The 144179-nt window shown below is 40.5% G+C and overlaps 1 protein-coding gene and 1 pseudogene across 1 annotated transcript; both read left to right on the top strand.

Moving 5' to 3' along the window:
- The first annotated feature begins 40807 nt into the window (after positions 1–40807).
- On the top strand, positions 40808–78102 carry LOC137257586 (uncharacterized; annotated as a pseudogene).
- Positions 78103–81241: 3139 nt separating this feature from the next.
- LOC137258677 (deoxynucleoside triphosphate triphosphohydrolase SAMHD1-like) lies at positions 81242–143955 on the top strand. Its single transcript, XM_067796369.1, has 16 exons — positions 81242–81458; positions 123064–123091; positions 123248–123408; positions 123585–123697; positions 127155–127225; positions 127674–127811; positions 128155–128214; positions 128427–128591; positions 132219–132310; positions 132589–132645; positions 132966–133081; positions 133599–133699; positions 141733–141813; positions 142370–142474; positions 142783–142905; positions 143431–143955. Exons 2-16 carry the CDS (start codon positions 123083–123085, stop codon positions 143464–143466), a joined length of 1428 nt encoding a protein of 475 aa, XP_067652470.1. The 5' UTR covers positions 81242–81458; positions 123064–123082; the 3' UTR covers positions 143467–143955.
- Positions 143956–144179: the final 224 nt, after the last annotated feature.

The following is a 144179-nucleotide window of genomic DNA, read 5'->3' as shown; positions in this document are numbered from 1 at the left end:
ATTAGTGTAACGTTCTAGTGTTTCTCGAATTTTTTCAAATGATCTGTCTACAGAAGAGTTGATAGTATCTGGTTATGTTGTAGCTTCCTGATTACCTCTGAAGTAAACATTTGTGTATTGAGTAGCTCCATCCACCTGTTGTTTCTCTAGTGTCATCTTTAATGTGAGTTGAAATTTAATACCTCTTAAATGATTCAGATCTTTGCTCACTTTATGAAATTCCAGATGTTTTATATCTTCAAAGTTTATATTTCTTTGAACTTCCATCTTCCAACCAAATATTTTCCAAAAGCACGCTCCGTAGGCGTGACTTGTAATTCTATAGGAGGTTGTTCTGTTAGTAATCTAATAAGCTCAGACTTCCTCATACGTGAATACCCCTGCATACCATGCTGGCGCACTTTCTTCATTAATTCTTTCACAGTAGGAGGTTTTTGATTTTTCTAATAAATCTAGTAACTCGGGTTTCCTCATACGAGAATACCATCGCATCCCGCGCTGGCGGACTATCTTTTTCAACAAACATTTCTCTAATTGGGTGTCAACCAGTGCAGACTTTATTGTGTTGGAGGATCATACCCCCACTATAGAGATTGAAACACATAGAGTAGTATAAGGAATAGTGGGGTTTGGACCACCAGCGTATAAGCCATCAAAGTTAAAAATGATTTTTTAGACCCCAAACTCATTTCATGTGAAAGCAGGCGAGTAGTTCCTGTTTTTTCGGAGTTTGTGAAAAAGGGGTTATTAGCATTATTAGCGAATATATGGCTTATTTGGGTGTGGTCCAAACCCACTATTCCTTCTACTAATCCCAGACTAATCCTCTCTAGCTGTAGAAAGCTGCATTCTTCCAAATGTTTTTTTTTTATGTCAAATTGTCTGGTTGTGGTTCGGATGAAAAGGAGCTGGCTTTCATGGATCATAGTCTGATATGTAGTGAGGCAAGTACTGAAAATCTTTATTGGTAAATTCTAGGCATGTTTCCGTCCTGTGTTGTTAGTTGTGTTAAGGCTAGGTAAATTTCGGTCAAGAATGATAGCTATTACTATTCATCTGGTCTTTTCATGGATCACACTCTTGACCCATCTACAAACACGAGTTCTCAAACGTAAGACTATATGGTTGGTGAAGAACTCGTTCTGAGTATAAAACACTTGGTAAAGTTAGAGGACGAAGACTCCTAATTGAAAGTTCATGCTAATTGTCCCACAGGTGGTACGCGTCATAAATATTTGTGTCGTCAGTTGTTAACCTGACATAATTTGGGAACGTATGGCACAAATCAAAATAGGGAATAGCATCAGACACAATTTGTGTCACTGGTGCATCAAGTGTTGAAATGTATTCCATAAATATAACATAAAGTTTTTCGAATCTATAGTCTGGATTTGAATGTGGTACCATAAATTCTGAGTGGTATAATATTCTTTGAAAAAATAAAAAAAAGATCATTCTCATTTTTCTTAAGTTCAAGTTAAAGTGGGATTTCCGTGTAAGGAATTGGGTATGTGATGACTATTGAACGATAGCAACTCACCTTTACACGTGAAGCTTAAGTTAAACGTCTCATCTGCAAGAAGAGAAGAACAGATGGCTTGCCTCCATGTTGGCAGCATGTTGTTAACCTGAAATAACCTGGATCCCCAATCAAAATCAGCATCCCCTACCAAGGCCAGACTAGTCATCACATCAGCCGGCTTCACGGGAAAACTACAACCATAGATGTTTCATTTTATTCGGACAACACTTTGAAGACCACCCTTAAGGCAAATGGACCAAGAACCAGCAACCAGACTATGCAAAAGCCCCGAGGCTGCATATACCAACTAAACTGCATTTGTGGCTAATCGTAAGAGGCGACCAAATTGGGCAGCCTGTTTGTTGTTGGATTTTGCTCCAGTATCGGTGGTGGACGGGAGACTGGTGGGAGTTCCTTTTGCCCAAAATTACACTTCGGCATTTACTTCACTTATCATTCGGCGGATCGTGTGATGCCCCAATGCGTGGTAAACTTCATATTAGGATTATGTTTATCTATGTATCTTCTCAAAGAAATAATATTGTTGTCCTCTGACGTTGGAAAATTGTTAATCTGCCTAGAGTACTTATCAAAAGTTGAGAGAATCACGGTCACGCATGCTTGACTGTATAGATGTTTCAACCACAAAGGATAATTATTTCAGTGTCAAAACAGTTAGGGATTTTGTTCCTACTGTTAATTTGCATTTATTTTTTTTATTTTGTAAAAGAATTGTTGGATACGTTGGGATATGTTTGTAAATATACACCTGGAAATTAATCAAGCAACACCCCAATTTTTTCTATTGGAGCAACTTTGAAGTGTTCTGACAATCAAAATATGCCGGGTTGATATAGTTTGACACTTTTTTATTCAACAGACGATCTCTGACAAACAACTTAAAGGGAAAAAGTATCAAGACTTTGCTTTATTGCAACGAAATCCAAATTCTTAAAACTGTCTTAAATTCATGAAAAAATGGACACAATTTACTATTCATCCACAGACGTTGTTGTCAGGTGTATTAACACAAATGTCACATGGAAAGAAAGAACAGTCATCTGAGAGTCTGCACACCGACTTTCATCAATATCTAGTGTGTCCTCCCTGCGCACGCACCACCGATTCCAGACGCCTCCTCATTCCTTGGATGAGTCTCCGGATCTGATTCTGGGGGATCCTGTTCCACTCCTCATGCAGGGCAGCCGTCAATTCGTTGAGATTATGGACTGGTGGGTCTCTCTGCCTCACACGACGGCCAATAAAGTCCCACAAATGTTCAATGGGGTTGAGGTCAGGGCTCATGGCAGGCCATGGAATTCTGTCAATTGCATTTTGCCGCAAAAAATCATTTACAGCATGCGCCCTGTGAGGTCTAGCATTGTCGTCCATAAATATGGGTCTCGTTGCCAGAGGATGGTTCTCAAAATGAGGTACCACAGCCCTGTCAAGAACCTCCTGTTGGTAACGAACACCGTTAAGGTTGCCACGGATGGTAATGATATCCAACTTGCAGTTCATGGAAATGCACCCCCATACCATAACGGAACCTCCCCCAAAGGCCACAGTCTCCTGGATGTTCCGTGGAGCCATTGCTGTGTTCCTCTGCCTCCAGACCCGAGTACGACCGTCCACCATGTGCAGCAAGAACCGGCTCTCATCTGAGAAATGGACCTTCCTCCAAGAGGCAATGTTCCAGTGCAAACGGTCATTACACCAGGCCAGTCGGGCTGCCTTATGGGCTGGAGACAGTCTGGGTCGCTTGATTGGCCTCCTTGCCCGGTATCCTGCAGCTTTCAGACGATTCCGAACAGTCCTGTTCGAGATGGGTCTCCCTGGAAGCCACTCCTGTCTCAACCGAGAGCTCGAGTCGAAGGACCTGCGCCGTACAAGTCTCAGTAAAGCTCTGTCCTCCCGGACTGTGGTCTTCCTGGGTCTTCCTGGTCTAGGCAGGTCTTTAACTTCATTAGTGGCCCGGTATTTTTTCAAAAGTTTTGAAATTATGGAATGATGTCGTCCGATTTGAGTCCCGATTTGTCTTAGAGACATACCAGCATTCCTCATGCCGATTATTTGCCAACGAGTGGCCTCTGATAATTTCCTACGTGCCATGACATTGAAATGAATGAAAAACCGAATGCAATCGACAACCTGCGCTTGTAAACACCCCAGGGAAAAAGTGCATTTTTCGAAAGTTGAGGTTAAAGCAATGCACGTGCGCTGTGCAAGCTTCACGCGCGTCATATCAACCCATGAAAAGCTCATGCTGTATGTCAATACATCAAAATTGAATAATCAATCATCAAAATTACTTCGTTAAACTTTGTTAAGTTTTTATGTGTCTTTGAATTTGGTGTTGCTTAATTAATTTCCATATGTATAGATAAATATTTTATAATAAGCAGTTAACAACTGGGATTGTTCAAGACTCTGCCCTCAGAACTGTGCAAGGTTCTCCGTGTGATATTCACATCAGTCCACATTCTTCACCTCACACATGAAACGTAAAATACATTTCATAGGTGGTCAATGGCACACAGGCAAATCTGAAAAATCTGAAAACTCAATGCACATTTTCAATTCTACGTAGCATCAGACTCTGTACAACGATTATCGGACTGCGTTAGCATCATTAAAATATAGTTTTAGTCATTTTGTGAAATGACTAAGAGGGTCAGCCATTTCCCGTCATTTCGTGAAACAACAATCAATAAACTCAAGTCATTTCATGAAATTGCACTGAATAATTTAATGTACAGGACGGATCGCAATTTCACTTATTGTCACTAACAGTTAAAGCTATTGTGGCAGCAACTGTTGCACTTTGCGTTGAAGCATTTACACCTGTTTGACCAGCCACGCCTCATAAATCCTTGTCCACCACATATCGATGAAGTTGAAAAGGCTAGCTGACGCGACCCTTTACTAGAGTTTGTTACACTCAGTGTAAGCAGTGTAAGAAATTTTACTGAGTCAAATTTTACTGCCCTTTATCGTAACTAGTATGCGTGCATGCGTGCTACTGCAAAATTAAAGCCTGAACAAACATTTCACTTGTCTAAACATCTATATGTGAGTGAGTGAGTTAATATTTAAAGTCACATCGGCAATATTTCAGCCATATCGTGACGGGAACAAAACACTGAACTGGAATATATGTGTGTTATAAAAACCTGTCAACAAAGGACAGTGAAACAACTACAGTATCAGAATTTGATTTAAGACTAGGATGGAAAGTTAAAACTAATATGAATATTTAGACAATACAATATAACAACAGGCTATAGATCGCCAACAACAGAAGGTAGATCAACATACTAGGGACCATGGGGACTTACAGTACCTTTGCTACCTGTATGGACCCTAGTGTGGATTCACATCACCCCTTCACCTGCTGCTGGCGAGTGTACAATATGGTAGCCAAAATTAAAACAACAGGAATATTACCTGGATTAAAAACTTGGTAGATTTAAATTTACTATGAATGTTTTTGGACTTACGTACCCTCTCAGGAGGACAAGGCACCCATGAAGAACCACCTCCTCGTGGTGGGTGCTGGGTAATGCTAAGTGCTCTTCTCCCGTGTGGACCCGGGACAGAATGTGTCCACAGCACCCCATTGCTTGTCGTAAGAGGCGACTAAATTGGGCAACCTGTTGGCCGTGGGTTGCGTCCCGTGTCGGTGGAGGACGGGAACCTGGTGGTTGAGGGCATTTGGGCTTTTTAACTGCTTTCCATTTGCCCAACACACCACTTTGGCCCTTACTTCACCTAGACGGGTGGTTGAATTGGCCCGATTCAACCAATCGGCTGGTCATGCCAAGCCCTGTGCATGGATTATATATGTATGTCATTGCACAAATTTTATTTGGACTTTTAATTTCGGTCTTGGCTGAATTATTCATCGACTTTTCTGGTTTTGGAATGTATTTGAAGTTCTGAATTTTGCCTAGAGTCTTATGCCCAGAAGGCGGTGGCTCATGGGCCAATCTGGTGGATTAATTCTTTGTAATTCTTCTACTGGAGTATATCATCCGGGTATCCTTGGTGCTGCAAGCTGGAGGCCCGCTTGCTTTAGCATTGTCTTTGTGATACTCCGTGGTGGGTGGGGAGCTCGGATGATGAACCATATTACACTAACTATTGCGTATGAAACCCCAACCAAAAAAACAAAACGTCCACTTGATATTGACCCTGTTGATACTGACCATAGACCGTCTGCATCGATTGAATATTGGCCGCGTTTCGTTGTTATTGAGACTCCTGACAAGACACCGTTAAAGTTGAACCCCTTTGCTGTATCCAAGGGTATTCAAGGTGTTGCTGGAGAGGTGAAAAACATTAGACGCTTGCATTCGGGTGCCCTGCTAGTCGAATGCGGGAAAAAGCAACAAGCAACGAACCTGATGAACATGAAATCTTTCATGGGCATTCCGGTCACGGTCTCTGCTCACAAGACCTTGAATACTAGTAAAGGTATCATCAGAGATCGTGATCGATTGTTTGCTGATATGTCCGAAATTGACATAGGATCAGAAATGAAAGATCAAGGTGTGCTATATGTGAAGCGCTTTTCAACCCGAAAAAACAATGAAACATTTCAAACTAATACCTATCTGTTTACTTTTTCATGTCCAAATGCTCCTAAATCAGTGAAGGCAGGCTATTGTAACATACAAGTTGATACCTACATCCCCAACCCGCTCAGGTGTTTTAAATGCCAGAAATATGGACATGGCGTGAATACTTGCACATTGTCTGTTGTGTGTGCTCACTGTGGCGAGAAGACACACACAACAGAAGATTGTGACAGTGATTATAAAAAATGCACCAATTGCTCAGGCGACTATTCTTCATTTTCTAAGCAATGTCCTATTTGGAAAGAGCAAATGGAAATCAATCAAATCAAATTTACTCAAAATATCTCTTTTTCCGAGGCCAAAAAACTGGTAAAGAGATCTGATCTTCCACAAACTTATGCTACAGTAGCAAAAACATCATCGGGATCTAAATCTAACACTACATCAACCACAGGCTGCCAAACTACCTTGACTTGGGTAAATTGAGATTCTCCACAGCTTTTGTACCCAGCTATATCATCACAGGCTGAGGAATCACTTCCTGGAACTTCAAAGTCGTCTTCGGATCACAAATCATCATCTCAGTCACTCTCAAAGTCTCAATCCACAGCTGATAGTCAACGAACGGTGAAAAATAAATCGAAGCCAAAGCCCGATGCTTCAAAACAACAAAGTGGCAGAGCTCTCTTGAATACATGGACGTTTCTGAAAACGTCCATTCTAGGGCACATAGCTTGTTGCCCTCTAAAAGAGTGGGTAGATCCCCAATAAATCCCCCCAAAAGATAGGTTATTCCAGTAATATTGTACAGTGGAACTGCAGAGGATTAAGGACTAATTTACATGAATTACAGCTATTAGTCCACGATTTTATACCTTCAGCGATATGTCTCCAAGAGACATATTTAAAACAAACAGATACATTTAAATTTCGTCAGTTTAATACATATCATTGTTTTGCACCTCCGGGTGATCGGGCCACTGGCGGATCATCCATTCTAGTCAAACAAAACGACGTTATTCAAAGCCCTGTATCACTTAATACTAATATGCAGGCTGTTGCAGTGAGAATTACTTTACATGTAGCGTTTACGCTATGCTCTCTTTATATTTCTCCGTCTTCGACGTTTGCCAGAACTGATCTTCAAGCTCTATATGATCAGCTCCCGAAGCCCTGTATTATAATGGGAGATTTAAATGGGCACAACCCACTCTGGGGTAGTGTAACTACAAACACTAAAGGTAAGTTGTTGGAGGACTTTTGTTCTGACAATGATTTATGTATTTATAATGATGGTTCCAGCACATATTTACATCCTGGTACAGGGACCTATTCTGCTCTTGACTTGTCATTGACAAATTCAGAACTACTTAATGAATTCGAATGGTCAGTCCATGATGACCTCTGTGGAAGTGACCATTTTCCTACTGTATTAAAAGCTGTAACACCATCCGATGTTCCTCCATCATCAAGACGAAATTTTAAAAAAGCTAACTGGGCTTTGTATGAAACATTGTGTGCTGAAAAACTTAAACCTGAAGGTTTTATTGACGTTCCCGATGCTATTAAATGCTTTTCTGATCAACTGAATTCCATAGCTGATGAGTGTGTACCAAAGTCCTCTGTAGTTCCACACATACGAAAACCATGGTTCAACGATGAGTGTAAACAAGCTAGGAAGGCAAGGAAAAAAGCAGAACATTACTTCCGTCGCCATCCTATGGTGCATAATTTAAATAAATTTAAAATTTTAAATGCTAAAGCATGGCGTACCTTTAAACAGAACAAACGCCAATCTTGGCAAAATTATGTAACCAAAATAAATTCTCGGACACCCATGTCCAAGGTATGGAACATGGTCCAAATTAAAGGCAAAGGTACTAAGTCTACTGTCCATCATCTTAAACATGGAGATCAGTTACTTACTGATAAATTGGCACCCGTGGCGAGCCACCTCCTCGTGGTGGGTGCTGGGTAATGCTAAGAGCTCGCCGACACCCCCGTAGTGGACCCGGGGGGATATTTGGTCCACCAACCCGTTTGCCGTGGGTTGCGGCCCTGTGTCGGCGGAGGAAGGGATCCTGGTGGTTGAGGGCAATAGGAGCTTGCGACCGTGTTCCTGTTGCTCAATACACCACTTTGGCCCTGACTTCGCCTAGACGGGTGGTCGAATGGGCCCGGTTCGACCAATCGGCTGGTCATGCCAAGCCCTGTGCATGGACTTTATGTAATTGCACAAAATGGGATTTGAAATCGTCTGTATTTCGGTCTTGGCGCCTTTGGATTATAGAATATTATTTAACTTGAATTTTGTATACATGAACTTTGCCTAGAGTCTTATGCCCAGAGGGCGGTGGCTCATGGGCCAGTCTGGTGGAAGAATTTATCTTTTGGTTTTTCTGCTGGAGTATATCATCCGGGTATACTTGGTGCTGCAAGTTGGAGACCCACTTGTGTTTAGCATCGTCTTCATGATACTCCGTGGTGGGTGGGGAGCTCGGATGATGAATCTTAAAACACTAAACATGGATTACGAAACTCCCCTAAAGAAAACAAAACGTCCTCTTGACTCTGATCCTGATCACGATGACCACAGACAGCCAAAATCAATTGACTACTGGCCACGTTTTTTAGTAATGGAGACTAAAGATAACACACGATTGAAGTTAAATCCTTTTGCAGTGCAAAAAGGCATACAAGGCATAGCTGGTGATGTGAAAAACATTAGACTTTTACGTTCAGGGTCATTGCTCATTGAGTGCAGCAAAAGGCAACAAGCAACTAATTTGATGTCAACTGAAACGTTCGTCGGCATTCCGGTATCAGTCTCTCCTCACAGAACACTTAACACCAGCAAAGGAGTTGTTAGAGACAGAGATCGATTGTTCGCTGACATGTCCGAACTTGATATTGTTTCGGAAATGAAAGACCAAGGAGTCATTTACGTCAAGCGTTTTGCAACACGCAAAAACCACGAAACCGTTCTGACGAACACTTACCTGTTCACATTTTCTTCTCCCAATGCTCCCAGATCAATAAAGGCAGGATATTGTAACATGACCGTTGACACCTACATACCAAATCCTTTGAGGTGTTTCAAATGCCAGAATTTTGGTCATGGTGTTAGTACTTGTACATTGTCCGTTGTATGTGCTCACTGTGGTGAGAAGACACATACAACAGAAGATTGCGAGAGTACTTTCAAGAAATGTACCAACTGCTCGGGTGCTCACTCATCTTTTTCCAAAGATTGTCCAGTTTGGAAACAGCATATGGAGATCAACAAGATCAAATTTACTCAAAACATTAGTTTCTCTGATGCAAAAAAGATTGTCTTAGGTTCTGAGATTAAGGAAACGTATGCTTCCATTGCAAAAACACCGTCTGATAAAACCCCTACAGTAACCACGTCATCTGCAAGCTGTCAAACGAACTTGACTTGGCTTAAAACCGAATCTCCTATGATGTTATCGCCTGTAATATCTACACAAACTGTGGAACCCCTTCCTGACAAGCCCCAAACCCAATCAGAACCTTTTTCTGCTTGTGATACATCTTCTCAGGCATCTCAAATGACTCAGTCTAACAGGAACGTTCAACCAGTTGTCAAAAGCAAAACCAAACCGAAACCAGATTCTTTCACAAAGCAAAGTGGCAGGGCCCCAAAGGGGTCAGATGATAAGATCAGATTATTTAACAGATACGGATCGCTTGAGGACATGGACGTGTCTGAAAACGTCCATTCTAGGGCACATAGCTTGTCGCCCTCGAAAAAGGTACGGGGTAGATCCCCTATTAATCCACCTAAAAGATAGGTCCATCTCAGCATATCGTGCAATGGAACTGTAGAGGACTACGAACAAATTTTAATGAAATACAGTTGTTAATCCAGGATTTAGCACCATGAGAGTTCTGTCTGCAAGAGACATATCTGAAACAGACAGATAACTTTAGTTTACGTCAGTTTGAAGCGTATCATTATTTTTCCCCTCCAGGTGATAGGGCCACTGGAGGTTCCACTATCCTCATACGACGGGATGTTATCCACAGCCCTGTTACACTTAAAACTAATCTACAAGCTGTTGCTGTGCGACTGACTCTGGGAGTGGCATTTACACTATGCTCTCTGTATATTCCGCCTTCTTCAACACTACAACAGACTGATCTTCAATCACTATATGATCAACTCCCGAAGCCTTGTATTATTATGGGTGACCTAAACGGTCACAACCCATTATGGGGCAGTACTAACACTAATGCTAAGGGCAAACTACTTGAAGATTTCGTTTCAAATAATGATCTGTGCATATTTAATGATGATTCAAGCACCTATCTGCACCCTGCAACTGGCACTTATTCTTCTCTAGATTTATCTCTTGCAGATTCTAACCTCCGCAATGAATTTGATTGGTCTGTTCATAATGACCTTTGTGGAAGTGACCACTTCCCAACTATCCTCTCACAAATTACTCCATCCGATTCTCCATCGTTTACAAGATGGAACTTTTCGAAGGCTAACTGGTCTTTATATCAAACTATGTGTGAATCAAAACTGCGACCTGAGTGTTTCACTAATATCAGTGATCCCATTGAAACTTTTTCTGACATTTTAAATAGAATAGCTGATGAGTGTATACCAAAGTCCTCTACGACTCCACATGTACGAAAACCATGGTTCAATGCAAATTGTAGACAGGCCAGAAAAGCGAGGAAAAAGGCAGAACATTATTTTCGCCATCATCCAACTGTCCATAACTTGAATAAATTCAAAATACTGAATGCAAAGGCGCGTCGTACGTTTAAACAAAACAAACGACAATCTTGGAGAAATTATGTCTCCAAACTTAATTCACGCACACCGATGTCCAAGGTCTGGAACATGGTTCAAAGAATTAAAAGCAAAGGTTCCAAATCTGCCGTACACCATCTCAAAGATGGTGATAATTTAATTACTAATAAGTCTAAAATTGCAAATAAAATCGGCGAAACTCTTGCCAAAAAGTCTTCATCAACAAATTATGTTCCTGAGTTTCAGAGATATCAGAAACAACAGGAAAAGACAAAACTTAATTTTGAATCAAATAACGGTGAAGATTACAATGAAGTGTTTTCATTACATGAGCTACAAACTGCTCTTGAGCAAGCTCATGACACTGCTACCGGTGATGATAATATCCATTACCAGCTTCTGAAACACTTACCTGAACCATGCTTGATGACACTTTTAGATATATTTGGTAAAATATGGACGTCTGGGGAATTTCCTCCATCATGGCGTAATGCTATTGTAATCCCAATACCAAAGCCTGGCAGGGATCATACAGATCCGTCTAACTACAGACCAATATCTCTTACTAGCTGTGTCTGTAAAACCATGGAACGTATGGTGAATAATAGATTAACTTGGTATCTTGAAACCAATAACCTAATAACCAATATTCAGTGTGGTTTCAGGAAAAATCGTAGTACCATTGACCATTTGGTACGTTTAGAATCCTTCGTTAAAAATGCTATAGTAAATAAACAACATGCTGTATCAATTTTCTTTGATCTTGAGAAAGCTTATGATACAACCTGGAAGCATGGCATTTTGAAAGATTTGCATGATTTTGGTCTGAGGGGCCGTTTGCCTCTTTTTATATCAGAATTTTTAAAAGACAGACAATTTCAAGTTGGAGTGGGTTCAACCCTGTCTGATCATTACAATCAGGATCAAGGTGTCCCGCAAGGCAGTATTTTGTCTGTCACACTTTTTAGCATCAAGATCAATAGTTTATCCAAGGTTTTAAATGATTCCATTGATGGATCATTATTTGTGGATGATTTTAATATTTCCTGTCGTGGTAAAAATATGCATACAATTGAACGGCAACTGCAGCTATGTTTAAACAAAATAAATAAATGGTGTCTTGAAAACGGCTTTACATTTTCTAAATCCAAGACGAATTGTATACATTTTTGTAGACAATATAAGCCTCATAAGGACCCAGAATTATCTTTAAATGGCACCCCTATCAAAGTTGTAAAGGAGGCCAAGTTCTTGGGTTTAATTTTCGACTCTCATTTAACATTCTTACCACGCATTAAATCCCTTAAAGCTAAATGCCTGAAAGCACTAGATTTGTTAAAAGTTGTTTCAAATTCAAAGTGGGGAGGGGATCAAGCTACCCTCCTTCACTTATACAGATCATTAGTACGATCTAAACTTGATTATGGCTCCATCGTTTATGGTGGAGCATGTAAAAGCAACCTGAAACTTCTTGATTCTATCCACCACCAAGGTCTCAGACTTTGTCTTGGGTCCTTCAGAACCTCACCTGTTGACAGTCTCTATGTTGAGACTGATGAACCTTCTCTTACACAACGCCGTATAAAAATGTCCTTACAATATATCACAAAACTATGCTCTAACAAATCCAACCCTGCCTATAACTGTGTCTTCAATCCTCTTTATGAGGATTTGTATAGCAAAAAGACTTCACTTGTTCCACCTCTTGGGCTCAGAATAAAGCCGTTTATTGCTGCTGCTGGTTTTGAGCTGGACAACGTAGCTCCTTTCCGTCTTCTTTCCTCTCCCCCTTGGCAGTTGGTCAGGCCACAGGTTGACCTAACTTTAACATCATTTAAAAAATCAGAAACGAATGAATTACAATATAAACAAGAATATAATCAATTGAAACATACATGTAACAATTACAAATCCTTATTTACAGATGGGTCCAAGGACGGTGGCGCAGTTGCTTGTGCCACTGTCATTGGATCCAGAACAATATCTTCTAGATTACCAGATTGCAGCTCTATTTTTACAGCAGAAGCTAACGCCATATTAACAGCTCTTAAATATATTCAAAGACACCCGAAACGTAAACAGTATATAATATATTCCGACTCTCTTTCTTGCCTTCAGGCTATTAAAAATATTTCTTGTAAACATCCACTTTTAATTGAAATTATTGAATTGTATAATAATCTTGCTACTGGCCAATACGACATCGTCTTCTGTTGGTTACCCAGCCATGTAGGCATTTCTGGGAATGTGATGGCCGATGTTGCTGCCAAGGCAGCACTCAACAAATCTGTGACACCACTTCTTATTCCATACTCAGATTATAAAGCCACAATAAGATCTTTCATCCGTGAACTGATGCAGAAGAAGTGGGATACCCAGGTAGGTATAAATAAATTACATTAAATAAAACCTTATATCGGTTATAGTTACTTGGGTTGTCAGTCCAGATTTGAGGAGGTCATTATGCGACGATGTCGCATTGGCCATACGAGGTATACTCACGAATATCTATTAAAAGGTGAAGATCCTCTGTTTTGTATCCCTTGTGATGAAAGAATCACAGTCAAGCATGTCCTGCTTGACTGTATTGAATATTCCATCACAAGGGATAATTTTTTTAACTCACGAACCTTGAAAGATCTTTTTAATAATGTTAGCTCTCATTTAATTATTGCATTTTTAAAAGATTTAGATTTGCTAAATGAATTGTAAATAGATAAATATTTTATTCTTGGAAGTTTGAATTAGTAACTTAGAGTGTTAGTGGCTGTATCCTCGAGGGGGGTTAAAGCACTGTAAAATTATTGTCCTCCTGAGAGGGTGCGTAAGTCCAAAAACATTTAAAGTACATCAAAATATTCCACTGTTTCTAATCGTAGAATACGTGTCCTTTTAATTTATGGCTAGATTTTCTGAATTGCTAACGGCTGAAGGGATGATGTAAATCCAGCTAGGGTCCATGCAGGAAGCAAATGTACTGTAAGTCCCCATGGTCCCTAGCATGGTGATCTACCTTCTGTCGTTGGTGATATATAGCCCGTGTTTTATATTGTGTTGTCCTAATAGTGATCTTAGTTTTAACTTTCCAGACTAGTTTTAAATTGTAACTGTGATATTCTAGTTGTTTTACTGTCCTTTGCTGACAGGTTTATTTATGAAATATATATCATCCATTTCAGTGTTACATGTTCTCGTCACGATATGGCTGAAATATTGCCGATGTGACGTTAAATATTAACTCACTCACTCACTTACTGATAAATCAGATATCGCAAATAAACTGGGCGAAACCCTCGCTAAACACTCTTCCTCTTCTAATTATTTACCTAAATTCCAGCAATATCAAAAACAAGAAGAAAAGAAAACTATTAATTTCAACTCAGATAATGGGGAAGATTACAATGAAACTTTTTCTATTTATGAGCTCCATACTGCTCTTGATCAAGCTCATGATACTGCTACAGGAGCTGATAACATACATTATCAACTCCTGAAGCACTTACCAGAATCCTGTTTAGAGACGCTCTTGTATATATTTGATGATATTTGGACTTCCGGGAAATTTCCTTCTTCGTGGCGTGATGCAATAGTAGTACCAATACCTAAACCCGGACGTGATCATACGGATCCGTCCAATTATCGGCCGATGTCGTTAACTAGCTGTGTTTGCAAGACCATGGAACGCATGATAAATAATCGACTTGTTTGGTATTTGGAAACTAATAACCTTATCACAGATATACAATGTGGTTTCCGGAAAAATAGAAGTACTGTCGATCATTTAGTGCGTTTAGAATCATTTGTAAAAAACGCACTAATTAACAAACAACACGCTGTGTCTATCTTTTTTTATCTTGAAAAAGCATATGACACTACTTGGAAATATGGCATTTTACGAGATTTACATGACTTCGGTTTGCGAGGTCGTTTCCTGAATTTATTGCCAAGTTTTTAAATAACAGACAATTCCAGGTCCGTGTGGGTTCTACCCTGTCTGATCATTACAATCAGGATTAGGATGTTCCACAAGGCAGTATTTTATCTGTCACTCCTTTTAGCATCAAGATCAACAGTTTATCAAAAGTTTTAAATTATTCAATTGATGGATCCTTATTTGTGGATGATTTTAATATTTCTTGTCGTGGTAAAAATATGCATACCATTGAACGGCAATTGCAGTTGTGTTTAAACAAGATTAATAAATGGTGTCGTGAAAACGGTTTTAAATGTTCCAAATCGAAAACTAACTGCATACATTTTTGTCGTAAATACAAACCACTTAAAGACCCTGAACTGTCTCTGGATGGGACGCCCATTAAAGTTGTGAAGGAAGCCAAATTCTTGGGTTTAATCTTTGATTCACATTTAACGTTTTTACCACATATTAAATCACTTAAAACTAAATGCCTGAAAGCTCTTGACTTGTTGAAAGTAGTTTCAAATTCAAAATGGGGAGGGGATCAAGCTACCCTCCTTCACTTATACAGATCATTAGTACGATCTAAACTTGATTATGGCTCCATCGTTTATGGTGGAGCATGTAAAAGCAACCTGAAACTTCTTGATTCTATCCACCACCAAGGTCTCAGACTTTGTCTTGGGTCCTTCAGAACCTCACCTGTTGACAGTCTCTATGTTGAGACTGATGAACCTTCTCTTACACAACGCCGTATAAAAATGTCCTTACAATATATCACAAAACTATGCTCTAACAAATCCAACCCTGCCTATAACTGTGTCTTCAATCCTCTTTATGAGGATTTGTATAGCAAAAAGACTTCACTTGTTCCACCTCTTGGGCTCAGAATAAAGCCGTTTATTGCTGCTGCTGGTTTTGAGCTGGACAACGTAGCTCCTTTCCGTCTTCTTTCCTCTCCCCCTTGGCAGTTGGTCAGGCCACAGGTTGACCTAACTTTAACATCATTTAAAAAATCAGAAACGAATGAATTACAATATAAACAAGAATATAATCAATTGAAACATACATGTAACAATTACAAATCCTTATTTACAGATGGGTCCAAGGACGGTGGCGCAGTTGCTTGTGCCACTGTCATTGGATCCAGAACAATATCTTCTAGATTACCAGATTGCAGCTCTATTTTTACAGCAGAAGCTAACGCCATATTAACAGCTCTTAAATATATTCAAAGACACCCGAAACGTAAACAGTATATAATATATTCCGACTCTCTTTCTTGCCTTCAGGCTATTAAAAATATTTCTTGTAAACATCCACTTTTAATTGAAATTATTGAATTGTATAATAATCTTGCTACTGGCCAATACGACATCGTCTTCTGTTGGTTACCCAGCCATGTAGGCATTTCTGGGAATGTGATGGCCGATGTTGCTGCCAAGGCAGCACTCAACAAATCTGTGACACCACTTCTTATTCCATACTCAGATTATAAAGCCACAATAAGATCTTTCATCCGTGAACTGATGCAGAAGAAGTGGGATACCCAGGTAGGTATAAATAAATTACATTAAATAAAACCTTATATCGGTTATAGTTACTTGGGTTGTCAGTCCAGATTTGAGGAGGTCATTATGCGACGATGTCGCATTGGCCATACGAGGTATACTCACGAATATCTATTAAAAGGTGAAGATCCTCTGTTTTGTATCCCTTGTGATGAAAGAATCACAGTCAAGCATGTCCTGCTTGACTGTATTGAATATTCCATCACAAGGGATAATTTTTTTAACTCACGAACCTTGAAAGATCTTTTTAATAATGTTAGCTCTCATTTAATTATTGCATTTTTAAAAGATTTAGATTTGCTAAATGAATTGTAAATAGATAAATATTTTATTCTTGGAAGTTTGAATTAGTAACTTAGAGTGTTAGTGGCTGTATCCTCGAGGGGGGTTAAAGCACTGTAAAATTATTGTCCTCCTGAGAGGGTGCGTAAGTCCAAAAACATTTAAAGTACATCAAAATATTCCACTGTTTCTAATAGTAGAATACGTGTCCTTTTAATTTATGGCTAGATTTTCTGAATTGCTAACGGCTGAAGGGATGATGTAAATCCAGCTAGGGTCCATGCAGGAAGCAAATGTACTGTAAGTCCCCATGGTCCCTAGCATGGTGATCTACCTTCTGTCGTTGGTGATATATAGCCCGTGTTTTATATTGTGTTGTCCTAATAGTGATCTTAGTTTTAACTTTCCAGACTAGTTTTAAATTGTAACTGTGATATTCTAGTTGTTTTACTGTCCTTTGCTGACAGGTTTATTTATGAAATATATATCATCCATTTCAGTGTTACATGTTCTCGTCACGATATGGCTGAAATATTGCCGATGTGACGTTAAATATTAACTCACTCACTCACTTACTGATAAATCAGATATCGCAAATAAACTGGGCGAAACCCTCGCTAAACACTCTTCCTCTTCTAATTATTTACCTAAATTCCAGCAATATCAAAAACAAGAAGAAAAGAAAACTATTAATTTCAACTCAGATAATGGGGAAGATTACAATGAAACTTTTTCTATTTATGAGCTCCATACTGCTCTTGATCAAGCTCATGATACTGCTACAGGAGCTGATAACATACATTATCAACTCCTGAAGCACTTACCAGAATCCTGTTTAGAGACGCTCTTGTATATATTTGATGATATTTGGACTTCCGGGAAATTTCCTTCTTCGTGGCGTGATGCAATAGTAGTACCAATACCTAAACCCGGACGTGATCATACGGATCCGTCCAATTATCGGCCGATGTCGTTAACTAGCTGTGTTTGCAAGACCATGGAACGCATGATAAATAATCGACTTGTTTGGTATTTGGAAACTAATAACCTTATCACAGATATACAATGTGGTTTCCGGAAAAATAGAAGTACTGTCGATCATTTAGTGCGTTTAGAATCATTTGTAAAAAACGCACTAATTAACAAACAACACGCTGTGTCTATCTTTTTTTATCTTGAAAAAGCATATGACACTACTTGGAAATATGGCATTTTACGAGATTTACATGACTTCGGTTTGCGAGGTCGTTTCCTGAATTTATTGCCAAGTTTTTAAATAACAGACAATTCCAGGTCCGTGTGGGTTCTACCCTGTCTGATCATTACAATCAGGATTAGGATGTTCCACAAGGCAGTATTTTATCTGTCACTCCTTTTAGCATCAAGATCAACAGTTTATCAAAAGTTTTAAATTATTCAATTGATGGATCCTTATTTGTGGATGATTTTAATATTTCTTGTCGTGGTAAAAATATGCATACCATTGAACGGCAATTGCAGTTGTGTTTAAACAAGATTAATAAATGGTGTCGTGAAAACGGTTTTAAATGTTCCAAATCGAAAACTAACTGCATACATTTTTGTCGTAAATACAAACCACTTAAAGACCCTGAACTGTCTCTGGATGGGACGCCCATTAAAGTTGTGAAGGAAGCCAAATTCTTGGGTTTAATCTTTGATTCACATTTAACGTTTTTACCACATATTAAATCACTTAAAACTAAATGCCTGAAAGCTCTTGACTTGTTGAAAGTAGTTTCAAATTCAAAATGGGGAGGGGATCAAGCTACCCTCCTTCACTTATACAGATCATTAGTACGATCTAAACTTGATTATGGCTCCATCGTTTATGGTGGAGCATGTAAAAGCAACCTGAAACTTCTTGATTCTATCCACCACCAAGGTCTCAGACTTTGTCTTGGGTCCTTCAGAACCTCACCTGTTGACAGTCTCTATGTTGAGACTGATGAACCTTCTCTTACACAACGCCGTATAAAAATGTCCTTACAATATATCACAAAACTATGCTCTAACAAATCCAACCCTGCCTATAACTGTGTCTTCAATCCTCTTTATGAGGATTTGTATAGCAAAAAGACTTCACTTGTTCCACCTCTTGGGCTCAGAATAAAGCCGTTTATTGCTGCTGCTGGTTTTGAGCTGGACAACGTAGCTCCTTTCCGTCTTCTTTCCTCTCCCCCTTGGCAGTTGGTCAGGCCACAGGTTGACCTAACTTTAACATCATTTAAAAAATCAGAAACGAATGAATTACAATATAAACAAGAATATAATCAATTGAAACATACATGTAACAATTACAAATCCTTATTTACAGATGGGTCCAAGGACGGTGGCGCAGTTGCTTGTGCCACTGTCATTGGATCCAGAACAATATCTTCTAGATTACCAGATTGCAGCTCTATTTTTACAGCAGAAGCTAACGCCATATTAACAGCTCTTAAATATATTCAAAGACACCCGAAACGTAAACAGTATATAATATATTCCGACTCTCTTTCTTGCCTTCAGGCTATTAAAAATATTTCTTGTAAACATCCACTTTTAATTGAAATTATTGAATTGTATAATAATCTTGCTACTGGCCAATACGACATCGTCTTCTGTTGGTTACCCAGCCATGTAGGCATTTCTGGGAATGTGATGGCCGATGTTGCTGCCAAGGCAGCACTCAACAAATCTGTGACACCACTTCTTATTCCATACTCAGATTATAAAGCCACAATAAGATCTTTCATCCGTGAACTGATGCAGAAGAAGTGGGATACCCAGGTAGGTATAAATAAATTACATTAAATAAAACCTTATATCGGTTATAGTTACTTGGGTTGTCAGTCCAGATTTGAGGAGGTCATTATGCGACGATGTCGCATTGGCCATACGAGGTATACTCACGAATATCTATTAAAAGGTGAAGATCCTCTGTTTTGTATCCCTTGTGATGAAAGAATCACAGTCAAGCATGTCCTGCTTGACTGTATTGAATATTCCATCACAAGGGATAATTTTTTTAACTCACGAACCTTGAAAGATCTTTTTAATAATGTTAGCTCTCATTTAATTATTGCATTTTTAAAAGATTTAGATTTGCTAAATGAATTGTAAATAGATAAATATTTTATTCTTGGAAGTTTGAATTAGTAACTTAGAGTGTTAGTGGCTGTATCCTCGAGGGGGGTTAAAGCACTGTAAAATTATTGTCCTCCTGAGAGGGTGCGTAAGTCCAAAAACATTTAAAGTACATCAAAATATTCCACTGTTTCTAATAGTAGAATACGTGTCCTTTTAATTTATGGCTAGATTTTCTGAATTGCTAACGGCTGAAGGGATGATGTAAATCCAGCTAGGGTCCATGCAGGAAGCAAATGTACTGTAAGTCCCCATGGTCCCTAGCATGGTGATCTACCTTCTGTCGTTGGTGATATATAGCCCGTGTTTTATATTGTGTTGTCCTAATAGTGATCTTAGTTTTAACTTTCCAGACTAGTTTTAAATTGTAACTGTGATATTCTAGTTGTTTTACTGTCCTTTGCTGACAGGTTTATTTATGAAATATATATCATCCATTTCAGTGTTACATGTTCTCGTCACGATATGGCTGAAATATTGCCGATGTGACGTTAAATATTAACTCACTCACTCACTAACTGATAAATCAGATATCGCAAATAAACTGGCCGAAACCCTCGCTAAACACTCTTCCTCTTCTAATTATTTACCTAAATTCCAGCAATATCAAAAACAAGAAGAAAAGAAAACTATTAATTTCAACTCAGATAATGGGGAAGATTACAATGAAACTTTTTCTATTTATGAGCTCCATACTGCTCTTGATCAAGCTCATGATACTGCTACAGGAGCTGATAACATACATTATCAACTCCTGAAGCACTTACCAGAATCCTGTTTAGAGACGCTCTTGTATATATTTGATGATATTTGGACTTCCGGGAAATTTCCTTCTTCGTGGCGTGATGCAATAGTAGTACCAATACCTAAACCCGGACGTGATCATACGGATCCGTCCAATTATCGGCCGATGTCGTTAACTAGCTGTGTTTGCAAGACCATGGAACGCATGATAAATAATCGACTTGTTTGGTATTTGGAAACTAATAACCTTATCACAGATATACAATGTGGTTTCCGGAAAAATAGAAGTACTGTCGATCATTTAGTGCGTTTAGAATCATTTGTAAAAAACGCACTAATTAACAAACAACACGCTGTGTCTATCTTTTTTTATCTTGAAAAAGCATATGACACTACTTGGAAATATGGCATTTTACGAGATTTACATGACTTCGGTTTGCGAGGTCGTTTCCTGAATTTATTGCCAAGTTTTTAAATAACAGACAATTCCAGGTCCGTGTGGGTTCTACCCTGTCTGATCATTACAATCAGGATTAGGATGTTCCACAAGGCAGTATTTTATCTGTCACTCCTTTTAGCATCAAGATCAACAGTTTATCAAAAGTTTTAAATTATTCAATTGATGGATCCTTATTTGTGGATGATTTTAATATTTCTTGTCGTGGTAAAAATATGCATACCATTGAACGGCAATTGCAGTTGTGTTTAAACAAGATTAATAAATGGTGTCGTGAAAACGGTTTTAAATGTTCCAAATCGAAAACTAACTGCATACATTTTTGTCGTAAATACAAACCACTTAAAGACCCTGAACTGTCTCTGGATGGGACGCCCATTAAAGTTGTGAAGGAAGCCAAATTCTTGGGTTTAATCTTTGATTCACATTTAACGTTTTTACCACATATTAAATCACTTAAAACTAAATGCCTGAAAGCTCTTGACTTGTTGAAAGTAGTTTCAAATTCAAAATGGGGAGGGGATCAAGCTACCCTCCTTCACTTATACAGATCATTAGTACGATCTAAACTTGATTATGGCTCCATCGTTTATGTTGGAGCATGTAAAAGCAACCTGAAACTTCTTGATTCTATCCACCACCAAGGTCTCAGACTTTGTCTTGGGTCCTTCAGAACCTCACCTGTTGACAGTCTCTATGTTGAGACTGATGAACCTTCTCTTACACAACGCCGTATAAAAATGTCCTTACAATATATCACAAAACTATGCTCTAACAAATCCAACCCTGCCTATAACTGTGTCTTCAATCCTCTTTATGAGGATTTGTATAGCAAAAAGACTTCACTTGTTCCACCTCTTGGGCTCAGAATAAAGCCGTTTATTGCTGCTGCTGGTTTTGAGCTGGACAACGTAGCTCCTTTCCGTCTTCTTTCCTCTCCCCCTTGGCAGTTAGTCAGGCCACAGGTTGACCTAACTTTAACATCATTTAAAAAATCAGAAACGAATGAATTACAATATAAACAAGAATATAATCAATTGAAACATACATGTAACAATTACAAATCCTTATTTACAGATGGGTCCAAGGACGGTGGCGCAGTTGCTTGTGCCACTGTCATTGGATCCAGAACAATATCTTCTAGATTACCAGATTGCAGCTCTATTTTTACAGCAGAAGCTAACGCCATATTAACAGCTCTTAAATATATTCAAAGACACCCGAAACGTAAACAGTATATAATATATTCCGACTCTCTTTCTTGCCTTCAGGCTATTAAAAATATTTCTTGTAAACATCCACTTTTAATTGAAATTATTGAATTGTATAATAATCTTGCTACTGGCCAATACGACATCGTCTTCTGTTGGTTACCCAGCCATGTAGGCATTTCTGGGAATGTGATGGCCGATGTTGCTGCCAAGGCAGCACTCAACAAATCTGTGACACCACTTCTTATTCCATACTCAGATTATAAAGCCACAATAAGATCTTTCATCCGTGAACTGATGCAGAAGAAGTGGGATACCCAGGTAGGTATAAATAAATTACATTAAATAAAACCTTATATCGGTTATAGTTACTTGGGTTGTCAGTCCAGATTTGAGGAGGTCATTATGCGACGATGTCGCATTGGCCATACGAGGTATACTCACGAATATCTATTAAAAGGTGAAGATCCTCTGTTTTGTATCCCTTGTGATGAAAGAATCACAGTCAAGCATGTCCTGCTTGACTGTATTGAATATTCCATCACAAGGGATAATTTTTTTAACTCACGAACCTTGAAAGATCTTTTTAATAATGTTAGCTCTCATTTAATTATTGCATTTTTAAAAGATTTAGATTTGCTAAATGAATTGTAAATAGATAAATATTTTATTCTTGGAAGTTTGAATTAGTAACTTAGAGTGTTAGTGGCTGTATCCTCGAGGGGGGTTAAAGCACTGTAAAATTATTGTCCTCCTGAGAGGGTGCGTAAGTCCAAAAACATTTAAAGTACATCAAAATATTCCACTGTTTCTAATAGTAGAATACGTGTCCTTTTAATTTATGGCTAGATTTTCTGAATTGCTAACGGCTGAAGGGATGATGTAAATCCAGCTAGGGTCCATGCAGGAAGCAAATGTACTGTAAGTCCCCATGGTCCCTAGCATGGTGATCTACCTTCTGTCGTTGGTGATATATAGCCCGTGTTTTATATTGTGTTGTCCTAATAGTGATCTTAGTTTTAACTTTCCAGACTAGTTTTAAATTGTAACTGTGATATTCTAGTTGTTTTACTGTCCTTTGCTGACAGGTTTATTTATGAAATATATATCATCCATTTCAGTGTTACATGTTCTCGTCACGATATGGCTGAAATATTGCCGATGTGACGTTAAATATTAACTCACTCACTCACTTACTGATAAATCAGATATCGCAAATAAACTGGCCGAAACCCTCGCTAAACACTCTTCCTCTTCTAATTATTTACCTAAATTCCAGCAATATCAAAAACAAGAAGAAAAGAAAACTATTAATTTCAACTCAGATAATGGGGAAGATTACAATGAAACTTTTTCTATTTATGAGCTCCATACTGCTCTTGATCAAGCTCATGATACTGCTACAGGAGCTGATAACATACATTATCAACTCCTGAAGCACTTACCAGAATCCTGTTTAGAGACGCTCTTGTATATATTTGATGATATTTGGACTTCCGGGAAATTTCCTTCTTCGTGGCGTGATGCAATAGTAGTACCAATACCTAAACCCGGACGTGATCATACGGATCCGTCCAATTATCGGCCGATGTCGTTAACTAGCTGTGTTTGCAAGACCATGGAACGCATGATAAATAATCGACTTGTTTGGTATTTGGAAACTAATAACCTTATCACAGATATACAATGTGGTTTCCGGAAAAATAGAAGTACTGTCGATCATTTAGTGCGTTTAGAATCATTTGTAAAAAACGCACTAATTAACAAACAACACGCTGTGTCTATCTTTTTTTATCTTGAAAAAGCATATGACACTACTTGGAAATATGGCATTTTACGAGATTTACATGACTTCGGTTTGCGAGGTCGTTTCCTGAATTTATTGCCAAGTTTTTAAATAACAGACAATTCCAGGTCCGTGTGGGTTCTACCCTGTCTGATCATTACAATCAGGATTAGGATGTTCCACAAGGCAGTATTTTATCTGTCACTCCTTTTAGCATCAAGATCAACAGTTTATCAAAAGTTTTAAATTATTCAATTGATGGATCCTTATTTGTGGATGATTTTAATATTTCTTGTCGTGGTAAAAATATGCATACCATTGAACGGCAATTGCAGTTGTGTTTAAACAAGATTAATAAATGGTGTCGTGAAAACGGTTTTAAATGTTCCAAATCGAAAACTAACTGCATACATTTTTGTCGTAAATACAAACCACTTAAAGACCCTGAACTGTCTCTGGATGGGACGCCCATTAAAGTTGTGAAGGAAGCCAAATTCTTGGGTTTAATCTTTGATTCACATTTAACGTTTTTACCACATATTAAATCACTTAAAACTAAATGCCTGAAAGCTCTTGACTTGTTGAAAGTAGTTTCAAATTCAAAATGGGGAGGGGATCAAGCTACCCTCCTTCACTTATACAGATCATTAGTACGATCTAAACTTGATTATGGCTCCATCGTTTATGTTGGAGCATGTAAAAGCAACCTGAAACTTCTTGATTCTATCCACCACCAAGGTCTCAGACTTTGTCTTGGGTCCTTCAGAACCTCACCTGTTGACAGTCTCTATGTTGAGACTGATGAACCTTCTCTTACACAACGCCGTATAAAAATGTCCTTACAATATATCACAAAACTATGCTCTAACAAATCCAACCCTGCCTATAACTGTGTCTTCAATCCTCTTTATGAGGATTTGTATAGCAAAAAGACTTCACTTGTTCCACCTCTTGGGCTCAGAATAAAGCCGTTTATTGCTGCTGCTGGTTTTGAGCTGGACAACGTAGCTCCTTTCCGTCTTCTTTCCTCTCCCCCTTGGCAGTTAGTCAGGCCACAGGTTGACCTAACTTTAACATCATTTAAAAAATCAGAAACGAATGAATTACAATATAAACAAGAATATAATCAATTGAAACATACATGTAACAATTACAAATCCTTATTTACAGATGGGTCCAAGGACGGTGGCGCAGTTGCTTGTGCCACTGTCATTGGATCCAGAACAATATCTTCTAGATTACCAGATTGCAGCTCTATTTTTACAGCAGAAGCTAACGCCATATTAACAGCTCTTAAATATATTCAAAGACACCCGAAACGTAAACAGTATATAATATATTCCGACTCTCTTTCTTGCCTTCAGGCTATTAAAAATATTTCTTGTAAACATCCACTTTTAATTGAAATTATTGAATTGTATAATAATCTTGCTACTGGCCAATACGACATCGTCTTCTGTTGGTTACCCAGCCATGTAGGCATTTCTGGGAATGTGATGGCCGATGTTGCTGCCAAGGCAGCACTCAACAAATCTGTGACACCACTTCTTATTCCATACTCAGATTATAAAGCCACAATAAGATCTTTCATCCGTGAACTGATGCAGAAGAAGTGGGATACCCAGGTAGGTATAAATAAATTACATTAAATAAAACCTTATATCGGTTATAGTTACTTGGGTTGTCAGTCCAGATTTGAGGAGGTCATTATGCGACGATGTCGCATTGGCCATACGAGGTATACTCACGAATATCTATTAAAAGGTGAAGATCCTCTGTTTTGTATCCCTTGTGATGAAAGAATCACAGTCAAGCATGTCCTGCTTGACTGTATTGAATATTCCATCACAAGGGATAATTTTTTTAACTCACGAACCTTGAAAGATCTTTTTAATAATGTTAGCTCTCATTTAATTATTGCATTTTTAAAAGATTTAGATTTGCTAAATGAATTGTAAATAGATAAATATTTTATTCTTGGAAGTTTGAATTAGTAACTTAGAGTGTTAGTGGCTGTATCCTCGAGGGGGGTTAAAGCACTGTAAAATTATTGTCCTCCTGAGAGGGTGCGTAAGTCCAAAAACATTTAAAGTACATCCAAATATTCCACTGTTTCTAATAGTAGAATACGTGTCCTTTTAATTTATGGCTAGATTTTCTGAATTGCTAACGGCTGAAGGGATGATGTAAATCCAGCTAGGGTCCATGCAGGAAGCAAATGTACTGTAAGTCCCCATGGTCCCTAGCATGGTGATCTACCTTCTGTCGTTGGTGATATATAGCCCGTGTTTTATATTGTGTTGTCCTAATAGTGATCTTAGTTTTAACTTTCCAGACTAGTTTTAAATTGTAACTGTGATATTCTAGTTGTTTTACTGTCCTTTGCTGACAGGTTTATTTATGAAATATATATCATCCATTTCAGTGTTACATGTTCTCGTCACGATATGGCTGAAATATTGCCGATGTGACGTTAAATATTAACTCACTCACGCACTTACTGATAAATCAGATATCGCAAATAAACTGGCCGAAACCCTCGCTAAACACTCTTCCTCTTCTAATTATTTACCTAAATTCCAGCAATATCAAAAACAAGAAGAAAAGAAAACTATTAATTTCAACTCAGATAATGGGGAAGATTACAATGAAACTTTTTCTATTTATGAGCTCCATACTGCTCTTGATCAAGCTCATGATACTGCTACAGGAGCTGATAACATACATTATCAACTCCTGAAGCACTTACCAGAATCCTGTTTAGAGACGCTCTTGTATATATTTGATGATATTTGGACTTCCGGGAAATTTCCTTCTTCGTGGCGTGATGCAATAGTAGTACCAATACCTAAACCCGGACGTGATCATACGGATCCGTCCAATTATCGGCCGATGTCGTTAACTAGCTGTGTTTGCAAGACCATGGAACGCATGATAAATAATCGACTTGTTTGGTATTTGGAAACTAATAACCTTATCACAGATATACAATGTGGTTTCCGGAAAAATAGAAGTACTGTCGATCATTTAGTGCGTTTAGAATCATTTGTAAAAAACGCACTAATTAACAAACAACACGCTGTGTCTATCTTTTTTTATCTTGAAAAAGCATATGACACTACTTGGAAATATGGCATTTTACGAGATTTACATGACTTCGGTTTGCGAGGTCGTTTGCCTGAATTTATTGCCAAGTTTTTAAATAACAGACAATTCCAGGTCCGTGTGGGTTCTACCCTGTCTGATCATTACAATCAGGATTAGGATGTTCCACAAGGCAGTATTTTATCTGTCACTCCTTTTAGCATCAAGATCAACAGTTTATCAAAAGTTTTAAATTATTCAATTGATGGATCCTTATTTGTGGATGATTTTAATATTTCTTGTCGTGGTAAAAATATGCATACCATTGAACGGCAATTGCAGTTGTGTTTAAACAAGATTAATAAATGGTGTCGTGAAAACGGTTTTAAATGTTCCAAATCGAAAACTAACTGCATACATTTTTGTCGTAAATACAAACCACTTAAAGACCCTGAACTGTCTCTGGATGGGACGCCCATTAAAGTTGTGAAGGAAGCCAAATTCTTGGGTTTAATCTTTGATTCACATTTAACGTTTTTACCACATATTAAATCACTTAAAACTAAATGCCTGAAAGCTCTTGACTTGTTGAAAGTAGTTTCAAATTCAAAATGGGGAGGGGATCAAGCTACTCTTCTCCACGTGTATCGATCACTCGTTCGTTCTAAACTTGATTATGGCTCCATCGTCTATGGTGGAGCCTGCAAAAGCAATCTTAAACTTCTTGATCCTGTCCATCACCAAGGTCTAAGGCTTTGTCTTGGGTCCTTCAGAACTTCACCTATTGACAGTCTTTACGCTGAGGCCGATGAAGCATCTCTTGCACAACGCCGTATCAAATTATCTTTACAATATATCACAAAACTATACTCTAACGAATCTAACCCTGCATATAACTGTGTCTTCAATCCTCTTTATGAGGATTTGTATAGCAAAAAGTCTTCTCTTGTTCCACCTCTTGGGCTCAGAATAAAGCCGTTTATTGCTGCTGCTGGTATCGAGCTGAACAATATAGCTCCTTTCCGTCTTCTTTCCTCTCCCCCTTGGCAGTTGGTCAGGCCACAGGTTGACCTAACATTAACTACATTTAAAAAATCAGAAACCAATGAATTACAGTATAAACAAGAATATAATCAATTGAAACATACATGTAACAATTACAAATCCTTATTTACAGATGGGTCCAAGGACGGTGGTGCAGTTGCTTGTGCTGCTGTCATTGGATCCAGAACAATATCTTCTAGATTACCAGATAATAGTTCTATTTTTACAGCAGAAGCTAACGCCATATTAACAGCTCTTAAATATATTCAAAGACACCCGAAACGTAAACAGTATATAATATATTCCGACTCTCTTTCTTGCCTTCAGGCTATTAAAAATATTTCTTGTAAACATCCACTTTTAATTGAAATTATTGAATTGTATAATAATCTTGCTACTGGCCAATACGACATCGTCTTCTGTTGGTTACCCAGCCATGTAGGCATTTCTGGGAATGTGATGGCCGATGTTGCTGCCAAGGCAGCACTCAACAAATCTGTGACACCACTTCTTATTCCATACTCAGATTATAAAGCCACAATAAGATCTTTCATCCGTGAACTGATGCAGAAGAAGTGGGATACCCAGGTAGGTATAAATAAATTACATTAAATAAAACCTTATATCGGTTATAGTTACTTGGGTTGTCAGTCCAGATTTGAGGAGGTCATTATGCGACGATGTCGCATTGGCCATACGAGGTATACTCACGAATATCTATTAAAAGGTGAAGATCCTCTGTTTTGTATCCCTTGTGATGAAAGAATCACAGTCAAGCATGTCCTGCTTGACTGTATTGAATATTCCATCACAAGGGATAATTTTTTTAACTCACGAACCTTGAAAGATCTTTTTAATAATGTTAGCTCTCATTTAATTATTGCATTTTAAAAAGATTTAGATTTGCTAAATGAATTGTAAATAGATAAATATTTTATTCTTGGAAGTTTGAATTAGTAACTTAGAGTGTTAGTGGCTGTATCCTCGAGGGGGGTTAAAGCACTGTAAAATTATTGTCCTCCTGAGAGGGTGCGTAAGTCCAAAAACATTTAAAGTACATCCAAATATTCCACTGTTTCTAATCGTAGATCTAACCCTGTCCTTTTAATTTATGGCTAGATTTTCTGAATTGCTAACGGCTGAAGGGATGATGTAAATCCAGCTAGGGTCCATGCAGGAAGCAAATGTACTGTAAGTCCCCATGGTCCCTAGCATGGTGATCTACCTTCTGTCGTTGGTGATATATAGCCCGTGTTTTATATTGTGTTGTCCTAATAGTGATCTTAGTTTTAACTTTCCAGACTAGTTTTAATTTGTAACTGTGATATTCTAGTTGTTTTACTGTCCTTTGCTGACAGGTTTATTTATGAAATATATATCATCCATTTCAGTGTTACATGTTCTCGTCACGATATGGCTGAAATATTGCCGATGTGACGTTAAATATTAACTCACTCACGCACTTACTGATAAATCAGATATCGCAAATAAACTGGCCGAAACCCTCGCTAAACACTCTTCCTCTTCTAATTATTTACCTAAATTCCAGCAATATCAAAAACAAGAAGAAAAGAAAACTATTAATTTCAACTCAGATAATGGGGAAGATTACAATGAAACTTTTTCTATTTATAAGCTCCATACTGCTCTTGATCAAGCTCATGATACTGCTACAGGAGCTGATAACATACATTATCAACTCCTGAAGCACTTACCAGAATCCTGTTTAGAGACGCTCTTGTATATATTTGATGATATTTGGACTTCCGGGAAATTTCCTTCTTCGTGGCGTGATGCAATAGTAGTACCAATACCTAAACCCGGATGTGATCATACGGATCCGTCCAATTATCGGCCGATGTCGTTAACTAGCTGTGTTTGCAAGACCATGGAACGCATGATAAATAATCGACTTGTTTGGTATTTGGAAACTAATAACCTTATCACAGATATACAATGTGGTTTCCGGAAAAATAGAAGTACTGTCGATCATTTAGTGCGTTTAGAATCATTTGTAAAAAACGCACTAATTAACAAACAACACGCTGTGTCTATCTTTTTTTATCTTGAAAAAGCATATGACACTACTTGGAAATATGGCATTTTACGAGATTTACATGACTTCGGTTTGCGAGGTCGTTTGCCTGAATTTATTGCCAAGTTTTTAAATAACAGACAATTCCAGGTCCGTGTGGGTTCTACCCTGTCTGATCATTACAATCAGGATTAGGATGTTCCACAAGGCAGTATTTTATCTGTCACTCCTTTTAGCATCAAGATCAACAGTTTATCAAAAGTTTTAAATTATTCAATTGATGGATCCTTATTTGTGGATGATTTTAATATTTCTTGTCGTGGTAAAAATATGCATACCATTGAACGGCAATTGCAGTTGTGTTTAAACAAGATTAATAAATGGTGTCGTGAAAACGGTTTTAAATGTTCCAAATCGAAAACTAACTGCATACATTTTTGTCGTAAATACAAACCACTTAAAGACCCTGAACTGTCTCTGGATGGGACGCCCATTAAAGTTGTGAAGGAAGCCAAATTCTTGGGTTTAATCTTTGATTCACATTTAACGTTTTTACCACATATTAAATCACTTAAAACTAAATGCCTGAAAGCTCTTGACTTGTTGAAAGTAGTTTCAAATTCAAAATGGGGAGGGGATCAAGCTACTCTTCTCCACGTGTATCGATCACTCGTTCGTTCTAAACTTGATTATGGCTCCATCGTCTATGGTGGAGCCTGCAAAAGCAATCTTAAACTTCTTGATCCTGTCCATCACCAAGGTCTAAGGCTTTGTCTTGGGTCCTTCAGAACTTCACCTATTGACAGTCTTTACGCTGAGGCCGATGAAGCATCTCTTGCACAACGCCGTATCAAATTATCTTTACAATATATCACAAAACTATACTCTAACGAATCTAACCCTGCATATAACTGTGTCTTCAATCCTCTTTATGAGGATTTGTATAGCAAAAAGTCTTCTCTTGTTCCACCTCTTGGGCTCAGAATAAAGCCGTTTATTGCTGCTGCTGGTATCGAGCTGAACAATATAGCTCCTTTCCGTCTTCTTTCCTCTCCCCCTTGGCAGTTGGTCAGGCCACAGGTTGACCTAACATTAACTACATTTAAAAAATCAGAAACCAATGAATTACAGTATAAACAAGAATATAATCAATTGAAACATACATGTAACAATTACAAATCCTTATTTACAGATGGGTCCAAGGACGGTGGTGCAGTTGCTTGTGCTGCTGTCATTGGATCCAGAACAATATCTTCTAGATTACCAGATAATAGTTCTATTTTTACAGCAGAAGCTAACGCCATATTAACAGCTCTTAAATATATTCAAAGACACCCGAAACGTAAACAGTATATAATATATTCCGACTCTCTTTCTTGCCTTCAAGCTATTAAAAATATTTCCTGTAAACATCCACTTTTAATAGAAATTATGGAACTGTATAATACTCTTGCTACTGGCCAATACGACATCGTCTTTTGTTGGTTACCCAGTCACGTAGGTATTTCTGGGAATGCAATGGCCGATCTTGCTGCCAAGGCAGCACTCACCAAATCTGTGACACCACTTCTTCTTCCATATTCAGATTACAAAGCTTGCATTAGAACGTATATCCGTGATCTGATGCAGAAGAGGTGGGACACTCAAGTAGGTATAAATAAATTACATTAAATAAAACCTTATATCGGTTATAGTTACTTGGGTTGTCAGTCCAGATTTGAGGAGGTCATTATGCGACGATGTCGCATTGGCCAAACGAGGTATACTCACGAGTATCTATTAAAAGGTGAAGATCCTCCGTTTTGTATCCCTTGTGATGAAAGAATCACAGTCAAGCATGTCCTGCTTGACTGTGTTGAATATTCCATCACATGAGTAGTATAGGGAATGACAGTTCTGGACCACTTTCAAGAAAAGTCTCTACAAAGCCTTATATACTAAATAAGGCTTTGGTTGGGACCTTAGCTCTTGCTACTATTACCCCTACTACAAAAAAGTTGGCGTGCCTATTACCGTGTGTTGGTAGGAGGTAACACTGTGCCGTACGGTACGATCAATAATTCTTCTCTTACAAACCCCCTACCCGGCCCATCCCTCAAGTAGTACAAGTTAGGTTCGTCGGCTTTCATATCCACTTTGTCTATGTTGTAAGTTTTGACTGACCATATAGGATCGGTGGCCCGCTTACGGCTATCACCCTCGTGTTCCCCCGGCTGGTATAGATACCTCACTAGGGCCCTATCTGGTATCTGTTTCTCCTTCCCACGCAATGGAGCGGCCGACTCTGCAACTATTGATTTTAGTTTGATAGCGTCTGCCGGTTTCTTACCGGTGAGACGGGTGACTTCATGGTTGATTGCCGACACCACCTTGGGTAACCTCGTGACCCATTCAGTCGATCGTTTTCCAGGGGTGGCCATCTCCCTAGCATACTGATATCCGAACAAGCGCTCAGCCAAAGTCCTATTAAATCTCTCAACTATGGCTTGGCTGCGATGGGCTCCGGCCGTGCCACGCCTGACCTTTGTATCGTGTTTGGCTAGCAGTTGTGACACGGCACCCATGAACTCCCGTCCGGGGTCAACTTGCAGCTCTGTTGGCCATGTCAGCGGGCTGCGTTTGTATATGCGTTCGAATCCTCTGGCTACCTGGGCCGAATCTTTCGTGGTCAAGGGTTCGGCTTCCTTGTAACGACTGGCTACGTCCACTACGGTTAAGGCATACTTGTACCTCTTGTCGTGGGGTAGGAACAGTAGGTCTGCCTGGTGAACGCTATTAGGTATGTTAATACCGAACCTCCTTCTAGGCACGTAGCGTGGTGCCGGCAAATAGATCTGCCACAGGGCTTGTTTTTCAAGCCACGCTTTGGCTTCCTCTGGGGGTACTCGCGCTATTTTAGCTAGCTTATCTACTGCGCTAGCTCCTTTCCAGTACCCACGCGGGCTGTAGTAAATAGCCTCAAATTTTTTCATGTCCATACGCGTATGTGTTTATCCCATCAATAGCTATCCAACGTTTCGTGTCCATAGGCGACAGGGACGTCTTGTTTATAGTCAGTCCGTATATCTTATGTCCATCACTTCTAAGTGTGTTCATTTTATGCCTAAAGGTACGGGTCTTGAACAGGGCTTCCTTGAATCTGGCGTGTTTGATGTGTTGTTTCACCACATACTTCTTAACCCCCTTAGCCTTCCGGATCTCACTATTGTCGGCTTTCAGTATGGAGTACATCTTAGGTCTCAAACCTATGTACTCGGCTATGGGCGTGCCAGCACACTCGTCCTTCATCTTACCTAGGACCTTTTTATTTACCGTACTGTGTATGGCATGGGTCTTAGGGTAGTCGCTGGTGTCGTATAAATCAAGGTGTTTTTTCATGTCCTCATACACGTCCTCGGTTCGAATCTCCATCAGCAGGGAATCCGTGTCTGTGTACAGCACTTCACACCTGTCGCCGTACTGTTTCTTGAGCTCGTTGTAGTAAAAGTCGTACATCAGGTGTTTGGATAAATCGAGGATGCTCATCCCCACGTAAACAGGCCGGTTGAATTTTATGTGACTTTTCTTCATGTGTAGGGCAACCAGGTTGTCTGTGAATATCTTACTACGGTTGAATGCCGGACTGGCTATCAATCTCCTGAGCTTGTCTTCCTCACTCGACCGAACCAGCTTCACGGTCACGCGTTTCCTCAGGTTCTCCATAGTCTTACCAAACACCGAGTTGTTCATGAGCTTGTAGAGATTTTTCTCAAAATCACTGGTGGCTTTTTTTCGTAGGTCTGTGTTCATTCTGATGTAGGGCTCCATCCATGGGCTCTGGTCGAACATGAGCACCCTGTGTATTTTGGTCAGCCTCATACCCAACGACAGGTACAGCTGTAGGTTGCGATAGTGAACGATGTACTTGGTCTTATTCATTAAGTTAGGAACGAGTTTTTCAACGTCTGTCACACGCCCACCTGACAAGTTATGTTGGTACTCAGACATCCAGTCTGGGTTAACCCTCATACGTTCGGGGGCCAGGGGGTAGCTGTTGTGTGATGTGTGTAATTCCTTGGTATACTCTAAGTCAACCTCGAGGATATACCCTTTGTTCGAATCTGGTGCAACGCCCATAACATCAACGTGGGGTACCCATTCGAATCCCCCTGTAGGTAGATACTGACTCATGGCCCAGCCGTACAGGTTGTTTGCGTCGAGGTAGAGAATGTGATTGGTTGGTTTGTTAGGATCGTAACCTTTCACGTATTGATTATTTGCTTTCGCGTATCGTTTGGATGCCATGGAAATCCCACCTCGCAAGCCTTTCTCAATGAATAGGTGCATGTCGTAATCTGTGAGCAATTCCAAATTAACTCCGGTCTTTTTAAGCAAGGCGTCCCACGACAGACCTGGGCTGGTGTAATACCATGCGGGGCCGAGTTTATACTGCTTTAAACACGTCCGCCTAAACGTTTCAAACACGTCGGCTAACAGCAGTACATCTGTCCTCAAGTACAGGTTGTGATAATCACCCAGGTTCTTACAACCCAGTTTATTCCATACGTTAGTCGCGTGCGAGTAATCATCTCGTGAGACGGACGCCTCATTCAGCTTGCTATAAAAGCAGTCAATAGTGGGTAGTCTGGTCTCGGTGAACTTGACCCAACTATCCATGTACTCATAGGGGTACACACCCTTCCTCATAAGCAGGGGTCTAGTCTCGGCGTCTGTGTATCGATCGGTGATAGGGAAGGTATTGTTGGCCTTGACCAGACTGTCGAGTGACGACAGGAGGAACTGAAACGAGTCAATGAACCTAAGTCCGTTTAAGCTGAAGGAGATGTATCTCTCCATGTTGTTGGGGATGCACGTTATATTACCATCGATTTTCGCGATGGCCTGCATGATCAAGTGTGAGTCGTACCCTCTCAAGTTGTGAAAGACAACGGGGATGTTTATTGTCTTAGGGTTGATTTTAAGCTTGAGGTTGCACGCGCTGTGAGCGGCGCCTCTATACTTACCAGTTATGTGACAGTGATCTCTTACCGAATCACCGTTAAGTGGTGAGTCACACACGTGACAGTTAGTGCTACTAGCGTGAGCTAGCTTGTCGTCTTGGGTCAGACGCATGGGAGCGATTCTATACAATGCATTCCTAATAATTTTTTCTTCCTCCTGCAAACACTTTAGAAACCTTTCAGCCGCGTCAGGGCCCCTATACACTACCGGAGCTTTCGTTTCCCCGTCACAACGGACGACAATGTATCCAAACGAACAGGCTTTATGCTCTTGTGTTTTGTGGGTGAAGGGAGCCTCGCCGGCGGCACCACTGGGGGAATCCCCACCCACAACTAAGGCTTCGAAGTCGGCGTATATGATATAAGGCACAGACATTTGGTTCTTGTGGTTACTGAATTTTAGGATTTTGTTATCTTCCTTAGGCATGTCGACTCGTATGGCCGTCTGCCCCACACCTTGACAATCATCCCGGTGGGATTCTAATAAATCAGCTCGACTGAAACCGTGTAGGCATCGTACACAAAAGTGTTTTTCCCCATCGTATTTCGACTGGTCGTGCAACAACCGGCTGAGATGTTTTATCCACGTGTAGTGATACTTTTCACCTCGTTGGATCATGAATATATTGATAACTTGGCGATCCTTCACCGGGCTGACCCTGTGTACTATTGTTTTGTTACCTTCGTGCCCAAAGACATTTATAGCCAGATTATTCTGTTTTTCTACTTTAGTGATCTGGGATATGGGGGTGGGTTCATCTATACCATCCCAGTTGAGCCCATCGTCTTGGGGATAGCTAGAAAGCCTATCTGAATGAGTGCCAGCTGGAAATAAGGCTGACCTGATAGCTAACCTCAGGCAATCGTTTCCTCTATTCTTAACGTTTACTATGGCATGTTTGTTCCTATAGTAGGGAGGCAAGGCTAGGTATGACCCGCCTCTGAACGGCACGTAGTTACCTATGTCTAGATAGACATTATCGATTTTATCTACAGCCCACCCGGACCCCAAGTGTGTGTAGCGTTCTAGGTATTCTCGTATCTGCTGAAAACTGGTATCGATTGATGTGTCAATGGTCTCTGTATGTGTGACGACCTCTTGTTGACCTCGGAAGTAAGGCTGAACATATTCAGTGGTACTCCCAACCTGCTTATCGAGCGACATTTTCACTGTGATCTGAAACTTGATACTTCCTAGGTTATTTAGTTCCTGGTTGACCTTATCAGCTATCAGAGGCTTGATATCTGTAATGTCTATGTGTCTATCAACGTGCATGCGCCAACCTCTCAAATAGTTGCCTACAGCGCGCTCAGTGCGCACGAACTGTAGGTCAATAGCTCTATTCTGTCGTAATAATTCTACAAGCTGTGGTTTTCTCATACAGGAATACCCGCCTAAACCCAAATCGTGTGCCTCGGTTTTCAGTTGTTTTACAGTGGGAGGTTTTGCTACGGGGGCATGTGATAACAATGCGGTTAACCCGGCTCTCCCCAGGTTTGAATAACCCGTGTATCCAAGCTGTTTTGCTTGAGCTTTTAATTGTGTTACCATAGGAGGGGCTTCTAAACCTAGTAATCTCAACAATGCTGACTTCCGCATTCGAGAATACCCGATCACACCTCTCTGTTTTGCGACCCGCTTCAGCTCGCGTACAGTAGACATAGTGTTTACACCTAAGAGAACCAATGTCTAATTGGTTCACAGTAAAGGGAGGTAACCCTTAAGTGGCTGTTTCACGCACTGTAATTGGAGTCTATCTTGAGCAGTCGCCTACGTTCTTTTATATAGCCTTTTTTATTCTCGTAGATGAGTTGATGTCTGACTACGTTCGCTCCATGAGCTTTACATAGACAGTAGTGCCCTTTAACCCCGATACCACACACAGAACACGTGTAGTTAGGACTTCCCATATCGAAACAACAGAACCCCTGATTCCTGCATTTCCTACCACAGGCTTCGGTCTTCCCCATAAGTATGTATTCGCATCGGTATGGAGCGGGTCTCATGTTTACTTATATAGGTATTTTAATTTAATTGCTTCGCAACCAACGCAGTAGCTGCTATACCCAACACTGTGAAGCCCAGTTCACGATTCATTTGTCCCTTGGATGGTGTGTAGTACTGAGCGAGTGTGGGTTTATTGAGCGGTTCCAATCGTTTACCAGTTAGTAGGTAGTATTCTTTCATTGCTTCATCGACATCGTTGAATGTTTGAACGGCATGGTTTTCACGCGTGAGTTGTTCGTTAATAAAATCGATCCTCTGGAGGCGTTTTTTAGTGTACTCGACCTGTGCCCTTTGTAATTTCTCAGTAGCGAGATCGTGCCGCTTCCTTTCTTCCTGTATTTCAGCCGCGTGATCATCTCGTAGTTTTGAGAAGAGGAAATTACTCCCGGAAAATGCCAGGGCATTCACTAACGCCCCACCAACCATCATAGCTATCGTGGCCATCCTATATTTATTTCATTATATTATCAGGTATTATTCCTTGTTTTACTAGGATGTCTTTTGTGGCCATCGCCATACCAAGGTTCATTATGAGCATACCCATATCCTGCAGGTTGAAATCTAGCTTGATAGTTGGTTGTTTAAGCACCATTTTAGTCAACCGAGCGTACCCTACGGCTAGACTGGCGACCACTGTGGCGTGGAATGCGTCGTTGACGAACGTTTTCCCCTCAGACATTATGTATATGATATAAAAATATTAAAATTATAACATGATATGCGGGTCTACCGTGGGGGTGGGGGGCTCACTGTTGGCTGGTGGCTCACTGTGGGAGGGTACCCCCACGTATAACCACGAGATAGCCAAGGCAGCAGTTACGCCTACAGCCAACAACAGTCGGGTTGGGTTGGCCACTTTATGTTGGTTACACCACCGTTTTTTACCGGCAGCTACTCTCTTAGGATTCTTCTGCCTGGTTACTGTTGGGGGTACCCCCACTGGGGGTTCCTGTGAAGGGGTCTCCTCCACTGTTGGGGGTGTGGGGGGTACCACCACTGGGGTTTCCCTCACCTCGGGAGGGGTCTCCTGTGCAGCATCCATCTATACTATTATTATTATTCTTTCTCTCAAATTGACAAAGTTTTGCTGTGATAATCGCCGCCGTCACTGGAGCCAACAACATACCATATTTGTGGTACAGCTCGCAGCTGATAGAGCTCACGGCGTGTTCGATAAAAGGGTCTTTATCTAGGTCCTCCCACAGGTAAAGTCGGCGCTCTGGTGGAATGGGAAGGAAGTATGACACAATACCGGTGTATATCTGGGTCATAGCCGATCCTATTGTCTTTGTCATTTCTGCTCCGAGCCGGGACTCGTATCTAGCGTACAGCTTATCGATTTCTTCGGCTGACATTTTGTGAATTTTATCCGGAGTGTAGTCTCCAAAGTAATGTTTGGCTTTGCCACCAACAGCCAACGCCACCAGTTTCTCTCGCTTATCATCAGTGGGGGTACACCCCACAGTGGGGCCTGCCGTACCCCCAGGTACCAACTGTTCGAGCAATTCCTCACACTCCATCTTATAATATAACAAGTAAGATTTAGTTTTAACTATATAATACCCGATGCAGACAAAACACAGAGAAATGAAGGTTAAGTTGCACACGACAAACACTTCGAATATCATAGCAATACTTAGCATTTGCTTAGCTTTGCTTTGCTTAGCTTTGCTTAGCTTTGCTTAGCTTTGCTTAGCTTTGCTTAGCATACTCTATATGCCACTGGTTGGTCGGTCTTGAGCACGAGCTTAGCGTGTTTAGTTTCAGCGAGCTGTTTCTTCACCCGTTCCCATTCTAATTTGCTCATCACATCGTTCTCTCTCAAACACTCCTCAAACGAATCCCTGTCCTTGCAGTGAAATAAGGCCACCCATCGCGTCTGCTCCCTGAGGTCTTTCAACACCGAGTTGAACTTCTGCGTTAGCACCCAGACGCTGTGATTTGCATGCCGGCCGGAGAAGGCCAGGTACGATAGCATGTCTCTCTTTTTTGTTATCTCGCGATTAGCGCTGCAGTCGTCCAGTATGAACAGCGTCGGTTCCCCTTTAAATTTCTCGTGAAGAGCTTTCAACCAGTCCTGCAGGCGTGTCCCAGGGTCGATTTTGTGTACGTCCGGGTCCGTCATCACCCAAGGTCGCGCGTACGTTTTATTCATGCTCAGAGTAGGGCACATGATAACGATGTTATCGAACACATCCTTGTAGTAACCCTCTAACATATCCAACACGAAAACGGTCTTCCCACAGCCAGTCTGCCCGCACACTATGGCGCAGTGTGGGTCAGTGGGTAGTTGTGGGTACCCACGGGGGTCTCCCCCACTAGTAGATGGCTTGCACGAATCTCCCATTGTCTATATTAAGTTGCGCGTCCATAATAACGTACAGATATAATTTCAACTTACCAGCGGTTTGAGCTTTCTTAGTAATCTGGATGGTTATCCCTTCGCTGCCGTTATCTATACGGCGCCCGCTACCGTGCAGTTTATCATCATCCGTGGATCGCATGTCCAACCATAGGGCGTACTTGGTGGTCAGGTATTCACCGATCTGCACAGAGCCGAGGTCCAGGTCCTTTGTTATATAATCCCCCACTGGTAGCTTTTTTATCTCATCCCACTGCTGGTGTGGTCTCATACCATGACTGGACAGCTGGTTGGGCACGCCCTCAATGGTCACTTCCACCTTTTCAATCTCGGGGTTGAAAAACTTCTCGCTGTCCCTCCGGAATGGATCGTAATACTCCACGGGGACGACCAGGATACCTTTCATCGATCGCGCCGGCACGTTCAGGTTTATATTCCACACAGTGTCGCTCTTATCTCGCACGACTGATCTATGCCTCAGTACGCGATCGTACAGGATGGCCATCTTCCCAGAGTACTGGCTTCGAACCTGCCTGGCCAGCTCCGGGCTAGTGACCATGTCGAACTCCAGAGAGATGTTGTCTATGGCATAACTGGCCTCATCACCGTTCGGCGTACGCACTACTTTGCTATAGTCGTTAAACGTGAGCTCGTATTCGAGCCTATCACCCAGCGCGGCCTGGTAAAACGGCGCGTGTCCCGTGAGCAACTCGAAGTCTAGCGGCACGCAGAATCGATTCCCGTATGCTCGAGCGATGGCCTTTTCACCGTCCGATAGCTTGTCTTGCTGGTCTTGCGTGAAGACATACCCTATGCGCGCCCGGGTTGATTTGCTGATGCCCTGGTACACACCATTAACTCGTTCTCCCTCGCTTTTCCAGAGATCCCTGTAGCAGTGAAACACGTCGCTGTCGTCGATGCTCAGCACCTCGTTACCGCTGATCTTGACGGTCGTTTTGTTGATGATGGCTCGGCCCACGTTCCGCACTAGCTCGCGTTTGTCGTTGTCGGAGGTCAACGTGATATTGAACGCCAGTCGAACAGTGCCTGGTACAATGAGGTCATTCTCACCAAGGTTTGGAAATCTAACCAGCAGAGTTTGATTCTGGTCTATCTTGCTGGGATTGTTGGTGATGGTCACCAACTGGCGCACGGCTCTGGCTCCTAATGGTTCTCTCAATCTTCTGAAAGGATCTAATTTTCTGCCGTACATTATTATATATAAACGAAATATATTTTTAATACTAAATAATGGATGAAGACATACCTATGACGGAGATGTGGGACGATAGTGCCCAGGCATTCAATGATGACCAGGAGACCTCATTCAGTAATCCGGCTGTCGAGCAGGAGACCTCATTCTCACCAAGGACCACACTCGTGAAGGGCGCCGTCGACGATTATTACAAAGCAGTTGAAGAAAGAGACAAAATCAAGCCGTTGTGGCGAGACTATACCAAGTTTACCCTCGACAAGGGTAAGCTGCGTTTTTTATATAATAACCAGGAGATCGATCTCTTTCATCAAAAAACGAGACAACCGCTTGCTTTATCAACATTGGTCAGGAAATATGATACTGACTTTGTCCAAAATGAACTAGGTTTCAGAGATTACGGTGGCGCGCGACGTAAGATTCCCCCGAAGGTCAATCAAGATCTGGAAGTCATCAGGGACGCCACATCGGTTCAAAACATGACTTATGATATTGAAAAGGTTTTGGCTGATTACGAGAACAAGCCCTTCCCGGGCCTCGAAACTACCTTTCGGGAACTGAAGGGGTTGGACCTGTTGATGCAAACCATTCGTGGTCAGCTCTGGAAAAGCACGGCCAAAGTGAGTGAGATAGACGACCACATCGCCCGTGAAAAGGAAAAGCTCGGTGAAACTGAGGACGAGTCTATGAAAGCCACCATCGAGGAACGAATACGTAATTTGGAAGATGAAAGGCAGGTCTGGTTGGAGACAGCGTCCGGCTACAAAGAAAAGCTTCGATCCCAGGTCAACCGTGTGCGGGAAACCATCAATCAAGTCCTCTACCGAGACACCACGTTAGCAGACAGGATTCAGATATTGTTCCGAGAGCAAGGGATCACCATCGCCAGCATTCTGACTGCATTGGGTTTCATCATATCAACGTTGGTGGTGTCACTGACAGGGGGAACCCCCACACCTGCCGGCGGGGAAACTCCCACTCCCACAGGCGGTGGTGTTAAAGACTGGATAAAAAAACTCGGGGAAGGCCTAGCTAAACTGGCTGGTAAAGCCGCCGAAGCCCTTCCCGGCATCCTGGGTAGCATCGTCTCGTGGTTGTTGAGCGCTCTGTCTAAAACTGCCATGTGGCTCAGTCAAAGCCTGTGGGCAGCCATCGTCGCCGTGGCGGGTCTGGTGTACGTAGCGGCTAAAAAATCTTTAACCAAATAAGTCCCAAAGCTACCCCACCAACCACCAGGGCCGTTTTACTATCAATATGCTGCTGATAGGAGGCCTGCACATGAGGGGCCTGAATATGGGTGTGTGTGGGGGGCACATGAACTTTAGGCTCCGGGGGTGGCGCCACTATACCCGTTTCACGTGGTGGGATGTGTGGGATATAGGTGGTGTTAATATCGGGGTTGATACCCAACTTTTGATCCTTCGTGGCTATGACTATTTTGTTGTTATAACCCACCACTTTTTTTATTCTCAGTTGCATATCACTCGGAGCCATGTACAACCCCACGCCGAACACGTAATTGACTTTCGATCTGGCGTATTCTAACACGTTTTGGTAGCGTTCGATGGCCCGCGGGAGATCAACTGGAGAATTGATAGCATCCTCAACGTTAGAAACGAACTGTTTCTGAGCGTTGTAAGCAGTTCCCTTAACGAGGATGTTGGAACACGTCATAGACTGCGCACCCAACAGCGCCCACACGTACGTTCGAATCGAGTCGTTCAAGCGTATTGTACCAGCACGAGTGAATTCTTTCGATGTTTTTGAGATCATTTTAGTCCAGGCTGTGGCTGCATCAGGATTGGTTTGCTTTATACAGCTGACATGGATCTGTTCATTCGTTGTGGGGCCTGTAAATGTATGACGGTGTGGGTTGTATGAACCATCTTTAGAACCGGCCTGATATGTTCCGGACCTGTAGAAGTACACGAGAACTATACCGAGACCATGGTTCACACCAGGAAGGCGAAAGTCTTTATTCGTTGGAATCTCAAACTCCCCACAAATACGTTCATAAGCGCGTCTATCATAGCCGTTATTCGTCATATTCCACCCTATATCTTGGGGAAGAGGAGCCTTTATTTCCTTCAATATTCGTGTCATTTGATAATAAATATGAAACAAAATAACCGCCTTACTCAGTTCGTCTATACTGTAGTCTGGTGTCACACCCGACCCTGTCGTCGCACACCACACAGCAAAGTTGAGTTGGTTCTGCCAAAACTGCATTGGGTTTTGATTCCAGTTTACCACCGCCTGCGCGTTATTAACGGACACGATATAGTTTTCAAAGATATTAATAAAGGTTGTTTTAAACCCCATGCCATCTGCATTCACCACGATTTTCAAGTGTGCTAAGTCCATATTATAATATATAATTCATATATTATAATATGTACATAACACTTCCAGGAATAACGAGCGGTGAGGCCGTTCAGCTGACGCACGCGATCGATAACACGTCAGGCCAACTCGAAGTCGCACTCTGCGATATCACCTACCTACCGCAATGGACTAACATCAATATCAGCAACAATAAGCTGTTCGTCAGTGGAACTCGCAGCCAGATAACTGACGGCTACTACAGCGTGTGCTCTCTAAACGACGAGGTCTTCAAACCCCTGGGAGCCGAACTCAAGATGAACGACTCAAACGGTACAGTGGTGTTAATCAACAACGGAAGAAACCCCTTGAGGCTCGGCCGACCATTAGCGAGGATACTCGGTATGTCTCCTGACGAGATAAAACCAACAACAACCATCACAGGCACGAAGTTACCCGATCTAGTACCGCACCGAGAGCTGTACATTCATCTCGGTCAGGTGAGCACAACGTACAACATTCAAGGAGGTCACCCTTCCACTATACTGAGAGCAGTGCCGGTGAAAACTGAGAAATACAACGACGGTAGAACCGAGTCGTTTTCACCACGGCAGTATAAGAGATTAACCAGGGCAACATACCTGAGCTGACAATATCGGTGTTAGATATAAATCATAATCCTGTAAATATAGGATACCTCAGCTTAACGCTTCATGTAAAATGACCAGCGCCCAAGGTCCCATAGTGAAAAAATGCGTCAATATCGGGATCTCCGACCTAGGAGACACGCGCGGTTTCGACGCTCCCGGAGTAGATGGTAAATCGTACGCCTTGCAACTGAAAAACAACATTTACAAACGCGTTGAAATCCCCTCCGGTGGAACCCTAAGTGATATAGTAGATACCACAAGAGCAACAGTCAACACTAAGTACGCCCTTGTCAATACCGGTGATAATAACTGGATAATATACCCATCGTTCGGGGGTAAACTGTTCGACTTAGACGATGTTGAGAGCACTACCGTCGCCCGAAACAAACCATATATGCTCGTCTTCACCGAAGATGACAAGTGGATGTTGTTACCCGATAACGACGACTGGTTTCTCAATATTAGACTCGTCTCTCCCTACGTGTTCACGGATAACAAAGACAACCACCTAAACAAAGTTGTGAACAATGGAACCCTGCTCGTGGCTTACGTCCCAACTCAGAGACGTAGCATAGTCGTCAGCCCACTCAACACTATGGCAGCCCACATGCTATCGAGTAAACCGGCCATACAAAACGTGAAATTGCAGTTGGTGTCTGAATTCGAAGGCGTGGTCACTATACTAGAGAGTCTACCGGCAAACTCAACACTGATCATCAAAGTTTACCTAGGGGAACCATCGGGAATGATGTCGAGATCGTGAAGATGATCAAACTCGGGTGGGTGAAACGACACCAGTATCAAGTTTGCAACGTTTACGTGCGGGTGGGTGTCGGCTCCAACAGCAGTCTGCAGGGGGTCAACGTGATCGTGGAAAACAAGATATCACTAACCAATATCTTCCTGCCTGCCAACATACACTTCATGGGTATGAAGTTCACCCCTGAACTATTATCAAAAAACCAGTTGGAAATTATATCATAATAGTATAATAATGACCAGTCATCATCCCAACACTACGCTTAATGACCTAGGAGATACGGAGGGATTCGATCAGCCTGGTGAGGAAGACGCCTTATATATCCTACACTTCAAAGACAACGTGTACAGACGGGTGTCGTTATCAGATTTTAAAGAGCCCAAATGGGTGATCAACTTAACACTCGCCTCACCTTATATCACAATGGACGCAGATGAGGTGATCTCTAAGATTAGTAATAACGGTAGCTGGGTCGGGGATTTCATTCCGGAGAGTAGATTACCCATGGTAACTATTTGTAACAAAAAAAATGGGTTAAGTGTTTGGTCAAACAATAAATTAACATTTAGCAATCGTTTGGGTAATATAGTAAATATTGTTGAGATATTTTCCCCTTCCACACTCATCATAGAATTCTTCTTTTATTCAAGCAATGAAAACACCTCAAGAGTACACCAAATTGTACCCGGGTTGACAATACACTGGTATGACGAACACATAGGTCAATATTGTCGTATTGTTATACAACGGGATACCCCGGGTCATATAAACCGCTTAATAAGCCTCAGTGGGGTTTTTATTACAACAGGAAAGTCTATTAACCTCTCACCTATTACCCTGAAGAGTGGTCTAGAACTTGTAGAATTCAAATTCACTTATGGACTATTAACTGAAACCCAATTAAAATATCTTTCATAATATATATTATAGGATGGGTCTGTACCCAGTCGTAGAGGAAGTAGCGAAGACGTTGGAAACCGTAGATGGGTTCCGCTTGAGGCAGTTATGTGATGTGAAACGTCAACTAGAACAAGACCGTGACACGCGGAAAGCACTATGTAAGAAGTACAATAGAGCTTTCAATATCGTGGACGGGGCTGACACTACCCTTATGGCAACCAGCATGGGACTAGGGGCGGCAGGCGTTGGGTTGTTAACCACCATCGTGGCTGCACCTATAGTGCTAGGTTTTGAAATAACAGCTGGGATAGCGGGGGTGTTAGGGTTGGCGCTTAAGTTGGTATCACGCAGACTGCATCGTAAGGCATTGAAACACGACGAGATCAGGGTTCTGGCCGAAGCAAAGCTGAACACAGTGAGTGAACGTATTTCCACGGCACTCTCTGATAGTAAGATCTCAGAAGAGGAGTTTCGTTCAATCCTCTCTGAACTCAAAAAATATAACGGAATGAAACAAGATATTCGATCCAAGTCTCGTAAGTCTGCTATCAGCGAGGACGAGAAAAAAAAGTACATAGCACAGGGGATACAAAAAGCCCAGCAAGCCTTTATTATGAACACCAAAGAGATCGTAGGCGGTTCACGTTAAACTGTTTCATCGATATAAACGTGACATAGGCACCCAACCTTTTTGTAGTAGGGGTAATAGTAGCAAGAACTAAGGTCCCAACCAAAGCCTTATTTAGTAAATAAGGCTTTGTAGAGACTTTTCTTGAAAGTGGTCCAGAACTGTCATTCCCTATACTACTACATGGGATAAATATTTTAATTCACGAACCTTGAAGGATCTTTTTACGTCTGTTAGCTCTCATTTAATTATTGCATTTTAAAAAGAATTAGATTTGCTAAATGAATTGTAAATAGAAAAATATTTTATGCTTGGAAGTTTGAATTAGTAACTTAGAGTGTTAGTGGCTGTATCCTCGAGGGGGGTTAAAGCACTGTAAAATTATTGTCCTCCTGAGAGGGTACGTAAGTCCCAAAACATTTGAAGTCAAATTTGATCTTCCATTTTGTCTTAGCCGTAGAATATGTGTCATTTTAATTTGTGGCTAATCTTGCATACAATCACCAGCAGCTGAGGGGATGATGTAAATCCAGTTAGGGACCATGCAGGTAGCAGAAGTACTGTACGTCCCCATGGCCCTTAGTATGGTGATCTACCTTCAGTTGTTGGTGATCTATATAGCCTGTTTTTATATTGTTTTGTCTCAATAGGAATATTAGTTTTAACTTTTCACGCTAGTTTTATTTCGTATTGTGATATTCTAGTTGTTTTACTGTCCTTCGTTGACAGGTTTTTATGATATACATAGATTCCTTTTTAAGAATGCTCTCGTCACGATATGGCTGCAATACTGCTGATGTGACGTTAAATGTTAACTCACTCACTCACTCAGGAGGACAATGATTTTATAATACTTCAACCCGCTTTGAGGGTACACGCACCCGTGGCGAGCCACCTCCTCGTGGTGGGTGCTGGGTAATGCTAAGAGCTCGCCGACACCCCCGTAGTGGACCCGGGGGATATTTGGTCCACCAACCCGTTTGCCGTGGGTTGAGGCCCTGTGTCGGGGGAGGAAGGGATCCTGGTGGTTGAGGGCAATAGGGACCTGTAACCGTGTTCCTGTTGCTCAATACACCACTTTGGCCCTGACTTCGCCTAGACGGGTGGTCGAATGGGCCCGGTTCGACCAATCGGCTGGTCATGCCAAGCCCTGTGCGTGGATTATTTATGTTATTGCACAGATTTGATTTTGTACTTTTTCAATTTTGGCCTTGGCTTTTTCATTCATATAAAACATTTTTAGATTTGAAAACTGATGTTATGAACTTTGCCTAGAGTCTTATGCCCAGAATATAGCTCATGGGCCAATGTGGTGGATCGATTAATTTTGAATTAGTCTTCTGCTGGAGTATACCATTCCAGTATCCTTGGTGCTGCCAGTCGGAGAGCCACTGGTATATAGCATTGTCCATGTGATACTCGGTGGAGGGTGGGGAGCTGGGATGGTGAACTTTCTATTATTAACCATGGCTCAACCAAAAAAACATAAACGAGCACTAGATGAGTGTTTGTCCTCGGACGAGGACAGTGCTACAAAGAGATTACTGGATACATGGAGTAGATTTTTGGTTGTATCTTCTACTGACGGTGAACCTCTAAAACTCAATCCATTTGCCAGATCAAAAGCAATTAATGGACTTGTTTGGGATGTCCAAGCTGTTACAAAACTTAGATCTGGGTTTCTCCTCATAGAATGTAAAACAGTGAAACAGTCAGCTACCCTCATAGTACAAAACAGCTTCCAAATACTGCAGTATCTGTTTCTCCCCATATGTCTTTGAACAGCAGCAAAGGCATCTTGAGAGACAGAGACCGGTGGCTTGCCCACATGAGTGAAACAGAAATCGCCACTGAACTACAAAATAAAGGAGTCACTCATGTCAAACGATTCACTTTTAAGAAAAAAATGGAGAAACTTTCAATACAAATACTCATTTGATTTCTTTTTCACAACCGAAACATACAAAGTATATCAAAGCTGGATATTGTAATATCGAACTGGAGCAAAATATAACAAATCCACTTCGTTGTTACAAGTGTCAAAAGTTTGGTCACGGTGCCCAATCTTGCAGGAATCGTGCAACATGCTACAGATGTGGTGAAGAAGATCATGAAGGTTCTGACTGTTTGTCTTCTCCAAAATGTGTTAATTGTCTGGGAGACCATATGTCTTCATCAAAGTCATGTGAAATCTGGAAACGTGAATATGAAATTATCAAAATCAAAACTCAAAAGAATGTCACCTATCATGAGGCTAAACGTTTAGTAAATGCAGCCTTGCCTCAGTCATCAAGTATAACATACTCTGCTGTCGTTGCTCGCCCTCATGCTAAATATGTGCTGTCTGTTTCATGTCAGACAGATATCACCTGGGTTAAAGCTGACAAACAAACTTTAAGTACATCAGATTCTGCTGGTGATAAGAATCATGCCACATCAGCTTGCCAGACTGAATCACAAACAATATCTCCTTCAGTGAAAAATCCTTGTCATAAAGTAGATTATAGACATAAATGTGATCGAGTACAAAAGGGATCACGTGATCCTGTACAAGTCTATAACAAGTTTCAACTTTTAGAAGACATGGACGTCTCTCCTCATCCCCGTGCACGAAATAGAAGCAGTTCGCCTCGGAAGGGGAAAAGTCGGCCCAGTATTACCACCTGCTATTAAATGAACAATAATTCCTTAATCCAATGGAATTGCAGAGGACTTAGGACCAATTTTAATGAAGTGCAATTACTAGCACAGGATTATATACCAAGAAACGTACTTGAAACATACTGATAAGTTCGAATTGCGTAAATACCATTCTTATCATTCTTTTTCACCCCCTGGTGACAAAGCCACTGGTGGATCTTCCATATTGGTGAGACATGGTACTATTCATAGCCGTGTTCCTCTTAAAGCCAATCTTCAGGCTGTTGCTGTTCGTCTTACTTTACATATAACCCTTACCCTTTGTTCCTTGTATATCTCCCCTTCTTCCATTCTCCATCAGAATGATCTTCAAGATTTGTATGACCAATTACCAAAACCCTGTATCATAATGGGTGATCTCAATGGACATAACCCATTATGGGGAAGTCCTGATACCAACAGTAAAGGGAAAGTTCTTGAAGAGTATATATCTGATAATAATTTATGTATATTCAATGATGGCTCTAACACGTATTTGCATCCTGCAACGGGAACATATTCGTCTTTAGACCTGTCACTCACTGATTCAAACGTTTATAATGAGTTTGAATGGTCAGTCCATAATGATCTTAGTGGTAGTGACCATTTTCCTACAGTACTTACAGCAATTAACCCTTCCGATGATCTGCCTGTAACAAGATGGAATTTTTCAAAGGCCAATCGGCCATTATTTCAGGCCACCTGCCTTATGGAACTTAAACCAAACCTTTTCATTGATGTCTCTGATCCAATTAAATTGTTCTCAGACAAACTAAAACATATAGCTGATGAAACTATTCCTAAGTCCTCTGTAAATCCGCACATCCGTAAACCATGGTTTAATGATGAATGCAAACAGGCTAGGAAAAAGAGGAAGAAAGCAGAGAAATATTTTCGTCTTCACCCCACTGTTCATAACTTAAATAATGTAAAAATCAGTTACGCTAAAGCTCGACGAACGTCATACTTGGAAAAATTACGTTTCCAAAATAAATTCCCGTACTCCTATGTCAAGGGTATGGAATATGATCCAAAAAATTAAAGGCAAGGGTTCCAAATCCAGTGGTATTCAGCATCTCAAAAATGATAATAACGTACTAACTGAAAAATCTGATATTGCGAACAAGTTGGGTGAAACTTTGGCTAAACATTCGTCCTCCTCAAATTATCATCCAAAATTCCAGACTTATCAAACACACCAAGAGAAGAAACCAGTAAATTTTAAATCTGATAACGGTGAAGATTATAATGAGGTATTTTCATTACATGAACTTCATACTGCGCTATCACAGGCTCACGATACTGCAGTAGGACCTGATGATATCCATTACCAACTCTTAAAACACTTGCCTGAATCATGTCTCGAAACGTTACTAGGCATTTTTGACCATATTTGGATAACACAACATTTCCGCCCTTCATGGCGAAAAGCCATAGTTGTTCCTACTCCAAAGCCTGGGAGGGATCATACAGATCCATCAAATTACCGACCTATTTCATTAACTGGCTGCGTTTGCAAAACCATGGAGCGAATGGTAAATAATCGCTTAGTTTGGTTTTTGGAAACCAACAATCTGATTACTGATATACAATGTGGTTTTCGTAAAAACCGAAGCACAATTGACCACTTGGTTCGGTTAGAATCATTTGTAAAAAAATCTTTCATTAAAAAACAACATGCAGTATCAATCTTTTTTGATCTCAAAAAAGCATATGATACTACTTGGAAGCATGGTATTTTGAAAGATTTATATTCTTTTGGGTTGAGAGGTCGCTTGCCTCAGTTTATATCCAATTTTCTAAATGACAGACAGTTTCAAGTACGTGTGGGATCAACCCTCTCAGACTATTTTCCTCAAGATCAGGGTGTTCCACAAGGCAGTATTTTGTCTGTGACTTTATTTAGTATTAAAATCAATAGTCTTTCTAAGGTTTTAAGTGATTCAGTAGATGGATCACTATTTGTGGATGATTTTAATGTTTCTTGTAGAGGTAGAAATATGCATACAATAGAGAGGCAATTACAAATTTGTCTCAATAAAATTGAAAAATGGTCACTTGAAAACGGGTTTAAATTTTCTATAACAAAAACAAATTGTTTGCATTTCTGCAGAAAGTATAAACCGCATAAAGATCCAGAACTATTTTTAAATGGCACCCCCATCAAAGTAGTAAAGGAGGCCAAGTTCTTGGGTCTTATTTTCGACTCACATCTAACTTTTCTACCCCACATTAAATCACTTAAAACTAAATGCCTGAAGGCACTTGATCTGTTAAAAGTTGTTTCCAATTCAAAGTGGGGAGGAGACCAAACTACCCTACTCCACTTATACAGATCTCTCATCCGTTCGAAACTTGATTACGGCTCAATCGTTTATGGTGGAGCCTGTAAAAGCAACCTCAAACTACTTGATTCTATCCACCATCAAGGTCTAAGACTACGTCTTGGGTCATTTAGAACTTCTCCTATTGACAGTCTTTACGTCGAGGCCGATGAGCCATCTCTTACTCAACGACGTATAAAACTCTCCTTACAGTATATAACAAAACTATATTCTAATGAAGCCATTCCTGCATTTAACTGTGTTTTTAATCCTCTTTATGAGGATCTGTACAATAAAAAGTCTTCTCTTCTTCCGCCTCTGGGACTTAGAGTGAAACCTTTTCTGTCTGCTTGCGGCATTGAGCTAGCCAATATATCTCCTTCCCGTCTACTTTCGTCTCCTGGCACCCGTGAACGGCCACCTCCTCGTGGTGGGTGCTGGGTCACGCCAAGAGCCGTTCAAACCCCCGTGTGGACCCGGGTCAACTAGGTCCATAGCACCCCATTGCTGGTCGCAAGGAGTGACCGAATTGGGCAACCTGTTTGCCGTGGGTTGCGTCCCGTGTCGGTGGAGGACGGTAGTCTGGTGGTTGAGGGCAGTAGGAGCCTGAACCGTGTTCCTGCTGCTCAACACACCACTTTGGCCCTTACTTCACCTAGACGGGTGGTAGAATCGGCCCGATTCTATCAATCGGCTGGTCACGCCAAGCCCTGTGTATGGACTTGTATGTCATTACACACATTTAATTTGCAAATGCTTTACTTTTGGACTTGGTACATTTGTTTATATCAAATGTTCACGATTTTTGACACTGATGTTTTGAACTTTGCCTAGAGTCTTATGCCCAGAAGGCGGTGGCTCATGGGCCAATCTGGTGGATTTGTTATTTATAACTCTTCTGCTGGAGTATATCATCCGAGTATCCTTGGTGCTGCAAGTTGGAAACCCACTTGTTTTTAGCATTGTCCTTGTGATACTCCGTGGTGGGTGGGGAGCTCGGATGATGAACCTTAAAGCACTAGCCATGGCTTACGAAACCCCTGTCACCAAGAAAAAACGTCCTCTTGACACAGAACCTGATATTAATGAACTCAGACCCTCCACATCTATTGACCATTGGCCACGTTACATAGTACTTGAGACCGTTGACAAGACACCTCTGAAGCTGAACCCTTTTGCCATTTCAAAAGGCATACAAGGCATAGCAGGAGATGTTAAAAACGTTAGACGTTTGCGTTCAGGATCTCTTCTCATTGAATGCAGTAAGAGGCAACAAGCAACTAATCTCCTGTCAACTAAATCTTTTGTCGGCATTCCCGTATCAGTCTCTGCCCACCGAACACTTAACACCAGCAAAGGCATAGTGAGAGACCGAGACTGCCTTTTTGCTGATATGCTGGAGATTGATATTGCCTCAGAAATGAAGGAACAAGGTGTACTATATGTAAAACGTTTCACTACCCGGAAAAACAATGAGATCCAACAAACAAACACATATTTGTTCTGTTTTTCTACTCCGACTGCTCCCACATCAATAAAGGCTGGTTACTGTCAACTCAAAGTGGAAACGTACATTCCAAATCCATTGAGATGCTTCAAGTGCCAAAAGTATGGGCATGGCGTAAATACCTGCACATTGTCTGTTGTGTGCGCTCACTGTGGTGAGAAAACACACACAACAGAAGATTGTGACAGTGATTTTAAAAAATGTACCAACTGCTCAGGTGACCATTCATCTTCATCGAAACAGTGTCCAATCTGGAGAGAGCAAATGGAAATAAACAGAATAAAGTATACCCAAAACATCTCTTTTTCTGAAGCAAAAAAACTGGTAAAGAGATCTGATCTTCCAGAAAGTTATGCTACAGTAGCAAACGCATCATCTGTGCGCAGCTCTAAAATAACAAAGTCATCTACAAGCTGCCAAACTACCTTGACTTGGGTCAACAGTGACTCTCCACAACTTCTATACCCAGCTATGTCATCACAGACTGAAGAATCACTTCCTGGAACATCAAAGTCTTCTTCTGATCATAAATCATCTTCGCAGTCACGCACTGAGTCTCAATCTACAACTGATAGACAGCAAACTGCTAAAGGTAAATCTAAGCCTAAGCCTGATGTTTCAAAACAACAAAGTGGCAGAGCTCCCAAGGGGTCACAAAATAAAGTTCAATTGTTTAATAAATACGGGTCTCTTGAAGACATGGACGTTTCTGAAAACGTCCATTCTAGGGCACATAGCTTGTCGCCCTCCAAAAGAGTGCGGGGAAGATCCCCAATAAATCCCCCCAAAAGATAGTTTATTCCACTAATATTGTACAGTGGAACTGCAGAGGATTGAGGACTAACTTACATGAATTACAGCTATTAGTCCAAGATTTCACACCTTCAGCGATATGTCTCCAAGAGACATATTTAAAGCAAACAGATACATTTGACCTTCGTCATTTTAATGCATATCATTCTTTTTCACCTCCGGGTGATGGAACTACTGGCGGGTCATCCGTTTTAGTCAGACAAAACGTTATTCAAAGCCCTGTTTCACTTAATACTAATATGCAGGCTGTTGCAGTGAGAATTACCTTACACGTAGCGTTTACGCTATGCTCTCTTTATATTTCGCCGTCTTCGACGTTCACTAAAACTGATCTTCAAGCTCTATGTGACCAACTCCCGAAGCCCTGTATTATAATGGGAGATTTAAATGGGCACAACCCACTCTGGGGTAGTGTAAATACAAACACTAGAGGTAAATTGTTGGAGGACTTTTGTTCTGACAATGACTTATGTATTTATAATGATGGTTCCAACACATATTTACACCCTGGCACAGGGACGTATTCTGCTCTCGACTTGTCATTGACAAATTCCGAACTATTAAATGAATTCGAATGGTCAGTCCACGATGACCTGTGTGGAAGTGACCATTTTCCTACTATATTAAAAGCTGTAACTCCATCTGATGTTCCTCCATCATCAAGGCGGAATTTTAAAAAGGCTAACTGGGCTTTATATGAAACACTGTGTGCTGAAAAACTTAAACCTGAACGTTTTATTGACGTTTCTGATACTATCAAATCTTTTTCTGATGAACTGAATTCCATAGCTGATGAGTGTATACCAAAGTCCTCTGCAGTTCCACACATAAGAAAACCATGGTTCAACGATGAGTGCAAACAAGCTAGGAAGGCAAGGAAAAAAGCTGAACATTATTTCCGTCGCCATCCTATGGTGCATAATTTCAATAAATTTAAGATTTTAAATGCTAAAGCACGGCGTACTTTTAAACAGAGCAAACGCCAATCTTGGCAAAATTATGTATCCAAAATAAATTCTCGGACACCCATGTCCAAGGTATGGAACATGGTCCAGAAAATCAAAGGTAAAGGTACTAAATCTACTGTCCATCATCTTAAACATGGAGATCAATTGCTTACTGATAAATCAGATATTGCTAATAAACTGGGTGAAACCCTTGCTAAACACTCTTCCTCTTCAAATTATGTACCTAAATTTCAGCAATATCAAAAACAACAAGAAAAGAAAACTATTAATTTCAATTCTGATAATGGGGAAGATTATAATGAAACGTTTTCTATTCATGAACTCCATACTGCTCTTGATCAAGCTCATGACACTGCTACAGGAGCTGATAACATACATTATCAACTCCTGAAGCACTTACCAGAATCCTGCCTAGAAACGCTTCTCAATATTTTTGATGATATTTGGACATCGGGTAACTTTCCTCCGTCATGGCGTGACGCCATAGTAGTACCAATACCTAAACCTGGACGTGATCATACGGATCCGTCCAATTATCGACCTATTTCACTAACTAGCTGTGTTTGCAAGACCATGGAACGCATGATAAATAATCGACTTGTTTGGTACTTGGAAACAAATAATCTTATCACAGATATACAGTGTGGTTTCCGTAAAAACAGAAGTACTGTCGATCACTTAGTGCGACTGGAGTCATTTGTTAAAAACGCACTAATTAATAAACAACATGCTGTGTCTATCTTTTTTGATCTTGAAAAAGCATATGACACAACCTGGAAACATGGTATTTTGAGGGATTTACATGACTTTGGTTTGCGAGGTCGTTTGCCTCAATTTATTGCCAACTTTTTAAATGACAGACAATTCCAGGTCCGTGTGGGTTCTACCCTGTCTGATCATTACAATCAGGATCAGGGTGTTCCACAAGGCAGTGTTTTATCTGTCACTCTTTTTAGCATCAAGATCAACAGTTTGTCAAAAGTTTTAAACGATTCAATTGATGGATCGTTATTTGTGGATGATTTTAATATTTTTTGCCGAGGTAAAAATATGCATACTATTGAACGGCAACTGCAGTTGTGTTTAAACAAAATAAATAAATGGTGTCTTGAAAACGGCTTCAAATTTTCGAAGTCCAAAACTAATTGTATACATTTTTGCAGAACATATAAGCCACATAAGGACCCTGAACTATCTCTAGATGGCACTCCCATCAAAGTTGTAAAGGAGGCCAAGTTCTTGGGATTAATTTTTGACTCGCATTTAACGTTCCTACCACATATCAAATCCCTCAAAACTAAATGCCTGAAGGCACTTGACTTGTTGAAAGTCGTTTCAAATTCTAAATGGGGAGGGGACCAAACTACCCTCCTGCAACTTTATCGATCACTGATCCGGTCAAAACTTGATTATGGCTCCATTGTATATGGTGGAGCCTGTAAAAGCAACCTGAAACTTTTAGATTCTGTTCACCATCAAGGTCTAAGACTTTGTCTTGGCTCCTTTCGAACTTCACCTGTTGACAGCATGTACGTTGAGGCCGATGAGCCATCTCTTGAGCAGCGACGTATCAAATTAGCTTTACAGTATGTAACAAAATTATATTCCAGTGAGTCAAACCCTGCATATAACTGTGTTTTCAGTCCTCTGTGTGAGGACTTATACAATAAAAAATCTTCGCTTGTACCGCCTCTTGGTTTAAGAATTAAACCATTTCTTGCTGCTGCCGGCATTGAGCTGGAAAATATAGCTCCTTCACGTCTTCTTTCTTCTCCTCCTTGGCAGTTGGTTAGGCCCCAAGTGGACCTAACATTGACCGCATTTAAAAAATCGGAAACTAATGAATTACAGTATAAACAAGAATATAATCAATTGAAACATAAATATAGCAGTTATAAATCCTTATTTACAGATGGGTCCAAGGACGGTGGCGCAGTAGCTTGTGCCACTGTCATTGGATCCAGAACAATATCGTCTAGATTACCAGACAACAGTTCTATTTTTACCGCTGAGGCTAACGCCATATTAACAGCTCTTAAATATATTCAAAGACGCCATAAACATAAACAATTTATAATCTATTCCGACTCTCTTTCTTGCCTTCAGGCGATTAAAAATCTTTCTTGTAAAGATCCACTTTTAATTGAAATTATTGAATTATATAATGATCTTGCTACTGGCCAATACGACATCGTCTTCTGTTGGTTACCCAGCCATGTAGGCATTTCAGGGAACACAATGGCCGATTTTGTTGCCAAGGCAGCACTCAACAAATCTGTGACACCACTTCTTCTTCCATACTCAGATTACAAAGCGAATATTAGAACTTATATACGTGATCTGATGCAAAAGAAGTGGGACACCCAAGTAGGTATAAATAAATTACATGAAATAAAACCGTATATTGGTTACACCTACTTGAGCTGTCAGTCCAGATTTGAAGAGGTCGTTATGCGACGATGTCGTATTGGTCACACCAGATATACGCATAAATATCTTTTGAAAGGTGAGGATCCTCCGTTTTGTATCCCTTGTGATGAAAGAATCACGGTCAAGCATGTCTTGCTTGACTGCGTGGAGTATTCCATCACAAGGGATACCTATTTTAAATCACGTAGTATGAAGGACCTTTTTACTAATATCAGTTCTCATTTAATTATTGGATTTTTAAAAGAATTAGATTTATTAAATGAATTGTAAATAGATAATTTTTATTATCGGAAGTTTAAATTGGTAACTGTGCTTGTTGGTGGCTGTATCCTCAAAGGGGGTTGAAGTATTGTAAAACTATTGTCCTCCTGAGAGGGTACGTAAGTCCACAAACATTCAAAGTAAATTCAAACTTTCCATGTTTTTAATCGTAGAATAAATGTCTTTTTACTGAATGGCTAGATTTCCAGAATTGCTGACTCCTGAGGGGATGATGTAAATCCAGCTAGGGTCCATGCAGGTAGCCAAGGTACTGTAAGTCCCCATGGTCCCTAGTATGGTGATCTACCTTCAGTTGTTAGCAATCTATAGCCCATTTTTACATTGTATTGTCCTGTATAGATAAATTGTTTTAGGTATAGTTACTAGTTTTATATTCTACTCTGTGATATCCTAGTTGTTTTACTGTCCTTCGCTGACAGGTTTTATGATAGACATATATTTCATTTTAGTATTAAATGTTCTCGTCACGATATGGCTGAGATATTGCCGATGTGACGTTAAATATTAACTCACTCACTCACTTCGTCTCCACCTTGGCAGTTAGTTAGACCCGAAGTTGACCTAACACTGACAAGTTTTAAAAAGTCAGAAACAAATGAATTACAATATAAACAAGAATATAATCAATTAAAAAGTAAGTATAACACATACAAATCTTTATTTACAGATGGGTCCAAGGATGGTGGCGCAGTGGCTTGTGCCACTGTCATTGGATCCAGAGCAATATCTTTCAGATTACCAGATAATAGTTCTATTTTCACAGCAGAAGCAAACGCTATATTAACTGCTCTTAAATATATTGAAAGACATCCCAGACATAAACAGTATATTATCTATTCTGATTCTCTTTCTTGCCTCCAGGCAATTAAAAACATGTCATGTAAACATCCACTTTTAATAGAAATGACTGAATTGTATAATACTCTTGCTACTGGCCAAAGCGACATCGTAATTTGTTGGTTACCCAGCCATGTAGGCACTTCTGGCAACACAATGGCCGATCTTGCTGCCAAGGCAGCACTCAAAAAATCCGTGACTCCACTTCTTGTCCCATACTCTGATTATAAAGCTACAATTAGATCGTATATCCGAGATCTGATGCAAAAGAGGTGGGACACCCACGTGGGTGTAAATAAATTACCTGCAATAAAACCTTATATTGGTTATACCCACTTGGGTTGTCAATCCAGATTTCAGGAGGTCATTATGCGGCGATGTCGTATGGGCCATACGAGATACACTCATGAATACCTTTTGAAAGGTGAGGATCCTCCGTTCTGCATCTCTTGTGATGAAAGAATCACAGTCAAGCATGTCTTGCTTGACTGTGTTGAGTATTCCATCACAAGCGATCAGTATTTTAATTCACAAATTATGAAGGATCTTTTTAGCAATGTTAGCCCTCATTTAATTATTGCATTTTTAAAGGAATTAGATTTATTAACTGAACTATAAATAAATAAATATTTTATAATTGGAAGATTAAATTAGTGACTCAAACCGTTAGTGGCTGTACCCTTGAAGGGGGTTGAAGTACCGTAAAACAATAGTCCACCTGAGAGGGTACATAAGTCCAAAAACATTTGAAGTAAATTTCAGTTTTCCACCTTTTTAATCGTAGAATAAGTGTGTTTTTAGTTTATGGCTAGATTTGTCTAAGTTGCTAACAGCTGAAGGGATGATGTAAATCCAACTAGGGTCCATACAGGAAGCAAATGTACTGTAAGTCCCCATGGTCCTTAGTGTGGTGATCTACCTTCTGTTGTTGGCAACCTATAGCTCATTTTTATATTGTACTGTCCTGTATAGATACATTGTTTTAGGTCTATTCACTAGTTTTACATTCTACTCTGTGATATCCTAGTTAGTTTTACTGTCCCTTGTCGACAGAGTTTTACAATGTATGTGCTATTAATTCATTTGTATTTTCATAATTACTCGTTCTCGTCACGATATGGCTGCAATATTGCCGATGTGACGTTAAATATTAACTCACTCACTCACACTTTGAGGGTACAGCCACTAACAATTCTAGTTACGAATCTAAACTACCAATTATTAAAATACATCTTTTTACAGAATCATATTGCTCAATAAAAAAATCAATTTCTTAAAAAAAACCCCAATAATTAAATGAGAACTAACGCTGGTAAAAGATCTTCCATTGTTTTAACTGTAACATACTTATCCCTTGTGATGGAGAATTCAATACAGTCAAGCAGAATATGCTTGACCGTAACTCGCTGATCACAAGGGATACAAAATGGAGGATCCTCACCTGTTAACAGGTATGCATGAGTATATCTAGTGTGGCCAATACGACATCGTCGTAAAACAACCTCTTCAAATCTGGACTGACAACCCGAGTGGGTATAACCAATGTAAGGTTTTATCTCATGTAATTTATTTATTCCTACTTGGGTGTACCACTTCTGCATCAGATCACGGATATAAGATCTAATAGTGGCTTTGTAATCACTGTAAGGAATAAGCAGTGGTGCCACAGATTTGTTGAGTGCTGCTTTAGCAGCAAGATCAGCCAATGTGTTACCAGAGATCCCTACATGGCTGGGTAACCAACCCAAGATGATGTAGTGGCCAGTAGCAAGATCATTATACAATTCAATAATTTCTATTAAAAGTGGATGTTTGCAAGATATATTTATAATAGCCTGAAGGCAAGAAAGAGAGTCTGAATAGATTATATATTGTTTACGTGTAGGGTGTCTTTGAATATATTTGCTGTTAATATGGCATTAACGTCTGCCGTAAAAATAGAACTATTATCTTGGACCCATCTGTACATAAGGATTTATGCTTGCAATATTTATGTTTCAACTGATTATATTATTGTTTATACTGTAATTCATTCGTTTCTGATTTTTTAAATGTCGTTAATGTTAGGTCGAATTGTGGCCTAACCAACTGCCAAGGAGGAGAAGAAAGCAGACGGAAGGAGCTATATTTTCCAGCTTAATGCTAGAAGCAACAAGAAATGGCTTAATTTTGAGCCCAAGAGGCGGAACAAGGGAAGACTTTTTGTTATACAAATCTTGATAGAGAGGAATTAAAGACACAATTAAATGCGGGATTAGACTCATTAGAAGCTAAGTTTGTAGTGTATTGTAAAGATAGTTTTATACGGCGTAAGTTGAAAGAAGGCTTATCAGCCTCGACGTATAGACTGTCGATAGGAGAGGTTCTGAAAGAACCGAGACAAAGTCTTAGGCCTTGGTGGTGCACAGGATCTAGTAATTTTAGGTTGCTTTGACAAGCTCCATCATATACGATGGAGCCGTAATCAAGTTTAGATCGGACTAGTGATCTATATAAGTGAAGAAGGGTAGTTTGATCCCCTCCCCATTTTGAATTGGGAACAACCTTTAATAAATCGAGTGCCTTCAGGCATTTGGCTTTAAGGGATTTCATATGTGGCAAAAAGGTCAAATGTGAGTCGAAAATAAGTCCCAAGAACTTGGCCTCCTTGACCACTTTGATTGAGGTACCACTGAGAAATAGTTCTGGGTCTTTATGGGGTTTGTATGTACGACAGAAATGTATACAATTGTTTTTTTATTTAGAAAATTTGAAGCCGTTTTCAAGACACCATTTATCTATTTTGTTTAAATACAGCTGCAGTTGCCGCTCAATGCGTATTTTTACCACGACGAGAAATTTTAAAATTGTTCACAAATAAAGATCCATCTATTAAATCGTTTAAAACTTTAGATAGACTGTTGATCTTGATGTTAAAAAGAGTGACTGACAAAATACTGCCTTGTGGAACACCCTGATCCTGATTGTAATGATCAGACGGGGTACAACCCACGCGGACTTGAAATTGCCTGTTATTTCAAAAATTGGCTATGAATTCAGGCAAACGACCTCGCAAGCCGAAATCATGTAAATCTCTTAAAATGCCATATTTCCAGGTTGTGTCATATGCTTTCTCAAGATCAAAAAAGATAGACACAGCATGTTGTTTATTAATCAGCGCATTTTTCACAAATGATTCTAAACGCACTAAATGATCGACTGTACTTCTGTTTTTTACGGAAACCACATTGTATGTCTGTGATAAGGTTATTAGTTTCCAAGTACCAAACAAGTCGATTATTTATCATGCGTTCCATGGTCTTGCAAACACAGCTAGTTAGTGAAATAGGTCGATAATTGGACGGATCAGTATGATCACGTCCAGATTTAGGTATTGGTACTACTATGGCGTCACGCCATGATGGAGGAAAGTTACGCGATGTCCAAATATCATCAAAAATATTTAGAAGAGTTTCTAGGCAGGATTTTGGTAAATGCTTCAGGAGTTGATAATGTATGTTATCAGCTCCTGTAGCAGTATCATGAGCTTGATCAAGAGCAGTATGGAGCTCATGAATAGAAAACGTTTCATTACAATCTTCACCATTATCTGAGTTGAAATTAATAGTTTTATTTTCTTGTTCTTTTTGATACTGCTAGAAGTTAGGTAAATAGTTAGAAGAGGAAGAGTGCTTAGGGAGGGTTTCGGCCAGTTTATTTGCGATATCTGATTTATCCGTAAGTAACTGATCTCCATGTTTAAGATGATGGACAGTAGATTTAGTACCTTTACCTACACTTTTTGGACCATGTTCAATACCTTGGACATGGGTGTCCGAGAAGTTATTTTGGATACATAATTTTGCCAAGACTGGCGTTTGTTCTGTTTAAAAGTACGCCGCGCTTTAGCATTTAAAATTTTAAATTTATTTAAATTGTGCACCACGGGATGGCGACGAAAAATAATGTTCTGCTTTTTTCCTTGCCTTCCTAGCTTGTTTGCATTCATCAGTGAACCATGGTTTTCTTATGTGTGGAACTGCAGAGGACTTTGGTATACACTCATCAACTATGGAATTCAGTTCATCAGAAAAAAACATTTAATAGAACCATGGACGTCAATAAAACGGTTTACGTTTTTCAGCACAGAGTGTTTCATATAAAGCCCAGTTAGCCTTTTTAAAATTCCGCCTTGATGATGGAGGAACATCAGATGGAGTTACAGATTTTAATATAGTAGGAAAATGGTTACTTCCACAGAGGTCATTGTGGACTGACCATTCAAATTCATTTAGTGAGTTCTGCATTTTTCACTGACAGCTCAAGAGCAGAATAGGTCCCGTCCCAGGGTGTAAATATGTGTTGGAACCATCATTATAAATACATAAATCATTGTCAGAACAAATGTCCTCCACCAATTTCTCTTTAGTGTTTGTAGTTACACTACCCCGGAGTGGGTTGTGCCCATTTAAATCTCCCATTATGATACAGGGCTTCGGGAGTTGGTCATACAGAGCTTGAAGATCAGTTTTGGCAAACGACGAAGACGGCGAAATATAAAGAGAGCATAGCGTAAACGCTACATGTGACGTAATTCTCACTGCAACAGCCTGCATATTAGTATTAAGTGAAACAGGGCTTTGAATAACGTTTTGTCTGACTAGAACGGATGACCCGCCAGTGGCTCTATACCCCGGAGGGGAAAAACAATGATATGCATTAAAATGACGAAGGTCAAATGTATCTGTTTGTTTTAAATAAGGTGTAAAATCTTGGACTAATAGCTGTATTTCATGTAAATTAGTCCTCAATCCTCTGCAGCTCCACTGTACAGTATTATTGGAATAAAATAAAATAAAATCAAAACGTCCGCTTGAAATTGATCCTGTTGATACTGAACATAGACCGTCTTTATCGACTGAGTATTGGCCACGTTTTCTTGTAGTTGAAACTCCTAACACGACACAAATAACATTGAACCCTTTTGCAGTATCTAAGGGTATTCAAGATATTGCTGGAGATGTGAAGAATCTTAGACGCTTACGTTCGGGTGCCCTGCTAGTTGAATGTGGGAACAAGCAGCAAGCAACCAATCTGATGGGTATTGATTCTTTTGTGGGCATTCCGGTCACGGTCTCTGCTCACAAGACCCTGAACACAAGTAAAGGTATTGTCAGAGATCGTGATCGGTTGTTTGCTGATATGTCAGAACTTGACATAACATCCGAAATGAAAGATCAGGGTGTGCTTTATGTCAAGCGTTTTTCAACCCGGAAAAGAAATGAAACAATCCAAACAAATACCTATTTGTTTTCCTTCTCTTCTCCAAATGGTCCCAAGTCAGTGAGGGCAGGTTACTGTAACATCCAAGTTGAGACATACATCCCCAACCCTCTAAGGTGTTTTAAATGCCAGAAATATGGACACGGTGTATCTACCTGTACATTGTCTGTTGTGTGTGCTCACTGTGGTGAGAAGACACGCACAACAGAAGATTGTGACAGTGATTTCAAAAAATGCACTAACTTCTCAGCCGACCATTCATCTTCGTCCAAACAGTGTCCAATATAGAAAGAGCAAATGGCAATTAACAAAATAAAGTTCACCCAAAATATCTCTTTTTCTAAAGCAAAAAAACTGGTGAAGAGATCTGACCTTACAGAAAGTTATGCTACAGTAGCAAACGCATCATCTGTGCGTAGCTCTAAAACAACAAAATCTACAAGCTGCCAAACTACCTTGACTTGGGTCAACAGCGACTCTCCACAACTTCTATACCCAGCTATGTCATCACAGACTGAGGAATCACTACCTGGAACTTCAAAGTCTTCTTCTGATCATAAATCATCTTCGCAGTCACGCACTGAGTCTCAATCGACAGCTGATAGAAAACAAACTTCAAAAGGTAAATCTAAGCCTAAGCCTGAAGCTTCAAAACAACAAAGTGGCAGAGCTCCTAAAGGGTCACAAAATAACATTCAATTGCTAAATAAATGTGGGTCCCTTGAAGACATGGACGTTTCTGAAAACGTCCATTCTAGGGCACATAGCTTGTCGCCCTCCAAAAGAGTGCGGGGTAGATCCCCAATAAATCCCCCCAAAAGATAGTTTATTCCAATAATATTATACAGTGGAACTGCAGAGGGTTGAGGACTAATTTACCTGAATTACAGCTATTAGTCCAAGATTTTACACCTTCAGCGATATGTCTCCAAGAGACATATTTAAAACAAACAGATACATTTGACCTTCGTCATTTTAATGCATATCATTGCTTTTCACCTCCGGGTGATAAGGCCACTGGCGGATCATCCATTCTAGTCAAACAAAACGACGTTATTCAAAGCCCTGTTTCACTTAATACTAATATGCAGGCCGTTGCAGTGAGAATTACTTTACATGTAGCGTTTACGCTATGCTCTCTTTATATTTCACCGTCTTCGGCTTTTGCCAAAACCGATCTTCAAGCTCTATATGATCAGCTCCCGAAGCCCTGTATCATAATGGGAGATTTAAATGGGCACAACCCACTCTGGGGTAGTGTAAATACAAACACTAGAGGCAAATTGTTGGAGGACTTTTGTTCTGACAATGACTTATGTATTTATAATGATGGTTCCAACACATATTTACACCCTGGTACAGGGACTTATTCTGCTCTCGACTTGTCACTTACAAATTCAGAACTATTAAATGAATTCGAATGGTCAGTCCACGATGACCTGTGTGGAAGGGACCATTTTCCTACTATATTAATAGCTGTAACTCCATCCGATGTTCCTCCATCATCAAGATGGAATTTTAAGAGGGTTAACTCGGCTTTATATGAAACACTGTGTGCTGAAAAACTTAAACCCGAACGTTTTAGTGACGTTCCTGATGCTATTAAATATTTTTCTGATGAACTGAATTCCATAGCTGATGAGTGTATACCAAAGTTCTCTGTAGTTCTACACATACGAAAACCATGGTTCAACGATGAGTGCAAACAAGCTAGGAAGGCAAGGAAAAAGGCAGAACATTATTTCCGTCGCCATCCTATGGTGCATAATTTAAATAAATAAATAACATGTATGATAACATACATTATCAACTCCTGAAGCACTTACCGGAATCCTGCCTAGAAACTCTTCTCAATATTTTCTATGATATTTGGACATCGGGTAACTTTCCTCCATCATGGCGTGACGCCATAGTAGTACCAATACCTAAACCTGGACGTGATCATACGGATCCGTCCAATTATCGACCTATTTCACTAACTAGCTGTGTTTGCAAGACCATGGAACGCATGATAGATAATCGACTTGTTTGGTACTTGGAAACAAATAATCTTATCACAAATATACAGTCTGGTTTCCGTAAAAACAGAAGTACTGTCGATCACTTAGTGCGACTGGAATCATTTGTTAAAAACGCACTAATTAAACAACATTCTGTGTCTATCTTTTTTGATCTTGAAAAAGCATATGACACAACCTGGAAACATGGTATTTTGAGGGATTTACATGACTTTGGTTTGCGAGGTCGTTTGCCTCAATTTATTGCCAACGTTTTAAATGACAGACAATTCCAGGTCCGTGTGGGTTCTACCCTGTCTGATCATTACAATCAGGATCAGGGTGTTCCACAAGGCAGTATTTTATCTGTCACTCTTTTTAGCATCAAGATCAACAGTTTATCAACAGTTTTAAACGATTCAATTGATGGATCGCTTTTCGTGGATGATTTTAATATTTTTTGCCGAGGTAAAAATATGCATACTATTGAACGGCAACTGCAGTTGTGTTTAAACAAAATAAATAAATGGTATCTTGAAAACGGCTTCAAATTTTCGAAGTCCAAAACTAATTGTATACATTTTTGCAGAACATATAAGCCACATAAGGACCCAGAACTATCTCTAGATGGCACTCCCATCAAAGTTGTAAAGGAGGACAAGTTCTTGGGATTAATTTGTGACTCACATTTAACGTTTCTACCACATATCAAATCCCTCAAAACTAAATGCCTGAAGGCACTTGACTTGTTGAAAGTCGTTTCAAATTCTAAATGGGGAGGGGACCAAGCTATCCTCCTGTAACTTTATCGATCACTGATCCGGTCAAAACTTGATTATGGCTCCATTGTATACGGTGAAGCCTGTAAAAGCAACCTGAAACTTTGAGATTCTGTTCACCATCAAGGTCTAAGACTTTGTCTTGGCTCCTTTCGAACTTCACCTGTTGACAGCTTGTACGTTGAGGCCGATGAGCCATCTCTTGAGCAGCGACGTATCAAATTAGCTTTACAGTATGTAACAAACTTATATTCCAGTGAGTCAAACCCTGCATATAACTGTGTTTTCAGTCCTCTGTGTGAGGACTTATACAATATGAAATCTTCGCTTGTACCGCCTCTTGGTTTAAGAATTAAACCATTTCTTGCTGCTGCCGGCATTGAGCTGGAAAATATAGCTCCTTCCCGTCTTCTTTCTTCTTCTCCTTGGCAGTTGGTCAGGCCCCAAGTGGACCTAACATTGACCACATTTAAAAAATCAGAAACTAATGAATTACAGTATAAACAAGAATATAATCAATTGAAACATGAATTTAGCAGTTATAGATCCTTATTTACAGATGGTTCCAAGGACGGTGGCGCAGTAGCTTGTGCCACTGTCATTGGATCCAGAACAATATCTTCTAGATTACCAGACAACAGTTCTAATTTTACCGCTGAGGCTAACGCCATATTAACAGCTCTTAAAGGTCACATGCAACCAAAAAATCAAACATAATTAAAACACAATTATCACTTATTTATGACATATAATATACATTGCTGCTTTTAAAAAAACAAATAAACAAAATTATAAGCGTACAATCGCGATTCAAAAGTGCAATATTTTGTATATATATTCTTTATTACAGAAGTGTAGGCCATCGGCCCATAACTACAAAAGTTGCATGGTGTATGACAAAACATGGTGTATACAGTATAGATCGATAGTTTTAACATCTTAGATGCATTGCGTGATAAATAAAGCTAGCTAAATTATTTATAAGATTACAGTCTAATGATGACATAAGGAGTTTGAATTTTGCTTTACATGGATTGATGCAAAAGGCTTTAGGTAAATGGTTCAAGCGGAGCTGTTTGAATTTGGAACACACGAGGAGAAAGTGGTACTCATCCTCAATATAACCTTCCTCGCATTGTAAACATAGCCTGTCATTTCTATCTATTTTATAATATCTTCCAGTTTCAATACGTAACTGGTGTGAAAAGCACCTAAACTGCGCGAGTGCTACTCTAAACGTTTTAATGCTAATCACATTTAAATATGGCTCTCTAGACAGTGATGTTTTAAAATAAGAATAAAACGTAGATTTACTGCCATTTTGAAGTGAGCTGAACCAGTTCTGTTCATGAATACATTTAAGACGATTCTCAAATTCAGTTAAGAATGAGGTAGGGGAAGTAACAGTTTGCTGCTCCCAAACAAAGCCAAAACCCAAGCTGTAAAGCAGATCTCTACACTTCGACGCCCAATTAACTCTATTATGATCTAAAGCCACTAGCATCATATGATAACATTTTTTGGGATGACGAGATTCAGACATGGCTAATAGTTTTAGCCAATACTTTATAACCCGTTTATATGTTAAAATATATAGGGGAAACCGCCCACATTCACCACGAGCTATATTATTAGTTGTAGAGATCTTAACGCCTAAAAATCGTTTGCAAGACAATGTGTGTACAGATTCTATACAGTCATTCTGATAGAATCCCCAGACCTCGGCACCATACAACAGAATAGGAGCTATTTTCCTATCAAATATCTTAAAGTATAGCTCAAGAGATATATTGCTTAGTTTACTTATTGTTTTAAGGACACCAAATAAGGCCTTTTTGCCTTGCAAGGCTGCATTGGAACAATGACTAGACCAAGACAAGCCCCTTGTGAAGGTTATACCAAGATACTTATATGAAGTTACAGCTTCCAACTTCCTACCATTATAAAACCAACTTTCTCGTCTTGATAAAATACCACCTTTCTGAAACACGACAACTTTTGTCTTATCCAAATTGACTTCAAGACCGTATTCTATACAAAACGTTTCTAAAACATTGATGCGTTTCTGTAGTCCACCAATAGTATCAGATATAAGTGCGATGTCATCCGCAAAGAGGAGAATAAATATCTGAATAACATCAGGATGTAATTGGATACCTGGACCTGAACACCGTTCTATCTCAACAGCCAGCTCGTTGATAAAAATTGAAAATTTTTGTACTTGGGCTTACTTCCCCCGAAACGAAGCCCTCGGGAGACCGAACCCAGTCATAGCGGGTGGATATGCACTCAAGTGTAACGACGGCTTCCGATTGGCTGTTTCATTTGCTGATATGCTGAGGGTTCATTGTGTGTACAGAAAGATGATCTGTTTGATGGGCATTTTAGAAGTATAGCCAGTCACAAGAAAGTAAGAACCTTTGCAGATAACAACTTCTTTTTGTGTACTTGATGCGTCGTTTCAGTATGGATTCATATACAGTTGTCAAACAAAATCACATACACGAAAAGAAGTCGTTATCCATGAAGAATGTATATAGAGATGTTGGGTTTGGAAAATACATGTTATCTGAATTTGCGCTCGATCCAATAAAAAAAACATGTCATTCGTCAAGTACAAAGCAGGATTTGAAACTGACAAGAGTTTGCACCAGGTTCCGTCAGATCCAGTCATCCGAAAAAAATGAATGTACATGTAGTTTGTTTGCAACCCACAGACATAAAAACCTGTCATGTGTATCACACGTGCCTAATTACATAATGTGGCAGACACGGGACTCGGGTGCACGAGTCATAAATCAACTCATTTTCTTTATGTCGTATAGTCTCATAGGTGTTAAGTTCAAATTGCACGTGGTCAATGATTGAAGCTGTGTATTGCATGTTGTCTTTAGCAGACAGGCAGATAGACATATAGGTGTAAATAAACAAGACACTGAGCTTTCTCTGTGACAGAGACTGCTTACCACAATCAACAAGCTGTTTTGCGTAACGAGTAGATTATTTACTTGTTTGTGTACACAACCAAGATTAGACTACTGCTCACGACGATAGACCCTGGGCATGCATACTGTTCCAAGCTCCGCGAAACTATTCACTGCGCATGCGTTATGGACGCAGCGCAGCACAGCTGTTGAAACCAGTTTTCCCCCCAGCGCTGGGGGGAATTTAGTGAAACGTTTGAACTCCGATTTCGCGGGCTTTTTTTTCATCGCGTTTTTTTCAACTTTATAGGTTGAATTGGCATTTTTTATGATTTGTTTCGGTAAGTGCACACCGAAAGGTACCAGAATCTGCAAAGTTGTGTTTTACGTTGCATGTGACCTTTAAATATATTCAAAGACGCCATAAACATAAACAATATATAATCTATTCCGACTCTCTTTCTTGCCTTCGGGCGATTAAAAATCTTTCTTGTAAACATCCACTTTTAATTGAAATTATTGAATTATATAATGATCTTGCTACTGGCCAGTATGACATCGTCTTCTGTTGGTTACCCAGCCACGTTGGCATTTCCGGTAACGCAATGGCCGATCTTGCTGCTAAGGCAGCACTCAACAAATCTGTGACACCACTTCTTATTCCTTATTCTGACTACAAAGCTAGCATTACAGCTTACACTCGTGATCTGATGTAGAAGAAGTGGGACACCCAAGTAGGTATCAATAAACTACATGAAATAAAACCCTACATTGGTTATACATACTTCCAGATTTGAAGAAGTCATTTTGCGACGATGTCGTATTGGCCATACAAGATACACTCATGCATACCTTTTAAAAGGTGAGGATCCTCCGTTTTGTATCCCTTGTGATGAGAGAGTCACTGTCAAGCATATCCTGCTTGACTATGTTGAATTCTCCATCATAAGGGATAAGTATTTTTCTGTAAAAACTGTTATGGATCTTTTTTACACGGTCAGCGCTCATTTATTGGGTTTTTAAAGGAAATTGATTTCTTGGTTGAATTTTGAGTGATATGTTCTGTATATAAATGCATTTTAATGATTGGCAGTTTGGGTTAAGAACTAGAATTGTTAGTGGCTGTACCCTCAAAGGGGGCTGAAGTATTGTAAAATTATTGTAAGTCCACAAACATTCCATGTAAATTTAAATCTACCAGGTTTTTAATCGTAGTATTCTTGTTGTTTTAATTTTGGCTAGCATATTGTACACTCGCCAGCAGCAGAAGGGATGGTGTAAATCCAACTAGGGTCCATGCAGGTAGCAAAGGTACTGTAAGTCCCCATGGTCCCTAGTTTGGTGATCTACCTTCAGTTGTTGGCGATCTATAGCCTGATTTTATAGTGTATTGTCCTAATGGTGATGTTGCTTTTAACTTTCCATGCTAGTTTTAATTCCATTTGTGATATTCTAGTTGTTTTACTGTCCTTCGTTGACAGGTTTTATAGTAGACATATAATTAATTTTGATATTAGATGTTCTCGTCACGATATGGCTGAGATATTGCCGATGTGACGTTAAATTTTAACTCACTCACTCAAGATTCAGCAATCAATAAAAGTGAGTACGATTTTACAACGCTTCTAGCAACGCTTCATCAACATCACAGTTTGACACACGTTGGTAAATAAAAGCACTAAGCCTTAATTTTGTACATAATAAACAAGCACATTCTCTCGTCCAGCTATGCATTTGCCGAACCTGCTTTGAAAAACCCCCCACACCAGGATTCATTACAAGGGGTAAGGACATTTGATCTGACTGCTGATGTTGTTTACACATATACCATCTTTGTGGCTTGTTGGTGCGGTGCCATGCGTGACGTTACTGTAACCGTTTCCTCTCTCTTGAAGATGATTCCGGATACGTCTGGGGCACTGAAAGCAGTACAAACCAAAACGGTTCAACAGTGAATAAAGGTAAGTGTGTATGACTTGACATCGTTTCCAGCAAGATCTCAGCAACTAGTGTGATTAAACTAAGGCTTTTGACCCAATTAAACCCCATGTTACCTCTAAGAGAGTTTTGTCATCCTCGAAGGTGAAGGGGGATGTCATCATGTTTTACGCACCGTCGCGTGGTTAACTGCCTCCAACTGGCTGGAATTATAATAGAAAAGCATGGCGCCCCCATGACTAATTGACATGTGTCAAGTTGTAAATCGAGTCATCCGGCTGGACGTTGGATAATGTAGTATATGACCAGGACATTTACACGTTTATTATTGATAAGAAACCACCAGGAATATCTATTTACTGTTATTCCAGATCAACGGCAACTACGTCACATGCTTCATTTACCCTGCACATGTGGAATAAACGCAGGCAGGGGATCTACCATACCTTCCCTCTTACGAAAAATAAAAGAAATTTATCTATGTACAGTAGCAACATAACACAGCATCATACGATTTAATCCACGAATTGAACTTGTCAGGCCAGTGTAACCATTTCAGAAAATATTGTTTATTTAAATCCTTTTCCTGCGGTCCTTAGTATTGTCACCCTTTTGCATACATCGCCGTCTCGCATATATCTTCTGAAATTCCGAATCGTAAAAGGTGCCCTGAATTTCTTGAAAATTAAACAAAAGCACTTAATCTACATTTTATACATAATAAACTACCACATTCTCTCGGTCCAGCTATGCATTTGCCGAACCTAGCATTGAAAAAGCCTACAGCCCAGAGCTCATTATATGAGAACAGGACATCTGATCTGGCTGTTGACGGCAACCACAACACTACGGTAATCTGCGGAAGTTGTGCCCACGTTAAGGACATGAGCTCCCCGTCGATAGACTGGTGGCAGGTAGATCTTCAGCAGACCTTCCTTATCCTCACAGTGTCAATCACCAATAGGGGGGACTGTTGCCGTAAGTACTTTCACGAATACTACGGTTTTCAGTTAGCACGAAATATATAACATGAAATCTTAATGTTTAGTCTACATACAGTCTTTCCAATTCCCATATTCAGCAATTGTTGGAAACTGTGCCAATTTCCATTTATCAGAGGGGTACACAATGAATATGAAATAGATTACAAGTTGTCAAATTCCACTTTTGCTGAAGGCGCGGTGGCTGAGTAGATCACTGATTGTAATGCCTCTGTGGTGTAGTAGTTAGAGCTTTCGCCAGAGAGAGGAAGGACGCGAGGTCGATTCCCGGTCACGTCATACCAAAAGACGTTAAAATATGGTGATTGTTGGTCTCTGCCTTGCGCCTGGCATAACTAAGTACATCAAGAACTGGCCATAGCCGACTGAGAGTCAGTATATCGTTTCTGAGTGTGAATGTTATCTCAGTGAGTTATCACTATTAAACCAGCAATATAAAAGCAGACACAAATACACACGCATGCACGTCGTCATGAAGGAACCAGTCTCAAGTGCGACGTCAAACCCCATTTTCCCTGACCTCATATGTGCTGGCGATTAGGTTCCGTAAAAATAGTAATAAAATGAAATGAAAGGTAAGTGTAATTCTTGCATCAAACCGTGACAGACCTTGATGTAAATTGTAATAATAATTGAAGTAAACTGAACTTTTTTCTTATTTTGGTTAGTGGGTGAGTTAAAATTTAATGTCACATCGGCAATGCTGCAGCCATATCGTGACAACATTTTATATCAATATTCAAATCAATAAGTGTATAACGCAAAAAACCTGTCATCGAAGGACAGTATAACTACCAGAATATCACATCCCTTAATTTAAAATTAGCACGCCGTAAATAGTAAAAACATATCACGCGTCGACAGCACAACCTAAGACTGAGTGAGTCAGTCAGTTTAGTTTTACGCCGCACTCAGAAATATTCCAGCTGTGAATAATCAGTTCTGGTCCAGACAATCCAGTGACAAACAACATGAGCATCGATCTGCTCAATTGGGAACCGATGACATGTGTCATCCAAGTCAGCGAGTCTGACCACCCGATGCCGTTAGTTGCCTCTTACGACAAGCATAGTCACCTTTCATCGCAGGCATGGGTTGCTGAAGGCCTATTCAACCCCGGGACCTTCACGGATCCATTGTGGTATGTAGAGATGGAGGCAAAGTTCCTCAGCGCGAACACTGGACATACGACAATGTGTTCCTTTAGAAATTAAGACATATTATAAGTATTTAGGATTACTCATATCTTCTAAATTAGCATGGTCAGTATCTTGTAAACAATTAGCATGTCTAGCTAAAGCTGTTATTCCAGTTCATACCTTCTTCAAAACATTCGTAAATGCTACATTGTCTATGTTTAAGGTAAAATTGCGCCGATTTTGTTATATGGGTCAGAGATATGGGGCACGACATATTGTGAGGCAATGGAGAATGTCCAGTCATTATATTTTAAACGTTCTTCACGGGTTGAAATGCGATACGGAGCGTTATCCACTTTTCACTCTCAGCCAAGTTAGAGTGGTCAAATATCGGGGTAAATTACTAAAGAAGGAACGACAACGATATAGTTTATCAAACACTCTTCATGAAAATGGAAAGACAAACTGTAACGAGATGAACCAGATTTTACACAATCCATGCTACGAATATTTGATTCAGCACCCCTGCTCCCCATCCACCACTGAATGTCAACAAGGACACTGTCAATAATACAAAATTGGATCAAAATATATTTAATTCTGTCTTGGGTTCTCGGCAACGAAATTGGGCACGTGCAAAAAATGTTAAATCTGAGATTTTAAAATGATCTCAAGATCACGAATTTTACCTGGGGTTGGTGAATCTCGCTAATACACCGTGGTACCAAATTTGACCAAAATCCATAATTTCATTCTTCAGTTATCGCTCTAACAAGGCTATATGATGTAGGAAATGCAACAAAAAAAACAACCAATTACAAATGACTGAAACTGTTGTTACAACTTCCGTAAATAATTATTACACTTTACCGCACCTAAAATAGATACAAGTAATGTCGGTTTACATTGTGATTTCCGTATTGGCGCATTGCCAGTTACGTTAACGTTTATGAAATTTGCTCCAAGTATTGCAATTTACCTTTTATTACAATTTACTTCGTAACATGCTTCGCATTGACAGTGTGTGTTTGAAGCCCGTATAGGATTGCAATTAACTATCCACGCAGGAAAAAACTGTCTCGTAAGTCCCTATGGTCCCTAGTATGGTGATCTACCTTCAGTTGTCGGCAATTTATAGCCAGTTTTTATACTGCATTGTCTTCAGTGGTATAAAGTTTTTTACATTAGTTTTTTATCTCTATCTGTGATCCTCTAGTTATTTGATTGTCCTTTGTCGACACGGTTTTCTAAGTATTTCCTAATTATTAAAATGCACCCCGCCCGTGCACATTGATTGTTTCCGGAGCAGAGCTTTAAAACCATTCAATATTTCTTCACCAGACTTAGCACATAGATAGATCTGGTGGTGTATTGGTGCCTTTGGTAGTTTGGGTATTCTTAATAAAATATTTTTCGCGTTTCCATGGCAACAAGAGTGACAGACTGAAATCGGAGGTAATACTCTTTTCCGGAGCAGAACTATGAAACAGTTCAGTGTGTCTTCACCAAACTTGACTCATAGATTGGTCTAGAAGAGTATTTTACCTTTGCGGGGGATATTGCTGACTGTGTCTTCTTATTTGACTTATTTATTACGACCCCACTAATTATTCTAATCCTCAAAACGATATTGCTGCAATATTGCCAATGTGACGTTCAATTTTAAGTCAGACACTCAAATCAACCAGTTAATGAAACCAGAATCATAACTTCAGTGAGAATGATCCCACATGTATCACATGCCAGGCGTCACACGAAGATGCGTGTACTCTTGAAATATTTTCCCAGTCTGTGAAGACACTTATCAAAGTACGTTTTCCTCACGTTGATAAGGTTTCACATGTATTGTTTTGTTTTATTCTTTTCGCATACAGACGGACGATTAACCAATTTTACAGTGGAGGTCGATGCTACTGACTCGATGTCCAGCAACAGCTCCGGCCTTCAACTCTGTTACTGGCATGAAGACACAGTAGGCAAAGGTCTGACAGTAGACTTGACCTGTGCCGTCAACACTATTGGACGCTACGTCAGAATTGTCAAGTACAACCCCGGTCATAGGCCTTTAACATTGTGCGAAGTCGAAGTGAGAGGAACCCCTTTGCACAGAACATGTGAAGGTGAGAACATTTAAGCAACGTGAGAAGTATAGGGATGCGCCTTACCGTCATTACGGCAGCAGTGGCACACTCTCCAGCTACACACCTGGCCTCAGATCACAATCACGTTTTCTCATTGCTATCTGTAGTGGCATGACAGTCTTTCCTGTTCCTGATTCGTTATATGCCGTTCTCCAGTTGCAAACTGATCAACCTGACACTTACTACGTAACCGGCAAAATATCGCCCTGGAGCTACCAGTTCTCTTTGCTGCATCCTATGGGAGTGTTCTCAGCTACTCTCATTTAAGGCAATTAGAGCTGGGGGTAAGCCATCCTGTGTCAGCAATGGCCACCAGAAATATCGAAACGTAACACACAAAACAACCCCGAACTGCCATGTGAACATTGTCAACAATTTGCTTTTGCCTTATCTTACATTAAAGTGATCACAAGTCACCCTGAAAGTGTTAAAACAGACAGGCACTATATTCTCCGAGTTTGCTTCTAGGACAGGGTAAAAATCTGTGTAGAGCTGATTGTAGTTTGAGGCTAAATCCTAACTCATACACGACTTGTTGACTATATTATGAAGTTTCATGCATGCATTTCATACTCAGACACTTGCATTATAATTCTTTTCATGAACATTGAAACTGGTATATAGTTATTCGTCGGTAAACCGTACCTTTCCTGGTTTAATTAATCTGCCCGACGTGAGCACTCACATGTAGCACCTGGCCAATAAACGCCAAAGTATCAAACTGTATGTATAGCTCACCTGGAGATTTAGACCGTTGGCACATGACATCTGAATGTCCTGTAAGTTTCTAATACCTATACTTGCCGATACCATGACAACAGACAATGATACTGCTTATAGGTACGTCTTGAGCTTTAAGTTCATTAGTTCTGTTTGACAATCACGCTCACAGGCGATCGTAAGAGAATCAAGTCACAATTAAGTGGAACAAAAGGCACATCTCTTACATCTATCTACCGAAATAACAAAAAAACAAATCGCGTCAAGTTCCTAAAATAAAGTAAAAGAAAAGGATGAGGCATATACGTGAAAGGTCCACGAGGTATCTAGACTCCACTGCAAACATCCATCCTTCAATCCATTCTTTTCAACACTGGATAGGGCACTGGAAGTGACGGTGGTAACTGGCAAGTCGTCTAGCACTACAAGGGATTGCTTTATAGTCAAAACTCTGCAACATGACAGGGCGAGCTGCAGAACCTTTTTCTTGTGCACTATATGAATCTATATGTAGGGACTCATAGTTGGCCACTGGCTTCCTATGGGGAAAATACTTCAGGACCCTATACCATCAGAGCATGCATGTTCCAGATAAGATCTGACTTATTGCGTTTTAGCCACTGCACACTGAATCCTTCGAAAACTTATCTCTGTATTGAATATTGGCCATTTTAGTGATTGCAAGCATAAACGAGACAGTCGTCATTCATAATTTGACCATAATCTACCAATATGACTTAAAGTGTTGCTTCCGCTGATTCACTGGAGCAACGTAAATGACAGATGTCGTTCGGGAAAGTGAACAAAATCATTACTTAATATCTATATTTCAATCTATATATATCTCATACATTCTTTTGGGGGAATGGTAAAACCTAAGGGGGTTCGTATTTTCAAAGGCCATCTTCTTGAAACTAGATGTGGTTATCCGAGTGTAATGCAGTTTCACAAACCACCCTCATGTCCAGTACTTGTGGTACACGGTCGTGGTGGGGAACTGGATATTTGACACTTGTAGAATTATGTCATGTCGTTAACATTCAGGCAAATTAGTATGGTTTTGACCATGCCAATAAGAGCATAATTTACAAAACACCTGCATAAAGAAACAGATCAGAAAGAAGAAATGCTCATTGATATCTGTAAAGAAACAGACCAGCAAGAAAAAAAAATCCCATTCATGTGCATTAGGAAACACATCATGAGTGAAGAGTGAAAGTACTGGTATACACGAACATGCGAATCATGATTGTTATGATCATACAGTCTCGGCGTAACTTTCAAGATCCACACTCATATGTTCCAGATTCATCTGCGGCATTCGGGCGTCACAGTAAGGGAGCCAGAGAACCTGACTACATCATCTCCAGTCATGAAAACATCGGAAAACTCGACTGTGCCGGTATGTGTCTCAAAAAGGCTACCTGCAGCACGTTCAACTCAAGGGCTCCGTCTATGGGAGTGGTCAGTTGTGAACTGGTGGTCGGTGCCCTTGACCCCATCATGAATGTATCATGGGATTTGTATGCGATTAGCAGATTTCAGTCTCCATCAGAGTGAGTGAGTTTCAGGCCTAGCCATTAGGCCTTCGAGCTCAGCGCTCAAAGTTCATATCAATTGTATGTACAAAATAGTCTCACAAATCACCATGTCTTAAGTAACGTACGCTAACCTCATTTATTGTACAACCAACTCATATAATCTATTGTAGTAAGAACTCACGTATATATTCTCTCTATTTGTTTCTCATGTATCACTTGTTTGATGACGACATCGCTTGCTTGGGTTCTCCACCGAGAGCGCAGCCCTTCCGACACTCTCGGAAATGCAAAGGTCTGCAGTGGTGGGTAGTCTACATATTCTCTTGAACTTTCTTCGTGGGTTCGACTAAGCAGCGTATCCCGGAAGAAGTCCCATTTGCTGTTTGGGATGCGTATAGACGGGGCAAGGGCCCTGACCTGATGATGACCACACCAGTTTGACTGAGCCAGGATAACCCGAACCTTCCCTGCTGCGTAATATGTTCAATCTGTCTAACATAAATATCATAATAAAGGCATGATTTGTCTAGATAGGGGAATTATATTCTATACCATACCAATGTATGCTTACCTGAGGGAGAATAATCACCGAGATCATTTCCGGCGTCTTAAAATATCATGGCCCGTGAGCCACTTGAATCCACAACAGTCCTGGTGTCCGTAAGAAAACTGTGCCTGAGCAAAACGCTCACGTGGCAGCAGGCCGTAAACTTCTTATGGACGTCCTTGTCAACCTCCTTCCTCTTGGGAACTCTGCCGGCCTAGAGCCATTTGACCCAGAAATGTCTGACTCGCTGTCTTCTCCTTAGTCAGTTACAGATCTTTCCGAAAGTCATGATCACATTTTGTTCAGTTCTATTTATAAGTCTTTTTTTTATTTACAATTAATTAGAGAAACGGAGGCCATTGAAGCAACTAAATAAAAACCGATTTACTTAATGAAACTATTCTTTGCTGCCGCTCGATCTTTGGAGTAAGGTCACAATTTCTAAAGTCAAAAGAAAAAGAATCAAATGATAAAAACAAAGAAAAACAGAGTCATGTAAGTCATGTAAGTCATGTAAGTCATGTAAGATCGTTAGAGAACGCAATGTTTAAAAGATAAAGTCATTTTGGAGGAAACTAAACTTACAGTAGATGACAATGAAAGTAGAGGTACCTCTTCAAATTGTCAGGAGTCGCAAAGAAAGATAAAGTGGCAACAGAAGAAGAAATGTATACACACGCACACGCACACGCACACACACACACATGAACACACACACACACACACACACATACATATAATGGCAGACTTTACTGATCCCCAAACCTATCACATGTTTCAGTTCTGAGTCCGAAAATAAAATGTTCACAGGGTGCTTGACAAGGCTCATGGCATCAAAGCATTCATCCAGTGATATGGTGCAGGGAGAAACTTCTTCCACATTATAATAATGTGACCATTCAGATGTACTAGGTACTCTATGTAAGCCATAAGCTGTGCCTCTTTAGGGAGATTCGCTTCCACATCGAACCCGATAAGACCATGCTGTCTGGCCCATCACTTTTTACTTCCCTTCCGCCAAGTTTTAACATAAGGAAAAGAAATGAAGCGTAAATAAAACGTGGTAAAGAGTAGAGAAATTAGAATGTGCATCAGAACAGTCACATTAAGTTATGTGTGAAAGGCATTTAGAAGTTGGACGAACATGAATACATGACACGCTTTATGGATAACGTCTTTATTCTTCACACGACGTTTCAGTGCTAATTCTTGCTCCTTCATCAAGTGAATGCTGAGTCAGTACAACGTGTTAAAGTATTTAAACAATTAGAATTGTCGAAAGGAGTCCCCATTTTGTATTGTGTGAATCATTTCATTAGTTTAGAGTGTCACGTTTAATTCCCCAAATATCACACTTAAACGCTTCAATTTTAATTAGTTTAGTTCCACGGCTTCATTTGAAACGTGACAAGGTAATTAATAAGTTAGAAAGGGGACGAGTTATTGTACATCGTGTTGAAATGCAGGTCTACAACTACCTTGGAATGCAAGTTCGATACAAGACAAGAAATTTTAAGGCTTGACCGCCAGGGGATTTAATGTTGGACGGTCATGTCGACAGGTCGCTAAACGAAACAGCTCCACAATCTGACTTGAACACCATGTCGGGAACACGAAAACGGTTCTCAACGTGGCAAAACAGACAATAAGAAAGCATAACCAGCTGGGAATATCTACAAAAATGACGTCAACAGTGAATTTGAAAACGACATAGACGATAAAACAAATTAAAAATGACGACATGAAAACATTCATTGAAGAAGCCCCAACTATGCAGACTTCTGTCTGTGCTCACTCAGAAAATGGAACAGATAAAAGAAGAATTAATGAAGATTCGTGATGTAACAGATAATCTAGTGAAAAATGACATGAATACCGAACAGATTAATGTAAACAAGAATGAGACTGAGTCACCGAGAAGATAAAAAGCAAATAATGATTACAAAAAGATAAATGGAAGCAAGAGTCTTAAATGAGGAGCCGTATTCTCGTAAGCAGCAGGAAGGCCCGGAAGAAAGCTGAACAGTATTTCCGTCGCCATCCTATTTAAACAAATTTTAAATTTTAAATGCTAAAGCAAGGCGTACTTTTAAACAAAATAAACGTCAGCCATGGCAAAATTACGTTTCAAAAATAAATTCACGTACGCCAATTTCAAAGGTATGGAACATGATCCAGAAAATAAAAGGTAAGGGCTCTAAATCTAGTATTCACCATCTTAAAGATGGGAATCAGTTATTGACTAATAAATCAGATATTGCTAATGCACTTGATGAGACTTTGGCGAAGCATTCTTCCGCATCAAATTATGTACCTGAATTCCAAAAATATCAAAAACAGCAGGAAAAGAAATATATTAATTTTACGTCAGAGAATGGGGAAGGTTACAATGAAAGGTTTTCAATACATGAACTTCATACTGCTCTTGACCAAGCTCACGATACTGCTTCCGGGGCTGATGGTATACATTATCAACTTCTGAAGCACATGCCAGAATCCTGTTGAGAGACACTTTTACATATATTTGATGACATTTGGACAACTGCAGAATTTCCTCCCTCGTGGCGAGATGCTATAATTGTAACCATCCCTAAACCTGGACGTGATCATACTGATCCATCGAATTATAGACCAATTTCACTAACGAGCTGCGTTTGCAAAACCATGGAACGCATGATAAATAATCGAATTGTTTGGTACTTGGAGACTAATAACCTAATAACAGATATACAATGTGGTTTCCGTAAAATACAGAAGTACCATCGATCATTTAGTGCGTTTAGAATCTTTTGTTAAGAATGCCATAATTAATAGATAATACCTCCACTGAAGTTGGGCTTGAGACATCTCTTGTGTCTGTGACACTGATTTAGTCTTGTAGGTTACACCTGAACTACACCACTTGAAACAATGCTGCGGAAATCATATCTATGATCCGAGAGTGAGTGACGTAGTCCATCGTGTTATCTATGTTATTCGTATGTGTTATCCACGTATGTACACAACACTGTGATAACACCCCTGCATAACGCTATTAGCAAACTACAATATTTATTTGCACTTACAGGAGTGAGTGGGTGAGTTACACTTTACACTTTTTACTACGAATCTACACATTACATGGTTAGACATCGGCCTCCCTTATGCCAGCTGGCACGGCATTGGGCCACTTGCATCAGCGAACATGGTGGTTTGCAATATAAAACATGCTATACAGTGTCAACTATCAGAAGAGTTATCAATAAGTAGATGTGGAATCTACCATGTGTTATTATCAACTAGTCCCGTCCCATTTAGTTGAGACACTAGGCCAATACGTGGACAAACTTGAAGTCTCAACCAGTCAACACACCAAGATCCTACCGTTATCTGATCTGTGATAAGTCCCACAATGCAGGGATAAAGTTGAATGTGTGGAGTCACACATGGTGGTGACCGTCGCCTATTATGCTTCCAAATTTACTTGTTATCTTTGGACTCGTGATGAAAGTTGGTTTACATAGTGGAGCAAATAGCGCAGTCTTGAGAGATACTGGAAGCTCATTCTCCGCCATCCTGTCTGTGACCATCCACAACTGTGCAGATAGTTGAGTATTCTGACGCCAGCTGAAGTCAAGTGTACGTGAGTTGCAAACCTTGTGTGTTATCACTATTGTTACGGTGGATAATATGCCGTGACAAAAGGTATGAGAAAGCCCCTATAAATCAACAAAATATAACACCGACAAGTCTGAAATATTCAATTACATCATGTTTTGAGCACGCAAATAGCAAGATACAATGATTCACAATAGATGTTTCTAGTACAATGCAACTGAGTCACCAAAGCCTTGGTTTTCAGTGAAGCAGTTATACTAAATGTTACGCAGCAAGCGGTCTTGAATGTAGGTCGAACGTTGAGGCAGAGAGATGTAGGTAGGCCAAATGATGAAACAACCCTGGCATTACTCCAACTGTAAGTCCGTGTGTGTGTGTGTGTGTGTGTGTGTGTGTGTCCCGTCACCACAACTCCCAGCCATATATATACAGTCACAGATTATTGAACGTTCGAGCACTGTGCCACCACATCGCCATTACCTTTCTCGTTCAGCCTCGTGTTTATCAACAGTCAAACCACATACTCATATAGAGAAGAAAGCCTAAGGGGAGGTAGCTCTAAAGATCTACCTTAAAAGGTGTGCCGCTAAAATACTATTACTGTGATACGAAATGTGACCGATAATAACTATCACTTCATCAATAACAATACAAATGACAGAAAAGACACCGTCGTAACACTATCACCACTTGGAGTCCACTGAACATCCAAAATAAACGGCACCAGTTGATGTCCGTATAAAAATCGATTGCATGGATTTCTAAAGTCCTAAGCAAACGCAAGAGGAAATAAAAGAGACACTGCAAGAGGCACATACAAGAGGCACGTACAAGAAGCACATCTTTGAAGACTGAAAATACAAACCTGAGGCCATTAATGGACAAAAACAATATGGTAATTGGCTTGAAAGAATACAGCACAAATAAGAAGAGGCCAGTGATACAGTTGAACAATATTAGGGGGCTAGTGATACTCTAAAATAGCAGAAGAATAATAGGATAGAGATTACAATGATGCCGAGAAAAAAGGGAGGTCATTATGCAATACAAGCAAGGGGGAAGAACATGGGATGAGAAGTGTGATTATATAAGTGAGTCCCAAGCACATGGCAAGTGGATTCCTTCATCATGGATAATGGCAGGCTGTGTCTCCGTATGTCTCCGTATGATGTCTCCGTATGTCTCCGTATGTCTATGGCATCCTCAAACGTCCTTTGGCACCAGTTGTTATTGCTGGCGAACAAGACCTGGGTGGCTTCCCATTCGAAAGTGTGGTCCTTGTTCTTTAGTTATCCGCCCCTACTGTTAAGACGTGTGTTTACACGCTCCCACCCAACACCAGCAAAGCGAGGAAAACCAAAGGCTGTAAGTGAAACAGAAGTAACACCGCAGTACATATTGGTTTTGGGGGGCCCACCGCTTATAATGGGCATGTCAACTGACGTGTGGCGGGCGAGAGTTGGCCAATTCACGCAACCACATGGGACTCGGCAGGTCGGCCATATTGACCCTTACAACCCATTCATCGAATGGTCACCCCATGTAGATGTAGGCTATCGACTCTTGGCTACTTTCGTCATGCTAACGTGCATAACTAATGCAATCCCTACTGATATATACCTGGAAAAACATCCGCGTCTCTGGTGATGTAGAAACCAATCCTGGTCCCGCAGGTAAAGGGTTAAGCAGCTCAGAGGTCAACGAGTTGAAATAGGAGATTCTACAGGAATTTCGATCAGTGCGATCAGATTTGTCAGCAATAACTCGTGATCTTCGTGAAATTAAAACACAGAATCGCAAGTTAAGCGCAACTGTTGAGGAAATAAAAGAAAGTATAGAGGAAATTCAGGAGCAACAAACGATATTTCGTTTAGATATTGATGCCATAAATGAACGTCTTGAACACTTGGAACAAACCACAAACCTCTTGATCTTCCATACTTGATATACAGAATGAAATTGAGGAACTGGATCAGTTTAGGAGAAAAAATAACGTGTTGATTTTTGGCAAAAAGGAAAAAGCAAATGAGACATGTGCTGAAGCTGTGAGTATTGTCTGCGACAAGATGGACGATTTGTTACCGGAGGACAGTGTCCAGCTGAGTCCATCTCACATCGCCGAAGCCTACAGGATTGGTAAGTGGTCTGCAGGATCCAAGAGACGCAGACCCCTGACTGTTTTATTCCTTAGTCAAGATTGGAAAATATGTGCGCTAGGGCTACGAAGGATGCTCGGAAATAATGGATATGGTATTTCATGTGATCTTACATTTAGACAGAGACAAACCCTGAAAGATATCCGTGCACAGAACAAACGCGGCTACCATAAGAAGGGTATTTTGGTTGTAGAGGACATTGTTACTAATAACACTGCAAATAACACTGATAATAACGTTGATAACAACACTTAAACCACTGACAACAATTCTGACAACGAGGTGCTAGACCCTGATGTGACAACCGGCGCTCAATCCCCACACGAGGTCACCGACATTGATAAATAGCGATCTGGCCACGCCCATGATAAAGGTGATGCAACATCAAACACAAACTTTCTATTTTGGAACGTTTCTGGATTTGCTAATAAAAGCAATGATACTGACTTTATTCGTTTCATTACCCAATTTGAAATTGTTGGGCTGACCGAAACTTGGACTACTGATTTCCCATACGAGGACATATTCCATGGCTTCATCTCCTATACTATCAACGCGATCAAACCCGTGAACAGAGGAAGACCTTCCGGAGGATTAACTCTGCTTGTGAACAGAAATATTAGTCATTTTGTCAAGCGGTTCCTTAAATCCGACAATGCTATTTTTCTTCTCATGGATAAACGTACATTTAACCTCGATAAAGATATTCTTGTTGCCTGTGCTTATGTTAATCCACCCTTAAATGCTTTAATCGACTACATTGAAATGGTTGATACAGATATCGATATCATCATAGGAGGGGACTTTAACGCTAGGACATCGTCGCTTCCCGACCACGTCGATGATGATATTGCTGAAATTCTTGGAGAAGAGGGTCTTTCAACTCTTTTCGATAAAGTAAATATAAACAGAGCGTCATGTGATCAAGTTGTAAACGGTTTTGGGCGTGCTCTCGTAAACATGTCTGCAACACTGGGTTTATCAATTCTTAATGGCCGCTGCGAATCCGATCGTGGTAAAGGCAACTTCACATTTATCAGTCATACTGGGTCAAGTGTTATTGATTACGTTATTGTTTTCAAACATACTCTTCAATCGCTGTCAAAACTTTGACATTCTGTCGAGCGCGGAGTAATCACATCTCCCGCTATGTTGTACATTGCAATCACGTGACCAAACTCGAGCCGTCGAGGCAGCCGATGCAGCACGTGTAGGTCGTGAGAGCTACCGTTTCGTCTGGGATATTGACAAGGCTTCTACGTTTATGTTGACTCACTTGACCGATGTACGTTACTCCCGGATGGCATAGATGACGCTGTAAGAAAGTCCACCGACATAATATGTGATGCTGCAGAGGACAAAAGCGCTACAAGCGGCCCGACACACTCGTTCGGAGCCGTGGTTTGACTCAGAGTGCTGTTACAACAGAACCGAGAGGGAACGCCTTCTCAGCGTGTATCGAAAGTGTAAAACTGACATACATTTCGCTACTTACATTACAATGGGGAATAAATGTACTAGTCTAGTACGTACCAAATTTTCTTTGAAAATCTTAGTGATAAAATTGCATCATGTGCTACAGAAAATCAGAAAATAAGAGCTTCTGGTCTACGCTTAAAGGTTTATCTAATTGTCCCAATAATATGCCTGATACTTCGATGGGTTGTGTCCTTAGTCCCCTCCTATTTTTTATTTTTGTTAATGAGTTGGCAGTTGACATTGAGCAGAATTCGGGTCCAGGGATACAGCTACATCCTGATATCACACAGTTGTTTCTGTTACTATTCGCTGACGACGTTATATTACTTTCAGACTCCATCATAGGGCTATAGACCATATTCAACAGAATGAGTGAGTGAGTTAATATTTAACGTCACATCGGCAATATTTCAGCCATATCGTGACGAGAACATGTAACACTGAAATGGATGATATATATTTCATAAATAAACCTGTCAGCAAAGGACAGTAAAACAACTAGAATATCACAGTTACAATTTAAAACTAGTCTGGAAAGTTAAAACTAAGATCACTATTAGGACAACACAATATAAAATACGGGCTATATATCACCAACGACAGAAGGTAGATCACCATGCTAGGGACCATGGGGACTTACAGTACATTTGCTTCCTGCATGGACCCTAGCTGGATTTATATCATCCCTTCAGCCGTTAGCAATTCAGAAAATCTAGCCATAAATTAAAAGGACACGTATTCTACGATTAGAAACAGTGGAATATTTTGATGTACTTTAAATGTTTTGGGACTTACGTACCCTCTCAGGAGGACAATAATTTTACAGTGCTTTAACCCCCCTCGAGGATACAGCCACTAACACTCTAAGTTACTAATTCAAACTTCCAAGAATAAAATATTTATCTATTTACAATTCATTTAGCAAATCTAAGTCTTTTAAAAATGCAATAATTAAATGAGAGTTAACATTATTAAAAAGATCTTTCAAGGTTCGTGAGTTAAAAAATTTATCCCTTGTGATGGAATATTCAATACAGTCAAGCAGTACATGCTTGACTGTGATTCTTTCATCACAAGGGATACAAAACGGAGGATCTTCACCTTTTAATAGATAGTCGTGAGTATACCTCGTATGGCCAATGCGACATCGTCGCATAATGACCTCCTCAAATCTGGACTGACAACCCAAGTAAGTATAACCGATATAAGATTTTATTTCATGTAATTTATTTATACCTACCTGGGTGTCCCACTTCTTCTGCATCAGTTCACGGATAAAAGATCTTATTGTGGCTCTATAATCTGAGTATGGAATAAGAAGTGGTGTCACAGATTTGTTGAGTGCTGCCTTGGCAGCAAGATCGGCCATCACATTCCCAGAAATGCCTACATGGCTGGGTAACCAACAGAAGACGATGTCGTATTGGCCAGTAGCAAGAGTATTATACAATTCAATAATTTCAATTAAAAGTGGATGTTTACAAGAAATATTTTTAATAGCCTGAAGGCAAGAAAGAGAGTCGGAATATATTATACACTGTTTACGTTTCGGGTGTCTTTGAATATATTTAAGAGCTGTTAATATGGCGTTAGCTTCTGCTGTAAAAATAGAGCTGCAATCTGGTAATCTAGAAGATATTGTTCTGGATCCAATGACATTGGCACAAGCAACTGCGCCACCGTCCTTGGACCCATCTGTAAATAAGGATTTGTAATTGTTATATGTATGTTTCAATTGATTATATTCTTGTTTATATTGTAATTCATTCGTTTCTGATTTTTTAAATGATGTTAAAGTTAGGTCAACCTGTGGCCTGACCAACTGCCAAGGGGGAGAGGAAAGAAGACGGAAAGGAGCTACGTTTTCCAGCTCAATACCAGCAGCAGCAATAAACGGCTTTATTCTGAGCCCAAGAGGTGGAACAAGTGAAGTCTCCTTGCTATACAAATCCTCATAAAGAGGATTGAAGACACAGTTACAGGCAGGGTTGGATTTGTTAGAGCATAGTTTTGTGATATATTGTAAAGACAATTTTATACGGCGTTGTGTAAGAGAAGGTTCATCAGTCTCAACATAGAGACTGTCAACAGGTGAGGTTCTGAAGGACCCAAGACAAAGTCTGAGACCTTGGTGGTGGATAGAATCAAGAAGTTTCAGGCTGCTTTTACATGCTCCACCATATACGATGGAGCCATAATCAAGTTTAGATCGTACTAATGATCTGTATAAGTGAAGGAGGGTAGCTTGATCCCCTCCCCACTTTGAATTTGAAACAACTTTTAGCAAATCTAGTGCCTTCAGGCATTTAGCTTTAAGGGATTTAATGTGTGGTAAGAATGTTAAATGAGAGTCGAAAATTAAACCCAAGAACTTGGCCTCCTTTACAACTTTGATAGGGGTGCCATTTAAAGATAATTCTGGGTCCTTATGAGGCTTATATTGTCTACAAAAATGTATAAAATTCGTCTTGGATTTAGAAAATTTAAAGCCGTTTTCAAGACACCATTTATTTATTTTGTTTAAACATAGCTGCAGTTGCCGTTCAATTGTATGCATATTTTTACCACGACAGGAAATATTAAAATCATCCACGAAAAGTGATCCATCAATTGAATCGTTTAAAACTTTTGATAAACTGTTGATCTTGATGCTAAAAAGAGTGACAGACAGAATACTGCCTTGTGGAACACCCTGATCCTGATTGTAATGGTCAGACAGGGTAGAACCCACTCGAACTTGAAACTGTCTATCATTTAAAAAGTTGGCTATAAATTGAGGTAAACGACCTCGCAAGCCAAAGTCATGTAAATCTCTTAAAATGCCATATTTCCAAGTAGTGTCATATGCTTTTTCAAGATCAAAAAAGATAGACACAGCGTGTTGTTTGTTAATCAGTGCGTTTTTTACAAATGATTCTAAACGCACTAAGTGATCGACAGTACTTCTGTTTTTCCGGAAACCACATTGTATATCTGTGATAAGGTTATTAGTTTCCAAGTACCAAACAAGTCGATTATTTATCATGCGTTCCATGGTCTTGCAAACACAGCTAGTTAATGAAATCGGACGATAATTGGACGGATCCGTATGATCACGTCCAGGTTTAGGTATTGGTACTACTATGGCGTCACGCCATGACGGAGGAAAGTTACCCGATGTCCAAATATCATCAAAAATATTTAGGAGAGTTTCTAGGCAGGATTCTGGTAAGTGCTTCAGGAGTTGATAATGTATGTTATCAGCTCCAGTAGCAGTGTCATGAGCCTGATCAAGAGCAGTATGGAGTTCATGAATAGAAAACGTTTCATTATAATCTTCCCCATTATCAGAATTGAAATTAATAGTTTTCTTTTCTTGTTGTTTTTGATATTGCTGGAATTTAGGTAAATAATTTGAAGAGGAAGAGTGTTTAGCGAGTGTTTCGCCCAGTTTATTTGCGATATCTGATTTATCAGTAAGTAATTGATCTCCATGTTTAAGATGGTGGACAGTAGATTTAGTACCTTTACCTTTGATTTTCTGGACCATGTTCCATACCTTGGACATGGGTGTCCGAGAATTTATTTTGGATACATAATTTTGCCAAGATTGGCGTTTGTTCTGTTTAAAAGTACGCCGTGCTTTAGCATTTAAAATTTTAAATTTATTTAAATTATGCACCATAGGATGGCGACGGAAATAATGTTCTGCTTTTTTCCTGGCCTTCCTAGCTTGTTTGCACTCATCGTTGAACCATGGTTTTCTTATGTGTGGAACTACAGAGGACGTTGGTATACACTCATCAGCTATGGAATTCAGATCAGCCGAAAAGCATTTAATAGCATCTGGAACGTCAATAAAACGTTCAGGTTTAAGTTTTTCAGCACACAGTGTTTCATATAAAGCCCAGTTAGCCTTTTTAAAATTTCGTCTTGATGATGGAGGAACATCGGATGGAGTAACAGCTTTTAATACAGTAGGAAAATGGTCACTTCCACAGAGGTCATCGTGGACTGACCATTCGAATTCATTTAGTAGTTCGGAAGTTGTCAGTGACAAGTCAAGAGCAGAATAGGTCCCTGTACCAGGGTGTAAATATGTGTTGGAACCATCATTATAAATACATAAATCATTGTCAGAACAAAAGTCCTCCAACAATTTCCCTTTAGTGTTTGTAGTTACACTACCCCAGAGTGGGTTGTGCCCATTTAAATCTCCCATTATAATACAGGGCTTCGGGAGCTGATCATATAGAGCTTGAAGATCAGTTTTAGCAAACGTCCAAGACGGAGAAATATAAAGAGAGCATAGTGTAAACGCTACATGTAACGTAATTCTCACTGCAATAGCCTGCATATTAGTATTAAGTGAAACAGGGCTTTGAATAACGTTTTGTTTGACTAGAATGGACGATCCGCCAGTGGCCCGATCACCCGGAGGTGCAAAACAATGATATGTATTAAACTGACGAAAATTAAATGTATCTGTTTGTTTTAAATATGTCTCTTGGAGACATATCGCTGAAGGTATAAAATCTTGGACTAATAGCTGTAATTCATGTAAATTAGTCCTTAATCCTCTGCAGTTCCACTGTACAATATTATTGGAATAAACTATCGTTTTGGGGGATTTATTGGGGATCTACCCCGCACTCTTTTGGAGGGCGACAAGCTATGTGCCCTAGAATGGACGTTTTCAGAAACGTCCATGTCTTCAAGAGACCCGTATTTATTGAACAGTTGAATTTTGTTCTGTGACCCTTTTGGAGCTCTGACACTTTGTTGTTTTGAAGCATCAGGCTTTGGCTTCGATTTATTGTTCACAGTTTGTTGACTATCAGCTGTGGATTGAGACTTTGAGTTTGACTGAGATGATGATTTGTTATCAGAAGAAGACTTTGAGGTACTAGGAAGTGATCCCTCAGTCTGTGATGATATAGCAGTGTACAAATGCTGTGGAGAATCGCAATTTACCCAAGTCAAGGTAGTTTGGCAGCCTGTGGTTGATGTAGTGTTAGATTTAGATCCCGATGATGTTTTTGCTACTGTAGCATAAGTTTGTGGAAGATCAGATGTCTTTACCAGTTTTTTGGCCTCGGAAAAAGAGATATTTTGAGTAAATTTGATTTTATTGATTTCCATTTGCTCTTTCTAAATAGGACATTGCTTAGAAAATGAAGAATGATCGCCTGAGCAATTGGTGCATTTTTTATAATCACTGTCAATGTGCAAGTATTCACGCCATGTCCATATTTCTGGCATTTGAAACACCTGAGCGGGTTGGGGATGTAGGTATCAACTTGTATGTTACAATAGCCTGCCTTCACTGATTTAGGAGCATTTGGACATGAAAAAGTAAACAGATAGGTATTAGTTTGGAATGTTTCATTGTTTTTTCGGGTTGAAAATCGCTTCACATACAGCACACCTTGATCTTTCATTTCTGATCCTATGTCAATTTCGGACATATCAGCAAACAATCGATCACGATCTCTGATGATACCTTTACTAGTATTCAAGGTCTTGTGAGCAGAGACCGTGACCGGAATGCCCACGAAAGATTTCATGTTCATCAGGTTCGTTGCTTGCTGCTTTTTCCCGCATTCGACTAGCAGGGCACCCGAACGCAAGCGTCTAATGTTTTTCACCTCTCCAGCAACACCTTGGATACCCTTGGATACAGCAAAGGGGTTCAACTTTAACGGTGTCTTGTCAGGAGTCTCAATAACAACGAAACGCGGCCAATATTCAATCGATGCAGACGGTCTATGGTCAGTATCAACAGGGTCAATATCAAGTGGACGTTTTGTTTTTTTGGTTGGGGTTTCATACGCCATAGTTAGTGTAATATGGTTCATCATCCGAGCTCCCCACCCACCACGGAGTATCACAAGGACAATGCTAAAGCAAGCGGGCCTCCAGCTTGCAGCACCAAGGATACCCGGATGATATACTCCAGTAGAAGAATTACAAAGAATTAATCCACCAGATTGGCCCATGAGCCACCGCCTTCTGGGCATAAGACTCTAGGCAAAATTCAGAACTTCAAATACATTCCAAAACCAGAAAAGTCGATGAATAATTCAGCCAAGACCGAAATTAAAAGTCCAAATAAAATTTGTGCAATGACATATATATATAATCCATGCACAGGGCTTGGCATGACCAGCCGATTGGTTGAATCGGGCCAATTCAACCACCCGTCTAGGTGAAGTAAGGGCCAAAGTGGTGTGTTAGGCAAATGGAAAGGAGTTAAAAGCCCAAATGCCCTCAACCACCAGGTTCCCGTCTTCCACCGACACGGGACGCAACCCACGGCCAACAGGTTGCCCAATTTAGTCGCCTCTTACGACAAGCAATGGGGTGCTGTGGACACATTCTATCCCGGGTCCACACGGGAGAAGAGCACTTAACATTACCCAGCACCCACCACGAGGAGGTGGCTCTTCATGGGTGCCTATTCAACAGAAAACCTCTCTTAACGTTAATTTAGATGAAACTAAAGTAGTTGTTTTTAAAAGGGATGGATCTTTATCTCGGAAGGAAAGATGGTACTCTAATAGGAAAAGGCTAGAATGCGTCAATTCTTACAAGTATCTTGGCATTACATTTACTAGAACTTTGGCTTGGTCTAGGCATTTTATAAGTGCTTCTATTCAAGCTAAAAAGGCTCTGTTTGCAATACTACATTCCCTAAAACATATAAAGGGTGTATCTTCAGATTTAGTCTTCCGCATCTTCGATGCTAAAATTGCTCCTATCCTCCTTTACGGTGCAGCGGTGTGGGGGTTTTATCAGAATGACTATATTGAGTCTGTTCATACTCTGGCGTGCAAGAAGTTCCTAGGAGTAAAACTAGCAACATCCAACAATATAGCTCGGGGTGAATGTGGTAGTTTTCCTATGTACATTCAGGTGTATAAAAGGTCAATTAAGTTTTGGTTGCAATTAGTGTATATGCCAAATTGTCGTAATCCTAAAAAGTGCTATAATATGTTGGTGCAAGCTCCTAAATCCGGAAAAGATAATTGGGCTACTAGGTGTAAGAAGTTGTTGTACAGTTTAGGTTTTGGGTATGTTTGGAAACAATTAATCCAGGTGCATTCTTATCGGAGTTCATTTCTCGCTTGAAATTTGTTCATGAACAGAATTGGCGAAATTCAATTCAAACCGGTAGCAAAACCTTCATATATTCTTGTTTTAAATGTTATATTTCAAAGGAGTCTTATACAGAGTGTAAATGTAAAGAAGTTTACATATGCATTAGCTCGGTTCAGGTGCTCCTCTCATCAGCTTCACATTGAAACGGGGCGGTATTCAGGTACTAGTAGAAATAATAGGGTGTGTAATATGTGTAAGCTTGGCTATGTTGAGGACGAGTTTCACTTTCTCTTAGTTTGTCAGTCTTACAAGGAGTTGAGGCAACAAGATATACCTTGTAAATATTATACCTTTCCAAATATGGAAACATTTAACATTATAATGTCAACGTCTAATGGTGATCTGATAAGGAACCTATCTCTCTACATCTATAAAGCTCTGCTCTTTAGATCAGTATCCCTGTGTTAGCTTATGCAACATTTTATTGTATGTAAGCCTTGACATGTCACAGCAGGTACTGTAGTCATGGGCCGATGGCCTACACTATTGGAAATAAATGAATTGTATTGAATTGCAATTGTTCTTGAGGACATTTCCTGATATGACGGACCTCTGGTCGACCTTGTTGACGGAGGCTTGGTGTTATTGAGTCTTGTGTTCATAGATCGCAGAGTTTCCCAGATTTACGTCTGTCCACAACTACAGGGAATCTCGTAGATGCAACCTCTTGGGTTGGGGCTAGTAGCACAGTCCCCCGTGTCATTGCGAGGATCAAAGATATAATTTAATATAAACATTTTGAGGTGACCCCCCGACTTCAAACGCTTCACACTAAATTATATTTAGACAAGGCTGGCCACTTTGGTGTACCCAACTCGCCTCCTTTGCCGATTGCTACACTACCATCACATGCAATCTAATAAAACTTCATCTAAACATATATCATGGGTGATTGGCCTATAGATCACAACCCATGACAGCTACCAGTTCTCTATTGCTATTTCTGTAACTCAATGGAAAGCCGATTTTGACCCTCAGCTAAACGATCTTAACACAAATGGCGGACGATAGCAAGCTTGGACCGATGAGAGGGCAAGGTTGTTGCAGACTGTAGTTTTACCTATATAAATCTTACTATTACAAGCCATTAAGAGACTCAGTTTTTGACCTGACATCACGATCTGGCTTTGTCACGCTGACACGCTGTCTGATGTGTATGATAACCAGATTTAAAAAAAAAGTGAATTCCTATCTTCAAGTCACTATGCTGAAAGTGTTATGGTTAAGAATTCACTGTGACAAACAATGTAAGAAAAAAAACTGTGAACCAGCAAAACAGAACAAAGACAAGTCTGAAACATTCAAGTTCTGTGTTAAGGCAATGAGAACAAGTTATACGAAGTCAAAAATCAATATAACAATGCCGATTTCAAATACAATACAAGTGAGACAAAATCTAAGGCAACGGGTCACAAAATATATAGTATTGCAAACTCACCAAACTCTTAGTGTGAGAGCGAAACAGTCGTGAAGAATGAACACAGTGAGCGGTCTGACAGCTGTAGATCAGGCGTTGATGGATAAAACGTTGGCAATGTAACTCCAGTGAATGAATGTGGATGTGTCCCTCACACCACGGCAACTAGCCTTTATATACATACTTTAAATTTCAGTCGTTTCCCGAAAGTTCGAGCACTTACTGCCATCGCCAACACTATAGAATTCCCTCAAAACAGTCTCCCGTAAGTAAACAAACAGGAAAGTCAAGGGCAGATGATTCCCGGACAAGCCTGCTGTCAAAATTCTACAAATGCAGATCATCTATTATACGAAATGTGACCCATTATAATAATCATTACTGAATTAATAACAAAATATACAAAAATACACACTCATAACAAAAGTTTATTACAAGACCATTAATACCTGCGAAAATGAAGTGTGCACACACCCCCCATCCCCTTCTTAATAGTGTGCACCCCACCCCATCCCTTATAACACCAACGCAACATGAAAGAGAGTATACTGTAAAAATATAAAACAAAATATACTGTAATACAGGCATTTACTGAAGGACCACTAAGACTTGCTTGTGGCATGATCGTAACCTCCCCAATGGCAACAAATTACTCAGCTATCATTTATTCAAACACATCATTTCTGGTACTAGTATTATGTAAAAACTACTATTTAATCACTCAAATCGAAGTATTTTCAGCAAGTAACGATGCGATGTCCCGATGCGGATCATTGCCACTGTAAGTGTGAGATGGACGTTTCACACAAGCCAACAACTCCATTAGAAAATTTGTTTGATTGGCAGTTTAGAACTATGGTGAGTAATAAGAAAGTAAGAGTCTTCATGAATAACAAATTCTTTTATTGTATATGATGAGACTTTGCCGTATGGGTCCTGACACCGTTATTTTCTTATTATTTCTTTGTATATATGCATCATGCATGTTTTTCTTGATCTGATCACTATTTGTTATTAATGTTATCTGTCAATCTATTCCCCTTTTTACAGTAATAGGCCTTCAGCAACACATACTTGCCATAAAATTCGACCATGCTTGTCGTAATTGGCGACAACGGGATCTGTTGATCACAAGATTGTCTCGTCCAGACTCGATTATTTACAGACCGCTATATACCCGTATTTTTACTGAATGCGGCGTATAACTAAACTCACTGACTCCTCTTTTGCATCTTTTACATTAATAGAATCTGTTTTGTTAGATAGGAGGATGTATAGTGTGGTTGTTTTGTCGCCTGTATATGCCCGGCCATGTAGCTGTGTGTGATTCAGTACACGTCAGGCCATACGTCTCAGGTAAGACTTATGATCTATGACGCCTCTAGCATCAGTATATCTGTACGTATATCTGTTGTTATGTGACAACAGTTATATTGTTATCCGTTTCTATCAGTTATAAATGCTTGTCTAATGTGAAGATGACTGATAATCAGACAAACGAAGCGACCATGGAGGTGACGAAGAGTTTGAATCTATGTAGGGCGGGTCAGTGTACCTGAGCACGGACACTGATCTGCAGTGCAGAGAGATAAACTCATTGCTAAAATCAGCATACTTAAAACGACCCAGGTTCAAACAATCAGTGAATATGGTAGTGGGTGATGATGACGCCTGTCATATTATGATCACTCCAGTTAGCACGATATTGACTGGATGTTTAATCTCTAACTCTCAACATTTCCTTCTATCGCAGACGGCTGTGTCCATAGTGATCAATCTTCAGTTGTTGGCAATCTTTAGCCTGTTTTGGCGATGTGATGATAAAGTTGAACTCACTGTCTCACTATGGCCTATTTTTATCTTGTTAAAGTATTATAGATTTCATTACCAGTTTTAAATATCTATCTGTGATAGACTAGTTAGTATTTTGTCGACAGCTGTGTTAAATGAATTACCTTGCTTTCATCGCTATATGGCTGCAATTATGCCGATGCGATTCAAAATTTTAACTCACTCACTTACTCGCTCACTCACTCACTCACTCACACCTAGTATTATGACGCCATCCCTGTGTCTCTGTCGGGACGGAAATATGTTACGGAAAGGTATTTGTTGTTACCCTTCCTGCCGCTGGTCGTTGAAGGGCCAAAACAAGGACCGGCTGCAGTGTGTCACGTTGTATGAGTGTGGTGGTACGTAAGTCCAAAAACATTCACAGTAACTTTAAGTCTACCAGGTTTTTAATCGTAGTATTCATGTTATTTTAATTTTGGCTAACTTTTCGTACAATCGCCAGCAGCTGAAGGGATGGTGTAAATCCAACAAGGGTCCTTGTAGGTAGCAAAGGTACTGTAAGTCCCCATGGTCCCTGGTGTGGTGATCTACCTTCAGTTGTTGGCGAAATAGTCTTATTTTATAGTTTTTTAGTTTTTAGTTTTAATTGAAATTGTGATATTCTCGTTGTTTTACTGTCCTTCGTTGACATTTTTTTTATAATGTACATATGATCTTTTTCATAGTTGAATGTTCTCGTCACGATATGGCTGAGATATTGCCGATGTGACGTTAAATATTAACTCACTCACTCACTCACTATGAGTGTGGTGTTCGGGGTGAAACTGCGTCATGGTATCTGAGACGCCCGGGAATGTAGAATCTCAATAAACCTGCACTAGAACTATGCATCTTACACATATCTCACTGACATGCACATTCCAATAACACATAAATACACACATCACACAGACACATCTCACAGACACATCACACAAACATCTAACACACACATTTCACAAACACACACTTCGCATGCACATCTTTTACACATATCTCACATACACATAGCGTACGCATCCAACAGTCACACATTCAATAACACACGCATCTCAGATATACATCAAGCACATACATATAACACACATATATCCCACACAAACACCGCACAAACACATCTCACAGACACCATAGACATCCCACACATCTGAGAGACATCCCACACATCTGAGAGACATCATACACACATAAAACACATCTCACAGACATCATAAACATATCACACATACCATACTCACATCAATTTATGATAAACACATCACGCATATGATATAAACACATCACACATATAAACACATCACACATACCATGCACACATCACACATACACATCACACATATCATAAACACATCACACATACACATCACACATATCATAAACACATCACACATACACATCACACATATCATAAACACATCACACATATCATAAACACATCACACATATCATAAACACATCACACTTATCATAAACACATCACACTTATCATGCACACATCTCACATATATCTTACATATGACATACACATCACATACACCGTCACTCCCTCTCACACGCATTTCACAAGTACAGTCTACATCTTGCCAAACAATGTACACTATGCCCGGAACATAACTTATCTACCGTCGCTATGTTTATTTCGACACATAATTTTATCCCACTGCTTGATTCAATACCTGGTGTTACATTATACTGTTTGTGTCATTTGAGTCAACTTCTTGAACCGCCTCTGGAAATGTAGTGATATTATACACATGCAAACTAGAAATATCCAATCATTGAGGGGAAAATACCAGCGCCTTGAGCATGTACTAGTTGAGTAGTTGTGTGGATAGGTGCACTATATAAATAGCCTGTCCTAAACAGTTTATTACTAGTTTCAAATTGTTATTTGTGATATCCAAGTTGTTTTATTGTCCTTTGCTGGCAGGTTTTATAATTTACCTTTATTTATTGTAATTTTATCACTTGTTTGTAGTTACGATATGGCTGAAATATTGCCAATGTTACTTAAAATTTTAACTCATTTACTAACTCCTTATACCAAAGAGTACTCACGACTCTCACCAAGCCTTGTTTTCAGGATGACTACGCAGAAAATGTAAAATGTTCTGAGCTCATATCTACTTCCTAACGGCTCGTCCGTCAGTTACACACGCGGTCTTCATAACAACATATGAATCTGTACAACCTGTTGAAGCTTAGATGGGTCTATAAATATCGCAACCTGATAACACAAGTCTTCATTCAGAGCGGTTTGACGCATTATGAAACCTTGTTGGCGTTTACATATTTGTACCTTTCAAGTTGTCAAATGTTGTCACACGAGAGGGGCTGCTAGAATATTGATGGGAAACAGGCTGTCACGCCTGCACACATGCACAAGCACGCACGCACATATATACATATATATGTCCATATTTTATTTTCTTGCAAAAACGTCTTTGTATCCCCACAAGATCTGACGCCGTTCATCAGCATGGGTAACAGGAGTGTTGCGTTTGTGACAAGCCCCGGATATTTGTTACTTTATCAACTCGTGTTGATAGTGACTCGGCGACAGTGACTCGGTCCGTTAAATTACATTGAATTTCCATTTTCTCCAGTATATTGTTCACCACATCCCGCACATGATGCATCTACTACCATTAATAATCTTGCTCAGTTTATTGTTTCAGTTCCGAAACGAAATACAATCTTTTGCATCATGTGGATGCTATCAATGTCCACCATTGTTGCACTAAACCAAGTACCTGTATATGTGAACGCCGTGGAGCCTCTCTCTCTCTTTCTCTCTCTCTCTTTCTCTCTCTCTCTCTCATGTAATCCTTCCAAGTGAGGCCGGGTTTGAGTACAGTATAATGTATATAACTTTACAACAATAAAATTATGTAGACGTTACGGTACTCTAACGTGAAACTAAATTGACAGTATTGCATCAGTGTTTACATAACGTAAAACCAGAAGACAGAGTGTGTATTGCGGAGCCTGATTGTCAAGTTGAACAGGGCTGCACGGGCGGGTTCGACGTCTTTGGTTTAGAACAGAACCGTTCATTACTGCTGGTATTGGGATGGAAAATATTACTCCTTCAAGACTTCTTTCTTCTCCTCCTTTGTAATTGGATAGCACCTAACATTTGAAACTAACTACAGTTAAAAATCAGAAACTAGTGAATTACAATATGAACAAGAATATTACCAAATAAAAGTTATACATAGTACTTTAAGCCCTTATTTACAGATGTGCCAAAGGATGGTGGCTTGTGGTTGAAGGAAGGTTAAGAGAAATGGTTGGCTGATCCAAGTCACGTGATCACCGTCTGGTGCGCAATATATAGCCCGTCAAAGGCGAGGAAGGAATGAAAGGTGGATGTTTTCATATGTAGAAAACCTTTCATATGAAAACAAAAAGTAAAGGGTGATGGATTAATGAATACTACCCTGAACAGACAGACAGACAGACATAACCTGAACATAAGCATTCATTTCACAAATGCACAATAATATGCAAAAGGTGCAATAAGAATGTTATCCATGGGCATGGCATAACCAGCCGATTGATAGAACCAGGCCAGTTCTACCACTCATCTAGCTGAAGTCGGGGCCGAAGTGGTGAGTAGGCAACAGGAACACGGTTCCAGGCCCCTGTTACCCTCAACCAGGATTTCTTCCTCCACCGACACAGGACCGCAACCCACGGCAAACAGGTTGGTGGACTAAATATGTCTCCGGGTTCACAATGGGAGTGTAGGCGACCTCTTAGCGTTACCCAGCACCCACCACAAGGAGGTGGCTCGCCACGGGTGCCTCGTTTCCATGGGGAAAGCCTTTGAAGACTTTATTCCAGATGATAATTTCTGCATATTTAATGATGGATCAGACACATATTTGCATCCTGGTACAGGAACGTATTCTGAACTTTATATTTCACTTTCTGATCTAGATATTTATACTGAATTTAAATGGTCGTTCCATGATACTCTTTGTGGAAGTTTCCCCATTTCCCCACAATTTCTCTGCTATAAATCCGACTTGATTTGCAAAGGCTAAATGGAATGTATTTAAGACGCTTTGTACTGACGAATAAATATCTGCTCAAGTTGTCAATGCTGTGGATCATATTCAGTTATTCTCTAATAAACTGAATCAAATATCTGATGAAACTATTCCTAAGTCCTCTGCGACACCACATATTCGTAAACCACGGTTTACTGACGAATGCAAACAAGCTAGGAAGTGAAGGAAGAAGGCTGAGAAATATTTTCGCCAGCATCCCACAGTTCGCAATTTAAATAATGTCAAAATAAATAGTGCGAAGGCTCGACATACTTTTAATCAAAGGTTAGGCCTCAATTTAAAAAATATGAAAATCAACACGAAAAAAATTTAATTCTGACAAGGGTGAAGATTAGAGGGAAGTATTTGTTTTACATGAGCTTGCTTTTTTTTCGCATGATACAGCAACAGGAGCTGATAATATAATGTATTTTCTGTAAATTGTGTAATTGATTAAGTGGTAATTACTATTTGGGTCACAACATGTAGTGATTTGAGTGATAATTATAATGGGTCACATTTCGTATAAAAAATCTTGATCTTTTTTCATACCTTGGCAGCAGGCTTTACGGTAGCGCTTTAGAGTAACCTCCCTTTGACTAAGTGTTTTGACTAGTTGTGTGTACTTCCGGGAGACTACTAGAGAATTCTACGTTGATGGTGATGGACGTATGCGCTCGAATATTCACGAATCGGTGACTGTGTATATAAAGGCTTGTTGGTGTGTTGAGAGGGGACACACAGAGAGATTAACTGGAGTATATAAATATGCCTCCGTCATATATAACCGCTGCCTGACCGCTTGCTGTGTTGCATTCAGTTTCTCACTTTAACACCAAGATTACGGTGAGTTGACATAATATTTGTGGCCCATTACTTAAGATTTGCCTCAGTTGCATTGTACATGAAACCTCTCTTGTGAATTTATGTATCTTGGCCTTGTTTACTGAATACAAATTATTGATAATTTCAGAATTTAATTCTCAGTATTATATTTTGCTTGTTCTGAGGGAGGGGACTTGTAAAACCTTTTTGTCACGGCAAGTTATTCGCGTAACAATGTGTCCTTTTAAATGTATGGCTAGATACGCCTACATTGCTAAAGACTGAGGGGATGGTGTAAATCCAGCTAGGGCCCCCTGCAGGAAGCTAGTGTACCGTAAGTCTCCACGGTCCCTAGTATGGTGATCTACCTTCGGTCGTTGGTAATCAATAGCCTATTTTTATATTGTATTGCCATGTAGACAAGACAAGACAAATATGTGTATGTCATGTATAGTTCAAATATTTTAGATTCAAGTATTAGTTTTTCCAATATTGCCGATGTGACTTAAGATTTTAACTCACTCACTCTCTTCTACACATCATTCGCTGTCTCTCGTCATTACACAGAGTATAGTATGACTTATCATGAGTTCTGGTACTTCCTCTACCTCATATTTCAAAGTTTCTATGCCAAATGCTATGGCGTTTGGGTACTTTTTTGAGGCATTTGAAAGCGACTTGTTTGTTTGGGAGTAGCAACGTATTTGGATTTGAGAATGTCGCTTACAACTTTAGATAGTCTAGTTCTCGTATGGGGAGCTTTTGTATAGCATCGTAGTGATGATATATATACACCTATAGGAGTAGTGGCTAAAATTAATGTCTGCTCGGATTAGGGGAAATGCCCGGAATCTGAATTTCACTGCAGCCCATTCTGCAGCACTGTCTCATCAAGCACCATCTTCTATATCGGCTTTGGTGGGTTGTGTGGATACTCTTCCTGTGCCTGTGTGCACGAAGATAGTCCACTGGGGTCTGTTCGCAAGCACCATCCAATGGTCTAGATATTTCGGTAGGTTCCCCCACTGTTGGTGGTTGTACGACAAATGGATTTTCTCTCGACAACAGCTCCGGTGCTTCATCTAACAAATTTTTGGCCAAGGTGGTGTTGCGCGTACAAAGATACCTCTATGAGAGTACAACCTCTAGCCTGAACATCTGGAGGGAGAAATGTTTTCCACATGTGTTAACAATCCTCATAGTGGGCCAAAAGGCCACCCATGGTTTCTTCCACATCTTCGGCTTCGAAATGTGAAACTGCTTTGTTGGAGATGTTTTTTTCAGCATGGTATAGCCATTCACGGTTCCAGCTCAACGTGGTTGCCTACACTCCACTCCTAGTATTGTCCAGGATTCCCTCACAGTCCAAGGCGCTTGCAAGATATCTTTGATTTCGATAGTCATTGCTATTTTTGAGGCATTCCACGAGGCTCTTTCTACAAACAGGAATTGTTCGAATTTACACATACTGGCTGTTATGCACTCCACAAGTTTTAGATAACCACTTTGCCACGAATATTCAAAATATGAATATATCAATATATGTCTATGTCTAGAAATTCCCATTGCCGCAGAATTGTTTTTCGATTCTTCATACACGGCTTTGTATTGCAGATGGGGCATCTATTGCAGGGTGTAGCGTATGCACGATTGGGCTTGCAGGTTGTTGTATACCTGCTTGTGCATCAAATGTCCTCGAAAACCTCGAAACACTGGGCCATTTTGGTCCCATTGCATTTGGGTTGCGGAAACTCATGGTGCCCTACAGGTTTTAAGGCTCCTATAAAAAGTCATAAACTATTCGCTGACACATGACAGAATGACCACCCTTCTGAAACATGACAGAAAGAAATAAGACAAATGACCACGCCTCTGACACATACAGAAATGAACATGATAGAATCACCACCTGGCTGACACATCATCACCCTACAGGCACATGACAGAATGACCGCAACCGCTTATACGTGGCAGAATGACCATCCTGCTTGCACATTACAGATTGACGGTCCAGCTGACAAATGAGAGAATGTTTACTCCACTCTGACATGACAGAATATGACTGCACTGACGACACATGACAAAAGATGACTGCACTACTGACACATAACAGAGTTGTTGTTTTGTATGAATTTGTTCATTACTTCTGAGCCTTAAAGTAGTTCAGATGCTTCCAAGCAACGGGTACTGTCATTCCGCAGTAGACGATACCATCTTGAAGGAACTGTCGTTCTTTTCGCTGACTTGGCTGACACATGGCATCGGTTCCCAACTGCGTAGATCGATGCTCATATTATTGGTCACTGGATTGTCTGGTCCAGACTCGATTATTTACAGACCACCGCCATATAGCTGGAATATTGCTGAGTTCGGCGTAAACCTAAACCCACTCACTCACTCATTCAGGAAATCCCAGTGGCTCAGAGTTAGTATTAGATACATTTGTACTTGCTCATACGTGAAGTGAAGGGAGGTATAACGAATGTAATTCTTACGTGTTTACATGGTTGTTTGTACTCTTGGTTGACTTCTTGAATGACCTGATATGATATTCGTAGTTCACGAGTCTTTGAACAGAGAGAATAGTGATGTGAACAGAAAGGTGTCAAGAAAGTGAAAACTTGTAGAAGGGGAGTAATGCTGGATTCTGTGAGGAAGATTAAAAAAAAACATGTGTTAGTATCGGAACTCGGAATCGTCCATTGAAACCTGGTGGAGCTTTTAACATCAGTATGCCGTGTATCCTTCACATTCCTGGATGTAAACCTTGACCTTCTGCTCGTGCTACCATCGCTCCTCATGCAATATATTACTGCCCCAGATTCACCCACGTTTGGCAATGGATAACCAAGAGTATGCAATATTTTCACAATGAGGTTCACACCATAACTGAGCCTCCAACATCGTAGTTTCCGGATCTAGTTATGACAGAGTAGCAGTAACCAAGTAACACCCGAAGGAAGGCAATGACATTCTAGCAATTTCACGTGTCCATTATCTGTCATCTCGCTCTCACTGAAATCTTCTCCTCGACACGTTAATATATATAGATGGGCAATTTCACAATTTGAATGACCAGGCAGATATTCTGTTGTGCATGATAGTGAGTGAGTGAGTTAATATTTAACGTCACATGGGCAATATTTTAGCCATATCGTGACGAGAACATTCAACAATGAAAAAGACCATATGTACATTATAAAACCTGTCGTTAAAGGACAGTAGAACAACTAGAATATCACAAATGGAATTAAAATTAGCATGGAAAATTGAAACTATTATCACTATTTAGACAATACAATATAAAAACAGGTTATAGATCGCCAAAAACTGAGGGCAGATCACCATACTAGGCACCATGGAGACTTACAGTACCTTTGCTACCTACATGGACCCTAGTTGGATTTACACCATCCCTTCAGCTGCTGGCGATTGTACGAAAAGTTGGTCAAAATTAAAACAACAAGAATTTTACGTTTAAAAAGCCTGGAAAGATCACATAGACCTGAAAGTTTTTGTACTTACGTACCTCTCAGGAGGACAATAATTTTACAATACTTCAACCCCCTTTGAGGGTACAGCCACCAACAATTCAAGTTAAAAATCCAAACTACCAATCATTCAAAAACATTTATTTACAGAACATATTATTAAAAATTCAACCAAAAAATCAAATTCCTTTTAAAAAAACTCCAATGATTAAATGAGAACTTAAAAAGAACTGGTAAAAAACCCTTAGTTGTTTTAACTGTAAAATACTTATCCCTTGTGATGGAGAATTCAACACAGTCACTCTCCAATCACAATGGATACGGAACGGAGGATCTTCACCTTTCAACAGGGATCCATGTGTATACCTTGTATCACCAATACGACATCGTCGTAGGATGACCTCTTCAAATCTGTACTGACAACCCAAGATCTTCTGCATCAGATCACGGATATAAGATCCAATAGTAGTTTTATAGTCTGAGTATGAAATTAGAAGTGGGGTCACAGATTTATTGAGTGTTGCCTTGGCAGCAAGATCAGCCAGTGTATTCCCTGAAATGCCTACGTGGCTGGGTAGCCAACAAAAGACGATGTCGTATTGGCCAGTAGCAAGATCATCATACATTTCAATAATTTCAATTAAAAGTGGATGTTTACAAGGCAAATTCTTAATAGCCTGAAGGCAAGAAAGAGAGTCTGAACAGATTATATACTGTTTATGTTGAGGGTGTCTTTGAATATATTTAAGAGCCGTTAACATGACGTTTGCTTCTGCAGTAAAGATAGAGCTGTTATCTGGAATTCTAGAAGGTATTGTTCTGGATCCAATGACAGTAGTAGAAGCTGCTGCACCACCGTCCATTGAACCATCTGTAAATAAGGGTTTGTAATTGCTATATTTAGTTTTTAATTGATTATATTCTTGTTTGTATTGTAATTAATTAGTTTATGACTTTTTAAATGAAGACAATGTTAGGTCGACTTGTGGCCTAACCAATTGCCAAGGAGGAGAAGAAAGCAGACGGGAGGGAACTATGTTTTCCACTTCAGTGGCGGCCGAAAGGGTTAATTCTGTGCCCTAGAGGCGGAACAAGAGAAGACTTCCTGTTGTACAAATCCTCATAAAGTGGATTAAACACAGTTATGTGCAGGGTTAGATTCATTAGAGTATAATTTGGAAATGTTTTGTGAGGATAATTTTGTACTACGTTGTGTAAGAGATGGTTCATCGGCCTTACTATACAGACTGTCAATAGGTGAAGTTCTGAAAGACGCAAGAGAAAGTCTTAAGCCTTGATGGTTGACAGAATCAAGAAGTCTAACGTTGCTTGTGCAGGCTCCACCATATACGATGGAGGCATAATCGAGTTTTGCACGGACTAGTGATCGATATAGGTGTAAGAGGGTAGTTTGGTCCCCTCCCCACTTTGAGTTGGAAACAACTTTAAATCCAAGAACTTGGCCTCCTTTGCAACTTTGATGGGAGTGCCATTTAAAGATAGTTCGGGGTCCTTATGCGGCTTATATTTTCAACAAAAATGTATGCAATTAGTTTTGGACTAATTTAAAGCCGTTTTCAAGACACCATTTATTTATTTTGTTTAAACACGACTGCAGTTGTCTTTCAATAGTGGGGATATTTTTACCATGACAACAAACATCAAAAACATCCACAAATAATGATACATCAATTGACTCATTTAAAACCTTGGATAAACTGTTGATCTTAATATTAAATAATGTGACGGACAAAATACTACCTTGAGGGGACACCTTGACCCTGATTGTAATGATCAGACAGGTTTGAATTCACTCGGACTTGAAATTGCCTGTCTTTTAAAAACTCTGATATAAAAAGAGGCAAACGGCCTCTCAAGCCAAAGTCATGTAAATCCTTCAAAATACCATGCTTCCAGGTCGTATCATAAGCTTTCTCAAGATCAAAGAAAATAGATACAGCATGTTGTTTATTTACTATAGCATTTTAACGAAGGATTCTAACCGTACCAGATGATCAATGGTTCTACGATTTTCCCAGAAAGCACATTGAATATTTGTGATCAGCTTATGGATTTCAAGATACCAAACTAATCTGTTATTCACCACACGTTCCATAGTTTTACAGACACAGCTAGTGAGAGATATCGGTCTATAATTCGACGGATCTGTATGCTCCCTGCCAGGTTTTGGTATTAGGACTACAATGGCATTACGCCACGAAGGTGGAAATTTTCGAGACGTCCATATTTTGTCGAATATATCTAAAAGTGTCATCAGACATGGTTTAGGCTAGGGTTTCAGTAGCTGATAATGAATATTGTCATCACCTGCTTCAGTGTCATGAGCATGCTCAAGAGCTGTATATAACTCATGTAATGAAAACACTTCATTATAATCTTCACCACTATTTGATTCAAAATTAAGTTTTTTCTTGTTGTTCCTGACATTTCTGAAACTCAGGGACATAATTTGCCGATGAAGAATTTTTGGCAAGTGCTTCGCCAATTTTGTTTGCAATTTGAGATTAATTAAGTAATTAAATTATCACCATCTTTGAGATGGTGAACGGCAGATTTTGAACCTTTGTCTTTAATTCTTTGGACCATGTTCCATACTTTGGACATTGGCGTGTGTGAATTAATTTTGAAGATATAGTTCCTCCAAGCTTGTCGCTTACTTTGTTTAAAGGTACGACGCGCCTTTGCATTCAGTATTTTAAATCTGTTTAAGTTATGGACAGTTGGGTGATGGCGGAAATATTTCCTTGTTTGTCTAGCATTTTTACAGTCTGTCGTAAACCATGGCTTTCGGACATGTGGAGTTGTAGAGGTTCGTGGTATGCACTCTTCAGTAATTACATTTAAAACGTCAGAAAATACCTGAATAGGATCAGCAATATCACTGAAACATCCGAATCTTAGTTTAGATGTGTATTAAGTTTGAAATAAGACCAGTTCGCCTTGGAAAAATTCCATCTTGTATAAGATGAAGACTCAGTCGCAGAAGATTCCACAGAGATCGTTGTGAACTGACAAATCAAATTCATTAGGTAGATTAGAGTCTGCAAGAGACAAATCTAGAGAAGAGTAAGTGCCAGTTGAAGGATGTAGATAAGTGCTTGAATCATCATTAAAAATGCACAGGTCATTATTTGAGATAAAATCTTCCAGTATTTTACCTTTAGTGTTAGTATTTGTACCACCAAGAGTGGATTGTGACCATTAAGATCACTCATTATAATGCATGGTTTCGGAAGTTGGTTATAGAGAGCTTGGAAATCAGTCAAGTGAAGTGTTGAAGAATGTGGAATATATAGTTAGCATAATGTAAGGGCAACACGAAGTTTAAGTCTCACTGCAACGGCTTGGAAATTAGTTGTAAGTGTTACATGGCTGTGGGTAACATTCTGCTTAACAAGGATTGAAGATCCACTAGTGGCCCTATCACCCGAAGCTGAGACATCATGATATGCATTGTACTGACGGAAATTAAAAGGTCTGTCATCTTTCATATGAGTTTCCTGCAGACAGAATGCTGATGGTGCCAGATCTTGGACTAATAGATGTAACTCATTATAATTAGTCTACAGTTCTATTGTGCTATATGTTTAGAAGACATTATCTTTTTTGTGGGTTGATTGGGGATCTAACCCTCGCTTTCTTTGGAGGGCGAAGGGCTATGTGCCCTGGGGTGAATGTTTTCTGACACATCCCTGTATTCGAGTGAACCATATTTGTTGTACAGTTCGATTATATTTTCTGACCCTTTCGGGGCTCTGCCACCTAGTTTTTTCAAAGGATCTGGCTTTTTAGGTTTCGTTTTAACGGTATCTAAAGATTTTGAAGTTGATTGAGAAGATGACTCATGATCACAGGATGCTACTGATTGGATTTGAGACGAAAGTCATTCTGGCGTTTGAGTAGATATTTTAGGTGAAAAAATCAGAGGAGCTTCAGTAGTATATACAATGGGGGTTCTGGACCACTTTCAAGAAAAGTCTCTACAAAGCCTTATTTACTAAATAAGGCTTTGGTTGGGCCCTTAGCTCTTGCTACTATTACCCCTACTACAAAAAAGTTGGCGTGCCTATGTCACGTTTACCGTGTGTTGGTAGGAGGTAACACTGTGCCGTACGGTACGATCAATAATTCTTCTCTTACAAAACCCCTACCCGGCCCATCCCTCAAGTAGTACAAGTTAGGTTCGTTGGCTTTCATATCCACTTTATCTATGTTGTAAGTTTTGACTGACCATATAGGATCGGTGGCTCGCTTACGGCTATCACCCTCGTGTTCCCCCGGCTGGTATAGATACCTCACTAGGGCCCTATCTGGTATCTGTTTCTCCTTCCCACGCAATGGAGCGGCCGACTCTGCAACTATTGATTTTAGTTTGATAGCGTCTGCCGGTTTCTTACCGGTGAGACGGGTGACTTCATGGTTGATTGCCGACACCACCTTGGGTAACCTCGTGACCCATTCAGTCGATTGTTTTCCAGGGGTGACCATCTCCCTAGCATACTGATGGCCGAACAAGCGCTCAGCCAAAGTCCTATTAAATCTCTCAACTATGGCTTGGCTGTGATGGGCTCCGGCCGTGCCACGCCTGACCTTTGTATCGTGTTTGGCTAGCAGTTGTGACACGGCACCCATGAACTCCCGTCCGGGGTCAACTTGCAGCTCTGTTGGCCACGTCAGCGGGCTGCGTTTGTATATGCGTTCGAATCCTCTGGCTACCTGGGCCGAATCTTTCGTGGTCAAGGGTTCGGCTTCCTTGTAACGACTGGCTACGTCCACTACGGTTAAGGCATACTTGTACCTCTTGTCGTGGGGTAGGAACAGTAGGTCTGCCTGGTGAACGCTATTAGGTATGTTAATACCGAACCTCCTTCTAGGCACGTAGCGTGGTGCCGGCAAATAGATCTGCCACAGGGCTTGTTTTTCAAGCCACGCTTTGGCTTCCTCCGGGGGTACTCGCGCTATTTTAGCTAGCTTATCTACTGCGCTAGCTCCTTTCCAGTACCCACGCGGGCTGTAGTAAATAGCCTCAAATTTTTTCATGTCCATACGCGTATGTGTTTATCCCATCAATAGCTATCCAACGTTTCGTGTCCATAGGCGACAGGGACGTCTTGTTTATAGTCAGTCCGTATATCTTATGTCCATCGCTTCTAAGTGTGTTCATTTTATGCCTAAAGGTACGGGTCTTGAACAGGGCTTCCTTGAATCTGGCGTGTTTGATGTGTTGTTTCACCACATACTTCTTAACCCCCTTAGCCTTCCGGATCTCACTATTGTCGGCTTTCAGTATGGAGTACATCTTAGGTCTCAAACCTATGTACTCGGCTATGGGCGTGCCAGCACACTCATCCTTCATCTTACCTAGGACCTTTTTATTTACCTTACTGTGTATGGCATGGGTCTTAGGGTAGTCGCTGGTGTCGTATAAATCGAGGTGTTTTTTCATGTCCTCGTACACGTCCTCGGTTCGAATCTCCATCAGCAGGGAATCCGTGTCAGTGTACAGCACTTCACACCTGTCACCGTACTGTTTCTTGAGCTCGTTGTAGTAAAAGTCGTACATTAGGTGTTTGGATAAATCGAGGATGCTCATCCCCACGTAAACAGGCCGGTTGAATTTCATGTGGCTTTTCTTCATGTGTAGGGCAACCAGGTTGTCTGTGAATATCTTACTACGGTTGAATGCCGGACTGGCTATCAATCTCCTGAGCTTGTCTTCCTCACTCGACCGAACCAGCTTCACGGTCACGCGTTTCCTCAGGTTCTCCATAGTCTTACCAAACACCGAGTTGTTCATGAGCTTGTACAGATTTTTCTCAAAATCACTGGTGGCTTTTTTTCGTAGGTCTGTGTTCATTCTGATGTAGGGCTCCATCCATGGGCTCTGGTCGAACATGAGCACCCTGTGTATTTTGGTCAGCCTCATACCCAACGACAGGTACAGCTGTAGGTTGCGATAGTGAACGATGTACTTGGTCTTATTCATTAAGTTAGGCACGAGTTTTTCAACGTCTGTCACACGCCCACCTAACAAGTTATGTTGGTACTCAGACATCCAGTCTGGGTTAACCCTCATACGTTCGGGGGCCAGGGGGTAGCTGTTGTGTGATGTGTGTAATTCCTTGGTATACTCTAAGTCAACCTCGAGGATATAACCTTTGTTCGAATCTGGTGCAACCCCCATAACATCAACGTGGGGTACCCATTCGAATCCCCCTGTAGGTAGATACTGGCTCATGGCCCAGCCATACAGGTTGTTTGCGTCGAGGTAGAGAATGTGATTGGTTGGCTTGTTAGGATCGTAACCTTTCACGTATTGATTATTTGCTTTCGCGTATCGTTTGGATGCCATGGAAATCCCACCTCGCAAGCCTTTCTCAATGAATAGGTGCATGTCGTAATCTGTGAGCAATTCCAAATTAACTCCGGTCTTTTTAAGCAAGGCGTCCCACGACAGACCTGGGCTGGTGTAATACCATGCGGGGTCGAGTTTATACTGCTTGAAACACGTCCGTCTAAACGTCTCAAACACGTCGGCTAACAGCAGTACATCTGTCCTCAAGTACAGGTCGTGATAATCACCCAGGTTCTTACAACCCAGTTTATTCCATACGTTAGTCGCGTGCGAGTAATCATCTCGTGAGACGGACGCCTCATTCAGCTTGCTATAAAAGCAGTCAATAGGGGGTAGTCTGGTCTCGGTGAACTTGACCCAACTATCCATGTACTCATAGGGGTACACACCCTTCCTCATAAGCAGGGGTCTAGTCTTGGCGTCTGTGTATCGATCGGTGATAGGGAAGGTATTGTTGGCCTTGACCAGACTGTCGAGTGACGACAGGAGGAACTGAAACGAGTCAATGAACCTAAGTCCGTTTAAGCTGAAGGAGATGTATCTCTCCATGTTGTTGGGGATGCACGTTATATTACCATCGATTTTCGCGATGGCCTGCATGATCAAGTGTGAGTCGTACCCTCTCAAGTTGTGAAAGACAACAGGGATGTTTATTGTCTTAGGGTTGATTTTAAGCTTGAGGTTGCACGCGCTGTGAGCGGCGCCTCTATACTTACCAGTTATGTGGCAGTGATCTCTCACCGAATCACCGTTAAGTGGTGAGTCGCACACGTGACAGTTAGTGCTACTAGCGTGAGCTAGCCTGTCAACTCGGGTCATACGCATGGGAGCGATTCTATACAATGCATTCCTAATAATTTTTCTTCCTCCTGCAAACACTTTAGAAACCTTTCAGCCGCGTCAGGGCCCCTATACACTACCGGGGCTTTCGTTTCCCCGTCACAACGGACGACAATGTATCCAAACGAACAGGCTTTATGCTCGTGTGTTTTGTGGGTAAAGCTACCGGCGGCACCACTGGGGGTATCCCCCACCACCAAGGCTTCGAAGTCGGCGTATAGGATATAAGGTACAGACATTTGGTTCTTGTGGTTACTGAATTTTAGGATATTATCACCTTCCTTAGGCATGTCGACTCGTATGGCCGTCTGCCCCACACCTTGACAATCATCCCGGTGGGATTCTAATAAATCAGATCGTGTGAAGCCATGTAGGCATCGTTCACAGAAGTGGGTCTTTTCTCTGTGTGCCGATTGGTCATACAACAGCCTGCTAAAATGTTTTATCCATGTGTAGTGATACTTGTCACCTCACTGGATCATGAATATATTGATAACGCGAGCGGGGGGTACCCCCGGGCTGACCTTCACCGGGCTGACCCTGTGTACTATTGTTGTGTTACCTTCGTGCCCAAAGACATTTATAGCCAGAATATTCTGTTTTTCTACTTTAGTGATCTGGGATATGGGGGTGGGTTCATCTATACCATCCCAGTTGAGCCCATCGTCTTGGGGATAGCTAGAAAGCCTATCTGAATGAGTGTCAGCTGGAAATAAGGCTGACCTGATAGCTAACCTCAGGCAATCGTTTCCTCTATTCTTAACGTTTACTATTTCATGTTTGTTCCTATAGTAGGGAGGCAAGGCTAGGTATGACCCGCCTCTGAACGGCACGTAGTTAGCTATGTCTAGATAGACATTATCGATTTTATCTACAGCCCACCCGGACCCCAAGTGTGTGTAGCGTTCTAGGTTTTCTCGTATCTGCTGAAAACTGGTATCGATTGATGTATCAATGGTCTCTGTATGTGTGACGACCTCTTGTTTACCTCGGAAGTAAGGCTGAACATATTCAGTGGCCCCTGTGGGGCCCCCAACCTGCTTATCGAGCGACATTTTCACTGTGATCTGAAACTTGATACTTCCTAAGTTATTTAGTTCCTGGTTGACCTTATCAGCTATCAGAGGCTTGATATCTGTAATGTCTATGTTTCTATCAACGTGCATGCGCCAACCTCTCAAATAGTTGCCTACAGCGCGCTCAGTGCGCACGAACTGTAGGTCAATAGCTCTATTCTGTCGTAATAATTCTACAAGCTGTGGTTTTCTCATACGGGAATACCCGCCTAAACCCAAATCGTGTGCCTCGGCTTTCAGTTGTTTTACAGTGGGACGTCCTACGGGGGCATGTGATAACAATGCTGTTAACCCGGCTCTCCCCAGGTTTGAATAACCCGTGTATCCAAGCTGTTTTGCTTGAGCTTTTAATTGTGTTACCGTAGGAGGGGCTTCTAAACCTAGTAATCTCAACAATGCTGACTTCCGCATTCTAGAATACCCGATCACACCTCTCTGTTTTGCGACCCGCTTCAGCTCGCGCACAGTAGTCATAGTGTTTACACCTAAGAGAACCAATGTCTAATTGGTTCACAGTAAAGGGAGGTAACCCTTAAGTGGCTGTTTCACGCACTGTTGGATATAGTGTTCCTTGTGCATGAGTAAAACATTTATTTGGTGTCTATCTTGAGCAGTCGCCTACGTTCTTTTATGTAGTCCTTTTTATTCTCGTAGATGAGTTGATGCCTGACTACGTTCGCTCCGTGAGCTTTACATAGACAGTAGTGTCCTTTAACCCCGATACCACACACAGAACACGTGTAGTTAGGACTTCCCATATGGAAACAACAGAACCCCTGATTCCTGCATTTCCTACCACAGGCCTCGGTCTTCCCCATAAGTATGTATTCGCATCGGTATGGAGCGGGTCTCATGTTTACTTATATATGGTATTTTAATTTAATTGCTTCGCAACCAACGCAGTAGCTGCTATACCCAACACTATGAAGCCCAGTTCACGATTCATTTGTCCCTTGGATGGTGTGTAGTACTGAGTGAGTGAGGGTTTATTGAGCGGTTCCAATCGTTTACCAGTTAGTAGGTAGTATTCTTTCATTGCTTCATCGACATCGTTGAATGTTTGAACGGCATGGTTTTCACGCTGGAGTTGTTCGTTAATAAAATCGATCCTCTGGAGGCGTTTTTTAGCGTACTCGGCCTGTGCTTTTTGTAAGTTCTCAGTAGCGAGATCGTGCCGCTTCCTTTCTTCCTGTATTTCAGCCGCGTGATCATCTCGTAGTTTCGAGAAGAGGAAATTACTCCCGGAAAATGCCAGGGCATTCACTAACGCCCCACCGACCATCATAGCTATCGTGGCCATCCCTATATTTATTTCATTATATTATCAGGTATTATCCCTTGTTTTACTAGGATGTCTTTTGTGGCCATCGCCATACCAAGGTTCATTATGAGCATACCCATATCCTGCAGGTTGAAATCTAGCTTGATAGTTGGTTGTTTAAGCACCATTTTAGTCAACCGAGCGTACCCTACGGCTAGACTAGCGACCACTGTGGCGTGGTATGCGTCGTTGACGAACGTTTTCCCCTCAGACATTATGTATATATAAAAATATTTTTAAATTATAACATGATATGCGGGTCGACCTCTAATTGTGTTGGGGTGGGGGGTACCACCTCACGGTGAGGGTTTCCCTCACGTGTATATAACCACGAGATAGCCAAGGCAGCAGTTACGCCTACAACCAACAACAGTCGGGTTGGGTTGGTCACTGTAATAATTTTATGTTGGTTACACCACCGTTTTTTACCGGCAGCTACTCTCTTAGGATTCTTCTGCCTGGTTACTGTTGGGGGTTCCTGTGAAGGGGTCACTTCCCTCACTGTGGGGGTTTCCTCCAGTGGAGTTTCCCTCACTGTTGGGGGTACCCCCACTGGGGTTTCCCTCACTGTGGGGGGTATCACCTCGGGAGCAGCATCCATCTATACTATTATTATTATTTTTTCTCTCAAATTGACAATGCTTTGCCGTGATAATCGCCGCCGTCACTGGAGCCAACAACATACCATATTTGTGGTACAGCCCGCAGCTGATAGAACTCACGGCGTGTTCGATAAAAGGGTCTTTCTCGAGGTCCTCCCACAGGTAAAGTCGGCGCTCTGGTGGAATGGGAAGGAAGTATGATACAATACCGGTGTATATCTGGGTCATAGCCGATCCTATTGTCTTTGTCATTTCTGCTCCGAGCCGGGACTCGTATCTAGCGTACAGCTTATCGATTTCTTCGGCTGACATTTTGTGAATTTTATCCGGAGTGTAGTCTCCAAAGTAATGTTTGGCTTTGCCGCCAACAGCCAACGCCACCAGTTTCTCTCGCTTATCATCAGTGGGGGAGACCCCCACACCACCAGACAATTGTTCGAGCAATTCCTCACACTCCATCTTATAATATAACAAGTAAGATTTAGTTTTAACTATATAATACCCGATGCAGACAAAACACAGAGAAATGAAGGTTAAGTTGCACACGACAAACACTTCAAATATCATAGCTATACTTAGCATTTGCTTAGCTTTGCATAGCTTTGCTTAGCTTTGCTTAGCTTTGCTTAGCATACTATATATGCTACTGGTTGGTCGGTCTTGAGCACGAGCTTAGCGTGTTTAGTTTCAGCGAGCTGTTTCTTCACCCGTTCCCGTTCTAATTTGCTCATCACATCGTTCTCTCTCAAACACTCCTCGAACGAATCCCTGTCCTTGCAGTGAAATAAGGCCACCCATCGCGTGTGCTCCCTGAGGTCTTTCAACACCGAGTTGAACTTCTGCGTTAGCACCCAGACGCTGTGATTTGCATGCCGGCCGGAGAAGGCCAGGTACGATAGCATGTCTCTCTTTTTTGTTATTTCACGATTAGCGCTGCAGTCGTCCAGTATAAACAGCGTCGGTTCCCCTTTAAATTTCTCGTGAAGAGCTTTCAACCAGTCCTGCAGGCGTGTTCCAGGGTCGATTTTGTGTACTTCCGGGTCCGTCATCACCCAAGGTCGCGCGTACGTTTTATTCATGCTCAGAGTAGGGCACATGATAACGATGTTATCGAACACATCCTTGTAGTAACCCTCCAACATATCCAACACGAAAACGGTCTTCCCACAGCCAGTCTGCCCGCACACTATGGCGCAGTGTGGGTCAGTGGGGAGGTGGGGCAGTGGGGGGTACCCCCCATCAGTAGATGGCTTGCACGAATCTCCCATTGTCTATATTAAGTTGCGCGTCCATAATAACGTACAGATATAATTTCAACTTACCAGCGGGTTGAGCCTTCTTAGTAATCTGGATGGTTATCCCTTCGCTGCCGTTATCTATACGGCGTCCGCTACCGTGCAGTTTATCATCATCCGTGGATCGCATGTCCAACCATAGGGCGTACTTGGTGGTCAGGTATTCACCGATCTGCACGGAGCCTAGGTCCAGGTCCTTTGTTATATAATGTGTGGTCCCCACTGGTAGCTTTTTTATCTCATCCCACTGCTGGTGTGGTCTCATACCATGACTGAACAGCTGGTTGGGCACGCCCTCGATGGTCACTTCCACCTTTTCAATCTCGGGGTTGAAAAACTTCTCGCTGTCCCTCCGGAATGGCTCGTAATCCTCCACGGGGACGACCAGGATACCTTTCATCGATCGCGCCGGCACGTTCAGGTTGATATTCCACACAGTGTCGCTCTTATCTCGCACGACTGATCTATGCCTCAGTACGCGATCGTACAGGATAGCCATCTTCCCAGAGTACTGGCTTCGAACCTGCCTGGCCAGCTCCGGGCTAGTGACCATGTCGAACTCCAGAGAGATGTTGTCTATGGTATAACTGGCCTCATCACCGTTCGGCGTACGCACTACTTTGCTATAGTCGTTAAACGTGAGCTCGTATTCGAGCCTATCACCCAGCGCGGCCTGGTAAAACGGCGCGTGTCCCGTGAGCAACTCGAAGTCGAGCGGCACGCAGAATCTATTCCCGTATGCTCGAGCGATGGCCTTTTCACCGTCCGATAGCTTGTCTAGCTGGTCTTGCGTGAAGGCATACCCTATGCGCGACCGGGTTGATTTGCTGATACCCTGGTACACATCATTGACTCGTTCTCCCTCGCTTTTCCAGAGATCCCCGTAGCAGTGAAACACGTCGCTGTCGTCGATACTCAGCACCTCGTTACGGCTGATCATGACGGTCGTTTTCTTGATGATAGCTCGACCCACGTTCCGCACTAGCTCGCGTTTGTCGTTGTCGGAGGTCAACGTGATATTGAACGCCAGTCGAACAGTGCCTGGTACAATGAGGTCATTCTCACCAAGGTTTGGAAATCTAACCAGCAGAGTTTGATTCTGGTCTATCTTGCTGGGATTGTTGGTGATGGTCACCGACTGACGCACGGCTCTGGCGCCTAATGGCTCTCTCAATCTTCTGAAAGGATCTAATTTTCTGCCGTACATTGTTATATATAAATAAAATATATTTTAATACTAATGGATGAAGACATACCTATGGATGATATGCGGGGCGATAGTGCCCAGGCATCCGATGAGCAGGAGACCTCATTTACTAGTTTGCCATTGAGCCAAGAACTTCTGGAAACAACGGTAAATGATTATTACAAAAGCTTAAGCAGCTCTAAAAACTACGTTGAACCACAGGGTCGATACTATGATAATTTTTTTATTGATAAAAAGGGTGTTCTACGCCTTACATCTAAACCAGAGATTTACCTCTTTGACAAGCGCACTAAAAAACCACTGGCCTTGTCAACTCTAGCCAGCCGCCATGGTGGTGTCGAATTTATCCGTGAAAATCTAAACATGCGTAATTACGGTGGTGCAATACCTAAGGCCGTTAAAGAAGATCTGCAAGCTACCAGATCCCACCTCACCACTAGAGATGAAATGACACCACAGCGTGCTACAGAAGCCTCGGGCAGCATAGAAAAACTGTTGAGCACCTACTGGGACAAACCGTTACCGGGGTTTAAATTTCCGGTAAGGGAACTGCATGGCTTAGACGAAGCCGTGAAACGCGTGCGTGGAGAACTCGTGAACAACATGGGGAAACTGAACGAAATCGACGAGCACATCGCTAGGGAAAAAACCAAACTCAACGAAACTGAAAACGATGATATGAAGCGTTGTATCAATAAACGACTACGCGATTTAGAAGACGAGAGACGTACACGATTGGAATCCGCTTCCTCGAATCGTGAACAGCTTCGATCCCAGATCAGTCGCATTCGGGAAACAATCGATAGAATACTGAACGAGGATACAACTTTAGCCAACAGGATTCGGATATTGTTCCGGGAGCAAGGGATCACCATCGCCAGCATTCTGACTGCATTGGGTTTCATCATATCAACCCTGGTGGTGTCACTGACAGGGGGTACCCCTGTGGGACCTGCCGGCGGCGGGGGAACTCCAAGTGGCGGTGGGGGTGTTAAAGACTGGATAAAAAAACTCGGGGAACGCCTAGCTAAACTGGCTGGTAAAGCCGCCGAAGCCCTTCCCGGTATCCTGGGTAGCATCGTCTCGTGGTTGTTGGGCGCTCTGGCTAAAACTGCCATGTGGTTCAGTCAAAACCTGTGGGCAGCCATCGTCGCCGTGGCGGGTCTGGTGTACGTAGCGGCTAAGAAATTTTTAACCAAATAAGTCCCAAAGCTACCCCACCAACCGCCAGGGCCGTTTTATTATCAATATGATTGGTGGCCTGAATATGGGGGTGTGGGGGGGGTACCTCCACATGAACTTTAGGCTCCGGGGGTGGCTCCACTATACCCGTTTCACGTGGTGGGATGTGTGGGATATAGGGGGCGTTAATATCGGGGTTGATACCCAACTTTTGATCCGCCGTGGCTATGACTATTTTGTTGTTATAACCCACCACTTTTTTTACTCTCAGTTGCATATCACTCGGAGCCATGTACATCCCCACGCCGAACACGTAATTGACTTTCGATCTGGCGTATTCTAACACGTTTTGGTAACGGTCGATGGCCCGCGGGAGATCAACTGGAGAATTGATAGCATCCTCAACGTTGGAAACGAACTGTTTCTGAGCGTCGTAAGCAGTTCCCTTACCGAGGATGATGGAACGCGTCATCGACTGCACACCCAACAGCGCCCACACGTACGTTTGAATCGAGTCGTTCAAGCGTATTGTACCAGCACTAGTGAATTCTTTCGATGTTTTTGAGATCATTTTAGTCCAGGCTGTGGCTGCATCAGGATTGGTTTGCTTTATACAGCTGACATGGGCCTTTTCATTCGTTGTGGGACCTGTAAATGTATGTTTAATTGGGTTGTATGAACCATCTTTAGAACCGGCATAATATGTTCCGGACCTGTAGAAGTACACGAGAACTATACCAAGACCATGGTTCACACCAGGAAGGCGAAAGTCTTTATTCGTTGGAATCTCAAACTCCCCACAAACACGTTCATAAGCGCGTTTATCATAGGGGTTATTCGTCATACTCCACGCTTTATCTTGGGGAAGAGGAGCACTTATTTCCTTCAATATTCGTCTCGTTTGATAATAAATATGAAACAAAATGACTGCCTTACTCAGTTCGTCTATACCGTAGTCTGGTGTCACACCCGACCCTGTCGTCGCACACCACACAGCAAAGTTGAGTTGGTTCTGCCAAAACTGCATTGGGTTTTGATTCCAGTTTACCACCGCCTGCGCGTTATTAACGGACACGATATAGTTTTCAAAGATATTAATAAAGGTTGTTTTAAACCCCGTACTACCTTCCACCACGATTTTCAAGTGTGCTAAGTCCATATTATAATATATAATTCATATATTATAATATGTACATAACACTTCCAGGAATAACGAGCGGTGAGGCCGTTCAGCTGACGCACGCGATCGATAACACATCAGGTCAACTCGACGTCGCACTCTGCGATATCACCTACCTACCTCAATGGACTAACGCCATCAACGCCAGCAACAATAAGCTGTTCGTCAGTGGGGCTCGCAGTCAGATAACTGACGGCTACTACAGCGTGTGCTCTCTAAACGACGAGGTCTTCAAACCCCTGGGAGCCGAACTCAAGATGAACGACTCAAACGGTACAGTGGTGTTAATCAACAACGGAAGAACCTCCTTGAGGCTCGGCCGACCATTAGCGAGGATACTCGGTATGTCTCCTGACGAGATAAAACCAACAACAACCGTCACAGGCACGAAGTTACCCGACCTAGTACCGTACCGAGAGCTGTACATTCATCTCGGTCAGGTGAGCACAACGTACAACATTCAAGGAGGTCACCCTTCCACTATACTGAGAGCAGTGCCGGTGAAAACTGAGAAATACAACGACGGTAGAACCGAGTCGTTTTCACCACGGCAGTATAAGAGATTAACCCAGGGCAACATATCTGAGCTGACAATATCGGTGTTAGATATAAATCATAATCCTGTAAATATAGGATACCTCAGCTTAACGCTTCATGTAAAATGACCAGCGCACAAGGGCCCGGAGTGAAAAAATGCGTCAATATCGGGATCTCCGACCTCGGAGACACACGCAGTTTCGACGCTCCCGGAGTAGATGGTAAATCGTACGCCTTGCAACTGAAAAACAACATTTACAAACGCGTTGAAGTCACCTCCGGTGGAACCCTAAGTGATATAGTAGATACCACAAGAGCAACAGTCAACACTAAGTACTCCCTTGTCAACACCGGTGATAACTGGATAATATACCCATCGTTCGGGGGTAAACTGTTCGACTTAGACGATGTTGAGAGCACTACCGTCGCCCGAAACAAGACATATATGCTCGTCTTCACCGAAGATGACAAGTGGGTGTTGTTACCCGATAACGACTGGTTTCTCAATATTAGACTCGGCTCCCCTTACGTGTTTACGGATAACAAAGACAACCACCTAAACAAAGTCGTGAACAATGGAACCCTGCTCGTGGCTTATGTCCCAACTCAGAGACGTAGTGTAGTCGTCAGCCCACTCAACACTATGGCAGCCCACATGCTATCGAGTAAACTAACCATACAAAACGTGACATTGCAGTTGGTGTCTGAATTCGAAGGCGTGGTCAAGATACTAGAGAGTCTACCGGCAAACTCAACACTGATCATCAAAGTCTACCTAGGGGAACCATCGGGGAATGATGTCGAGATCGTGAATGGGATCAAACTCGGGTGGGTGAAACGACACCAGTATCAAGTTTGCAACGTTTACGTGCGGGTGGGTGTTGGAGCCGACACCAGTGTGGAGGGGGTCAACGTGATCGTGGAAAACAAGATATCACTAACCAAGATCTTCCTGCCTGACAACATACACTTCATGGGTATGAAGTTCACCCCTGAATTATTATCAAAAAACCAGTTGGAAATTATATCGTAATAGTATAATAATGACCAGTCATCCCAACACTACGCTTAACGACCTAGGAGATACGGAGGGATTCGATGAGCCTGGTGAGGAAGACACCTTATATATCCTGCACTTCAAAGACAACGTGTACATACGGATGTCGTTATCAGATTTTAAAGAGCCCAAATGGCTGATCAACTTAACACTCACCTCACCTTATATCACATTAACCGAATTGGGGCGTATCTCTAAGATTAGGAACAACGGTATCTGGGTCGGGGATTTTATTCCGGAGAGGGAATTAATAAGAACTAACAAAAATAGGTTAATAGCTTCATTCGAAAATAAATTAACATTTAGTAATCCTGAAAGAATATTCCCCCCTTTCACACTCATCATAGAAGTCTTCTTTGAGTATTCAGACAATGGAGACCCCCCAATAGTACACCAAATTTTACCCGGGGTGTCAATACGCTGGTATAGCAGACACAAAGGCAAATATTGTCGTATTGTTATACAACGGGATACCACGGGTCCTATAAACCACTTAATAAGTCTCAGTGGGGTTTTAATTACAACAGAAAAGTCTATTAGCCTCTCACCTATTACCCTGAGTGGTAGTCTAGAACTTATAGACTTCAAATTCATTGATAGATTTTTAACTGAAACCCAATTAAAATATCTTTCAAAATATATATTATAGGATGGGTCTGTACCCAGTCGTAGAGGAAGTAGCGAAGATGCTGGAAACCGTAGATGGGTTCCGCTTGAGGCAGTTATGTGATGTGAAACGTCAACTAGAACAAGACCGTGACACGCGGAAAGCACTATGTAAGAAGTACAATAGAGCTTTCAATATCGTGGACGGGGCTGACACTACCCTTATGGCAACCAGCATGGGACTAGGGGCGGCAGGCGTTGGGTTGTTAGCTACCATCGTGGCCGCACCTATAGTGCTAGGTATTGAAATAACAGCTGGGGTGGCAGGGTTGGCAGGGTTGGCGCTTAAGTTAGTATCACGCAGACTTCATCGTAAGGCATTGAAACACGACGAGATCAGGGTTCTGGCCGAAGCAAAGCTGAACACAGTGAGTGAGCGTATTTCCACGGCACTCTCTGATAGTAAGATCTCAGAAGAGGAGTTTCGTTCAATCCTCTCTGAACTCACAAAATATAACGGAATGAAACAAGATATTCGGTCCAAGTCTCGTAAGTCTGCTATCAGCGAGGACGAGAAAAAAAAGTACATAGAACAGGGGATACAAAAAGCCCAACAAGCCTTTATTATGAACACCAAAGAGATCGTAGGCGGTTCACGTTAAACTGTTTCATCGATATAAACGTGACATAGGCCGCCAACTTTTTGTAGTAGGGGTAATAGTAGCGGCCCAACCAAAGCCTTAGTTGTAGAGACAGTTTTTAAAAAGTGGGATCCAGATAGGGCCCTAGTGAGGTATCTATACCAGCCGGGGGAACACGAGGGTGATAGCCGTAAGCGAGCCACCGATCCTATATGGTCAGTCAAAACTTACAACATAGATAAAGTGGATATGAAAGCCAACGAACCAAACTTGTACTACTTGAGGGATGGGCCGGGTAGGGGTTTTGTAAGAGAAGAATTATTGATCGTACCGTACGGCACAGTGTTACCTCCTACCAACACACGGTAAACGTGACATAGGCACGCCAACTTTTTTGTAGTAGGGGTAATAGTAGCAAGAGCTAAGGGCCCAACCAAAGCCTTATTTAGTAAATAAGGCTTTGTAGAGACTTTTCTTGAAAGTGGTCCAGAACCCCCATTGTATATACTACTGCTTCTGATGTAATCCAAGCCAAGTTAGTTTGAAAGCTTGGGGTTGAGCTTGTTATACTTGCTTCCGACCGTGTTTTGATTATGGAAGCATAACTTTCTTTAGGTTCAGAACTTTTGGCATCCGCAAAACTAATGTTTCGGGTGAATTTTAGTTTGTTAATCTCCATGTGCTGTGCATGATATGAGTGGGTAACATGCTTCCCATGTAATGTAGACGGCATTGTGGCAATTTGTGTCAGACTGAAACCTTGTTAATATCACCTAACATTTGATAGTAAACAATGGCATCATTGAGGTCTAGAGGTGAAAAATCTGGAGGTAAGTTCTGCAAGTCGTTTTGTCTTATCTCACTGCATGCGCACACGCTATGTCACTTAACGGATATATTTTTATGCGTGATGGGAATGCATTAGTAGTCAGAACGTGTTCAGAAAATAGATATTTTCATTCAGCGTGGTTTATACTAAATTATCAACATGTGTGTACTTAAATGTGCATGAGTCAGGTTAAAAGGATGTGACTTATAAAGATAGGAAACAATTATGTTTGGAATTATATAATTCGATTATCAGTGTGTCTGAAAGTATCGAGGTGTGAACGATTGAAAAGTGTTCTTAAGCTCGAAGGTTCTCAAGATTTTAAATTGTTCACAGTTCGAATTACACATCCGCATTGTATCATGTTGTCAATATCTACGATGCAACATGGGACAACTTTTCGTACCGTTGACTAAATGAGTTAGTAGACTGTATACTACCTTACACATGAATTAACGTGTTCTGTTTTTTTTTACAGAAGTAACTCTGATTCCAGTATGTCAAAGGTAAGCATCTTTACATCAGACGAAGTACCATTCGTTTCTTTGCTATGTCGGATGATTATTAATATTGATTGTCTTATTGTAATTTTGCAGATACAGACAGGAATATGTTTTATAAAACTAAATGAATCTATTCATTTCATTTCATGTCTTTATCAGATTTTCAACGACCCAATTCATGGGACTATACGAGTGACGGGTGTGAGTCTGAAGATAATAGACACCCCACAGTTTCAGAGGTTGAGGTATCTGAAGCAGCTTGGAGGAGGTTACTTTGTATATCCGGGCGCGACACACACCAGATTTGAGCACAGCATCGGGTAAATAGAACTGCGACATTATTAAAAGCAAAATACCTGATACCCTTCATGAGCGACAGATCAAGGAGTGAATATGAGTCAAAGTTAATGTTCCTTTTTTCTCGTGACATGAACTCTTGCCGTAGATGAACATAATTTCTGTTTGCGAACATGTCTTTCCTTTTATGTTAACACAGGACTTACCATCTGGCTGGAAAATTTGCTCGAATTCTGAAACTCAAACACCCTACACAATTTTTAGAAGATGAAATTACGTGTATTGAAATAGCAGGACTTTGTCATGATCTAGGTAAGTAGCAAACTGTAATTACAGGAAGAACTCCATCATTTCTGAACCACACATACTTTTGAGCAAGCGCATTCATTTTGCCCTCAAGGTCTAAATGGCGACTACCGGGATCGGGTGATACATGTCATCCGTTCCTAATTACGCAGGTCGATGCTCTTGTTGTTGATCACTGGATTGTCTGATCCAGACTCGATTATGTACAGACCGCCACCATATAGCAGTGATACTGCTGAGTGCGGCGTGAAACTAAACGATGTGATGCTCAACGTCCCCATTTTTGTAAACATGAAAATGGAACCACTGAACACATTTACAGTTGCTGTAAAGTACAAATCTAACAGACAGTTTGGATTTATGAGTTGGTTCGAAAATGAAACCAGTTGTAACATTGCGGAGTTTAGTCTGTCTTGATGTCATCTGGGTGCCGCAATGGAAGCAGTCTTGTTTATAGCCTATTCACTATAGCAAAAAATACATCTACAAATGTAACTGCTTGCTCAAAGAACTAAATTTAAAGCAACTCCAAAAAGTTATAAGATATATTTGGTTAAGATAATGAAGACTTTTTTTGAGAAAATTGGCTGGCTGTCTTTTTATTTCTGCCTAGTGGCTGCAAGAGTTGTATGGATGTTGAGATTGAAAATATGACGTGGTCATTGAAATTAGTACCTAAAGACAGAGAGGAAAATACCAGCATACTGGGCATGTACTAGTAGCGTGGGTATACAAATTTACTATAATACCTGGTCAGTGGATGCCCTTCCCTAGCACAAACAGCATATCTTATATATATGACATGAAGGCATGGCTCATTGTTTCTACTATCGTTTTCCGCTTGCTTGTGGTTTTGACTCTGAGGTCCATCCAATGTTCGACCCTCAACATGTCAAGAGCATCATAGAAAATGGTGTTTTTCATCTTCTCTGGAAAAGAACTGATGATGAGCTTTACCAGCCAGACTGTGCCAGGATAATCCAAACTCTCTCTGCAGCATTTTTATGTTAATCTGTACATGATGATAAAAAGAAAAACGTTGAGGTTTATAAAGACAGGTACCGTGTTTCGTTACGACTGCAGCTATGTTTATTGTACTTGGTTGAAAAGACACCAATAATATTATGGTAATTACGCGACACCGGGACCGCATGGAATATATTTCCGGTACGGACACCCGCTCTGTCACTTACACAGTTGCAGAAGTCAGACGGCGATTCTTCAGCATCGACGTAGTCGTTGGTGATGCTACGGCCATGGCCAACAATTAAAAACCATCGCACAACCCATCTGCTTCACTCAATCAGGTTTCATAAGTAGGGACATTACCCCATGAGGTGCAAGATTACAGACCTATCACATATACATATGTAAGAACCACCGACGAGAGAGGTATTAACTGACATTTAGCGATTTTAAAACTTAAGGGTCATGCCTGATGGGAGTGTGGGTGCGGATGCCGTGTGCGTTATGATAAGAGGGTGTACGATAGATGCTAACGTTGTATTACTGAACACATTAAACAGAGGAGAAAAAGGGTAGGTCAGCGTTAGATATATTGTGAAACATGGTTTGTTTTTGATATATGTGGTTTTAAAGAAAGCTGCTGTAACGGTTGGCTCTATGCCTATCGCATTGAAGGACTATCGCAATGGCCAAAGACTGTACATTGTGGTCAAGTTAATCATTCTGACAAGAAACAAGGTCTCAAAACTGGTGATTGGGAGTTAGAAAAACCTGTTACCTATTGATTACTGTCGTTCCTCGTTGTCCGGGAAGATGTAAACTCCAGTTCTACACTTGCTCGACCCATGGGGAATGCTTAGTAAAGTGAGTGAGTGAGTTAATATTTAATGTCACATCGGCAATATTGCAGCCATATTGTGACGAGAATGATTAATTATAAAAATACAAATGAATTGATAGCACATACACTGTAAAACCCTGTCAACGAAGGACAGTAAAACTAACTAGAACATCCCAGAGTAGAAGTTAAAACTAGTGAAGAGACCTACAACAATGTATTTATAGAGGACAGTACAATATAAAAATGAGCTATAGGTTGCCAACAACTGAAGGCAGATCACCATACTAAGGACCATGGGGACTTACAGTACATTTGCTTTCTGCATGGACCCTAGTTGGATTTACACCATCCCTACAGCTGTTAGCAATTGAGACAAATCTAGCCATAAAGTAAAAAACACACTTATTCCACGATTAAAAAGGTGGAAATCTTAAATTTACTTCAAATGGTTTTGGAAGTAAGTACCCTCTCATGAGGACAATTATTTTACGGTACTTCAACCCCCTTTGAGGGTATAGCCACTAACGATTTGAGTTACTAATTTAATCTTCCAATTTTAAAATATTTAAAATATGACAGTTAACAAATCTAATTCCTTTAAAAATGGAATAATGATCAAATGAGGGCTAATATTGCTAAAAAGGTCCTTCATAGATTGTGAAGTAAAATACTGAGCCCTTGTGATGGAATACTTAACTTAGATTCTTTCATCACAAGGGATGCAGAACGGGGGATCCTCACCTTTCAAAAGGTATTCATGAGTATATCTCGTATGGCCAATACGACATCGCCGTAAAATGACCTCCTCAAATCTGGACTGACAACCCAAGTGGGTATAACGAATATAAGGTTTTATTACATGTAATTTATTTACACCCACTTTGGTGTCCCACTTCTTCTGCATCAGATCACGGATATACGCTCTAATTGCAGCTTTATAATCAGTGTGGAATAAGAAAAGGAGTCACAGATTTGTAGAGTGCTGCTTTAGCAGCAAGATCGGCTTAGTAAAGGAGTGATGAATTGGGTGATCTTAACTCTTACCTAACCATATTACATACATTCAAGGATAAACGCAACACCAGGTTGACATAGGTTGACATACTGACGTAGGTTTACTACTGTCTCTCAGTCCATCTCTCTCTATGAAGACAGAGAAGGGTCGCCCCGCTTAAGGAACTAAGCAATGTGAATTAGCTTCCGAAATGTGATCTAGTACTCTCTCTGTCTCTTCTCTCTCTCTCTCTCTCTCTCTCTCACTCTCTCTCTCTCTTCCTCTCTATCTCTCTCTCTCTCAGCACAGGTCAGTGACTACTATTTTCACAAATTCCTTACTTCTGTCTTCACCCCATAACTCGTATATTTCTTACTTCCGTCTGTATCGACCTTGCCGTGCCCTTGCCTCGCAGAAACTTTAGCCACGTTCATATCGCAGTGTTTATCTTTCTGTTATTCCCGACTTGCCGTCTCTTCCATGGTGCGTTCAATTGTTATGAGTCATGAACCAAAGGTTATCAGTTCAGACTGCAAATCTATATACGGTGTCTGATATAATAGAGAGTGATGGTTTTGGATCATATATCTCCAGACTGCCCCCTCGGCTCCCACAGCCACGAAATTTACCTTGTAACATAGGTTGTGGACTTCATCTTTCAGGACACGGCCCTTTCTCCCACGTCTTTGACAACATGTTCATACCATGGGTAAAGCCAGACTGCAAGTGGAAGGTAATATAGGCACATTGTGTTGAGTATATTAATGCTTACACGCCCTAACCCAGCATACCTTTGGGGTTTCTCTCTTGTGAGGACCGTGGAACATACATGGGATATTCACGGGCTTCGCCATCATCATTCTCGTGTATGCGATAGGAAGGTTGAAACTTTATTTATTCTGTGTGAATATAAAACAAAATGTAACAGTCACATTCTCAACAAAATTACGATAACACAATTTGGAAACATTGTATACTATTTACTTTACTTTTTTGGTCATGTGTAATTTAGATATCAAGAAAAGTACCGTTTTCATTCATTGGTACATAACTGGCACTCTACGAATTAAACACTTACCACAGATATATCATCGAATTTAACAGAAATCAAATGAGCCTCTTTAATGGGCGAAACTGACAAAGCTGTTTTCGTTTACTTGAAATACAATGAATGGTTTCAGCATGAAGATGCGTCAGTGGCAATGCTGGAACACTTACTTGAAGAAAATGACCACGTGAAGAAAGCCTTTGATGTGTTTGACACGGACTGGAGTCGCCTCGAGCTGGTTAAAGACCTCATATTAGGGGGAAAAGAAACAGTTAAGTAATCGGTCAATAACCATTGTGAAGTAGGGTATAACAGAACTACCGATCTGTTGTGATTGTAGGATAGTCACCAAACTACCCATTTGTCTACAAAAAACATGAAATCATTATAGTGATTTACAAGATAGAGCCAATATAGACCAAACATTACCTACAGTTATTCAAACATGGTATCAGCGCCGTGGTCTGGTTTCCTTGATAGCTGTCATTTTCCGCCGATACCGGTCACGATAGTGGTCACTGGTCTGATAAATTTGAACCGGCTTATCTTACCTTAACTATAACGATTGACGTGTGTTTATCCCTTGTGATGATGTTTAAAGATGCTGTTTACAGGAACATGTGCAAGATCCAAGAGTGCATGGAATAAGAAGGACCAAACCTCATCTTTATGAAGTTAGTACGTAGTACTACATCACTGTTCAAAACAGCAGGAGCATATCTTTGCATATATGGTTCATTTTAGTTTGTTAAATAATCAAACACAGATTAATAATATTACCCTTTCGGGACATTGGCAAATTTTCCTTGCAAGTGCAATGAATGTTTGAATCTTGGAAATATAAGTGTTTTAAACATTAGTGGATCACGAACATATTTATCGTCAGATTGTAGCCAACTCCAGGACAGGAATTGACGTGGACAAGTGGGACTATTTTGCTCGCGACTGTCACATGGTGGGCATAAAGAACAACTTTGACCACGACAGGTACATGGAGATGGCTCGTATCATCGAAGTCGATGGAAAACCACGGATCTGTACAAGAGACAAAGTAAATTTCAATCAAGATTCTTGTATTGGCTGCAGACGTTCGGATAGGCACATAGGCATATGATACATCTAGTGTATATATTATTCACCAGTTCCAAGGAAAGCATATGCAGTAGACAAAGATGCAAAGTAATGATGTTGAAAGTTAACTTACTTATAAAAGAAAATGGATAGCTAAAAATATCTCCTTCATCCATATGGCTTATTTGTTGTTTGGTTTCACATCAAATTCTTTATCGGACTTCCCGGTTATCAACACGCAACAATATATTTATGCGTGGCATAAAATTATGACATTGATACATGCATGTCATACTTTATAGGCACAGGTGTGCACATTACATAATCGGAAGTATGATCCCTTCTTTGGTTCACGTGAGCAGGTGTATACGATCACTTTTTGTGGATGATTTCAATATTTCTTGTCGCAGTTAAAAATATGCACACTAATGAAAGACAACTGCAGTTACAGAAGGTAGATCACCATACTAAGGACCATGGGGACTTGCAGTACCTCTGCTACCTGCATGGATCCTAGTTGGATTTACACCATCCCTTCAGACGCTGGCGAGTGTACAACATGCTAGCCAAAATTAAAACAACAGGAATACTACGATTAAAAACCTGGTGGGCTTAAATTTACTATGAATGTTTTCGTACTTACGTACCCTCTCAGGAAGACAATAATTTTACAATACTTCAACCCCCTTTGAGGGTACATCCACTAACAATTCTAGTTACTAATCTAAACTACCAATTATTAAAATACATCTTTTTACAGAAACAAATTGCTCAAAATTCAACCTAAAAATCAATTTCTTTTGCAAAACCAATAATTAAATGAGAACTAACGCTGGTAAAAAGATCCTTCAGTGTTTTATCTGTAAAATACATATTCCTTGTGATGGAGAATTCAACACAGTCAAGCAGAATATGCTTGACCGTGACTCTCTCATCACAAGGGATACAAAATAGAGGACCCTCGCCTTTAACAGCTATGCTTGAGTACATCTAGTGTGGCCAATACGACATCGTCGTAAAATGACCTCTTCAAATCTGGACTGACAGCCCAAGTAGGTGTAACCAATATAAGGTTTTATTTCCTGCAATATATTTGTACCTACTTGGGTGTCCCACTTCTTCTGCATCAGATCACGGATATAAGTTCTAATGCTAGCTTTGTAATCAGTGTATGGAATAAGAAGTGGTGTCACAGATTTGTTGAGTGCTGCCGTTGCAGCAAGATCGACCATTGCGTTACCAGAAATGCCCACATGGTTGGGTAACCAACAGAAGACGATGTCGTACTTGGTCAGTAGCCAGACTAATATACACTTCAATAATTTCAATTAAAAGCGGATGTTTACAAGAAATATTTTTAATAGCCTGAAGGTAAGAAAGAGAGTCGGAATGGATTATATACTGTTTATGTTTGAGTGTCTTTGAATATATTTAAGAGCTGTTAATATGGCGTTAGCTTCAGCTGTAAAAATAGAACTGTTGTCTGGTAATCTAGAAGATATTGTTCTGGATCCAGTGACAGTGGCACAAGCCACTGCGCCACCGTCCTTGGAACCATCTGTAAATAAGGATTTATAATTGCTATATTTATGTTTCAGTTGATTATATTCTTGTGTATGTTGTAATTCATTCGTTTCTGATTTGTTAAATGCAGTTAATGTTAGGTCAACTTGTGGCCTAACCAACTGCCAATGAGGAGAAGAAAAGAGTCGGGAAGGAGCTATATTTTCCAGCTTAATGCCGGAAGCAGCAAGAAATGGCGTAATTCTGAGCCCAAGAGGCGGTACAAAAGAAGACTTTTTGTTATACAAATCCTCACAAAGAGGATTAAAGACACAAGTAAATGCATCATTAGACTCATTAGAAGCTAATTGTGTAACGTATAGTAAACGTTGAGAGAAGGATCGTCAACTTCGACGTAAAGATTGTCGATGGGAGAGGTTCTAAAAGAGCCAAGACAAAGTCTGAGGCCTTGGTCGTGCACTTTGTTTTATATTGTATTGTCCCCAGTAATTAAACTGTTTTAGATATCATTACTAGTTTTTAAATGAATGTCTACAGTATACTAGTGCTTTTGCTGTTCTTCGGCAACAGTTTTTAAATTATTTCAAGTATTATTATATATATCAAGGATTTTTTTATTGTTCTCGTCACGAGATGGCTGCGATATTGCCGATGTGACGATAAATATTAACCCACTATTAACTCATTCACGCAGGTGTATACAACCATGGCTACATTTCATGTTAGAGTCAATGTTTCAATCAATCAAAATGGGAAGTGACATTAGTCTTGCGAAACAGATACTACAAGTTGCAGGTTGCAGGTTGCAAGTTGATGGTACTGAGCTTGAATGTGACTAGGATAAAGGTAGATTGTCTACAGGTTCCTGTGATCATCCTTTCGTCAACGCCGAATGAATGCAATACCTCCAGTCGAACTAGACACACTTCTATTTACGTTTTTCATGAGTGTTCGGAAAACACATGGAAAATTAAATATGAGCCAATTATTAGCAGGAAAGACGTATCACTAAAACAAAGATGGAATGACTATTCACTCACGCCGCTGGGTAGCCTAATGGTTGATGCGCCCGTGGTTTGATTGCCCACGTGGGTACAATGTGTGGAATGCATATCTGGTTTCCCCTACTCTCCTATGGCTAAAAGCCGGTAAAACCTTACCCACTCACGTCTTCTTTAGAATTTTCATGATCATGGCCGAAATTCAACGGAAAGAAAATTGAACTGAACATAGAGGGGCGTGGATACCAAGTGGAACTCTAGCCATTCATTTGTGTTCTGGACACATAAAATTATATGTATGAATAGACGTGTTACATGTTTATGGAGACGATGACGAACATTGTCTGGTGAGACTCCTTGTTAAGGCTGAAAATGTGGTTTAAATTGCTAATCCTTTTTAGTGCTCTCTGCACGTGTATAAATTTATGTCTTTACGTGTTGAGATGGTGGCCACTTTTTACATAGTCACACACAAGTAAGGCGTCCTGAAGCCTGGCAACATATGGTTTATCCGATATAGTAGTGGGGAAAATGAACATTCTTTTATCAAGAAAAATCCCCGATGGCGCAAGTGTTCAAACATCGAAACCACCAACAAATCACGAGGCGTCAAAGGACAATGATCCTCTGCAAAATCAAATATTGTCGGTAACACGTCAAAAGCCAACAAGTCGGGGTACAATTTCTACTATGTAGACAACGTACCAAACATAGAACACAATTCATGGGAAACCCCATCTAATGCACTGACAGCAGTTTATGAAATTCCATCATATTGAGCGGACACTCGCGCAATGCCCAAATCACCAGGCGACAACGCAATCACCATGTCAAATGTCCGTGTTTCACTAATACATACGCTGGTTTGGCTGCTTTCCTGCAGTATGAAGTACCAGAAAAGCGCTTGATAGCCACGTCAGTATTACTGCATTCTTTACATTTGCGCTTAAACTTCTTATAACATCGATTTCAGTGAAAATTGAAAATTTCGGACGAGACAAAAGTTGAAAGTAGACATCGCACTTTTGAGGTGATCTGAACATGTAGCTGGTTTCATGTTGATTTGTTTGTTTTACCTTCAGGAGGTCATAAATCTGTACGACATGTTTCACACTCGGGAAATCCTATATCGACGAGTCTATTCTCACCAAGTTACCCGTGCAGTTGAACTTATGTACGTACAGCAGCACATACACAGCCACACAAACACAGCCACACACACACACACACACACACACACACACACACACACACACACACACACACACACACACACACACACACACACACACACACATCTACTTCCTTCTCTAAGATATGTTCATATATTTAAGTATGTAATTGTGTAAAATAATAAATAATTACATAAGCACACATGATAATATTAAATGTAGGAATGTAGAGTTTAGATTGCCGTTTTTATTTTCAAATGCTCTGCATATCCATTTGCAGGATTGTGGATGCCCTTGTAAAACTTGACCAAACAGCGCTGATGCCAGGGAAGAATGGGTACGTGAAGTTTGTTGCATCTGCTCAAATGCGTTAATATCAAGAGCAAAAATGTTGGAATGAAGGTCAGGATTGTGATTATGAGATACATTGCCCATACGACACTATGAACTTTAAAGTACTCTTTACCTGCATGTAATGTTTAAATTTTTCAATATTTACATGTACAATTTCACTAACATCAGTGTAACAGTGTAAAAGATGTGGATGTGAATATACATTTGATTGATTGCGTTAATTGATTAGATGTACAAAAATCCCAAACATAAAAATATTTAGACAATCGGAATTACTAATGTAGCTTGTTTATTTTACACCAGAAAAAGAAAAATATCCGAATGTATTGATGATATGGTGGCCTACTCCAAACTGAATGACAGCATCCTTCAGATGGTGGAAGTCCTTGTGCCACTCGAGACGAATCACCAAGACTCTGGTGAATACCATACACTATTGTGTCCTAACTGGTTGTTCACACATACATATAACAAATCTAATACCTAAGCAAATAATCAATTTGAATTTATAACAAGTGTAGTGAACGAGTGGGAAGGCACGGTCAGAGACACTGACGTGTGGAAGGTGATTGTCAGTAATGGGAATAGCCAAATATATTTAAGAGATATATACTAGATTTGATATGGGGCCAAGAAAGTGAGAACAGTACTTTTACAAACTTCTACATACGAAAACATAGGAAAACACACATGGGCATGACTGCCTTCGTATCCAGCTTCTAGAAATGTGCTGCTAAATTTAACAAGAATGTAAGAGAAAGATCTCATACAAACGTAGATGCTGCAGTAAATATTCTCAGTAAGGTTCACCATAGCTGCCTCACTCCACAAGAACAGTATGCTTGCACAAAGGTGTGAAGTTTGTTTGTTCTGAACGATAATCCCTGTTTCTACTTTTCGATTTATCTTTAATTGATCTTTATGAATCAATTACAGACACAGCACTGAGAGATGCACGCGACATCGTGGAAAGAATACAGAAAAGAGATTTGTACAAGTGTGTCAGCAAACGCATTGTGGAAGATGATTTTAATCGAGTATGTTCATTGCTTCGTAAACCAGTTTGCTTTATATGCATGTAGTAGCTAAGTGAAAACGCTAGGACAACAAATGTTACTAGTCAGTATTTTACAGCAATGTTCCATGGCCAAAAGGGTAGATATACTGCATGCTGTACTATTGATTCAACGCCTTCTAAGGATAGTTCTGGATTGTTCCTTGAACTGAACGTTGTGAAGTGTGAACACCAGAGGCTGGAGCAGATGAACACGTGTTTTGTCACTGAGAATGTATTGTCACTGAATCGAGCAGAAATTCCAATGCACATGCTTGACAACACAATTCGTACCCATTGGAATATTTATTACCTAGTAAGCTAAATCGTTTACCTAAATAGTTACGATGATGCAATGATTGTAGAAGTCCAGCATTCACATATATGTTGCGTTGTGCGTATGTATATATGTATGTGTGTGTGTGTGTGTGTGTGTGTGTGTGTGTGTGTGTGTGTGTGTATGTATGTATGTTGGGGAAAAACTCTCAGTAAAGTTTCAATGTAAATAAAGTCCAAATTCTATAAGTGTGGATCATATAGTACAGGCAAGGAATCGATTACACTTGTGTAGTGTGGGTTACATTATCACCAGCAAACAGTCAGCTACCTAACCAACGTCACATTTAAAGTCTGAAAAGTTGTATCTCACATCCTGTACTCATCCAGGTTTCCAGGGTATGCTGGAATAACTACACCAACTATGAACTGCACAATGGTGGCCACCACTACGGGTGCCATATATATGTCATCTTTTCACTGAAGTAAAATCATGAACGGGTGGTTAGAATGTTTCTTTGGCGTTTTCATTGATTCTATGACGCTCATCATTTCTGTTGATGGAAACAGTTCTTTAACCTGTTTCGAAACACGAAGTATTGTCACGAACAACAAACTGAACTGAGATTACATTAATTATATATCATTAACATCTCGTGCGCCCGCCCCGAGTAATTAGAAAATAATACTTTTCATCCGTAAGAGTGATATTGAGTAGTGGTTTCTGTAACTGGATCTGGTATGAATGGGACAGATATATTTTGTTTATAAAGTGCCGTTTATTTCATAGAACTAACTGTAAATAGATTTCACAATCTGAAACTGTAAAATGATGTCCGGAAGAAAGTATGTTTTCGTTAAACACACAAACTCTTGAGGGCTCTAGTTTACGTTTGTGAAGGACATGCATAGTAGAAAACAAAACAGATATTACAGTGAGTGAGTGAGTGAGTTAACATTTAACGTCACATCGGCAGTATCTCAGCCATATCGTGACGAGAACATTTAATTCTGAAATGAACGATATGCCTATTATAAAACCTGTCAACGAAGGACAGTAAAACAACTAGAATATCACAGAGTAGAGTATAAAACTAGTAACTATACCTAAAACAATTTATCTATAGAGGACAATACAAGATAAAAATGGGCTATAGATTGCTAACAACTGAAGGTAGATCACCATACTAGGGACCATGGGGACTTACAGTACCTTGGCTACCTGCATGGACCCTAGCTGGATTTACATCATCCCCTCAGGAGTCAGCAATTCTGGAAATCTAGCCATTCAGTAAAAAGACATTTATTCTACGATTAAAAACATGGAAAGTTTGAATTTACTTTGAATGTTTGTGGACTTACGTACCCTCTCAGGAGGACAATAGTTTTACAATACTTCAACCCCCTTTGAGGATACAGCCACCAACAAGCACAGTTACCAATTTAAACTTCTGATAATAAAAATTATCTATTTACAATTCATTTAATAAATCTAATTCTTTTAAAAATCCAGTAATTAAATGAGAACTGATATTAGTAAAAAGGTCCTTCATACTACGTGATTTAAAATAGGTATCCCTTGTGATGGAATATTCCACGCAGTCAAGCAAGACATGCTTGACCGTGATTCTTTCATCACAAGGGATACAAAACGGAGGATCCTCACCTTTCAAAAGGTATTTATGCGTATATCTGGTGTGACCAATACGACATCGTCGCATAACGACCTCTTCAAATCTGGACTGACAGCTCAAGTAGGTGTAACCAATATACGGTTTTATTTCATGTAATTTATTTATACCTACTTGGGTGTCCCACTTCTTTTGCATCAGATCATGTATATAAGTTCTAATATTCGCTTTGTAATCTGAGTATGGAAGAAGAAGTGGTGTCACAGATTTGTTGAGTGCTGCCTTGGCAGCAAAATCGGCCTTTGTGTTCCCTGAAATGCCTACATGGCTGGGTAACCAACAGAAGACGATGTCGTATTGGCCAGTAGCAAGATCATTATATAATTCAATAATTTCAATTAAAAGTGGATGTTTACAAGAAAGATTTTTAATCGCCTGAAGGCAAGAAAGAGAGTCGCAATAGATTATAAATTGTTTATGTTTATGGCGTCTTTGAATATATTTAAGAGCTGTTAATATGGCGTTAGCCTCAGCGGTAAAAATAGAACTGTTGTCTGGTAATCTAGAAGATATTGTTCTGGATCCAATGACAGTGGCACAAGCTACTGCGCCACCGTCCTTGGACCCATCTGTAAATAAGGATTTATAACTGCTATATTTATGTTTCAATTGATTATATTCTTGTTTATACTGTAATTCATTAGTTTCTGATTTTTTTAAATGTGGTCAATGTTAGGTCCACTTGGGGTCTAACCAACTGCCAAGGAGGAGAAGAAAGAAGACGGGAAGGAGCTATATTTTCCAGCTCAATGCCGGCAGCAGCCAGAAATGGTTTAATTCTTAAACCAAGAGGCGGTACAAGCGAAGATTTTTTATTGTATAAGTCCTCACACAGAGCACTGAAAACACAGTTATATGCAGGGTTTGACTCACTGGAATATAATTTTGTTACATACTGTAAAGCTAATTTGATACGTCGCTGCTCAAGAGATGGCTCATCGGCCTCAACGTACATGCTGTCAACAGGTGAAGTTCGAAAGGAGCCAAGACAAAGTCTTAGACCTTGATGGTGAACAGAATCTAAAAGTTTCAGGTTGCTTTTACAGGCTCCACCGTATACAATGGAGCCATAATCAAGTTTTGACCGGATCAGTGATCGATAAAGTTGCAGGAGGGTAGTTTGGTCCCCTCCCCATTTAGAATTTGAAACGACTTTCAACAAGTCAAGTGCCTTCAGGCATTTAGTTTTGAGGGATTTGATATGTGGTAGAAACGTTAAATGCGAGTCAAAAATTAATCCCAAGAACTTGGCCTCCTTTACAACTTTGATGGGAGTGCCATCTAGAGATAGTTCAGGGTCCTTATGTGGCTTATATGTTCTGCAAAAATGTATACAATTAGTTTTGGACTTCGAAAATTTGAAGCCGTTTTCAAGACACCATTTATTTATTTTGTTTAAACACAACTGCAGTTGCCGTTCAATAGTATGCATATTTTTACCTCGGCAAGAAATATTAAAATCATCCACGAAAAGCGATCCATCAATTGAATCGTTTAAACCTTTTGACAAACTGTTGATCTTGATGCTAAAAAGAGTGACAGATAAAATACTGCCTTGTGGAACACCCTGATCCTGATTGTAATGATCAGACAGGGTAGAACCTACACGGACCTGGAATTGTCTGTCATTTAAAAAGTTGGCAATAAATTGAGGCAAACGACCTCGCAAACCAAAGTCATGTAAATCCCTCAAAATACCATGTTTCCAGGTTGTGTCATATGCTTTTTCAAGATCAAAAAAGATAGACACAGCATGTTGTTTATTAATTAGTGCGTTTTTAACAAATGACTCCAGTCGCACTAAGTGATCGACAGTACTTCTGTTTTTACGGAAACCACACTGTATATCTGTGATAAGATTATTTGTTTCCAAGTACCAAACAAGTCGATTATTTATCATGCGTTCCATGGTCTTGCAAACACAGCTAGTTAGTAAAATAGGTCGATAATTGGACGGATCCGTATGATCACGTCCAGGTTTAGGTATTGGTACTACTATGGCGTCACGCCATGACGGAGGAAAGTTACCCGATGTCCAAATATCATCAAAAATATTGAGAAGCGTTTCTAGGCAGGATTCTGGTAAGTGCTTCAGGAGTTGATAATGTATGTTATCAGCTCCTGTAGCAGTGTCATGAGCTTGATCAAGAGCAGTATGGAGTTCATGAATAGAAAACGTTTCATTATAATCTTCCCCATTATCAGAATTGAAATTAATAGTTTTCTTTTCTTGTTGTTTTTGATATTGCTGAAATTTAGGTACATAATTTGAAGAGGAAGAGTGTTTAGCAAGGGTTTCACCCAGTTTATTAGCAATATCTGATTTATCAGTAAGCAATTGATCTCCATGTTTAAGATGGTGGACAGTAGATTTAGTACCTTTACCTTTGATTTTCTGGACCATGTTCCATACCTTGGACATGGGTGTCCGAGAATTTATTTTGGATACATAATTTTGCCAAGATTGGCGTTTGTTCTGTTTAAAAGTACGCCGTGCTTTAGCATTTAAAATCTTAAATTTATTTAAATTATGCACCATAGGATGGCGACGGAAATAATGTTCAGCTTTTTTCCTTGCCTTCCTAGCTTGTTTGCACTCATCGTTGAACCATGGTTTTCTTATGTGTGGAACTGCAGAGGACTTTGGTATACACTCATCAGCTATGGAATTCAGTTCATCTGAAAAAGATTTGATAGTATCAGAAACGTCAATAAAACGTTCAGGTTTAAGTTTTTCAGCACACAGTGTTTCATATAAAGCCCAGTTAGCCTTTTTAAAATTCCGCCTTGATGATGGAGGAACATCAGATGGAGTTACAGCTTTTAATATAGTAGGAAAATGGTCACTTCCACACAGGTCATCGTGGACTGAACATTCGAATTCATTTAATAGTTCGGAATTTGTCAATGACAAGTCGAGAGCAGAATACGTCCCTGTGCCAGGGTGTAAATATGTGTTGGAACCATCATTATAAATACATAAGTCATTGTCAGAACAAAAGTCCTCCAACAATTTACCTCTAGTGTTTGTATTTACACTACCCCAGAGTGGGTTGTGCCCATTTAGATCTCCCATTATAATACAGGGCTTCGGGAGTTGGTCATATAGAGCTTGAAGATCAGTTTTAGTGAACGTCGAAGACGGCGAAATATAAAGAGAGCATAGCGTAAACGCTACGTGTAAGGTAATTCTCACTGCAACAGCCTGCATATTAGTATTAAGTGAAACAGGGCTTTGAATAACGTTTTGTCTGACTAAAACGGATGACCCGCCAGTAGTTCTATCACCCGGAGGTGAAAAAGAATGATATGCATTAAAATGACGAAGGTCAAATGTATCTGTTTGCTTTAAATATGTCTCTTGGAGACATATCGCTGAAGGTGTGAAATCTTGGACTAATAGCTGTAATTCATGTAAATTAGTCCTCAATCCTCTGCAGTTCCACTGTACAATATTAGTGGAATAAACTATCTTTTGGGGGGATTTATTGGGGATCTACCCCGCACTCTTTTGGAGGGCGACAAGCTATGTGCCCTAGAATGGACGTTTTCAGAAACGTCCATGTCTTCAAGAGACCCGTATTTATTAAACAATTGAACTTTATTTTGTGACCCCTTGGGAGCTCTGCCACTTTGTTGTTTTGAAACATCAGGCTTAGGCTTAGATTTACCTTTTGCAGTTTGCTGTCTATCAGTTGGAGATTGAGACTCAGTGCGTGACTGCGAAGATGATTTATGATCAGAAGAAGACTTTGATGTTCCAGGAAGTGATTCTTCAGTCTGTGATGACATAGCTGGGTATAGAAGTTGTGGAGAGTCACTGTTGACCCAAGTCAAGGTAGTTTGGCAGCTTGTAGATGACTTTGTTATTTTAGAGCTGCGCACAGATGATGCGTTTGCTACTGTAGCATAACTTTCTGGAAGATCAGATCTCTTCACCAGTTTTTTTGCTTCAGAAAAAGAGATGTTTTGGGTATACTTTATTCTGTTTATTTCCATTTGCTCTCTCCAGATTGGACACTGTTTCGATGAAGATGAATGGTCACCTGAGCAGTTGGTACATTTTTTAAAATCACTGTCACAATCTTCTGTTGTGTGTGTTTTCTCACCACAGTGAGCGCACACAACAGACAATGTGCAGGTATTTACGCCATGCCCATACTTTTGGCACTTGAAGCATCTCAATGGATTTGGAATGTACGTTTCCACTTTGAGTTGACAGTAACCAGCCTTTATTGATGTGGGAGCAGTCGGAGTAGAAAAAGAGAACAAATATGTGTTTGTTTGTTGGATCTCATTGTTTTTCCGGGTAGTGAAACGTTTTACATATTGTACACCTTGTTCCTTCATTTCTGAGGCAATATCAATCTCCAGCATATCAGCAAAAAGGCAGTCTCGGTCTCTCACTATGCCTTTGCTGGTGTTAAGTGTTCGATGGGCAGAGACTGATACGGGAATGCCGACAAAAGATTTAGTTGACAGGAGATTAGTTGCTTGTTGCCTCTTACTGCATTCAATGAGAAGAGATCCTGAACGCAAACGTCTAACGTTTTTAACATCTCCTGCTATGCCTTGTATGCCTTTTGAAATGGCAAAAGGGTTCAGCTTCAGAGGTGTCTTGTCAACGGTCTCAAGTACTATGTAACGTGTCCAATGGTCAATAGATGTGGAGGGTCTGAGTTAATAATATATTAATATTACATTCAGGTTCTGTGTCAAGAGGACGTTTTTTCTTGGTGACAGGGGTTTCGTAAGCCATGGCTAGTGCTTTAAGGTTCATCATCCGAGCTCCCCACCCACCACGGAGTATCACAAGGACAATGCTAAAAACAAGTGGGTTTCCAACTTGCAGCACCAAGGATACTCGAATGATATACTCCAGCAGAAGAGTTATAAATAACAAATCCACCAGATTGGCCCATGAGCCACCGCCTTCTGGGCATAAGACTCTAGGCAAAGTTCAAAACATCAGAGTCAAAAATCGTGAACATTTGATATAAACAAATGTACCAAGTCCAAAAGTAAAGCATTTGCAAATTAAATGTGTGTAATGACATACAAGTCCATACACAGGGCTTGGCGTGACCAGCCGATTGATAGAATCGGGCCGATTCTACCACCCGTCTAGGTGAAGTAAGGGCCAAAGTGGTGTGTTGAGCAGCAGGAACCCGGTTCAGGCTCCTACTGCCCTCAACCACCAGACTACCGTCCTCCACCGACACGGGACGCAACCCACGGCAAACAGGTTGCCCAATTCGGTCACTCCTTGCGACCAGCAATGGGGTGCTATGGACCTAGTTGACCCGGGTCCACACAGGGGTTTGAACGGCTCTTGGCGTGACCCAGCACCCACCACGAGGAGGTGGCCGTTCACGGGTGCCACACAGATATTACAAATGCATTACGTGCTTATTATTCTATCGTTATACACATACTTACTCTACCTAACTGCTCAGTTTGGGAAGCTTACAACCACTATTTTACCATGATGTAACTAATCAATATATAGTCCAAATCATATGTATAAAAGTAAGTAAAAACAACGAATACGTACTTTTCCAAAAGTATTATAAATGACTTCCGATATTAACAAATATCCAAAATCAAATTTTAGAAGAAGTAACAAACTCTCTCACTGACGCTGTTAATATGGAGCTAATCACTTTGCACTGTTGCTATATTAGGCGTTCGAACAAACGGTAATGCTACACCTACCATAAACAGATGCACACTTTTCATGTCTCTAACTTGAATACATATTTTGTCTCTCCATCGTTAACGATTACCTTTATGTTGGTGACATATACATACCTTGCTGAAGAATCATCTTTCCTTCCACATCCACCTCGATTGTGTACGGCTGACGAGATCATGTGTATGTATCTATGAAGAAACATTCTAACCACCCGTTCTTGACTTTAGCATGTCGCTCAGTAGTGGTGACCGAATTGTGCAGTATTGTCGCTGTAGGTGTCTAGGCTGTTCACTTCTTAGTGCGACCATCTGGTAAGTTTGATTTCAATGTCACAGTACTCTATTATATTTTCAGAAAAAGATTCCACAAATTAAACAAGAAGTTCTAAAACACACTGGGACAAGGACATTTGATGAACAACAGTTCGAAATCATTGTATGTACACCGTAAACCTTTTTTTCGCTAGAAATAGTCGTTGTCTCTATAGTTTTTTTAACTTGAAAACGTACGGATGATTTTTACCATAAACGGAAACCTTAATCAAATAAAGTGATATTGGTTAGTATTACAAGCTGGTAAGCGCAGTAGCTGGAACAGTGAAACAAACGCGCGTGCTTACTTATCGAGCGCTAATTTAGTCCGGTGTTTCATTTAATGTGCATATCGCCTTGTAATACAAACCAGTAAATGTGATTGTAACTATGTTCATTAGTTAAACAACTTTCATCTGAAGTTGAACTAAATTCTGAGATTTAAATATTCAGTTGTCAAGGTATAAATATGAGGATTCGCAATGTTGATTTCAATATATTTGATTTACTTTATATAATATATTGGCAAAAATACTGACATCTCAAAAGTTTGGATTTCTCTGTAGAAGTCGTTTCGATCGTAAGTGCAACAAAATATAAATTAGTCCAAGGTTACGCTGGATACGCCAAGAAACATGTGCATTACAAATTTTAGTTATGCTTGTTTACAAACGTAATAGGTGATGTGTTTTGACTATGGACGAGGAAACGTTGACCCAGTAGCACAGGTTCCTTTTTATAGGAAATCCGACCTTCAGAAGCCTATCGTCCTGCCGGAAGAAGAGGTATGCTGTCTTATGTATTGCATGCTCTTCTTTTTGTGTTGTTGCCGCAGAAGTATATGATCATATATTGTTATTACCTGCAGGTTATTGAAGTTCATGAAAACCTGCGAAGCCCCTGTCATGTCTTTAAGCCTTTATGTTTTTTTGGTAGTGTGATGACACCAGATTTCGAAATATTGCCTGCATCCATCTATCGTTACAATATCCTTCACAAGTCTTCCATAAATAGTTCTGAAAATAGTTGAAGTCAATTATGTCATTAATAACCTTCCCCATCTGCAGTTAATATGTGACTATCTGCTTTCTAGAAACCACGGATGCTGCCAAAAACATTTCGAGAATGTGCACTTGCTGTTTATTCCAAGCACGAACAGCTTGATGATGATCTTGACAGCTGCTTTAATCGCTGGTTCACCGATGAATATTTGAAGGTAACGATGGCTAAATGTTATTCTTAATTATCTATAAATCAAGAATCAACACGTTTTCTGTGAGATATGATTTCTTTGACACAATTTGACATAAAATGGGCCCTAACCATGGAGACATTATAAAACGTAGTGAGTGAGTGACTTAATATTTAGCGACACATCCGCAATATTGCAACCACATCGCGACGAGAACAATGTAATTTATATGAATGTTAAAATTAATAAATCTAGAACATAAACACCTGCCATCGAAGGATATTAAAAATGTTACATTATCACAGGTATGAACATAAAACTAGCATGTGAAACTAAAACAGAGTCATTAAGAGGACAATACAATATAAAACATAGATCACCAACAACTGAAGGTAGATCACCATACTAGGGACTATGAGGACGTAAAGTACCTTTGCTACCTGCATGGACCCCTACTTGGATTTACATCCTCCCCTCAGCTGTTAGCGATTTAGACACATCTAGCCTTATAAAGCGAAACCATGCCACTACAACATTTTGTTTTCTCAGAACCCAAGCACGTATGCCGTTCATCAAGGACGTTAAAGGAAATAAGGTGTGTTTGCCTTGAGACGATTACACTTGCTGGAGTAACTGCCTACGTCTTCACACAGTGACGAGCATTCTGAACCATCTCAGAACAAAATAGTCATGACAACGTCATCCTCTGCAGTTTTGAACACGGTGACATAGACAAACAATGTCAACCAGATTTGAACATTCAATGTCGGTTGCCTCGTACAGAGTTCCAATAGCGAAACATGAATAGTTAAACTGAGAATAAAAGCATAATGTCTCTCCCGTGAACATTACCGGTGAAAACATGAGAAATGCAAACGAGAAAAGATGTTGAATGTAAATGAATTATTATAAGCAAATGTAATTTACTGACAGTAATTAGTGCCAGTACTTGTAAATATTGTATTAGCATTGCACAACAAGTTCATATGTGAATATTTGTTCGTAACACCTGTTCTTTTATTGTTTTCTGTATCGTGGTTATAGAAACTCCCTTAATGAAGGCGTTTGAAGAGATGTAGCCTTTCATTTATATTTGTTACTTTTACTTACTATCGATATTCATATCGAAATCATACCGTCTTTTTAAAGATAATTTTACTTACTTGAGTAACTATCGATCCCTTCACATGTGAGCCTTGTACGTCTGTGTACGTCTGTGTACTGTCAAGCATACACTGCCCAAATGCCTCGAAACAGTATCACCATATAGATGGAAAATGAATATGAACTATGAGTGA

This window comes from Haliotis asinina, chromosome 12 (genome assembly GCF_037392515.1).
Source record: "Haliotis asinina isolate JCU_RB_2024 chromosome 12, JCU_Hal_asi_v2, whole genome shotgun sequence".
In the NCBI taxonomy this organism is placed as follows: Eukaryota; Metazoa; Mollusca; class Gastropoda; order Lepetellida; family Haliotidae; genus Haliotis; species Haliotis asinina.
Note: the sequence above shows the minus strand (reverse complement) of the source record. Positions and strands in the feature narration are given on the sequence as shown.

Coding starts and splice junctions, on each gene's coding strand:
- LOC137258677 (XM_067796369.1), top strand. Junction 128,215..128,426: donor CCAAACCTCATCTTTATGAA/GTTAGTACGTAG, acceptor ATTTATCGTCAG/ATTGTAGCCAACTCCAGGAC. Junction 133,700..141,732: donor TGGAAGATGATTTTAATCGA/GTATGTTCATTG, acceptor TTATATTTTCAG/AAAAAGATTCCACAAATTAA.